Raw genomic sequence first — 144179 nt, forward strand, 5'->3', positions numbered from 1 at the left:
AGTGTACTTTTGCAAAATATGACTTCAGATATAAACATTCACATAAAAATTAGTAAGTATAATCCATTAGGCTAATGAGGAAGTGAAATAAAAAGGATGTTTTTTTTTATTTTTTTTTATCCATTTTTATCATTATGAGACATGTTTACAGCAGATATACAGTAAAGCGTAGTAAACATCAAATCATTGATCTGCATTACTGTTCACTATATATGTGTCCCAGGACCACAAAACGAGTCATAAGGGTCAACAACTATTTGAATCTATATCTGGAATCTGAGTGTGCAAAAAATATGGCAATGCATATTACTAATCAAAAATTAAGTTTTGATATTTACGGTAGTAAATTTACAAAATATCTTCATGGAACATTAATACCCTAATGATTTTTGGCTTAAAAGAAAAATTGATAATTTTGACCTATACCATATATTGCTGGCTATTGCTACAAATATACCCCAGCGACTTATGACTGGTTTTGTGCTCTAGGGTCACATATTACATTGCATATTTAAAAGAAAAAAAGCAATGTTCAGGAGTCATATTTTGTTTTGGAAAAACAATTTGTTTTTAAAAGTAAAAATAAAATAAATAAAAATAACTGGATTAAAAAAACTCATTTTTCTTAAGAACTGTTCACACTGCAGCATCTTATTTTTATATTAGTTAATATAATTATTACACATTTTTTACATATTTTCAACATGTATTCCATGTTTATTATGACACACCTGTTTAAAATAAACCTATCCTTAAACACAGCATATGTATATATAAAAAAAAAAGTAAAAAAAAAAAAAGGGAAGGTGAACACTGGCCAGAATAAGCTGCATATGGATGAGATCTCATTTTGTAGTCAGAAGCCTGGCGAGCAAGACTAGCATCAATATAACCCAGTTTCCATTTCCATTAGGAAAACATTTGGCTTTCCAATGGTCTTCTGTTCAGAAAACATCATCCCTACTTAACAAATTGTGCAATTTGAATTCTCAAGCCCCTGGGAAAAGATTAATTTGTTCACTTAAAATTGACCTCTAATTTGCTGACCACATAAAGTGAAAGTCTCAGTGCATCACTGGACCTCAGTGAACAGTAATTTGTTTTCCAGGAAGGGTTGGTGCTTTACGTGGGTGTAAATGGGGCTGTGCATTGTTGTTTTCTGTAATTGAAGTGCTGAAATGACAGATGATTTACAGATTTGCCAATAGCAGGATGAAAACTGGCCAGTCACAGCATAATATGCTGGTATCAATGATAGGGCCATTTGTTATCTGATGACTACACGTAACTGGACTCAAAAGGGTTTCAAATAAAACAAACAAAGTGGGTTTGTATCAGAATGATATAGGGAAAAACTATTGTCAGATCTTGAAAAAAAATTTGCCTTTATTGTTATTATACTCCACACTGCACCAATTTCATATAAACATAACACATCTTTTTAATGACATCCCAACATGCATAAACACTAATTAATGCAATGCAACCTTGTCCCAGAAAGGCTTTGAACAAGTTGTGGGCAGTTATTTGTAGCCCTGTGATCAATACTAATCTAACAGTGTGAGGAGAAAGAGAGCAGGAATCTGGGTCAGTGATAAGGAAAATGGACAGATGCAGGAATGGAGCCAAGCGCTAGCATTTATGCAAAGAAAACCTGCCAGGTCAAGATGAAGGAGTGTTGGAGGAAGGACGCAGAAATAGATCGACACAGAATCAAGACTCTTTGACTGAATGCTCTTGTTTATAGGGTGATGATGCATTAGGCCAAGGCTGGTGCTAAAATAAGCACTGCCCTCCAGAGAGAGTGGGACAGTAATCTGTCTTAACATTGATAGTCTAAGCCTCACAGCAGAGCACTGATAAGGCTAACATTGTTGCAGTCATGCGTCTAATACCAAAATCTATTTAAATAATTACATAAATATTTTTAGATTAGTTACAAAATGGTTGAGTTTTAGCGAGTTTTCTTTCCTTCTTAAAGGGATAGTTCACCCAAAAATGAAAATTGTCATTACTTACCCTCATGTCATTCCAAACCCATAAGACCTTCATTCATCTTCGGAACACAAATTAAGATATTTTTGATGAATTCCGAGAGCTCTCTGACCCTCCCATAGACAGCAAGGATCCCACACAATCAAAGTCCAGAAACGTAGTAAGAACATTGTTAAAATAATCCATGTGACATCAGTGCTTCAACCGTAATTTTACGAAGCTGTGTGCAAAGAAAACAAAAATAACGACTTACGTATGTGATACTCTCCAAAATGAATAGTGTGACGCGTAGGAGAAGAATGGTTGAATAAAGTCATTATTTTTGTTTTCTTTGTGCACAGCTTCGTAAAATTACGGTTGAAGCACTGATGTCACATGGATTATTTTAACAATGTTCTTACTACGTTTCTGAGCCTTGATCGTGTAAGGATCCTTGCTGTCTATGGGAGGGACTGAGAGCTCTTGGAATGCATCAAAAATATCTTAATTTGTGTTCCAAAGATGAACGAAGGTCTTACAGGTTTGGAACGATATGAGGGTGAGTAATTAATGACAGAATTTTCATTTTTGGGTCAACTATCCCTTTAATATACACTAATGTTACCGTTTAACCGTGAGGTCAATTTTTACAATTATTTTGAAAGTTGTCTTTTAAACCATTTATATGATCAAAAATAGAGTAGCATAGTAATATTAAACTAGTTATATAAATTAATGTCATATTAAGTCATGTTCATTTACACAAATTTAAAATATTAATGTATTACTAAATGTATAAATTAACTTAATTAACAATATCTGTTCATTACAAATACATTGAGAGAGAGTGAGAGAGAGAATTAAGATTGTTTGACATTTGTAAGACAGTATAAGTACATCACCAAGCAGGTCAACTCTGATGGCTGTAAAAGGAAATGATGCTGGCATTTTTGATTAACATCATTAATGTTCTGTTTTATGTATGCATAATATTAATAATGTGTAATGCCTAATGATCTGTTTAATGTCAAATTCTTAATGTTCACCAAATGTGAAAAGTATTTTTGATGATTAAGTTGCAGCGGTTTGCACTTATGCACCTTCCCATAATATACTGTTATTCGTCATATTGTGTTTTACTGTGATCGCAAAAAGCGGAAACTCATGGGAAATTAGACAGAATAAATGTAGGCAATTAAACCAGCTGCATAAAGAAGAATGCTTCTAATATGGCAGTGTCTGCTCTATTTTGAGGACTATCTATATACTGTGTGCTTGCGAGTAATTTTGTTGCTCAGGTGAGTAGAAAGTGAGCAAGGTGGGAGGATGGATAATGAAAATAGAAGGGAGTGGTGTAAACGACAAAAGCAATGATGAAGAAACTCAACCTCAGGGCAAAAGATTATGATCAGGAGAAGGGTGAGATGAAGTGAAGGATGGCCAAGGGAATGAATGTGAGAAGATGAGAACAATGTAAAGATGATAAATTAAAGACAAGATTGAGGTAACATGAGCTATATGCTCCGCTCACATGCACACAGACTGACGGGTAATGAGGTGGATAGAGAAGGGGAGGTGGAATTAATAGTGGCAGTATTTGCTGGAGTGAATGTGTGTTTAGAGATAAATGAGCTGTAGAGCAGAACAGATATGAGAGCCTTTCATCAGCAAGGAGACTGAAATATAAAACATAAGCAACAACATATAAACAGAGGCCAAGAGAAAACAAAGACGGGGAATATTATGGATGGTAGCTCCTGATAAAATAAAACAAAATAATGAAAAATTAAAAAATTAAATAAAAAAAAAAAAAAAATTAAATAAAGTGATAAATAAAATTGTGAAGGTTGGTGAGTGGGTATGAAATTCCACAACAACAACAACAACAAAAAAATAGCATTGTTTTAGAGCAGCATCAGCTTCCTGTTTTTTTTTTTTTTTTTGGCATATGTCGTCACACTTGAATGATTCAGATCATCAAACAAATTTTAATATTACACAAAGATAACCCAAGTAAATACAAAAATGCAGTTTTGAAGTAATAATTTCATTTTATTAATGGAAAAAAGCTGTCCAAACTTGCCTGGCACTACATGAAAAAGTAATTGCCCCCTAAATCTAATAACTGGTTGTGCCACACTTTGCAATCAAGCATTTGCAATAACTGGCAGTAAGTCTTTCACATCACTGTGGAGGAATTTTGGCCCACTCTTTGCAGAATTGTTTTAATTCAACCACATTGGAGGGTTTCGAGCATGAATGGACTGTTTAAGGTCATGCCACGGCATCTCACTCAGATTTAAGTCCAGACTTTGATTTGGCCACTCCAAAACATTAATTTTGTTTTTCTTGAGCCATTCAGAGGTGGACTTGCTGCTGTGTTTGGAATCATTGTCCTGCTGCATAACCCAAGTGCGCTTGAGGTCACAAACTGATGGCTGGACATTCTCCTTCAGGATTTTTTGATAGAGTGCAAAATTCATGGTTCCATCAATTATGGCAAGTTGTCCACGTCCTGAAGCTGCTAAGCAGCCTCAGACCATCACACTACCACCACCATGTTTGACTGTTGGTATGATGTTCTTTTTATGAAATGCTGTGTTGGTTTTACGCCAGATGTAACGGGACACACACACACACCTTCCAAAAAGTTCAACTTTTGTCGCATCAGTCCACAGAATATTTGCCCAAAAATCTTGGAGATAATCAAGATATTTTTTTGGCAAATGTGAGACGAGCCTTTGTGTTCTTTTTGGTCAGCAATGGCTTTTGCCGTGGAACTCTCCCATGGATGCCGTTTTTGCCCAGTCTCTCTTATTGTTGAATCATGAACACGGACCTTAATTGAGGCAAGTGAGGCCTGCAGTTCTTTAGATGTTGTTCTGGGTTCTTTTATGACCTCCTGGATGAGTCGTCATTGCGCTCTTGGAGTGATTTTGGTAGGCCGGCCACTCCTGGGAAGGTTCATCACGGTTCCAAGTTTTCTCCATTTGTGGATAATGGCTCTGACCGTGGTTTGCTAGCGTCCCAAAGCCTTAGAATACGTCAACTATTTTTTGTTTCTCATCTGTTCTTGAATTTCTTTAGATTGCGGCAAGATGTGTTGCTCTTTAAACATGCTTCACTTCGTCAGACAGGTTCTATTTAAGTGATTTGATTCAACAGGTCTGGCAATAATCAGGCCTGGGTTTGGCTAGTGAAATTTAACTCAGCTTCACTGTTAGACATTTCTGTAATTTCTACAGTTATTTACTGTATATCACCCAGTATAATACTGCAAATTCCCTTTACAGTAAATAACTGTAATACCCTTTGCATCGTGGGAATTTTCTGTGACGTCAGACCCCACATACAGAGACTTACTGCATTTTATTTTTTTTTAATTGCTGGATACTACTGTATTTGCTGTAGCGGCCTTTTTGGCGCTATTCTGTTGAGGTGGTTTTATTTTACTCATTTCTTACATTTGGACTGACAAGATTTGCCCTACACCGTGTCTACAACAGCTTGGGACTGTTTACACTAGATGCGTTACGTCGCTTGTAATGATTGGAAAATCCGTTTGTTCTTCGTGTCAGAAACAGTGCGAGCGCTTGGAGTACATCTGCACGTCAGAAGTATACCGGGGCATCACTTTACGGTGCACATCCACTGTAGATAATATATATATAAATATATAAAATTTATAAATAAAATTGGTTCTATATTGTGTTTTGGCCCCTCGATCAACCCCAAGATACTTAAATTTTTGTGATTAAGTATTAAACGGACCAGAAAAATATAGCCTAGTGCAGTTGTATTTTTCTTGTGTGCCGCATCCCTACCTCTCCCTCTCACACTGACAGAATTTCATGTGAAATTTCACAATTGTAAGGTAATATGTAAAATGTAATGTAAGGGAAATAAGTCAGTCAATTTAGCTCAAAGGGAATCATTTATGATGTTGTAGGGAATTTGAACAGAATCACTGTTTCACAGCTGATCACTAATTCGGCCAGCGATTCACTGAACGAGCCATATAACGTCAACTCTGCACCGGATATTAAAATCCAAAATATAGTGAAAACACTATTAAATAGCACAGTAACAAGATCGGCAGATTAAGACATTAACTTGCAAGCACAAAACACAAGATATTTTTAAAAAAAGTAAGATTTTATTTATATAAACCTAAGACAAACTAATCTAACATGCATTCAGACATTCACACGTTGCAGAAAGAGAGAAAAGGATGATTTAAAAGACTGAGAATGTGAAATTCCAAGTTTATAGCAATATATGCAATTGCATAGACCTGAACAGCCAATCACTTAATTAACTCTCATATTGAGTTTCTCAATGAGGCTAAAATTTGTATTAACTGCACCAGCTCAGCAAAAATCTTACTTGCGTTGCCTTTGTGTTAAGGGATTCCCTTTTGTTATCGTTGCAGAAAGGGGGGTTCCCTGAGGTTGCTGAGTGGCTGACAGTTCAGTGGTCGTTTGTAGTGATGTCTTGGAAAGCCAATCGTTGGGCGTTGGCTGAAGATGGTTTTGGGGGTCTGTTGCTAGTTGAAGTTTGGTGCAGTCGGAGCTGGACTTTGCGGCAAGCTTAACTTTTGAACATGAAACTCAACAGAAAGAAAAGAAAAAGTAAAAGAATAAAATGTTTCACGAGTTCACACTTACATATAAACTGAATAAAGGTCATGCGTATTTGGCGTGCTGTCCAGGGAGAGGGCTCCGAGCTCTGTAATTACTCCCAAGCCCAGGGTACTCCCCCTGTCCGGGGAGAGGGGTCTGAGCTCTCCATTTAGCCCGGACCCAGAGCGTTCCCCCCAAAGATGCAATAAGCACGGGACAGCAGCCAGAGAGGTGCGTTGATAACCCCCCAAAATTGGCAGAGCTTAATGTTGGTGGGGTGCTGGACGTCACTTGGAGTAACGTCTCTGCTGTGGCCTTAGAGAAGAGAGTTTAGGCTCCTGCGGGAACGGACACCGCTGTGGCGGTGGAAACTAGAGCGATAAAGGCTTTTGCGGAAGCGGGCTTTGCTGCGGCATCTGAAAAGAGAATGTGGCTTCTGCGGAAGCGGGCACTGCTGCGGCAGTGGGAAGTAGAGATGAGCGGGAAGTAGGGATAGAGGGTCCTGTGGGAGTGAGCACTTCTGTGGAACCTGAAAAGAGAATGTGGCTATTGAGACGGGCACTGCTACGGCATCTGAAAGAGAATGTGGCTTCCGCGGAAGCATGCTCTGCTGCGGCGGTAGGGAAACACAGATGCAAGCTCCGGCGGGAGCAGTTACTGCTACGGTATCTGAAAAGAGAAGGTGGCTTCTGTGGGAGCAGTCACTGCTGCGGCAGTGGGTAAATACAGATAGGGATCCAGCGGGAGCAGACACTGCTGCGGCATCTGAAAAGAGAAGGCTTCTGTGGAATCGTGTACTGCTGCGGCAGAGGAGAAAAAAAAAAACAACAAAAAAAAAACAGATAAGTCTCCTGCAGGAGCGGAGTGTTGCTGGGATGGTTGAAGTGGAGATGAGCCGCTATGGGTGGATTTGGTGGTGTTAAAGAGGATGGCTATGGCGGGTTTGAGGTTCGAGTGAACAGGGATGGACTGGCGTTGTGAGCTTTGATATGGATGGGTCTTCACCACTAGCGGAGGCAGCCTCACGCTAGAGTTTGCTATGGAAGCTGGAGGTCACTGAAAAGGAAGAGGGGTTATTAGTGGTGGCAGGAAAAGACTGAGATATGTGGGCCTGTGCAGCCTGCACTGCTAGCAGAGGCGGCCTCACGTTAGTATCTGCTACGGGATCTGGAGGCTGCTGAAAAGGAAAGGGGTTAGGGGAAGTAGAAGGAAAATCTGAGATGGGCAGCAGCTGTAGGCTGTGGGAGTGGTTTGTGACTTTGGCGGGACATGCTGAAATGTCTGGGTAGCCTGCTGTGTTGCCAACTTAGCAATTTTGTTGCTGGATTTAACAATTTCTCAGTCTACCCTAACAACTTGTTTTCAAAGCAACTAGCAACAAATGTAGCCATTTAAAAAAAAATTTTATTTGGAAACCTTTAAAAAGTTATAAAAGGCATGTGTTTTTCTCTTAACCACACAAAAGGAAAACATATTGAAACAGCTAGCCAGCTAAACGGCACATCGGCTGGTAACGTTAGACACTTTGAGGGAGGTGCCTAGCAGTATGCACTTCATATGAATTAAAGGGATAGTTCACCCAAAAAAGAAAGTTCTGTCATCATTTACTCACCCTCAAGTAGTTCCAAACCTGTATGAATGTCTTTGTTCTGCTGAACAAAAAGGAAGATATTCTGAAGAATGTGGGAAACAGAGCAGTTCTGGGGCACCATTGACTTCCATGGTATTTTTTTTTTCCTACTATGGAAGTCAATGGTCCCCCAAAACAGCCTGGTTACAAACTTTTCAAAATATCTTCATTTGTGTTCGGCAGAACAAAGACATTCATACAGGTTTGGAACTACTTGAGGGCAGAACTTTCTTTTTTGGGTGAACTATCCCTTTAAGTTGCAGGTTGCACTTGTTCAGTAATTGTTTATTTATGATACGCCTTAAAATTTATTTATTATTTTTATTTTTTCGCATAAGTTTGTACTTATGATTGTTAATCATTACTGTTGGTCCACTGTGAGATAAATTTTCACGATAGGGTTACAGCGCACCGCATTAAAAGAAATGATCATTCATGTTTTCATAACCGCTGGCCAAACTCAAAACCGAAACTAAAATTAAAACATCTTTGAGAGCAAGGGCCCCCTGGTGTTTGCGTATTCTGCGTATAGGGAGGATCGGCTCTGGACAGGTATGGCTGTGGAATGGGGTTTGGCCAAGGAAAAATCTTCAGTCAAAATATTTTCAGAGCCTGATGAAATCGATATAAATACGTGTTTAATACTGCAAAATACGCTTGATGTTACAGTCACTGCCCTTGCCGTCCAGAATAAAAAAGAACATCCCAATCGAGTGAAGGGATTTGTGGAAACTGTGGTTCCTAATTATTGTGATCCAACATTTGCCTCGCATTTCAGAATGAAAAGAAATTTCAGGTGAAGGATAATCTACTTCTTACTGTGTTATGATCTATATGACCTTATTATTTTTATTGCGAGTATTAGGCTTATCATTATTGCTGATCACTGTTGTTGTGCTATGATATTGTAATATTTACCATTATATAATCAGCATAGAAACGTTTATGAAAGTGTCACTCCACAATACAATAGCAAAATATATAAATATGTATTTGTTATGTTACATTAATCAGTGTCTAGCACCTCCCTAAGGAAAGGATACGGACCAGAAGACATTGCAATTACTAAATGATATTTAGATAGACTTAAAGAAGTTCGAGATCTATACTTGTGCTCTTATTATTTCAGTTATTTTGCCTTTAATGTAAATAAACATTATGCAAACAATATACTTGCGCTTGTGAATTTATTTTGATGTTAATTACATTTACTTACAAATTCATCATCATCATTTTGATATGCTATGTAACCATAAAACTCTTATTATTATCTTTTTTTTAGACAGAATTTTGTGTAAAAAAAAAAAAAATGAAAAGGGGACAACAGCAGCAATACATTCTTCAAGAAGAAACCATGTCAAAGACTGGTAGATACAGTACAGTGCAGTGCAGGTCAGAGCCAATCCACCCGGCAGGGCCAAGTTGTCCAGTAAATTAGCAGGTCAGGGCCAGCCAGTGAGGACTACACCAGCAGCCATCTATCTGCAGCAACGGGTGAAAGTCTGAACATGAAATTTTTTTACAAAAAGTTCACTAGACACAAACACACACCATCTGTTTGGACAATAAAAATTCAGAACAAGTATTGTCTGATCAGTGGTTTTTATTTATAAAAAGAGAGATGAGTTATCCTGGCACTTCTGCAGTGCCATTTTTATGTCATCCCACTTGTGTTGGGGCACATGACTTTTCCTATGGCCCCCCTGGCTGGTTCTTGGTCCCCCCCTGTGCCACCCCATTAAAAAAATCCTAGAGTCGCCCCTGGTGTTAAGTAGCAGCTGGCATGTAGGCCAGAGCACGCTCAAAGAGTGCTAAAAAGCAGCGTCAAAACGCAGTGGCAAAAGCAAACAGAGAAGAGGGGGATTTGATGGTGTCCTGAGCTTTTAAACTCAGCTTTTGGACACGTCCCAATGGGTGTCTTGACCAATTAGATATGATCTTATCTCGTTTCTCCTCCCCATCCATAAATCATGTATCAGACACATGGTCCGAATTTTACACGCTCTTGTAGAATATCATTTTGGACATGATTTCTATAACAAGACTATGATAGATTTGACAAAGAATTGATTGGAAGAAACGTTTAAAGCATGATTTTTCAAACTCATACATACCAAACATGAATATAAATCCTTAAAGTTCTTGAATAGTTATTAAAGAGACATACATAATATGTGATTAAAACATGATAGTCTAATGTGTGGGTTACATACATAATATGGAGTTATATATAGAAATCATTAGTTGCTCATAAGTCCTTTTAAGATGATTTTTGGTGCATATGGAAAAGACAGTCTCTCTGAAGTTCAGTGTAGGACATAGGGACATGTTCTGTGAACAAAGGAATTTCAGTCTGGTTCTTTATCTTCTATGTGTGGGGGAAAAGTCAATCCAAGGAAGCTCGTGATTTCTCTCGTGGAACACATGTGATGGCCATCTCTTTGACCATTAATCTTGATTACTTGCCCCAAATTTGACGATTTCCTTCCTGCGTTGGACTTATCAATAAGTGTTCTTTTGTCTTAATGTTGCAAGCTGTTCTGTGAAATAGGCTTGTTGGTTAGGGTTGTTCAGACCCATGGCACCAGGATCCAGACAGATTTATGACATTGTCTTGTTTTCTTGGGGCCCCTCTATGGAATTTGATCTTTTGGTGGTTCTAACACCAATCTGATCGATTCTTCGATTCTTAAATGGTCTGATTCTCTCTGATATCCTACACAATATTACCGTAATTTTACATTCCGACTTGTAAAAACCATTCACGTCCTCATCCTTTTTATGAGCTGTTTTCCGAAGCTTTCTTGCTTCTCAAGACGGCCACCGTAAATAATCACAGCTCTTTAATTAAGCTCTAGTCTCTGGTCAAACATGCTCAAACCACTGTAGTCTGATCTGTCCTAATGTAATCTATTAACTACGCACATCATAACATTTTAGGCAAGTAAGTTATCCATATTATGACAAAATATTTTAATAAGACTGAATTTGAATTTAACCTGATCACGTTTAATAAAAAGACATTTTAAGTTTAATTATAACGCGCATGTCCACTATTATTCAAACAACAAACAAATTATACAGCGAACAAAGAACATTTAAATTATCAAAGAATAAAAAAAAACTATAATCAGTGATGCTGTCTGCAGTGTATGCTGTCTACGTGCATGTCTCTTACATGGCACGTAGGTATATCTGCACTTTGTTGTTTCCGATGAAAGAATTCGATAAAGTGCATTGACCAAAACTTTTGCATATCAGCGATGTTAATATTTAGTAAAATCCCCTTAAATAATATAAATATTAAAGAAAAAATTCTTGAAGTAAAATCACAAAAGCGCAAATATATATTGGTTCGCAACCAAGGCTACATCTTTATTTGTATGTTAATCTATAAGCGTTTGGGCTGTTTATAGGATTTCGTCAAAAATCCCCCACCGTGGCCCCGCCCCCCAGCACGCCCCAGTTAAAATATGTTGTGTCAGATTTTTGCACACCAGTTGTTTAACCTAGTGACATTTACCCGTCAACATGGTGGTAACAAACTTTACTATGGTAAACTGCGCTGTCTTTTTAAAACGACTTTTGTCAGATTATTGTATTAAGTTAACGAATTAAAATTATTTTTTAACGAGCAACGCTTATCTTATATTATTAGGTTAACTAATGTGAAATTTTGTTCAGGTGTTAGTAGTTAATGTTGGCCGTAGCCTATTGAGAAAATAAAATCTTATTTTAGCTAGATTAAACAAGTTTTATGGCTAGCTGCCTTTCTAGTTTTAGAATTAGTTTGAAATATTTTTTAATTGAATTTAATATTTACTGCATTTTTTTGTATTTGTGTTTTAAAGGAAACTGCAATGAAGCATCAAGAAAGACATGAGCAGGCCAGCCACCCTGATACTGATAATTCATGGTAAGAGAACAACTATGGTTTTGAGAGGTTTGTGTATTCTATATGGGGTTTGCCTTTTAAAAGTGTGCCATTCCTACTACTAGTTTTTCAGAGAATTGTGACATTTCTGTCACTAACAAAGTGGATGGTGAGCAAAAGTGGTGGCCATGTTTTGAAGCAGCTCCTAGGTTTTGCAGATGGCTATGTATTCTTTGGCAGCTTGTCTTTTTTCCCCATTATATTTCTGTTGCCTAAAGATTCTTTGTGAGGATAAATCCAGAGGATACAACATAATGCACTGCAAAACATCCCAAGACAGGAGAAATGGTGAAGGTGCACTGTTCCAGCATTGGAAGACTATATTTTTAAGTGTTATACATGCAGTGTTTTAAATAAAGAATTTGATATTTTGTAATTAGTGTGTCTGTTTTAATTGAATGCCAGTAGTACCTATGTAGAGTAAAAATAAAATGAATTCTATATAAAAATGATAAAATCTAATGAAATCTATATTAAAAATGAATGAATTACAGTAGTATACTGATGAATTGGATTAATTTACTGTAAAACAGTACAGTTTGCAACTGTACATCAAATAGTTTGTTACTGTAAACCTTAATTACTGTAAAACCCTTTGAAATGTCTAACAGTGTTTCTAAAATAATGTGGTTAATCACAGTTCTTTCATGATTTAACAGGAGGGGGCAATTGATTTTTCACGTAGGGCCAGGTAGGTTTGGACAGCTTTTTTCCCTTAATAAATTAAATCATCTACTTGCATTATCTTTGTGTAATATTCAAATAAATATAAATATAATATTATATATTAAATATTATTTAATATAATATTAAAATAAATATGCAAAAAAAAAAAAAACAGGAAGAGGGCAAAAACCTTTTCACAGCACTGTACATGTACAGCTATCCACTGTAATTCCGACAATGATATTTTTTACAACAGTGAATTCCACTAACTTAACTGTAGAGGGCTTCAAAGTAGCAAAAATACACAAAACTACATACAGTTGCTTTAAAGACAGGAAAAAAATACTGAGCAATATCAAAAGAGACAGGAAAGACAGAATGAGAAAGCTCAGAATGGAGTATATTAGCAAACACATAACCGTGAAGAATGCATGTGCTCTAATAAACAGCTTCAGTGAACTACGTCATTAGAAAGTAACCCTGAAATCGATGAGGGATTACCCACAGTTCCATTACACTTCAAATGAGATCTCTGAAATAAAATACCAGCTGCCACCAAAAGCTCACAGTCCTCCAAGGAATGAAACAATGTGTCACAAACCGAATGACTCATGAAGCTCAGCCAGCCAATAAAGTGCAGACATCCTTTTCATAATGTCTTTACGATGTTGTGCCGTGACCTTTCAGAAGAAATGCAGGAGAGTTTTTATCCTGGGGTCCTATTATCTTTGAAATAACCACTGTCGCTGCTATGCTTTATTAATATCTTAATATGAAGGGGGAAAAAAAGCATACAAAACCCTATAGATTTTATGACAGCACCAAACACCTCATCTTCCTATCTGCTAATTACAGCACCAAGTTTGACAATCCAGCTCAGGCAGTCGTTGCAGTCACCTGTGGCAAGAAATCTGCTGCTACAGATGTGAGCACACGCTGTGTCTTCTCTCCTGACGCCGTCGCTCCTTTAGGACTCAAATTAGGTTCTTTGAGAACCAGTGTAAATGTAGACTGTCAAAAACTAAAATGAGGTCATCTATTACACCACAACCCATTTAATGTAAATGCAAAACCCTTCATCTATGCTATTGTGAGAAACAAAAATGCACTCAGTAGTGCTAGACAGTTTTGATGGACAAAGATGGATCATCTTCTAATTGCCTAAAAGTCTTATCAACACCACAGACTGCGCAGATTATGTTGATAAGACAAGAGAAACTAGAGAGAAGGAAGGAGTGAGAGACAGAAAGAAAGAGATAGAAAGAATATACCTACCTTTTGAGAAAGGGCACGTCGTCTGGGTGAATATTGGACAGGCGCAGGCTTTCACCCTTTTTGACAGGGCATGTCTGGGTCGAGATCTCCAGGCCTCTCTTATCCTGACATTCAGAGGAACACCTGCCACTAGCAATCACGAACTGTGACTAAGTCAGCTACACTTTCAGAGACAAAGGCATTGTGTGTAATAATGTGTTTTTGTGTATAATAATGTTTTTGGGCTTTTTTTATTTTTGGTTTAATGCATCCTTGCATTAAAAGTATTAATATTTTCATTAAAAAAACTTCCTGAACACAGACTTTTAAAAGGCTTTTGTCATAAAAATGTTTTCACAAATTATTTCTTATAAATACACAGTTGAAAACTGTACTTAAAATGATGTTTATACTGTATACACCTTCAGATTTGGATCTTTAATTGTATTAGCGTAAGAAAATCAATAAGGCCAAACAATACAGTGTGTAAATGGCTAAAGTGGCTTTGAATGACAAGGCCATTTTTTATTCCCGAATAACCAAAACTAACTAAGCTTTAATAGTGAAGTTTTCTTGGAACATGTCCATATCTAAATAATAGATATTCAGCCTTCTACTAAAAGCTGCTCGACACTCTTTCAAATCATTAGAGTTTCAGTAAACTTTCTTCTTTGGACAGTCAGCTACTCACATAACAGCCATTCTCAGCAATAAAACTACAATAAAACACTCTCAGCATTTGCTCCGTCGGGGTCGCTCACACTCGCTCAGGGCCTGATGTGGAGAGACGTGGCTCTCCCACTGAGACAAACGCAGGAGTGTGAAGCGATGACAAAAAACCTGACGTCCCTGCTGGTTAAGCCTAGTGTTTCCGTGTTCTCTCTCAGGCTGATACACGTGTTTTAGCACAAGGCCATGTCAAAAAACGTGTTACTCAACTAGCTGAATGACCATACCAGTGCATGCACTGCGGGAACACAAAATAGTAAAACCAGTGTTATTTAGTTCAAATACCACTTATGTAACATACCGTGCTGATGCTACATGTGTGCTTCTATTCAGCAGTTCTCATCCATTAATGATTCACTCCTATAGTTGCCATCAGCACGTATTTTCACCTCTAGTAAGCAGCAGGCCTTGAAAACACATTTTTTGAGGAGTTTGTAGACCTACATGTGAAATGTTCTATGCTCAGAGGAACACAAAGTGCTGAGGACACTTTGATGTTGAGATGCTAGATAAATGAGAAGACAGCCTCTTGAAATTGAGAGCAATTACTGTAGTCTGATTAGCTAAATTAGGCTAATCAGTAGCATGATAGAATCAGTTGATGACGAAAGAGAAGTGCATCATAAACCAACAAACCTTAGGAGGGCGAGTCAAGTAGAAGTTTGATTTGCTATTTTTCCGATTAACTAGGTTAATAACTGAACCACTTGCTGTGCAATCCATATTAGTAAAACAACAACAAAACAATTGTCTATGCAGGCATCTCAAATAATAGAAATGGTGTTTGGGATAAAACACCGAAGCTGTGATTATTTTAGAATATCATGCATTTAAATGTCACTGCAACCTGACAAATATCATTGACACAGATGTCCTGAGAAATAACACTCTGTACCAGTGACAGCCTGAAGCTTCTGAGTCTGTAAACAGCGTAAAAGAATCTGACAGCAGCCTACGTGTGATTGTCAGTCAAAAAAGATGGTATACATTTGGGGTAGCCTTAGGGAAAACGTCACTGGTTTAGCAATTTCTTTTGCTGCCACTAGGAGCCAAATCATTTACACTGCTTTCAATGAACATTTCAAAATATGTACTTTCAAAGGAAGACTGGGGTGTGTAGAATATTTTTTAATCTTGAATCAATATAATCAGAATTATGCCTATTCGTAAGAGGAAATTATTCTACTATTATCTTTATTAATCTTGAAATAATATGAAGAGTTCAGATGCAAAAGCCTCTAAATGCCATCTGAAATTTTCTTCTAAAATGAGCATTTTTATCAGGCCCCTATATTTATGTTCAGTTATTTCACTTTAATTGCATAGAAAAGGACCTATACATTGCCATTAGAGTAAAATTACTAAACCTAAACATAGCAGCCTGATAAAAATGCTCATTTTAGATGAAAATTTCAGATGGCACTTAGAGGCTTTTGCCTCTGAACTCTTCATATAATACATAGACTTACATTTGTAAGAAGAAACTATTCTACTATTATCTACTATTATTAGTCTGACTGTGTGAAGCAGGTGTGTGTTAAGGATTGCAATAAGCCAAGAACTGAATGAACTATTTAAAGCCTGAAAAACCCATATATGGAGAAGACTTTGTTCAGGAGCTAGAAATACATGCATGGCAAGCTATTGATCACCTTCAAGGACACATATACGGTAAAAGATACCTGTCCCAAAATACAAAGGAGCATATATGGAATACTGTGGAACAGCTTCAGTCATATATATATATATATATATATGAGTGTAAAAAACAGACATCAAAACCCCTCCAGCAATTTATTTTTGAACAAAGAAAATTCTACAACAGGTGCAAATATTGCTCCATACTGTATAATAGAATTGCAAACGCATTTCTTTCAGCATGTTGGTACGAATTAAACTGAGGTACGACTTGAAATTATTTTTGGTAATCAACGTGTATATAATCCACAGACTGGTTTATTTAATCTGACGCCACTCAAAACAAAGTACACTCATTTTACAACTTGGCTGTTTTAGCATTTGCCAGTGTCAACAAAAAGTATTCTCGTATCTTCATAAATTTAAGGTTGAACCACTGATGACACATTAACTATTTTAACAATGTCTTTTACTACCTTTCCGGGCCTTAAATGTGGTAGTTGCATTGCTGTCTGTGTAGGGTCAGACATTTTTTGGATTTCATCAAAAATATCTTAATTTGTGTTCCGAAGATGACTTTGAATTTTTAGGTGAACATCATTTACCTCAGCTTTAAATTTCATCCTCCAGCAACAGCAGTGTGAACAAATCACTTGGGTGAATGATTCAATGAGTCACTCATAAAGAAAGTCACGTTTCATTCCTGAGTTGCTTTGATGCCTTGATGACATGGAGTTGATGAATTAGCCTCAAGAGGGCACTGCCTTCGAAATAAGACACAGCTAATGACTCATAAATATCAGTAGTCTTGGAATGTGTCTTATCCAAATTCATCAAAATTTATTAGGTCTTATTCTTTGCAGTAATTGTTAATCTTATCTATCTCTAAAAGTAAGGCTACAGTCAGAGAGCTGGCACAGCAAGTAAGCAAGATTTTTCCTGAAAACAGCAAATATTCACTGTCATCAGTTTGGTTCATTATCAATGTGTACAGACATCACAATGGTCCCCATGGTCATATAATGTGAAACAAAATGTTATATAACAGCAATACATAGAAAATCTATCTTCTATCTACACACCAGCCTCCACAATCACCTGTGGCATTATTATTATCACTTAGTGAAGCAGAGCGGGGTCTAGCGTTCTCTAGTTCCACATAATCATGATGGATGCACTGGGGCAATGCACCCGATAGCTCCCTTCTCCCATCAGCACACATTCCCCTAATCACTTCAGACACCAAGATGCTCGAGCCAGTCACGCCTAATAACCCAACTAGAAATAGATGATGCAATGTTGCCTCTCTCTACTGTGAGTGAATGTCAAGCAGTGATTGCTGTATGCAGTAGGAAAAGTCATGAAGCTTTGCTTTCCTCCGCTTGGATTCGGTCACTTTATTATTGCAGCCGTTGACGCATTAGGTTACAGTCCATTGCACTGCAGAATGTCAATGCCATAACCCAACAAAACTCGTAGCTGCCCACCTTGTACACCCAACTGCTCTTCTTGCATCCGCTGCTGCCTAAGCCTGGAGTTCAATCCAATTAACCTTCAAGCTGCAAACATCTGAGACTTTCAGCTAACCCTTATTTTAGCGTGCAGGCATGAGGTGTGGGAAATTCAGACAAGGATAGGTTAATCTAAGCCTCACGATTCTGAGCAGAGGACTGCACCTGCAGAGCCTGAGCTGGGCCAGAGCCATAAGAGCAGAGTGCTTCATTAATCTAATGTTGCTAACTCATTTTCTTTACATATTATCTTTTCTCTAGACTTCGTAGTGTGCACAGGACACACTGACCATTATAGAGATATTACGTGGCGTTTATAGAGAATCCAAGGAAATTTAATTAGAGAATTAGCTTGGAAAAACACAGCATAGCTTTGGTTTGAATCAAGTATGATGCCACTTTATGACTTTTTTCTACCCATATGAGTCACTATTATGAATGTATAATTTTTTTCTTCTTCGTGTCAAACTAACTCAGTGTTTCTAGAAGTCACATTTTCTTGTCTACTTTTTGGAAAAACACAAGAATGCAGCTTCAATCATTTCTGCCTACTGCATTTTGATTAAGCCAGAGGAAATTAATATAATGGAAACTGAAAAAGGAAGATGAATAGAAAATAATTACAAAATTATTCCCTGGGAGTGTAGGTTGATTAGTATTGACTTGACCTTGATTTCACTTGTTTTACATAACATCTGAGGCACTTAAAGATGCATTGCCACAAAACATCAGACATTTTTACATTCCAAACACTTTTCAGACTCCTTTTCCATCATGATCAATAAAGGCACGAAAGCAGTGGGTGGTCAAATATGATTTAGCAGATGTGATGCATTACAGATTCCTGGAAGGTATTTGGGTTTTACACTGTTTTGTGTAATGACAAGACAGAGACTAAGTGGCGTTGTGTCCTTGGTATATGTGGGGCAAATAGCAGCAAGTCCCAGAGAACACATTCTGCTTCTCTCTGGCAGCCTGTACGTGCTTGTGTTGGTCGGAGATTGATCGCTCCCCTCTCTCTCCCTCCTCCATGCCCTCACAAAGAATCAAACTGCTTGACCGGCAAAAACAAACAAACAAAAAAATAAAAATGCAGAGCATTCTCTCTCTCCCTTTCTTTTTGTAAGGCTATTGCTTTATACGTATTGATGATAATGCTTTTAATTACACTTCCATGTTTATATTTTTCCGACTGAATCACAGAATGTTTTTGTGGTGCTGATGAGCTTGTCTGAGTCATTATTTTTAATGAACAAAAAGTCCCCAGAGACCATCAGTTTCTCAACTCTAGTGTAGCAGCACCAATTAAACAGTGCAAGCTGTGATTATGTCATGAGATTTGGCAGAGTGGCCTCCGCTGCTCTTCGGGTCACTATTGGAAACAGGAAACTGAAAAGGAGTGAAAGAGAGGGAGGACTAAAAGGAAAGAGCCAGAGGGAGGTTGTTCTAGATTAGTTCATGCTGTTCAGTGGTTTGTCCAGCATCTAATGAAAGCACACGGCAACAGGCTTTCTGTTCTGTACTGCAGGGAATCTCACCGCAGTTGTTTTGTATTACTCATACTCATACCAGGCCCTTTTGCTCATGAGAGAAGGACTACAATCCCCCTGGACTATTCTCTTCCAGCCCAGGCTATACTTCTATTCGGAGTGTGTGCGATTGCGTGAGCATGTGTGTACCAGTCTATCCATCCACTCCCTGAACTGCTTATCCTACTGTATGTAGAGTGACAGGATGTGTTGTATAAATACCATTTAGAGATCATCACGGATGGATTTAGAAAATGGCAAATCTAAGTAAATGTCACCCATTTTTATTTCTCTGGACACGGCTGATCACATGTTTGCTGAGGGAGATAAATCGCATTCAGGTAAAAGAAAGAAGACTCGAGACAAAATTCCACTTAAAACTGGGTACATTTTACTGTAAAACAGGTTAGGAAACATTTCCAGTGTTCATTGCTGTGAAGAGGTTGTACAAGGAAAAACAAACAGTTGTACAGCAAACTACCTTCCTGAATACAACGTCTCATAGTAAATACTGTGAACACTGAGCTAAAGAGATAGAAACTAGGAGCTTATACTTGGTCTTTTAAAAGTAGCAAATTGACAAGATGAGCTAATTTGCTTAAGAAATATTGACCATTTAACTGAACTAATCACTATAATGTCATATACTGTATTAGGCAATGTAGCCAGACTAAGAAAACCATACATGTTTACTGTCATCACTCTTCAAGACTTTCTAGATATTGTAATATAGGCTATTTAAAGTATTATCATTGCTACTGACAATGCTTAAAAGTGATTTGTTTCACCCGTTAGGCTTTTCAGAAATGAAAAAGACACACTGCAAGTGTGCAAAAAACATATTTCTCTTAAAAACACAATGAGCCAAGGAGTCTAATGGCGCAATCATGATGCTATCAATCATTCAGCATTTAATCTAATCAACCACTCTATATCAAACAGCAGGACGCCAGCTTAGAGACACAGGACAAGAATAATACAACATCAACTAAAATATTCTGTTTTCAAAAGCTGGGAAAAAAAATGTTACATATGAAGCAGTGTAACAGTCCAGACATTTAAAAAATGATATCTTGGTGTAATAATCAGGCTCCTGGAGGCATTTTCTATTCCCAAGCAGGTAACACATCAAAACCATAGCAGAACCATTCTGTTGATGTTTCTCAAATTCTCTTTAATATCAACATATCAGGATTTCAGGTTTGCTTTACAAACTCCAAAGGGAACTAACTGTCATGCCTTATCAATTTTAAAGTTGACCAATTATTAATGTTTGAATTAGCATCACAATAATCATTTAGTTGAACTGCTTCATATCACGATCATTAATCATTTGTACAGTCAACAGAGAGAAACTGCCTGGAGCCTTCAAATATTATTGCCCAAAGCTCAGTGACATCTCATATGTCTCTCTCCATTGTGCTGCAAAGCCAGTGGCCATGGTAAAAATAAAACGGATGCTGCTGGATACATAAACAGCATACAAAGGTATTCAAACAGCAGCGTTCTAGAAGCAGTACAGTGTGTCCTAGAAACAAAGTAGTTCATGTTACAATGTCTATTGCTACAGAAAATAGTTTGGAGAGATGCAAAAGGATGGGTTAGTTGGGAATAAGACACACATGCATGTTTCTACCAACTCTCCTTTCATTTCCTAAAACACAACGCATAACAATGAATATATGAAATGACTTTCTGATGCATGACACAATCAACAAGGCCATATGGCATACACTAAGTATCTTATTGCAAGAGTAGGGAGGTCTTCACACCTGACGTGCCAAAGACCTTCCTGCCAATCCAGATGGCTCCATGATCTTCAGAGCTCTTGCTGAGTCCTTGTGGTTCTCATGTGCCATTGGCTTAATCAGTGACAACACACAAGAAATCAAATGCTACGTTCTATTACACCCATAGATCATATTCATACCTAGCAATTTTACAATCATTATAGCATACAATGACTTTGGTAGAAACAGTGCAGAAATGATTACACAAGTTTAAATGAGCTTGGATAGCAAAATACAAAGCCATATTGAGACATGCAATCGTCTGACCAGTAAAGAAGTGGTCGGGCTGTTTTGACTTGATCTAATCAGAACACACTCGTTCCCTGATGGCCCTACAGATACAGAGATTTTGTGCTTTATTTGATTTTCAGGGCGTCTGCATGAGTGGTCAGAGATGAAAAGAGATATACAAGGTAAACGCAGATGCATCCTTCACATCTCAGTGCCCCTGTCTGCACCTCTAAAGCTAAAACACACTCACAAACAGATATGGATATATGCGTGATTCTTCACATGCTCTCATAACGGCAAATTTCAACTAGAGTTTTATGCTCTAAATATAGCAACATTAGGGATCTTTTTCCTGTTTGCTTCCATCAAATATTGCAATGCCTTCTCATTTTTGTATTATTACCCCAGAAAGACTAACCACATTGCACTTTTTCTATCTGGCAGCTTTTTATGAAATGCTTTAGACTGTCTATTGCACCAGCTGCTGCTGTTTTGCACTTGAACATCCACTCGTGATGATTAAAGATTACAACTATCTACTGTTTTATCTGTTTGGTGCATCCAAAACACACCCACGCACCAACTAGAATGATTCGTGAACATTTTCCTCCACAGAGAACCACTTTAAAGACTAAATGTACTATCCTGTATACTATGAAAAAAAAACTAATCTTGCTATTCAAAACAGGATCACAGTAACACTTAAAGAGAAATATTACAGATACAATTGCACTTTGACTTGTCAGAAATGGAAAATGATCAGTTATCCTCCACCTACAAAGAAAACACCACAAAACAGAGCTCGACATCACGTCAAATACTTACAGATGCATATGACAAACAGACAGAGAAAATGCACAAATATGACACGATCTGAGCGCAAATTCACTAACTGAATAACATTGTCTATATTACTGTCAAAACGAATCAATTTTAAAATCTTATTCAATCTTATTTGAAGCTAAAGGATAGAATCCGCCGATCTAAAATGAGCTCCGTTTACACATGCCTTAATGTTACACATACAGTACATGAGTCTATAGAAATCTAAAACTAAACACACAAAGCTCCTGATACAGATATAAAGTGTGTGTTATTTCAACACCACTCAGGTAACTCAATCATTCAGAACAGCTTTCTATTGAAAAAAAAAGTTTTGCTTTCCTCTTCTCTCTCTATCTAAAGATGGTAAAGTACAGAGGGAGGCCAGTTAAACGAATGAAACCTGAGTTATATTCCCTCTAATGAATCCTAAAAAACACCATTAACAACTATAACAGTGCAATATTATGCTGAAAGATAAATTACAGTAGTTCTTTTATAGAGTTCGAGTGAATATGTACATACAACAGATATGTAGTTCCACAGTTTATCCTGCATTTGTAGATAGTGAATAACACAATAACCTCAAGGCGTTTTTCACTGTTAAATGGCCTTGTTTCACTGCCCCTGCTAGTTAACCACAAAAACAGCTACTCAAAAGTACTAAAAACAAATCTGTTCTTGTTTTTCCTCCTTAACACAGTTTTTTTCAATTCTCAAAGAAACTGAACATTATTTTCTAAACCTCTCACAGGTTAAAAGTTAAGACCTGCGGAGATCTACCGAATGTTTCTCTTTCAAGCTGAAAGCTCAAATGGATGGGGTGAAGACAGCACCTAACAGTAATGGCTGCTTCCCCTCTTGTTACATCTGAGGGCGGAGAATTGGAACATCTTCTCAATGTCAGCCATCCTCATCCTCATCCACATCTTCCTCCTTCCACCTCAGGGCTTTTCCGCCCAGGCTCTCTCCGGAGGGAACATTGCCGCGTGGGCCCTAAAGAAAGCTACCTGCCTCTTGGGCTGCTTAAACCAACGACACAATGTCACAGAAGGTCATCGTAGTCGAGAAGTTTGGAGTGCTGGCGGCTCTTCCACAAGCGGTAGAGGCGGAAATCGAAGTACATCTCGATCATCTCCTTACCTGAGTGTGTAGAGAGCACAACATATTTAGCTCTCCTTAAAATATCTGACCATGAAATAACAGGCAGCATGTCACACATCTACCGTACCATCCGCTGAGTAAAATAGATCTACATTAGGAGGCCTTTCTAGGCATTTGTGGGTGTTTTAAATACAGTTCTCTATTTAAAATGGTGGTAATTATCCTCAACAGTGCGAATCAAGCTGTGTAGTCCATAGGGGACAAAAGGAGATGGAAGAGGAGGGAGGGGGCAAGTCGGCCTCCTCCTGGGTCCAATGAAAAGACAGAAACAGTGGCGGAAGATAATGAGGTTTTAATTGGAGAATAATTACTGTCAAATCAATAGCTGTGGCATGGATGAGAGTTGGGGTCAGAGTTCACGTGGCACATGAAGGTTTGTTGAAATGCATGTTCCGTAGTTTGTTTACTCTATGTGTTCCAGAATATGTGATTAGTCATGACTGTAGTGTGTGTGTGTGTGTGTGTGTGCGCACTGCGCAGTACACTCACCCTGAGCTGACAGTTCCAGAGGAGACTTAAACTCAATGGCATGAGGTTTCATCAGTCTCTTGAGGTTTTGAAAAAGCTGAGGAAGAGAGAAAGTTTTGCTGTTTCACTACTTTTCACAGTTCAAACTAGCAAAAGACCATTAGCATTACTCACAATATTCCCAATTAAAAACAGACATTACAGATATATTTACACCTGTTTTAATGCTGTTTCAGGTTAAAGGGGTGGTTGATTGCAATTTCACTTTTTTAACATTAGTTAGTGTGTAATGTTGCTGTTTGAGCATAAACAATATCTGCAAAGTTGCAGCGCTGAAAGTTCAATGCAAACAGAGATATCGTCTTTTAAAATTCTGTAAGTTTAATGCCTACAAAAACAGCTGGTAAGGGACTACAACAAACTACTTCCCGGGTCTGATATGTCACGAACCCAGATAAACCCTGCCCTCGGGAACATGTAAGAAGGGGGCGAGGCCATGCTGCGCTGCTTTAGAGAAGAGGAAGAGAAAACTAGGGGTGCACGTAAAAATCTATTCATATATGAATCGCGATTCTGTCTTCTAACGGATTCACAAGTTTCAAAATCAATGTTCTAAAACAGCCGTTCTTAATACTGTTCCTCATGTCACCCTGCTCTGCATCTCTCTCTCTCTCTCATTCAGATCGTCAGATCAGCTCCAACAAACTGTTCCAATTATACATTTTCTCATAGCAATGTGCGGTTGCCGTACTGTATTAAAGCTTTAATCAGAATAAAACAGTATATTAAAAGCTAACATAAGCAGTAGCATAATAACAGCGTATCTAAAAGTATGAGACAACAAACAAACAAACATACCATTAAGAGCCGTGCTTGCACAGGTTCTGTGCTATCCTCTTCACTAATATCGGGCTCAAATTAATAAGCAATATAGACGACGCCATTGTTTACAGTACAACCGGAGCACATGCCGCTGAGCTGAGGGGCGGGACATTTAGACGCACGCTCGGCGGTTTAGTGAATCACAACACACTGAGCCAGCTAACCAATCAGAGCCCATCACGTATTTATGAGGGAGGGGCTTCATAAAAACAGGAAATAATCGAGGCGTTTGTCAGAGAAGGGACAGAGCGGTGTGGAATAAAGGTAAATTATGTGAACAATAATGCATTTTTAAAAAAACGAAGCATGAACACATGTTAGACTGCACACCATAAACACAATCAAGCCTAGAAAAAAAACAGTAAACCACCCCTTTAATACTGACACCGATATTTGGATAGCAGAGAGGTTGATAATGTAACTGTAATACATATATACAGGTGCTGGTCATATAATTAGAATATCATCAAAAAGTTGATTTATTTCACTAATTCCATTCAAAAAGTGAAACTTGTATATTATATTCATTCATTACACACAGACTGATATATTTCAAATGTTTATTTCTTTTAATTTTGATGATTAGAGCTTACAGCTCATGAAAGTCAAAAATCAGTATCTCAAAATATTAGAATATTACTTAAGACCAATACAAAGAAAGGATTTTTAGAAATCTTGGCCAACTGAAAAGTATGATAGTGATAGTGGCCTTCAGCTCATCTGCATTGTTGGGTCTGGTGTCTCTCATCTTCCTCTTGACAATACCCCATAGATTCTCTATGGGGTTCAGGTCAGGTGAGTTTGCTGGCCAATCAAGCACAGTAACACTATGGTCATTGAACCAGCTTTTGGTACCTTTGGCAGTGTGGGCAGGTGCCAAGTCCTGCTGGAAAATGAAATCAGCATCTCCATAAAGCTTGTCAACAGAAGGAAGCATGAAGTGCTCTAAAATGTCCTGGTAGATGGCTGTGTTTGCTGTGGACATCAGAAAACACAGTGGACCAACACCAGCAGATGACATGGCAGCCCAAATCATCACTGACTGTGGAAACTTCACACTGAATGAAATGTAAAATTTACTTTCATCTGAAAAGAGGACTTTAGACCACTGAGCAACAGTCAGTTCTTTTTCTCCACAGCCCAGGTAAGACGCTTCTGACATTGTCTCTGGTTCAGAAGTGGCTTGGTAGCCCTTTTCCTGAAGACGTCTGAGCGTGGTGACTCTTGATGCACTGACTCCAGCTTCAGTTCTCTCCTTGTGAAGCTCTCCCAAGTGTTTGAATCGGCTTTGCTTGACTGTATTCTCAAGCTTGCGGTCATCCCTGTTGCTTGTGCACCTTTTCCTACCCAAATTCTTCCTTCCAGTCAACTTTGCATTTAATATGCTTTGATACAGCACTCTGTAAACAGCCACACCTTTCAATAATGACCTTCTGTGACTTACCCTCTTTGTGGAGGGTGTCAATGTTCGTCTTCTGGATCATTGCCAAGTCAGCAGTCTTCCCCTTTAAAGAATCCCATCTCCCCCATCTTTGTTCAAAGAACAAGAGATACCCAGAATTTATACTGTAGGGATGGTCATTTATTTAAACTCAAATGTAAATATTCTAATATTTTGAGATACAGATTTTTGACTTTCATGAGCTGTAAGCTCTAATCATCAAAATTAAAAGAAATAAACATTTGAAATATATCAGTCTGTGTATAATGAATGAATATAATATACAAGTTTCACTTTTTGAATGGAATTAGTGAAATAAATCAACTTTTTGATGATATTCTAATTATATGACCAGCACCTGTATATTTGATACATAACATCATGTAATAAATGCAAATGAAATATACACAAAATGATGTGATTATTTCATTTGATTATATACTGTACACGCAATATTTAATATTTTAAGTAATAATAATTATTATTATGATTATTATTGACTTAAAATATCAAATATTGTGTGTATATATAACAATAACAATGACAAGTGTTCAATAATAATAACTTGCTGTTTTAATAAAAAAATATATTTTAATGCTTTACTACTTTGGTTTTATTATAATTACAGTTATTATTCATGTGTATAGTTAGCAATAATAACAATAACAAGTATTTCCTAATAGCAATAATTTGATAATTTATGATAATATAATAATTTCGACTAATTTAGTTTGAACTAACTTCTTTGTCTGTACATTTCAAAATATCCAAATATCAGTCTATAACTGCTATAAAAATCTATGACTGTTTAAAGCTAACCAAAGTCTTTATCCGAACCTTCACTCTGATCGACTTGATAATCTGATTGACTGCTAATAGGAGCCATACAGTGATGAATGTGCATCATAAACCAGAGGAAGCTGAACAGGGCGACCTATGAAGCATTAAACCGAGTGGCCTGTGGTTCTGTGATTGACCTCCGCTAGAGGGGGTCTGGTAGTGTCAATGAGAATCCTTCATGTCAGGACAAAGCCTGTCAGAGTGCATTAATTGCCTCCTGCTATTCCCCTCCCAATCCTTCGACTTCTGTTTCTCTGGTCACTGTCAGTATAATCTCTCATCTGGGCATCTTTTCTAGAAGCTATTCTCCACCTCTCTAATCGATCATGAAAGCCACAGAAAGCCTCATGAATCCATGCTCAGCTAATCAATCTCTTTCCATTGTAGTGAAGTAAGGGGTGTCTGGCTCTTCAGGCTATTTCATCTTCTTTCATCGTGATACACACATATGACACACCTGTAAAAATCATAATAAATTTACAGCATATTAGCAGCTGAAATCAAATTAACAACAGCAAAAACAGGACTCATGAGGAACTGGCTCAAGCTCATGGTTTGATGAAGCTCAGCTCAGCAAATTAGTCTCTTCCCTTTATTCAGTATAAAATTACATGTGCTCAGGCAGTCGTTACAAGCTTATTAGCTTTCTGGTATAGAACACACAAGACATATGGCCAGCTGCTGCTGCCTTGGCACAGCCAATAGAAAACAAATCACAGAGACACTGTATTACGGTTATCTGATGCTAACACAACAACCAAAGCGCACACACACAGGGGAAAAAAAAAAAATCACTCTTTTGAAGTGGATCTTTTAAATGAATTTGATACAGGTCATAAAACCAGTCCGAATGATTTGTTTACAGACTCGCATGGCCCACTTATGACACTTTTGTGGTGCTTTTGTATCTTTTATGAATTATTGTTATTGCATGTGAATACATACAATATTTAAATTGCATACAGGTTTGGAATGATAGCAATTCAAATAATGCAGGGATATTCCCTTAAACACAAAAAGAAGGCACAGAGCTGTTGGGCTGCTTGGTGCACCTGGCCAGGCTCTATATATAGCAAGTTCACTCAAGCTCTTTCTCTCCCCTTCAGAAGTAGCAGGGCAGTGCTGAGAGGACCATAGGGGAAAATTGCTAAATGCAGCGAAAAAGCTTCTCTGTTTCTTTTTTTTCCCTTTACTTCAGTTATGTTCTCTCTGTTTTCATAAACCGCCTGGATGAAATGTTCATGTGGAAGAAATTCTACTCTAGTTTTGTGCATGGTCATGTGTGCTTCAATCAGGCACTGTGTGCACTTCAATCAAGAGACTGCATCCAAATTTGTTTACAAAGTGTCTGCCATACAGGTGCACCACAGTGCTGTCAACGTTCAGCGTTGAAGAATATTAACTATGCTTTAAAATGATCTGTGTGACTTGCATATTGGAATACTTTGCATATAGGTGTGGAAAGAGAGAGATTTTGTCTCTGCGGTGCACAACTCGCCAGCGAATCAGACAAAATACGCGTTGGAGACATTACAGCATTATTTACACTCATAAATATGCACCTGCACTCCTTTATCATTCAAAACAGTGAATGAGAAATGTGAGTGCATTCAGACACATCTGTTTATGTGCCCATGATTCATACATCATCTCACAGTCATGAAGCTTCCCGAATTATGAAAACAACAAGTTGAAATCTGATCTGACCATTCAAACGGCAACATATTTCCAAAAATCAGATTTTAAATCATGTAGAGATGTGGTTTGGATCATATTTGTCTGTATTTTGGATGTGACAACATGGTACCACTGTATTCTTTGAAAAACCTTAAAGGAAATATCATGGTAATCATCCAATACCATGGTAATACAACAGTACTTTTCTGTGTGAAAGGTTATATTTGGAAGACTGTTTCCAAAAGTAATTTTCTCAAGTTTTTATCTCACATTTTTGACTTTTCTTCTCAGAATTGTGAGTTAATGTGTTGCAGTTGCAAGTTAAAGGATTAGTTTACTTCCAGAATAAAAATTTCCTGATAATTTACTCAAAGATGTTGATGTCTTCACTTCTTCAGTCGAAAAGAAATTCAGGTTTTTGAGGAAAACATTCCAGGATTTCTCTCCATATAGTGGACTTCAATGGGACCCAACGGGTTGCAGTTTCAATGCAGCTGCACAATCTCAGCCAAGGAATAAGGGTCTTATCTAGCAAAAGGATAGTCATTTTCTAAAAAAACAAAAACAAATCTATACTTTTTAACCACAAATGCTCATCTTGCGCTAGCTCTACCCAATGCATTACGTTGGAAAGGTCACAGAAAGTCAAACTCCCTTTACAAAAAAAGGTAATAAAACGATGTCGGACGATTTTGAATGAGATACCCAACCTTTTTGAACCAAAGTACACAGACAAATAACTAACCACGTGTGACCTTTCCAACGTAATTACGTAATGCGTGAATACACGCATGTGCATCGCAGAGCTAGTGTAAGACAAGCATTTGTGGTTAAAAAGCATATACAGGTGCTGGTCATATAATTAGAATATCATCAAAAAGTTGATTTATTTCACTAATTCCATTCAAAAAGTGAAACTTGTATATTATATTCATTCATTACACACAGACTGATATATTTCAAATGTTTATTTCTTTTAATTTTGATGATTAGAGCTTACAGCTCATGAAAGTCAAAAATCAGTATCTCAAAATATTAGAATATTACTTAAGACCAATACAAAGAAAGGATTTTTAGAAATCTTGGCCAACTGAAAAGTATGATAGTGATAGTGGCCTTCAGCTCATCTGCATTGTTGGGTCTGGTGTCTCTCATCTTCCTCTTGACAATACCCCATAGATTCTCTATGGGGTCCAGGTCAGGTGAGTTTGCTGGCCAATCAAGCACAGTAACACTATGGTCATTGAACCAGCTTTTGGTACCTTTGGCAGTGTGGGCAGGTGCCAAGTCCTGCTGGAAAATGAAATCAACATCTCCATAAAGCTTGTCAACAGAAGGAAGCATGCTCTAATATTTTCCTGGTAGATGGCTGCGTTTACTGTGGACTTCAGAAAACACAGTGGACCAACACCAGCAGATGACATGGCAGCCCAAATCATCACTGACTGTGGAAACTTCACACTGGACTTCAAGCAACATGGATTCTGTGCCTCCACTCTTCCTTCAGACTCTGGGACCTTGATTTCCAAATGAAATGTAAAATTTACTTTCATCTGAAAAGAGGACTTTGGACCACTGAGCAACAGTCCAGTTCTTTTTCTCCACAGCCCAGTTAAGATGCTTCTGACGTTGTCTCTGGTTCAGAAGTGGCTTGGTAGCCCTTTTCCTGAAGACGTCTGAGCATGGTGACTCTTGATGCACTGACTCCAGCTTCAGTTCTCTCCTTGTGAAGCTCTCCCAAGTGTTTGAATCAGCTTTGCTTGACTGTATTCTCAAGCTTGCGGTCATCCCTGTTGCTTGTGCACCTTTTCCTACCCAAATTCTTCCTTCCAGTCAACTTTGCATTTAATATGCTTTGATACAGCACTCTGTAAACAGCCACACCTTTCAGTAATGACCTTCTGTGACTTACCCTCTTTGTGGAGGGTGTCAATGTTCGTCCTCTGGATCATTGCCAAGTCAGCAGTCTTCCCCATTATTGTGGTTTCAAAGAATAAGAGATACCCAGAATTTATACTGTAGGGATGGTCATTTATTCAAACTCAAATGTAAATATTCTAATATTTTGAGATACTGATTTTTGACTTTCATGAGCTGTAAGCTCTAATCATCAAAATTAAAAGAAATAAACATTTGAAATATATCAGTCTGTGTGCAACGAATGAATATAATATACAAGTTTCACTTTTTGAATGGAATTAGTGAAATAAATCAACTTTTTGATGATATTCTAATTATATGACCAGCACCTGTACATTTTTATTAGATTTTTTTTAGAAAATGACTTATTGTTTCGCTAGATAAGACCCTTATTCCTCAGCTGGGACTGTGTATAGCCCTTTGAAGCTGCACTGAAACTGCAATTTGGACCTTCAACCTACTGGCCACCACTGAAGTCCACTATCTATATGGAGAAAAATCCTGGAATGTTTTCCTCAAAATACTTAATTTCTTTGCAACCAAAGAAAGAAAGACATGAACATCTTGGATGACATGGGGATGAGGAAGTTATCAGGAAATTTTTATTCTGGAAGTGAACTAATCCTTTAACATCTCACAATTCACAATCTCACAAAAGTTGGAATTGTGAGATGAAAAAGTCGCAATTACCTATTTATTTTTTAAACCCATGGCGGAAACATGCTCCAATAGTTATAAGCCCATATCCAGATCGTCACAGCTGAATACATGTCCAGAGCTGGAGTGGCCAGAGGCTACTGTCAGTATGTGCTGCTGAGAGACTGCGTGTGTGTACATGTTAGAGTGTGTGCGTGTGTGAGAGTATATGAGGCAGAGAAGTGCGGGGGTGGCGGGGTGACAGACTGTCTATCTGTCAGTCACAGAGCAGTTGCTTGTCAATCTGGCACCCTCATCTCCTGCCATCATATTCCTGCCTGACCCTGACCACACTCCCAGCTGTCTTCCTCTGTTTCTCACGCACACACCTGCCTTAGCATGAAAGTATGAGGCTGTACAGTAATGTCAGCTCGGCAAGTGTGCTAAAATCCATAAATGACTATTAACAAGGATATCATTGTAAATACAAACAATGTACATAGTCTCTCTATATATACACTGAAAGCATGTCTTGATCATTTCCTGTCTTGTCTTTATGACAAAAAGCCACGCAGGGAGGTGAGCAGGTGTGATTATCTACCTTTTCTCCATTTGCATTGCCGAGCACATAGCAGCCCATAATGTGGATGAGGTTAGGCTCGGGATTTAATAAGCTCATGAATCTGCCGAGTCTCTTCCAGAACCTGCACACAAAAGCTCAGAATAATTACAAAGTAAGGCTACACAGTTTTTTATATTGTAATCACAATTAAAAATGTAATTTTTAATAAACTGACATATAAAATATCTATTCTGTGCAGGGAAACTGAATGCCATCTTTAGGTAGTCTATACATCCAAATTGATCTGAGCTGTGATCTTGAATGATTTATTTCTGTTTTATTCAGCAGTAAATAGTGTCTTAACAGTGTCCTCTTTGCAACATGAAAACAAAACCATCATTCAAATTTTGAATAAATTATATATAGCATTGATAGCACAATAATCCTGGAACATTCTCCTAATAATCACTGAAGCTGTCACTGCACGTTTATATAGCTTCACAAAACTATTTGAACCCTGCAGTTTAACGCAAGCTCACCAACTGTCACTCACCATTATACTCAATGAATTTGTCTACACTGCACAATAAATCCCGTATTTACAATGTGTATTGCGGATTGTTCATTATTATGTGAACATTCTAGTTGTGTTGTATGTTGTTTGAAATTGAAGCAAAAGGAATAAATCTAAAAGGCAATTTTTCACATTTAATTACATTTACAGGGAAGGGATGCAAACTCGTCAGGGGTGAAAAAGGTGACAAAGATGTGACTTCCTTGGGGGGCTCCTGGGAACAGGTCGGGAAGAGTTTTTCTTCAAAAGGTGGATTGATAGTCAATTTTAGCATGAAGATACAGGGAAAACTCACCCTATACTTTAGGTAGCTTTTGACCACTGTTTTTCAACGTTAATTCAAAATTCAATATGACGAGTAATATTATTATTATTAAAATAATTCAATTAAATTATAAAAACATCTAAAAATGAAACCCATAAAGAACTACTGCATAGTACTACTAATACTAAATTTATTAATAAATTAATACCAATATTCATCTTGTGTTCGCTTTCAAAGGTTCAACCATAGCATTTCTATTTTGGTGGAAACCCAAGACAGGCTTTAAGGATTATCATTACAAATCTGGAAAGATAATTGAGTGTATACATTTTCAAATGCACATTATGATCGAACCAAACTCACAAAGTTTGTGTGGAGAAGCATTTACTGTGAAACGAATAAAAGCTTGTGTAAAAACAATTATAATAATAAAAAAAAAAGGCTAAGTAAACTCACACAAATGACCTGTTTTGGATTCAAAAAGGTGATTTTCACCAGAAGGTGACAAGTTTGCATCCATGAATTAGGCTAATTGCAGAAGCCACCATCATAATCTCACTTTTTTTTATGAATTGTGCAGCACAATTACAAATAAAACAAAAAGAAACCGATATGACAGGCTGCACTTTGTTTTGTGAAGGTGAACACTCACTGTATCATGTCCTCCTCCTTCTCTACTTTAGCAAATGTGGCCACTTTGTTCTTCAGTAGGTAGAGATGACCTGGACCTCCCTGGAGAATACAGAGAGCCAATTTACGCAGTGCAAAATAACATGTACATAAATACTCCACATGCAGACTTGTGAAAAAGCAAGATATGCAAATAATCACACACATATTTTTTCAAACCTGACAGAAGATGAGCATGTTCCAGATTTTGCAGCCTTTTCTGTAGGCGGTGAGTTTCTTTTCAATCTCCTCTGAAGAGCAGGGAGATGAGAGAAGACAGATAGCAGAGAAGTGGTGAGAGAGGCAGCAAGGGAATCATATGATATTACAGCCCAGCTTTTTCATAGTAAACAAACAGCAGGAGCAAACATCAGGCATACGCAAAAAACCCGAAAACAAAACATCTGGCCAATTAACACGTACCTAGTATATCATCAAAGGTGGCATGCTCATGATCCTGTGGGCAGAAAACAGGGCAAGAATTAACGACTCGTAAACAAAAAAAGAGCTGCATAAATCTGCGACAGAAATTATCAGTTGGTAAATATTACGTGGTGTTTTTATTTGAACATAATTCAAGCATAATATAAGCACTACATCGCTAGCTCAGCATTACAAAGCAGCAATTTCAAACAACGATGATTTACACTACTAAAACTTGCATGCGAGAGCTGACTGGTAGACATCATTAGCTGTGCTTAACACAAGGGGCTTTATACTGGACAATCAAACTTTGATTCTCTTTGATCCCATGTACGGCTGCATCATTAAATTATACTCACATAGAGAATGGGGATTATGGAGGGGTCGTCCCTACGGATGATGTTGGGAACGTATTCGGCCTTTGGTACTTTTGATGAAATTAGCTGTTCAAAAACAAGGATGAATAATACACACTTTTATTAATGAGCCCATCGATGATCAAACAGCTGTGCTACATGTAATGAGGATCTGGCGATGAGTTCATAAAAAGGCATTTGGCTCATGTCAAAATGGTTGAAAGATGCATGTACCATGATTTTGGGTGGGATGAAGTCATCGCCCTCACAAGCTGCTCTTTCCGACTCTCTCTCTTCCTCCCAGTCGACATCATCGCAGTCTTCTTCATCCAGATTGCCAGACGATGCCTGGAGGTCTCCACCTGGAGAAGAGGGTATATGCAAATACACAGAACCACAACAAAGCACATAAACAACCAATGAGATGACGAGTCCTATCAACAAGCATTCTGTCGCTTAGGTCTGAGGGTAGTCATGCTAACATAACCTTTCCCGCTTGTTTATGAGAAGTTCTTACACAACACGTTTAGTGATATAGGACACAAAGAGAAAGCACACATATAGACAGCAGAGTACATCCTTGGTAAACAAACATTTTAGACATACGCACAGATGCTGATGTGTGATGAATTGCACAATGACGAATCTTATGAAGCCTTTAAAGAAAATAGCATATTCAGATTTTGATTTACTTTTTTTTATTTTATTTTTTTATTTAAGGACATTAAATTCCACCATTAGAAATCACATTGTCATAATACCAAAAATATTTAATAAATATTATTTATATAATATTAATATTAAGTTAACACAAAAAAGTTTGGGGTTTTATTAAGTATTGTAAGGATGAATTAAATAGATTAAAATTGACAGTAAAGACACATAATGTGACAGAAGCTTTCTATTTTAAATAAATGTCCTACTTTTGAACTTTCTATTCATCAAAGAATCCAGAAAAATTATGTTTTCCACAAAATATTAAACACCACAATAATAATAATAATAATAATAAATTCTTGAGCACCAAATCAGAATATTAGAATGATTTCTGAAGGTTCATGTGACACTGAAATTTGAGTAATGCCATAATTATAGGAATAAATTATATTTTAAAATGTATTTAATTAGTAAACAGTTACTTTAAATTGCAATATTTCAAAATGCTAGCATTTTACTGTACAACCCAAATTCCAGAAATGTTGGGAAGTTTTTTTTTAAATTGAATAAAATGAAAACTAAAAGACTTTCAAATCACATGAGCCAATATTTTGGTCACAATAGAACATAGAGAACATAACAAATATTTAAACTGAGAAATTTTACACTTTTATCCACTAAATGAGCTCATTTCAAATTTGATGCCTGCTACAGGTCTCAAAGAAGTTGGCACGGGAGCAACAAAGGGCTGAAAAAGCAATACATTTTTAAAAGATTCAGCTGGGAGAACATCTAGCAACTAATTAAGTAAATTGACCTCAGGTCTGTAACATGATTAGCTATAAAAGGAATGTCTTTCAGAAGCAGGCAGCGTCTGTCATAAGTAAAGATGGGCAGAGGCTCTCCAATCTGTAAAAGGGTGCATAAAAAGATTGTGGAATACTTTAAAAACAACATTCCTCAATGTCAAATTGCAAAGGCTTTTCAAATCTCATCATCTACAGTGCATAACATCATCAAAAGATTCTGAGAAACTGGAGAAATCTCTATGCATAAGGGACAAGGCCGAAGACCTTTGTTGGATGCCCGTGGTCTTCGGGCCCTCAGACGACACTGCATCACTCATCGGCATGATTCTGTCATTGACATTACTAAATGGGCCCAGGAATACTTCCAGAAACCACTGTCGGTAAACACAATCTGCTGTGCCATCTGCAGATGCCAACTAAAGCTCTATCATGCAAAAAGGAAGCCATATGTGAACATGGTCCAGAAGCGCCATTGTGTCCTGTGGGCCAAGGCTCATTTAAAATGGACTGTTTCAAAGTGGAAAAGTGTTCTATAGTCAGACGAGTATAAATTTGACATTCTTGTTGGAACTCACGGACGCCGTGTACTCCGGGCTAAAGAGGAGCGAGACCTTCCAGCATGTTCCATCAGCGTTCAGTTCAAAAGCCAGCATCTCTGAGATATTGAGTATGTGTCCGTTGTTGTTGTTTTACATTTTATTATTAATTTGTATTTTTTATTTATTTGTTTATTTTTTTTGGATGTTATGTATGAAAAATAAAAAATGTTGATAACAAAAAAAAGCCAGCATCTCTGATGGTATGGGGGTGCATAAGTGCATTCGGTATGGGCATCTTGCATGTTTTGGAAGGCACTATGAATGCTGAAAGGTATATAAAGGTTTCAGTGCAACATATGCTCCCCTCCAGACGACGTCTATTTCAGGGAAGGCCTTGTGTATTTCAGCAGGACAATGCAAAACCATATACTGCAGCTATTACAACAGCATGGCTTTGTAGTAGAAGAGTCCGGGTGCTGAATTGGCCTGCCTGCAGTCCTGATCTTTCACCTATAGAGAACATTTGGCTCATCATTAAATGAAAAATACGTCAAAGACGACCACGAACTCTTCAGCAGCTGGAAACCTATATCAGGCAAGAATGGGACCAAATTCCAAAACCAAAACTCCAGAAACTCATAACCTCGATGCCCAGATGTCTTCAAACTGTTTTGAAAAGAAGAGGAGATGCTACAACATGGTAAACATGCCCCAATCCCAACTATTTTGAGACCTGTAGCAGGCATCAAATTTTAAATAAGCTCATTTTGTGCATAAAATTGTAAAATTTCTCAGTTTAAACATTTGTTATGTTATCTATGTTCTATTGTAAATTAAATATTGGCTCATGTGATTTGAAATTCTTTTAGTTTTCATTTTATTCAAACTTAAAACACGTCCCAACATTTCCGGAATTCGGGTTGTATTTTGGATCAAATAAATGCAGCATTGGTGAGCGTAAGCAAAAGAGACAAACAAATTTTGACATTTGAATGGTCAGTCCAACCATAAAAGGATAAACACAGAAATATCTGAATCTGTCTGTCAATGTTATGTTTAAATAAGGCAGAGATATGATCTCTAAACAGGCATCGTAAGATTAACCCATGTATGAGTGTTTTGTGTGAGTGACCAATCATGTGCATGTACTGAAATCAGAAAACGAGACAACATGTCTGTATATGTGTGTGGACTCACTGTCTCTGGAGTCATGGAGAGAGTCAGGCTTGACGGGTGTGGGGTCACTCCAGGACCGGCTGAAACTCTTCGCTTTGCGATCAGCAAATGCTAATAACGAAGCGGAGGAGGAAAGCATCACACACACTGCTCTTCAACAGACACACACACACTCTGGGCTCTTGTCTGAGGTTGACATGTTTGAGGATTTCTCAGTTTTAGGCGGACTAGCTCTAAAAACACTGTAAGTGTACACTGTTATCGACAAAATTATTCAGAAACTAAATCACATCACTAGTTGTACATCAGACAAGTGCACCAAATGGTTTTGTTTTCATCCTTTTTACCAGATGCCTGAAGCATCTGTAACCCCTGAAAATAATTCATCTGACACCATGAATTATTGTCAAGCAATGGCATGTTTGCATATTTACATATAAAAAATTGCACAAATATACAGATGAAATCAGACAAATGTATTGACAACATACACACAACCATACATAAGCATTAACATACTCATTCACTCCCTCACACAAACACAAACAAATGTCTGCAAACAACTCACTCTGAACCTTCACCCTCCTGCTGCCAACCATCCTCAGGTGTTTCCGGAAGTTTCTGGGATAGAAAGGATTTGCAGAAGCACAGTGGATTGGAAAAAGGTATAAGACAAGAAGGGAAAAGCACAAGAAAAATGGGAGATGGAGGAAGAGGAGACAAAAATGGAAATGTTAAATACACTTTCAAACAATCCATTTATACATGGTAGCATTAGCATGGCTGATTATGGACAGGGATGAGTGTTTGAAGTTATACAACAAGCTCAGTGCACTCCAAACAAATCTCCAGTCCTCACAGTTTCTCTGTAATACACAGGCATAAATAAACAGCTTGTCCCAGTTTGACATTGCTTCAGGCTTTAGAAACACAACATTTACTCATCTGTGGGTCTGTATTTTCGGATATTTTCATTACTGTATTCTCAAGAAACACTGTCTGAGCTATTAGCTTGAAGTCACCATGAAATCCAAATTGACAATCCTCATTTACTATGGAATATTGCAGTGCTTATTATAAATTATTTATCAGTGCACATCATTATTTTTAAAATCCATATGGCCTCGTAATCTTTAATCAAAATAACTTCCTCTCCTCCTCGCAATTACATCGCTACCCTTCTCTGATGAAATTTTCCCTGGCGTGAAATAGGGGTAGTAATTTCTTTCTTCCACCATCTTGTCACTCACATGAGAACGCAACAATTATCAAACGACAATGATCCAATAAACCAATCAATTACTGGTGGACAAATCAAGTCCTGCCTACAATACCACTATTAGAAGCCAGATATACATCAACATCTATTTCATGCAGATTTCAAATTAACATAATAGAAAACCGAATTTTTATCTGAATTTAACCCTAAAACAGGCAAGAGTGGAAAATGATCAGCAAAAAAATCATTTCATGCCACTTTTTATATCATCTGGACTTAAGTAAAACATATCCAAAATAATTTTTGTAATATTTGATATATTTTGGATTTTATGAGTTGTACCTCCCAGGTCACTTTGCCTGTTTAGGGTATAAAAAACAGCTCAAGTCATCAATAATTCTATGATTTATTTAATGCAAACAAATATGGATTATTCAAAATATTTTTTGAAACTGTCTCATCTTTATCCTCAGGGATGGGCAATTTCACAGTTTAGTGCCACCCTAAACAATCATATAATGTAATTTATGTAACAAAATATAATTTTTTATGTAATCCTGAAGACTTTAGTCAGATTTTTCAGATGTGTTCGATCAGGGTTGGAGCTAAACGCTGCAGGATGGTGGCCCTCTAGGAGCAGGGTTGGACCAAAAATGAAAATTACCCCATGATTTACTCACCCTCAACCATTCTAGGTGTATGTAACTTCCTTCAAACAGTTACATTAAAAAATGTCTTGGCTCTTCCAGTGGCAGTGAATGGGGTTCAAGATTTTGAAGCCCAAAAAATTGCATCCATATATCATAAAAAAGTGCTCCACGTGGCTCTTGGGGGGATTAATAAAGGCTTTCCGTATTGAACTGATGCATTTGTGTAAGAAAAATATCCTTCTTTAAAACTTTATAAATAAACTTTAAACTTAAGCTTCCGCTAACTGTTTCCTCTTGATTTATATCAAAATCCAAAAATTTTTTTGTAATTTGTGACCGGAGTTTTGTTTTGCTTTCTCCTCTGCGTTTCTGCATTTGGCTACGTCCTACATCTTCCGCTGGAACACCACTCTCTCACGAATGTGAGTACAACGTGAGTTATTGGAAGCTAGAGATTACGGTTTGTAAAGTTTTAAAGATGGATATTTTTCTTACACAAAAGCATCAATCCATTTCAGAAGGCGATTATTAACCCCCTGGAGCTGCATGGAGTACTTTTTATAATGTGACTTCAAAATCGGGATTCAAAACCTTAAACCCCATTCACTGCCATTATAAAGCTTGGAAGAGCCAGGACATTTTTTAATCTAATTTCGATTGAATTTGTCTGAAAGAAGAAAGTCATACACACATGGCTTGAGGGTGAGTAAATCATGGGGTAATTTCTTTTTGGTTGAACTATCCCTTTAAATTTCACTTATAGGTAGGTGTTTCACTGCTGCTAAAGCTAGTTATCACAGTAAAACTAGCAAACCATTTGTATAATCTTGTAGTTTATGCTACTATTAAGTTAAGTAGCTATGTTAAGTACAAAAAATGCTACCACTGTGCTTCACTAAATCATTAACAATTTGAATAATCTTTCTTTCACTTTATGTACTCATTACTGCAATTCTGGAAACTTTCAATCCAGAAATGTCAGAAAATCACTCACAGAAAATTGACCACTACAAACATCCTCATCAGAGAATGAAAGCAAGTTCAGTTGACCCACTCTTTCAACTGACAGCCTCTCTCCTCTCGTTAGCACTCAACACTTGTTCTACATGCATCATGTCACCATGGTTACACTGTAGTGTAGTATAGTAGGAGAGTGTGCTGTGGAGAGGTAGGTGGTCTTTCCTCATTTGCCAACAAAAAATAGAGCAGCTCCCACAGTCAATGCGGAGCCTTTAAAATAAATGAGAGCTGGGCAAGGGATGAAATTATGAGGCAATGGCTTTTACAAAATGCAGAATCAAAACTGTTGGCAACAGTGTCATATTTCCCACAGTCAATATCTTACCGTTAGCATTTTTTTCTGTAGGCATAAAAATGCAGTTGCACAACACCACAATATTAGAAAGCAGCACTGCTGCCTAAGCTAGTTAAATATACTGTGAGAAAACTAATATTCCTGCAGTACAGTGATGCATAGCAGAGGACATTTTTTACAGTATGTAGCTGTGCCGTTATGAGCCTCTAATCAAATCCACCAACGTGAACATTTTACAAAGAGAAGCGGGCTTTTTTTAATATCGCTGTTATATTTGAGATGGTTACAAAGAGCACGGTGACAATGCATCTGTATAGTTGTCAGAACTGCTTTTCTCCTTATGTCCGTCTTGCTGACATGCTTCTAAACTGCTGTCAAAGTCAATGTGCCGGTTGACAAGGAAGGAGTGCAGATCTTCATCAAGTTTCAAAAATAGAAGTACATATCAAGAGAGCTATGTCTTTTCAGCAGGCCATTTTTAATTAAACGCTCTAATGATCTTAATCCTCATTTGTGAGCGTGCTGAAAATAGAGCGATCAGTCAGATCGCCAGAGTGTGACATGTTGTTCTTCACAGATATATTTATATATCTGTTCCTTTTTATGCAAAGAATAAAATATCACACATTTCTTAAGAAGCACAGCCATTTAATGGGTACAACAGGAAAGAACAATCAGAAGATCTAGTGCATGTTCCAATTTCTCCATCAGATAAAGAAACTCAGCATAATCCAAAATACTATGAGTACTCAAAAATTGTAATTCTTTTATTATTAGCTCCATGCTCAGGGAACAGACCTGTAGATACTGCTTTTTAGAAAAATCTTGGCCACTTCAAAATAACTAAAGTGAATGAGAACTGTCAAGCTCCCAAGTCACCATAAAAAGTATCTGAAATGTAGTCAAAATGACTCATTCATACTTTATTTCAGGTCTTTATTCAAGTTGTTCAATGAACACCTTGACATATGCCCTACTTCTCTTGGGTGCATTCATGAGAAGTACAGCTATCTGGTTAGTGAATGAATCATTCATTTGAATCATCTAATGTCATTCACAAAACTAAAATGATTTGTTCACTAATCGGACGGGTCCAATCCAACTGTGCAGTTAACTTACTGACTCAGTTACTCACAGTTGAAGCAAGTTAACAGCTCACTGGAGAGGAAAATTATTAGCAAATAAATTAACTTAAATTGGTATGTTTGTCATACAAAGTTGTTTATAAAACAACACACAAGTCATTTGGAAATAAATGGATTGTGATTCAGCCTAATTGTATGAAAACAAAGGACCAACACATTACTATTATTATTATTATTATTATTTAACATTATAAAACTGCATTTTTGCATTTGACAGAAGAAAGCACAATTTTATTTTTTGAGTGAACATATCCTTTCATGTGCAGTTGTTTTGTAATCATAATGGATGCAACCAATTACCTGCAACCCTCCCACAGTCAGAGGACCGAGACAGACATCTACAGTAATTCTGTTCAGCAGTGTCATGGGATCTCTAAAAGCTACTGCCCTTACCATGTTTTTTGTTCTGCAGAACGCCCTGAATTACCACAGGGGAGCTGAACTCTGTTAAACCTTTGCTGGGAAGAGGAGAATCGTATCTGACCTTTCAATTTACCTTCAGAGCACTGCATATTAGTTCTCTCTAGCAATTCAGAATCATGTTGGAAGAAGTTTTTGATGATCTGCCAGCAGACCAATTAGGATTTACCGGTGAACAAGTGTTTTTAAATATGTAAGCCCATTCTGCCTCGCGTAATGAGTGGCGCTCATGGCATTAGTGTGCTGCGTGACATTAGACCGACAAGTGAAACTCTGAAAGTGTTCAGTTGTCAGCTGTATTGACTAACACACTCCAGGCACCGCACCTTCGGTTATTCGATTGGCCTATTGATTCAAGCAGCCAAACACAGACAGACACACACATATACACACACATATACACAAGTGCTTTGTGTGTGTGTAAGGGTCAAGGTTTTACCTTCATTCAAAGGCAGTAAAACCTGAAATTACTTATATTGTGAGGACCACAAAATGGATAATAAACATATATTTGGGTGAGGGTTAGGTTTAGAGGTCAGAAATATCAATAGCTCTGTTAAAATAAATAAATAAATAAACACCCACTATGATAGAAAAATAAACGTGTCGCCTCTGACCCAGAAAATAAGCCTACCCAGTACAGTATAAAAAAAGTTTTAGTTTGGTAACATATTTATTTAATAAATGAACAAAAAAAAAGAATATTAGCCAGTGTTACAACATTATATGAATAGCATATTATTAGTCAGAATGTTAGAAAATAGCAGTTAGAAATGTTAAGAAAATGTTTATTTTTCTACACTGACCCCTTAGTTTAAATCTAAAGAAGCTGGTTTCTGCTCCAAAGTAAAAATAAATAAATATTGTGACTTCATTTTTTATAATTGCAACTTTATTTCCTGTAATTGTGACTACACACTACCATTCACAAGTATGGGGTCTAAATGTTTAATGTTTTTGAAATAATTCTCTTATACAGACCAAAGCTGCATTTATTTGATCAAAAATACAGTAAAACAGTAATATTGCGAAATATTATTATTAATTCCATTTTAATATATTTTAATGTGTAATTTATTCCTGTGATCCTTAGTCTTCAGTGTCACATGATTCTGCAAAAATCATTCTAGTATCCTGACTTGGGCCTCAAGAATCTTTTTTACTGTTGAAAAATCATTGCTTAAAGGTGCCATAGAATGCATTGATACAATATTTAACAATGTTCTCTGATATCTACATAGATGTTATGTGGCTTAGGTAAAGGCAAAAAATCTCCAGTAACGGTTTTACATGTGCATTTACAACCCTAGGATTTGTCCCTATAGACAATTCTATAGAATTAAATGGTCTGTTATTACCTTATTTGGAAGAGTCATGAATAATAATGTTGAGCTCCGCTCTGATTGGCTGTTTCACAGTGCAGCTCATTTCAGTATCTCACACAGCAGGAAGGAAACACAGGGAGGAAAATATATATTTTAATACTTTCTCTCGCAGTTATATTGTTGGGTAATTATACTATATATAAAATGCGGGCATCACATTTAATATGCAGGGCACTGAAACTGCTTTTGAATTCACAATCGCTTTTTACTTTCACTTTCAAGATTTGCAATCGCACATGCTTTGTGTAAACTATAGCGACTATTACGACATATTTTATAAGATCAGATGCTTGTCAGTGGTGCTCAGGATCTGTAAATCATTCGCCGTCATCCTCAGTCATCTCTCCTTACTCTGTTTATGTGGTAAGTGAAATCTAATGTACTGTAATGTAACAGGCTACCACTAGCAAGCAGCTAACCATGTCCCTTTAGTGGCTCACGTTATTTTATTAGAACGAGTTATTTGCTTTCCGTTGCTTTCTGAATATAGACACCAACCCATCCCTGCACTTCACATCCCCTGCACAGCCTGGAACATCACATTTATTTCCATGATGTGCCATTTTCGCTGTTGTTCTCGCTTGTTTCTTCACAATACTTGCAGAACTTCTGATGATTGGGCTGTGCAGGTCCGGCTGGCCTAGAACATGGGCGGGTAATATTCAAATGTTGGGGGCGTACATATTAGTGATCCCGACTGTAACGTCACAGTTAGTCTTATGTTCTGATTTGCCTATTTTTCAGTGATCTTTTGCATGCACAAGATTTACATAAGGAGGAGGAAACAATGGTGTTTGAGGCTCACGGTATGTAATTTCCATGTACAGAACTGTTATTATTCAACTATGCCAAGGTAAATACAGTTTTCCATTCTATGGCACCTTTAATATTTTATGGAATCTGCAGCACATTTTTTTTCAGGATCCACTGATGAATGGAAAGTTTAAAATAATGCATTATTTTAAGGTTTTGTAAAGATATTAATTTCTTAAAAATTATAAAATAAAATCTTATTGACACCAACATTCTGAAAGGAAGTGTATATCTAACAATTGTGACTTTATTTCTTATTTTAAACTTTATCTCAGAATAACCACCTTTATTATTTACTCTGAAGTGGAAACCAGATTCTGTAGAAATCTCTGGGTTTCGATCAATAAACTGCTGCTGGCTTTCTGCTTGGTAAGCCAAGCATCACGATTCCACAGGGAAGTGTGCTATGAACGAAAAGCAGACCCTCATGTGTGCAGGATTGGAGTGTGGACTTTAAAGACCCGAGGGGATACACACACCACAATACTACACTAACACAGGACAACACAAAACACAAACACCACCTTTCCACTGTCTCATTCTACATGTGTGTGTTGAGGGAAGGGCTGTGACACAGGACACAGGGCATTAGACAGTACCTCTCCATCAGTGCGGTGGCCTCTTGCTCTCTTTTCCTCCTCTTTCTCTCTGCAATTCCACGGAACGCCCTGCTGGGACCGGTCACAGTGTTACAGGCTGTGGGTGTAGGTGTGTGTGCACAGGGAGCAGTGCGAGGGGAAAAAATCTAGAGTGGCTAGGAAGGTTCAAACCACAACAGGTGATCACCACCAACAGGTCAACGGGACACTACAGTCACGTACACACACTAAACACTATGACCACAGTGAAGTCAAGTGTAACAGACACTCAGTCACCAACCAGCACAGAGGATAATTTCCAGAAATCTGTAACATCTTTGTGGAAGTGGTTATCATATCTGCTGTGCATCTATTGTTTTTCACAGGGTGACAGAAAGTGTAGCCATCATTACTGACAGATGATGTTAAATCAAACCCCTGTCCTCAGCAGATGAGGTTAATGACAGCCCAGGAGCTACATTCAGACAGTGCGTGTGTGTGTGTGCATGTAATTGCATGTAGATGTGACTGCATCCTGAAATCCTTCAGAGCCTTGACAGACTGGCGACGGTCTTGGAACACTGCGTGCAAATCTTGAGATGAGTGACTTTTCTGGGGTATATTCGGGCTATATTTATATATTTCGTGTGCAATATTCAACACAGTTATGGCAGCAATCACCCTATTCCATGGCCAGTCTACTGTTTTGTCATATTTTTTAAAATATACATTGCATTATAGTCAAAACACAAGCTCTGTTCCAAAATCTAGTCAACTGTCTACCTATTATTTTAGGAAATCGTAGGCAGACTCCTGACACGAAGGCTATTCCTAAAGGTAGGTAGATTAATTTTTTCTGCTCTCTTACCCCTTGTTTTTAAGATACAGTTTAAGGCAGCATTGCAAATTTTGACTATAGTTTATTCAATATCAAAACTTCATAATTGTATTATTTTATGTAATTCAATTTTATTTTATTTTTATTTGTGTGCTCCAGGTGATTTAGACACTACAGTATAATTTTTGTAACTTATCAGTACGCATGAAAAGGTTTTATGTTATGGTGTTATTTTGCATTTCTTTCAGACATATCTACAATAAATGAGAAAGAAGTAGTATGCTAGTATGATATTTTGAATTCAGTCTTAGTCAAGTTCACCTGTACTTGAGCTAAGGCATCAACATACTGCTGTTTGATTCCTGTCCTTTTATTTTTACTATTAAAAATGCTTTTCAACAGGAGTTGAGTCTCCTGTGAGGTTTAAGTAGCATTTATGTGGCATTCAGAGTTGCCTATGAAGAACGTTCCAGATCAGTCACTTACGAGTTTCCATTTCAGTTAGGATGTTGACAATGGAGAGCAAGCAGTAAATCTCAGTCGGTTTTGAAATAGAGCTTTTGTAACTAATTTGTGGTTAAAACCTAGAAAACTTCAAAAGGTCAAGCCATCATAGTAGTACAACAAAAAAGCAGTTGAAATGTGATTAGTGACACCGGTCCAAGTGACTCACAATTGGTGTTGGTGTATCATGAGCAGTATTTGTGCTGTGTGAGACAGAGTTCCTTCATAACTTCAAACACTCTGTCTAATGCTGGTGGAGTGAGAGTTAACACAGGACAGGAGAGGCAGCAGCACAGAGGAGCAGAGGGTGGGGATGGAGTGATATGTTGAGTTTTTAAAACAGTGGGCTAATGAGAAAGGTATACTCACGATATTCTTTGGAGCCAAGGAAAAATGCAGAATAAAGAAGATAAAAAGAGGAAAGAGAGAGAAAGTGCTTTAACCATCACAAGAAAACACATGAAAAGCAAGTTAAAAGGTAAGGTATGCAGGAAATGCAGTTTTTCAAATATAAACACTGGATCGGTCTTATGAAAGGATCACCTAGTGCTTTATCACTACCTATTACAGTCAATTATCACAAAAAGTGGCAGCTCTACAGCCGACCACTGGAGAAAACACTGACATTTCACACAATTTGAAAGGGTTCTGAAATGAAAGTGTCAATTAGACCCAGCAAAAAGGGGAATGAATAAGTCAGAAGAGAAAGTGAATTAAGTAGCTGCAGAGATAGAAAAGTATTCATAGACAGAAAGAGGGATACAGTGGGAGGGGAAAGGCAAGGAGAACTGACATCAGATGATGAGGTGGGAGGGCACAGTGAGGTTGAGGGGGAGACAACAACCATGTCGGCTGGAGGGAGGTGGACTGCACCCCAGTGGGGGGGTCTCAGCCAGTGGGCTCTGTGATTAAGACTTCTGCCCGACAGGTGATAATTAAGCAGTCAGGCTGAGCGAGAGCGTCTGTGCACGGAGAATAATGAAGCCTGGAGTCACTCAAAAAAGAAAAAGAAAAACAAGGAAGATAGGAAACAGGAAGGAATGGAGGAAAGTAAGAGAACAAAGAAGGTAAAGAGAAAGAGGAAAGACAAATTGAAACAGGAAGGGGACGAAAAAGAGGAAAGGGAAGAGAAAAATGAAAGTAGAAGTGGAAAAGAGAATGCAGAAGGCAAAGAGAAAGAAAAAGTGAAAAAAGAAATGGAAAGAAAAAGAGGAAGAGAAAAAGGAAATGGAATAATAAAGGAGAAAATAAAGAAGAAAAGGAAGTAAACAAAGAAAGCAAAGAGCAAGAGGAAGGAAACAGAAATGGAAATGTAGAAAGATGAAGAGACAAAGGAAAAGAAAAAGGAAGTGAAAAAAGAAGGGGAAGAAAGAATAAAAGACAAAGAAAGTTGTAATGAGAATGAGGCAATGAGGAAGAGAAAAATGAAAGTAGAACTGGAAAGAGAAGAATGAACAGACAGAGGAACGGAAATTTAAATAAGAAGACTGGGAGAAAAGAGGAAGAAACAAAAGCCAGAGGAAGTTGAAGAAGGTAAAAAAGAGGGTCAGGAAAAGAAAGAAGATGGCAAAAAAGAAAAAGAAAGAGGAACAGGAATGAAAATAATTATGAAAGAAAGAAAGAAAGAAAGAAAGAAGTGAAATAGAATACCTCCTGTCCTCCCACATGCATGAGTCAGGATAGTTAAATTATATGTCTGCTTCATAGAGCAACCCCACTCAAGAGGAAGCAGAAGATTTGATGCAATGAATTCCCATGTTTACTCACGCTTGCATGGTGGTGGTCGCAGTCTGGAAGCTAAACATGTTCTCTTTAGGGAACCAGCTGTTCGTGTGATCCTCTGCAAACAAAAAGAGATAGCCTAAGCAAAGGTAACAGCCAGGTATGGTGTAAATCTCACAATGAATTAGGGCTGGACCAGAATATTTGATTATTCGAATATTCGTTCGGTGGGTTGGCATTCGATTTTCAATTTCGAGATTTGAATTTTTTTTTTTTTTTCCCGAACACCTGGCATCCCCCGCAAAATAGTTCTCATTCATGCTTGAATATGAATCGCCCATGAGTGAACGTCATGATTCAGTTCATCTGGAAGAGAAGACAAAAATGCCAAAGACCTCAGCTGTGTGGGAGCACTTTAAATTGAGTGAGGACAAGATAAAGGCAGTGTGCCAAATATGCGATTTGAAACTGGCCTAACACAACAGCACATCAAGTTTGAAAAAATCACCTGAGTTCTGTAAGTAGTACACCTAGTAGCCTATATTGTTGGTGTAAAAAAACAAGCTGCTTTTATCCGCCATGTTAATCAGTAATTTTACACATGATAAAAACTTGCACTTAATTTGCGATTATGGCAGTCATAAAAAACGTACACTAGCCCAGCCTAATAATAATTTGTATATAGGTACATCCCCAGGTATCGCAGCCAGTAGACTAAGTAGGTAGCTTCACTAGCTTGCAACCTTTATTTGAAAGTTTGACTTTGTAAAGAAATAGTTTGTTTATTGAAATATGAGCTGTCTATCCAGCCTAACATTACCTTGTTCTATTAAGCCTCCAGTTTGTTTTATTCTGTATAAGGGAATTAATTTAATTTTATTTAAACTGTTCGTTAATTAAAATGTGTGATGCTGTTATTGAAAGTATGCTACCATGTTCTTTATTTATTACAGTTTATTTATTAATGAACATTTATTTTTCGTTCTTCTTTTATTTAAATAGCCTACACTTTACGGTGTCAGTAATTACTGTGCTACTAATTTCTGAATTGGGAGTGATTTGTTTGTTAGAAAAATGTTAGGCTACCTTATTAAATGCATTACTCTTAACAGACCTGTGTGTTTTGTATCACTAGTGCAGTGTCCGCTCTCAAAAGCATATAAGCCCTGCCCGTGTGAGGTGCGCGGCTTCCGGCTCGCACTGTTCTGTAGTTTGTTAAAAATTTATTAATTCTGAACGTGTCGCGTGTCCATATTGCACCAAAATGCAACAATGTACTCACTTGTGTCCGCAGCAACACACCCGCCATGTGTAAAGTCGATTGGATGAACGGTTCTCGACATAATAAAAATGCAAATGCAAGATTCCTGCATTTATTAGAGAGAAGAATATGTACAGCCCCCTCCCTCCGAAGTTTCGAATATTCGGTGTTGATTACTACTGAAGCTTCGAAGCTAAAAAATGGTATTCGGACCAGCCCTTCAATGAATTAACCAATAATCCAACATTCAGTGATGGTGATCTTCTCCTTACCTCGATCTTCAGAGGACACACGGTCCTCACTGTACATCCTCTCGAGCTTCTTGTGCTGTTTGCCACCACCGTGAGGTGACGTCTCAAGGTCTAGAGAGCGCTGGCTCTGGCAGTGTGGCCGAATGCAGGCCACACAATCCGGCGTGCAATCCTCCCTCGACCTGCTCCGCCTCGACCCCCAGTCCCGGATGTTATGGGCGCTCCCTGAGCTCTGCAAAGGCTGCGTGAGAGGCGCATGGCTGTAATGATGCTGGTGTGTAGGGCCGTTGTTTCCGCGATGGTGGCTTCCTCGATGATGGCTGCCACGTAAACTGGAGGGAGCATTGGTTCTTGGTGGGTCTGTGGTCCTCTTCAGCACCTCTAGCTCCAGGCTCTCCTTGCTTCCCTGGCCTCCAAGCATATCTCGCTCCCTAGTAATGGTATAGACGCGTGCTGGCTTCAAAGAGCTCTCTACACACCTTTGATGATGCTGGTCCTCAGAAGAAAGGCTGCGTTCTACGGAGAGACGACGCTTGGAACAGGTAGGAAGGGGTGCAGACTGGCTGCCTGGCTGAACCTCTTCTTGACTGGGCTTGACTATGAGAGTGTGTTGGGAGTATGGCTGGAGGCTGTTATTGTTGTTCAGTCGGCTGATATCTGGGGAGTCTGTATCTTGACCGATGAAGGTGTCAGATAGCAAGTGATCTGGAGTGAGAGTCAGAAAGAGACCAAGATAAACAGATTTTTCATCATCTCGTCTCGACAAAGCAACAGGTGCCAATCAAGTTCTCCTGTAATTATCAATTAAAGGATGACAGGGTGAGTGGACAGAAGTGGAATTAATGTTGAAACTGAATGATGATGCTTTCCTAAGGCAAGTACTAATACATTTAAGCACTTCACAAGGAGGAGACAAAAGACTTGAGGACAAACGAAGGTAGAGCATGAGGTGGAATGGACCTAACCTGATCCGTTGCGGTTCTCAGGGTGTGTGTGAGAAAGGTACTCTCCAAATGCTCGAGCTGCTCTGCAGAGAGACAAACAGGAGACCAAATCAAAGAATGGAGATAGAACTCTCTGTCTTGATGCACTTTCACATGCTACTGCTTTTAGTTCTCAGTAGTCATTCTGAATCTAGTTGTTAAGTCTGACGTCATGCATCACAGTTTCCAGGTCCAAACGCTCTTTCGATCTCAAAGCAAACAACAAATGGTGCTATTATAAAGTCACAGACAGTGTGATGTAGTGCTACCGAAAAATCCTCTTAACCTTTACTAAAATCTCAGCTGGTCAGATAGTGATTCATATTTTCTCAATCATTAAAATACTGGTGCCAGGAGAATGCAGTGTACACGATTAGTTTTTAAAAGCTGAAAGGTACAGTGCTCATAAATGGCTGCTCTCACTTGAAATGCCACAAAAGCTTGGACCTGGAAACAGTATTCAATACATCACGTCTTAGCAAGCAGATCGTTTTTCATGAAATATTGCAAACAGCTTCCATATTTCATATCCATATCGGTGGAACTCTCTGTCCTAAAGTGTTACATAGAGACATTTACAGACCACTAACTTGATAAACCAATTTTAGATATTTCCCTTTGCCACTGACGTGATTGAGTGATTTATGGTTTCGCATTTAAATACAACGTCCTCTTCATAATTTTACTCACTGGAACACTGTGTGAGATGTGCAGTCAAGACTAAATACTGTTTTTTCCTCTTCATAAAAAATAAGACTACAGGTCTAACTCAGTATATTTCCCATTTGAAAACACCTCACAAGTGAAAATGAGAAACATTAGCAGATAATGTCACAAGATGTGGCTCTAATTTAAACTGGGCTACCACACCTGCAGATGCTTTCAGAAAAATGCAGAATTACTCCACATCCCATAACTTGTTTGAGCAATGAGGTGTAAAGCACTGAATGAAATCTAGATACAACCGGCTTCCAGTATGAGGTCACTCAGCTGCTCTGGCACAAGAACATGGCCCCCTTATGACTTGCTATATAAAGAGAGGGAGAGATAGCTCAAGAAGCATAGCAAGGAAGATTGGTTGGTTATAAAGAAGGAAAAAGGAAACAAATTTATTAGTAGATCCATGTGTTCTCAACAATAAAATACAGGTATCAAAGAACTCTTTGTGCTACATTGCCATACCTTCCTCTGGTATGATGACCTTCATGCAATGTTTGAAAAAAAAAAAAAAAGGCTTCCAAAATTCTGAAGTCCATTGAAAAAAAAATTAAATAGAAAGGATGCATTTGCACTCCCAATGGCCCTTAGCATACCCAGATGATTTATACAAATCCTTAATGCATTCGAAGAGCTGCTACACTCCATTATCAAATGCATCACTCCACCTCTTAACCATGGGAAAGACTTACACAGTATTCCCCTCCTGTGTGGCACAGCAAGAACACAACTAATGTATCCTAATTACTCACATATGCTGGGGGAGTAAACCAACTACAATGTACAAATGAAAAATAGCACCAAACCTGTTTCACACTCATTGTCTTTAATTTACTTCCCAGCTAATGATGCCTTCCCACACAAGCTCACTAAATATGTAGATTCTAACATGCATAAATACACTGTAGCCCACCTCCATCCCTGCACCCTTGAGAAATGAGGAAGCTACACAAATGCACTTAGATGAAAATGGTGAACTGACACAAGCACACAAACCCATAATCAGCACGCTATTGGCAAATTGTGCAGTCTCTGCATTTCTCTAGGGATGCTGTGAAATGGGATGGTTCTGTTGCTGGAGTAGCCACGCTTTCCTGCAACGACACTTTGAATAATTAAATAGTAGCCAGCATGTGCATCCCTCTCTCTCCTCACTCAACAAACTCTTCTAACAGATGGGAAGAGTGGTGGAGAGTGGAATCATCCAATCACTTTCTCATTATTCTTCTCACTGTCTCACTCCACAGTACCAGGAGTAGATACAAGCTAAGTGTTTTAACATGTAATGGGGCGAGAGGTCAGGGGTGAACTAGAACTAAAAGAGAGCACAGCGTTTGTGTTATGATTTTACTGACATGGTTAACTTGAAATGGACTATGTGGTGCTCTTAAAATAACACGTTCGGGGTCTAGTCAGTGAGGAGGTGTGTGGTCAGGCAGATAGCAGGAGGAATAGGATGGGGCGGCTGACAGCAGAGAAGGAAGTACAACGCAGAAGGTTGCTGGGAAAAAGTTCCCTGCTAGGACACAAATCATTTTCAATGAGATTGCTGGGCGGAACTCAGAGAGGGAGCAATCCCGTAAAACTGCTGTGAATGTGAAATAGATAAGTGAAGTGGGTGTCTGAGGGCAATGTGCCAGAATTCAAAGCTTAAATGGGCTGGCCTAGTAGAAACTTTTTATATTTACATCAAAATTTAGTTTGAAAGCTGGTGTTTTTAAAAATCGGGTTCTACCTTAAAACCAGGTCTTCATCAACTATTAATTAAAGGGATAGTTCACCCAAAAACAAAACAAAAAAAAATATCCCATAATTTACTTACCCTCAAGCCATGGCTTTCTTCTTTCAGGGGAATACAATTGGAGTTATATAAAAAAATGTCTTGACTCTTCCAAGTTTTATAATGGCACTGAATGGCTGTAATTTCTAGCTTCCGCTAACTGTTGTACATGTGTACACAAGAGAGTGGCGTTATCCGCTGGACACCACTCTTTCGTGAACGCAGTACGAGTTAGCAGAAGCTAGAAATTATGGTTTATTAAGTTTTAAATATGGATATTTTTATTGCACAAATGCATTGATTCGCTTCAGGAGGCCTTTATTAACCACCCGGAGCCGTGTGGAACACTTTTTATGATGTAGGCCTATTTATGCACTTTATTAGACTTCTATTGGACTACTGAATATCAACAACCATTCATTGCCATTATAAAGCTTGGAAGAGCCAGGAAATATTTTAATGTAACTCAGATTGTAGTCTTACACCTAGGATGTCTTGAGGGTGTGTAAATCATGGGTTAATTTTCATTTTTGGGTTTTAATAGGGTTTTTTCTTTAATAGTTTTACAAACTACATACAAAAAACATTGATTTAAAATATGTAGGCTATATGGCTGCTTACTATATAGTTCATAAAACTGGACAAAGTAATATTTTTCACTTGAAAAACTTTTAATAGATAATGATAACATTATTAATAAAAATAAAAATATGAATAGTAAAAAAGTTATTACATTGTCATCATTAATAACTGGAATATTTGGATATTTAACGTAATTATACTAACATTGGTTGTGAATACATGTAGGGCAAGTGCAAAAGCATAGTGTATAAGCTAAGCTATCAGGCCAATCGGGTATCTTCATTCTATGCTAGCATGTAAGCTTACTAAAACAGACATTAAATGGTCATTATACTGTAACATAGTTCAAATTACATAATCATAATGTGATTTGGGGATTGTAATCAGGCACTAAAGAGAGCACTCATTAAAAGTTCTCTGTGCCAACAGGATGACTTGGGGTCCTAATGGAGACCCGATTTCTCATTATACTGACATCCTGTTATAACATCCCAGTACTCCCTATGGTTAGTCCATTCTATGGCCGGGCCATGTTGGTCACTAGTTAATGTAATGCTCAAATAACAAGATATTGCAATAAATCTGCACAAAAGAGATGACCCACAACTAACATTCAACATCAAATCTGCAATAAGCTGTTTAACAGGTACTGATGGTGCTAAAGATGAGCCAGGAAAAGACAGCATCCCTCATTTCTTCATTTATTTTCTTATAGCAATAGTTACTGGTACACATTCAAGCACTGTTCAATTATTTACTGTATATGGCTTGTTTCCAAGTATCAGGCCACCACGGGCCTCTCAGCTGGAGGTCCCTGACGGTCAGAGGCCCCCCATCACTGACCCTATTGGCTTGTTTTATAATCTATCCTTTGTTAAAGATGGTAACAAGGAGTAAAGCAAGGAAAGCGATACCGCATCCCACACCTTCACAGCTGAACCTCAAAAATGCCTGTGTTTGTCCACACTCTGTAATTCATTTGCGCTTCTTGGAAATCCAATTGTTCTGCGTTAGTACCTTCTGACTAAGAGCGGAGCACAACCAATTACCTAGGATAGTTTACTGTTCTTTTTTTAAACTGAACTGATTAAAAACAACAAAGCTACGCAGTTGGAGAGAATTAAGATATGAATAATAAATACTGGGAAGCACTAGGGTATGAGATGCCCAAATCACTCACAATCTTATTGCCCCTCTCTCTCACACATACAGACTAGCCTTCGTCTCATGCCAGTATGTTTGACGGTGTAGAAGCATGTACATCGGGCAGCATCTCTCATGTTTTCAGCCATGTGACAAAATGGGGGTAGGGAGAATGCAAGGGAACTCAGAGAGAAGCGTTTTAACCATGTTACCTAAAGCAGATACTTTAACCAAGACTGCTGGACGAAAGCCCTGTGGTGGTCCAGAAGAAGAGGCGGATGACTAGTGACTCAGATGAACAACAATGAAGATACGAGCAGATGTAAAAACAATAAAAGCCCCACCGTGGACTCAAATACACACTGGCATATAGATCGAAAGCGCGAGGCTTTACAAAGACAGCATGGGTAATGGAGAGTAGAGATAACAAAACCTGGAGCTGTTCTTGCACTTCTGTTTTCAGTCGGCTGTTCACGCACAATCGGATCCAGGAATGACTGCTTTTGCCCTGGGTGACACTGACTTCAGCAGACCACTTTGGTGTGCTACACTAATTTAGTAAAAAGCAAGTACAATTTGTTCTTGAATGCCTCAGCGCGCATTAACCAGAACACCCGTGTGTGACATGACCCCTTTCTCTCGCTTTTTCTCGTCCTCCTCCTCGTTCACTCGCTTACAAACCGTGTTCTATTTGCTGATTTGATTTCTTAGTGTACCGTTCAGACCATAATCTCACACTGTCCTCACTGCCATCTAAGAGTTTTTGTCACTGACAGCTAGAATTTATGTAAGCTTGTAGTGTGAACTAAACAGTGAGTCATATTCATTTTGAAAATGCTCAACATCTGCCATTGGCATTCAGCTTTTAAAATCTCCACATTAGAAATTCATTAACACTTAATGAGCAGGTCTCTAAATTAGTCTCACTAGCAAACATTTTAGCTCCAAATGGCAATCGACCAAAATGTCCCAGCTGATCCATTCCAAATGTTCGAGACCTTTCAGAACTCAAAACTCCCCCTACAGTACAAAAAGGCCATTTATTGGAACTAAGCTGCAAAAGAGCTTATTCAGAATGCTTCGGTGGGCAACTTGGCTTGCTCATTAGTAAAACAAGAGGAGAAGGGAGGATATTATCATTCAGAAGAGGAAAATATAGCACATTATTCCAGATGGTATAACTAACAAGCAAGATGTGGGAGAAGTTTGCCAAACTTTGTGCTGTTTTGGCTGTGGGGTAACCTCAACATCTGTGTACAGCCTTCCAAAAAATCCCAATGTTAGAGTGACTAAAGTTTCTTTTAATAAGATCCCAAATCACATCAGTCCGACCAGTTTGTGCTGTACATTTCACTGTTTAGTCAACCTGTCAATGTCATGCAGGCTTTCTACAGAGGTGAACCAACTATTTTAGACCACCTATATTAGAAAATCTAGTCTGCAAGTAAACATCTCACAAATGCACGTCATTCAATAATACATTTAAAAATGAGACTCAGTAACAAAAAAAAATTGAATCACAAAACACTAAATTATAAGATGATGCTATAAAACGACAACAATTCTTGAAGAAAATAAAAATATATGATAAACATTGGAAGAGCTATTTTATTTATTGGTTTTCTGATGCAATAACTCCATAAAACATTAGCAAAAAGACATAAAAACACCATGTGTCCCAGCCTGACCCAAAGCATCACACACATCATCACACACATATAAACATACGAGTTTTTGTTTAATCTGGGCCTCCCTCCAGTACAACTGCAGGTGGTCTCAAGATTTAAGAGATTTTACTTGTAGATCTATAGCCTCTCACTGCGTAGCTCTAATTGGCATCGGGTTGTCATTTTAGCGTGGCTCCCACTTTCTGTCTGTGTCTTTGGACGCAGAAGAAATTTGAACCTTTACACTCTAAAGCTGGAAATAAAGAACACCTCACAAGTAATGCTGTTGTCAAGTAGCCACATCGGGCTCCCACAAGGCCTATGTAGTGCAGTTCAGTCCATATCCAAACAGTCTGTATAGGCATCTTGCACAATAGTCTTCTGAGAAAGTCAATTAGGTTGAAGCAGCAGTAGAGACATGGAGGAAACTCACTGGAAATGATCACGCTTTCCTCCTGTCCAGACTCAGAGTACATTTCTCTGTTCAAAGCATAAAGCACATAATGAAGTGCTGCTCGACTAAGTCTGAAACTGTCAAGCATCACCCAGCTAAACAGATGGATTATAGAGAGAGGATGAATACAGCATTAATCACACTGTCACTGTAATGCAGAGGAAGTCTCAAGGGCCAGTCAGAAGTTTGGTGACAGCTGATTCAGGAAAAAAGCAGTAATGTCATGGTGAATTCAGAAGGTTGTTAATGGTCATTTACAGCGTGTGGACAAATCAACGAGTGACTAACTGTTTGACTCAGTGAGGAAGTCTCTCAAAGACTCACAATCATGTTGGTTAGGTCCAGTCACTTCACAAAACTCCAGATGAAGTATAAAAACAAACAAACAAGTAAAAAGAACAAAGAGTCTCAGTAAAGTAGGCCTAATCTAGTGACTTCATGACGACTGAGAAAATCGCTAGCTGTGACTGAGTGACGTAGTGTCATGGAAAATCAGCCTTATGGATATTTATATGAGCAAACGAAAACGAAATGACAATGAAAATAAAACTGTACTGAATTTTAAGTCAGTAAATTGATTAAAAATAACATACAAAATAATAATAATCCAAAAAATATTTTTTGTTTAAGCCTAATCACCAGGATACTGTAAAGTGATGAATTCGGAAAATAGCATATGATGATGGTGATAATAATAATAATAATAACAATAATAATAATTTTCATAGTCATCATCACCACCACCAGTATATCATCTTATAACAAGGACAACAACAAAACAAAAGCAAAAACAACAACAAACTTATAATAAATATTGTCACTGATGTTAGCTCAACAGTAACTAAACTAAATTTTTGATTCTTACTGAGCAAACTAGTCCCAATAGTGTTGTCACGACAAAACACCATAAATAGCCTAATTTAATTTACATTAAAAAGCCCTTATAAGTAATTTAATTCAACATTTTTTTTTTTTTAATAGGCTACAAAGTTACTAGCAAGCTAGTTATGTATACAAAGTGTCGTCAACAGCTATAACAGCCTCAGGAACTGTCACTGACACATTACTGACAGATTTTTTTCCGTCGTCAACGGCAAGGAAACTATGATATGAAGTGTGATGAGATGTGATAGTTTTGTGCATCTGCACATGAGCCTTCATGAGACGTGCTGCAGCGGCTGAAGAGACTCACCTAACTTTTGCGGCAACAGAAGAAATCGCATCATTCCTTAAATTCTTCTTCTTGGACACGGCAGTTCCCATGCTGCAGTGAAACCACCAGTGTGTAAAAGCAGCTCATTCCACTCGTCACATCTGCAATGGAGGAAAGAAATGCACAATGCAAACAAATCATCCGCAGAGTGGAGATACGATCTCCTCCTCTCTCTTCTCCCTGATTCAAACTGCTGCTCAGGGTCTGTGTCAGATGTTCCGTTTGCTCCTCATGTCCAGCTGAATTTCACTAGGCTAAGTGAAGTTTATGTTCTTTAGTGAGCGGAGTTTGAGCTAGTACAGCAACGTGAAGAAGGCTGCGCTGCTAGTACGCCAGATTGTGCTCACGAGCAGCGCACTTGCTCTCTCTCTCTCTCTCTCTCTCTCTCTCCTCAGTTTCTCATATTGGTCCAGATAAAACGACAGTGGACATTACGGAAACTAGTGCCATATAAGGGAGAAGTGGCTCATGTTGTTATTTGGCGTCAGCTTAAAAGTGGACAAAAGAAACGAACTACGGGTACAGTGTGTTTATTTATGAAAGTCAGCTTCTGTATATGCACATGGTATATATCTTTCTATTTTATATACAAAAAAACAAACAAACAAAAAAAAATAAAATACACAGACATTGGACTTTTCCACCAGCGGCCTATATTGCCCAAGAAAAAGATGCAGTTCATTAAACACATTGACCCCAATAGCCATTGATGGATTTTTAACAGAATTTAAGCAATTTGTAAAACAGCAAAAATGTAAAAGGTAAAAAAAAAAAGTAGCCTACTAATCCATTTTTCCGACCAGAAGATAGGCTGTAAAATAATAAAATGTGTAAAATTAGCAACAATATTTAAATCACACAACTTTCCACAATAAATTTGCCTCAACCTAGCAATTGTAAAAAATTGTCATGACAGACAGTTAAAATTTACACTGAAAAAGGTGCTGGTTTTGGGTTTACTTTGAAACAATTTTCACTAAAAATTGCTAGTATATTTCACAAAAAAGTTAAAAAATAAAAACTGACAAAGACACAGCAAGTAACACATTGAGCTTAATGTGATTTTTTTTTTTTTACGTGGAAAGTCTGAAACAGTACTTTCTTGTATAAACTACTCAGATAACTCTTTTTTTTACAACTTTGAAAAATATGTTTACAGACATAAACCAAACTGTTGTATAACCACTTTCATTTAAACTTCAATTAACTTCAAACAACAAATTACAACAAAAGAATAAGTCTTTGTTGGCATCCTTTTTCTTTGTGTAGAGGTTGAAGTTACTTTACTGTGTGTTCAGAAAGTCTCTTTTGTGTTTCTCTTTAAAAGCTGCAGTCAGAAGATCAAGTGTGGTTAACCTGCCTCAGCATGACCACATTCCTTACCAATTTTGAACAGAAAGGCTTACTGAAAATGTTCATGCTACATAAGACAAGAAAGCAGAAGATATCATTGGTTGCCTTTAACAGTCCTGTTACAGGAATACTTAGTGGCTAATTGTAATAATTTGGGAATGGAGAAGTATTCTATTCAGGTTACAAGCCGAGAAAACACAAATAGGATATGATGAAAAATTTGATATGCACTTCCTTTTACACGCTTAAAAATAAAGGTGTTTCACGATGCCATAGAAGATCCTTTTCTGTCTAAATGGTTCCATAAAGAACCTTTTAACATCTGAAGAACCTTTCTGTTTCACAAAAGGTTCTTTGTGGTGGAAGAAGGTTCTTCAGATTATAAAAAGGTAAGAAAGAGATGGTTCTTTAAAGAACCTTTGACTGAATGGTTCTTTGTGGAACCAAAAATGGTTCTTCTATGGCATCGCTGTGAAGAAACCTTTTAAGCACCTTTATTTTTAAGAGTGTAGGCACAGTTCAAAAGAAAATAATTACCATTAGACTCATATACCACCATAAAAGCTTCAGAATTGCTTTACAGTTTACACAGTCTCATTCTGATGTTGTAGCTCGTCTGAATGCTGTTTTCTTCTGCATCGCAGTGTTCGAGCTGAAAAGGCATAAAGAAAAGGGTTCACGCAACTGTTGATAAAGAAAAGAGCCCCGGTTACATTGTTGCTGACATCTGATTCCCATGACACTGCCATTAAGACCAAGTTGTTGATCACACAGGGGGTGCTGAATATAAAGAAGGCCACTACGATTCTGATGGCCAGTTTTGTCAGCCTGTGGCTTTTGAAGGAAGATGACCAACTTATCCGTTGATGAAGTCGAAGGTAGAAGAACAACAGGCTGAAGAAAGGAACAAGAAACATCACTAGAGTCTCGATGAGTAAGACAGCAACTTGGTCTTGTTTATTTCTATAATCCTGATAACAGTGTAAAAGCCTGTCCTTCTTCTTCTTCACATTTCGGAAATAAAGCGCATAAGAACCCAGAGCTCCACTTGATGTCCATATCCCAAAAATCAGCCCCTTTTGGCCCTTCTGTCCAAGTTTCGCCCATCGCTGTGGATACAGCACCTGCAGGTACCTTTGCACACTCAACAAGGTGACAGAAAGCACACTACTGTAGAGGCTCCAGTACACGACATAGGAGAATAACTTACACAGACCTTGACCAAAAACCCAGCCGTTCAGAAGGGCATAGATCCACACAGGCAGAGAAATCAGACTCAGTAGATCCGAGACAGCCAGATTCAGCATCAGTTTTGGGGTGAAACTGCCCTCCTTTAAATGTTGGGTGAGCATGACCAGCACCGCTATATTACCTGGTACACCCAGAGCAAAGCACAATCCCAGAACAGTGCTGGATACTACCACTGAGGTACGGGCAAACTGAGAGCTGTTAGAAATGTTCTGGTACTCCATGGTCATCTGCCAATTGGTGATGTGAATATGAAGATTGAGGTTTGCTCAGTAATAGTGAGGAAGTAGTTTCAGGAAGTGAACTTTGATCACAATTGTCGTCGTGTGGAAAGATGTGCAAAAGTGTGAAAAAAAAACAGTGCAGTTAAAAATTATTTGCACACTTTTTTTTAAATGTCAATCTAGCAATATAAGGCTGTGCATGAATGCAGTGTTTGTTTTAATTTAAGTAGCATTTCCTTCTAAAAATGTTAATGTATTAAAGTTATGTGTTTATAAGATGTTAGCATTGAAACCTCGGTGACCTTGCACACAGAGCACATTTCCCATGGTAAGCAGCCACAGTAGCATATGTATGCAATATCGCCCAACATTAGTTATGAGTTATTAGATTAATTTTGCCATCACATAACAGTTCATTTTAACAGATCTGAAAATGAATAAAGTTTGTAATCTATGATTTAGATTTTTTTTTTCTTAACAAAATAGTATAGTTTTTTTAATATCGGCTGCTGAAATACTCTACAAAAAACATTCTGTGATTGTCTAAAAGTTTATAAACAAAATAACATGCTTGTATATTTTGTGTGTTTCTTTAGCATTATGTCTACAGTATAATAATTATACAGTATGTAGTTCCTCTTTAGTAGTGCTTGTGCATTTCCCCCTTGCATGCTATGTGTGTTTTGTATTTAGATTTTCAGACATGAGTCAGCTCATCAGAGCAACAATATCCATGAATAAACTGTCTACAAAAGCAATGTCAATAACAGCTCACGTTTTTACAAAGCAATGACCTTCAACCTAATGTCATCCTTATTCTTAAACTGCACACATAAATCCAAGGCTGTGGGGAAAAATTGGTAAGAAATTTAATTTTGAACCTTTGGATGGGTTCTGTTCTGAGGTCAGGACAATGCTAAGATACAGTATATTCATGCAGAATTGCTTAGTGTTTCCTGCACTGTGCACAAGTGTAGTCTATACATCATGCTAATACATCCATCCAGAAGGCTGGTGTAGTGATCGGATAGCTCCCTCTAGCACACAGAGAGCTGGAATCACTGGGAATGCAAAACAGGAACGTTCATCACCTTCTCTATAGGAGTACTGACTTATTTATTGCCTCAGATGATTTCATGCATAAATGTGCCAGAGGAAATTTCTAAGGCAGCAAGTAACCACTTCACCTTCACTGATGCTGGAACTGGCATGACTGCTGTAGAAATAAATGTAGAAGAATATCATGTATGATATAGGCCTAAGTATGTTTTAACTAGATTGCACAATATGCATAACACATACCGTTTATAAAAACGTTGGTATCTGTGGTTTACGGGGACACAAATTTGTTTAATGACATGGGTATGACAGAGGTATTACAATTTGAAGGTGTTTTATGAGGACATGTAATTCAAAAGGCTTAAAAAACATACTAAATGGTGTAAGTGTTTCCTGTAAGAGGTAGGTTTAGGTGTAGGGTTGGTGTAGGGCAATAGCACATACAGTTTGTACAGTATAAAATTCATTACGCCTATGGAGAGTCCCCATAAACCACAGATACCAACCTGTGTGTGTGTGTGTGTGTGTGTGTGTGTATGATTTACCACCCACATTATATATACTGTGTATATATATATATATATATATATATATATATATATTTTTTTTTTTTTTTTTTTCTATTCATATCTTCATCTACTCCCTGTTTGGATGCTACATGATTATTTGTCATTGAAATATGATTTAAAAAAAACCCTCTTGCCATTTTTAGACTTGAATAAAAAATACTTTGCATACAGTATGTATTTAAATTTAGATCAGTGACGTTAATGCAAACACTTCGCTGTAACTTGCCACCCATACTGGTCTTGCTAAACAGCCTCCAGCGAGGCAAGCGGGCATGTTATGATTACTCTTGTGGTTTGTTGGGACAAAGTAATGAGATTCTGTTTTGGAACTGAGACAATTTCAAATTGAGGCCTTTGTTTCAGCAAATATGATATATTCCATGCAGCAGGTTGAAACAAAACACACACACACACACAGAGAGAGAGAGAATGACATAGAAAACGCTGTAAACAAGCAAATTAAATTGGTGCCTGAGGTGTGGTGAATTCTTCCTGCAATAATGCAAAATTAATTTTCACTGTGTCAGAGATGTCTCTGATTTATTGTTTGCTGAACTGATATAGAATAAGGAGAGAACTAAATCAGATGACGCTGCATACCTATCTAATTTCATCAACAGAATGGAGTGTGACTTTTACCATGACCTTCAAGAGCAGAGCATATACACTGCAGGAGACCTTCAGATGCAATATATCTTGGCATGTCAACTTAAAGACTTTCTTATTGAGCAAACACAATTGATTGATATGCATGTCAATAACTATTTGAAGAGTGATCTGTTTGTTTGTATGAACGCAAGGAATACATCCATGTGATTGGCTGGTGAGAAGCGTAAGGCGAAGCAAGCGGAAGAGGAATGGAACACATCTAAGGACACGACACGTGATGAAAAGAGGACAGACAAGAAGTAGACAGATGGACATGGAAAGAGGTGAAGGGAAGAAAAGAGAGACTGATGAGACAGGTGGAGGATAAATGAAGAGAGAATGAGGGAAATAACGAGTAGCCCGTTAATTGGATTTGTGATACGCTTAATTAAATCAGCCTTCTGTCCTGTTGTGGAGATACTGACAGATCAATGTCAGCATACCTGTACAGTATGTGTCAAAAGTTTGGACACCCCTTACTGAATGTTGCTCATGACCTTTAGGTCCTTTTTTTTACTAAAGGCTTATGCTTTAATGCTTGAAATTAGTTTTACTTAAATCCATGCAGGAAACTCAATTAACCCATTTTTGAAAATATATGCTAAATATTCACTGCCGTTTTACTGATGGTGTGCAATAGCAAACAAACATGGTTCAACTCGGTTTATTACCATAAACAGTTACAATAGCCAATTGAGGAAATATGAATTGCTCAAAAGACTCGTTCTTTTTATGTTCTTCAGTTAAACAGCCATACCAAGCAGAGAGTTCTTGAGGAGTCTTAGTATCCAATCGAATTCTGCAAATCAAATCATCTAGAATATTTTTTTCAATCAACAGTAAACAAGAAGCTCATTTTATCTCCCCCAAGATCTTGGTAAAAATATCCTTACTCTAATTTTCACACTCTTTCAGTCATGACACGACACACTTGATCCCATCAGTTTCCTCTGAGTCATCAAACTGAAATCCCTTGGTAGCTGAGTGACCTAAATATCTCCAGGAGACTGGCAGCATAACAGGTGATGGAGGAGAAAAAGCCATATGAATGAGATTACAGCTAGCTGGCAGGGTCTCAGACCTTACGGCCTTCTTGGCGGGTTCAACTGGCCTGTGGATCAGGTGGCTATATGACAAGGAGGAAATATCATGTGCTTTCAACAAGTTTTTGTTTAGAAGTTTGCTGAAGGAGATCTACAATACCTAAGCTATCTGTTTGCATTCCCATTTAACACGATGCCAATTTTTTAAATAAATGTTATTATATTATAAATCACTTCGTGTTAAAACATCTAATATAATTAAATATTTGCAGAGAATGTCACTTGGAATAGAGTTGTTGACATATTTGGTCACACTTTATTTTAAGGTCTAATTCTCGCTATTAACAAAACCATTAACTACAAATTTTGTCTAAGGAAACTTCTAATTGGCTGCTTATTAATAGTAAGGTAGTTGTTTAGGTAGTTTAGGTATTGGGTAGGATTAGGTATGTACAATATGGTCATGCAGAATATGTGCTTTATAAGTACTAATATATTATAGGCATGTTAATAAGCAACTACTTAATAGTGAGAATTGGTCCCTATACTAAAGTGTTACCACATATTTTTGTGTGCTAACCCAGAAGGTAGCATCACCCTGATGGTTCCCTCAACAAAAACTCAATAGGTTTACATATGAAGAGTTCAGCTGCAAAAGCTGTGCAATTTGAATTTTTCTTCTAAAATGAAAATTTTTATAAGGCTCCTATGTGTAGGTTCAGTAATTTCACTTTAATGGCAATGAATAGGTTCTTTTAATTGTCATTAAAGTGAAATAAATGAATGTAAACGTAGGAGCCTGAGAAAAATGCAAATTTTATGACACTTAGAGGCTTTTGCATCTGAACTCTTCCTATTATTGTAAAAAATAACCTCTGTGACCAACAAATGTTTATGATTCTTACACATTTTGTTCAGCGTGATAATCTTAACGAATGAACACAATATAATGACTTTTTAAAAGCCTACAATGTGGTTGCATTGCTTCCATGTCACCACCATTAAGCTTCAAACAACTCTTTGATCTAGTGACATTCTCCATTCATTCATTTGTTCATTCAGCTTTTGTATTCCTTGAAAAAAGTCAAACCAGTTTACATGAGGGTGAGTACATGATGGCAGAATTCTCAGTTTTGGGTTCCTATTGCTTTAGAGGACAAGCAGGCCATCTGCATGTGGTGAAAACTGAGAGAAGACCACATAGATTCTCGAACTTCACATCCCTCAACATATTTATCACAGTTCACACACAGACCTGTTGTTATAAGATCACGCTTCTCAGAGATGCTGATGAGAAACAACCAAGACACTGAGAGGTGTTTTAACACCTCCCACATATCTCAGGGTCACCACCCTTGCAGAAGTGGGCTTTGTCTTAACTTGTGAGGCGGTTCTAGTCACATCTCAGACATGTGATTTTTTTTTTTATTTCCCAACTTGGGAAACGCATGTTTGTGACGCAGCTGTCGGCAGTTTTAAATACATCCTCATTGTCTGTGATGTTTATTCGTCGGAGGACCCTGAATAGAGTCTTTAAAGCATATCTGTCATCATGTTCAAAATAGTAATAGCATGCAGTGCTCTTTAAAAGGTATCGCTGGCGAATCCAATTTTGTGTTCTAGTTCTTTTTTAACAGTCGCCCTCAGGTCATACCTCCAGCTTTGACTCAGCCGCTGAGAGGAAGCTGCTGTTTTATCATAGATAACAGCACTATTAGCTCAGGTCTAGGCATCACAGGAAGACTTTAAGACTGGTGTCGTGTGGATTTTCACATTTTCTGGACTGTTTTTAGCGGTTTAGGTAATTGGTGACGCACATCAGGAGATTCATCCCCGTCTGCCCACCTTCGCACCAAAACATCAGTGCGTATAAATAGCAAGCGTGTCTTGGTGCTATTATTACCTGCGACCTCTTCCCAGAGCTGGAAATGCGGATTGATCCAGCTGTCTCCCCCTGAGAAGCAATGGGAGGGCTGCAAGAGGTCAGGCCACTCTTTTTAATTGCATACGGCTCAGGTTAGATAGGATACTGACATAAATGATCGGTTTCAACTTAATAGATCTAATTTGTTGTCATAGAAATGATACATTTCTCCATTATTGTACATGTATTTGCATAAAAAGAATGGAAAAACACACAACCTAATATCATTATGGACTCAAATTACACATTGTTCAGAATATTTCATATATTTTTAAATGTTTTTAAAAGAGGTCTCTTACTGTATGCTTAGCAGGACATTTATTCAATCTATAAAACAGTAAAAACAGAAATATAGCAAAACATTATAGCAATTTAAAATAACAGTTTTCTATTATAATCTATTTTAAAATGAGATTATTCCAGTCTTTAGTGTCACGTGATTCTTCTAATATCATTCTAATATGCTGATTTGGTGCTTAAGAAACATTGATTATCAATGTTTAAATCAGTTGTGCTATTTATTTCAGGATTCTTTGATGAATAGAAAGTTTAAAAGAACAGCATTTATTTGAAATATAAATCTTTTGTGACTTTACTTCCACTTTTGATCAGTTTAAGATATTAGAGGATATAGAAATTACCAAAATTAAGAAAACTTTGAAACAGCATTCATTAAGAAATGAAAATGGTAGAACAACAATTATAAAAGATTATTTACCTAATTTGATGTTCTGAATCTTTCACAGTCATGATGCCCTACAGTATCAAATCTGAAAAATATTACTCAGTATTTAAATTATTGATCCATGATACACTATGATTCACTCTGCTTCCTCCGAGACCTCACCCACAATAATCTTGGTTGGTTTATGTACACAACTCCACATTCATTTTTCACACCAAAAGCACATTTCATACGAAAATCAAATATAGCTTCTGTGTTACTCTGTCTACTGAAATTTCAAAGTCATATATTCTCTACAAATTCTGTGATGAATTCACCAAATGTAATGTTTAGAGTTAAATTTCTAATTATTCAATTTATCTTTTTCTTTTTCATTCCAGGCATTTATTTGCAAAACCCTGAACGGTATGAACTTTACATGTGACGACAAATAAAACGTATCAAAGTATTAAGTGTAAATAACTCAAGCATAAGTCATAGCATAACGCAAAAACACTAAGTGCAAATTAGCCTTGAAGGTCTAATTTAGCCTTTAAAAATATTAACTTTTTGTTTCATGTGTTGTATGATGGCCTATAAGGATTAATCAAAGCTTCTTAGTACTTAGCTTCAATTACTTCCTGTAAATATAATGTAGCAACATGTCATTGCTCTGTTTAGCTAGATTCTGATATGATGATTTATGTAACTCAGACATAACCAATCAGGTCAGGACTGTTTGGCTTGGTTTCACAGCTCAGTTGGAGGACCAGCTCCAGTTCCTTGGAGGAAAAGAGGGAGGATAAGGAAAGATCCATAAGGAAAACTCAATTTAGCTGCTCATTTTCACTTTTATCCGCCCTCTGTGCCACCTGTACGTCAGAAGGGGGCCCAGTGGTGGGTAAACGCGTCAGGCCCAGCTGTCATTTACCCAAGCCTGTCTGCTGTGATCCCTCCATGGGCCACTTTAATTACTCGTCACCTCCTCCTCTGTCCCTGTGCTGCCTTTTTCTCCAACCAGTCTGGTGAGATGGGTCACACAGCAGGTGCTGGTAATTACTCATCCAGAATCCTTCAGTGTGTCCAACAGCATGAAAAAAACTTTGGCCCTTTTTCCATCTAGTGCACGGCCTGTCAGGACCCAGATGACCTGCTTGTTCAACATGGCTGAAATATCATTGACATTATATGGCTAGAGGCTTTTATTATCTTTATGTAAATACGGACGCACAAGCAGCCTCAAACGAGCCAACTGAACAGCAGTACTCAATGTACATACTGTGCACATATACATTACAGTAATTACCCTGAGCATGTATGTCAAACTGTGTGTGTGTGTGTGAGAGAGAGAGAGAGAGAGAGAGAGAGAGAGACAGAGAGAGAACGCATTTCAGCTTTGTTTCTTTTTTTCTGTTGTAAATGTATGTTGCACATTTTTATGCCTGATGACAGGGGTAGAGGACTCCCACATAAAGCACTGTCATGATAATAGCGTTCCATCCAGAGCCAAACTGTTTCAAACCCACCATGGAAAACACACTGCATCTGAATTTGAATTTGGGGAAGCCTCAGTGCTTTATATGGGAGCCCACTACCCCTGTCATCAAGGCATCAAGATGTGCAACAAACAAACAAAAAAAATTCAAAAGCTGAAATGTGTTCTCTCTCTCTCTCTTTCTCTCACACACACAGAGCTTGACATACATGTTCAGGACAAGTTCTGTAATCCTACTGTGTGTGTACAGTATGTACATTGTGCACTGCTGTTCAGTTGGCATGTTTGGGGCCAAATTTCTTTGTATTTTTGATCCTTTTTTAAATATGTAAAACAATTTATTTTATTTGGAAGAATTTGTCTGTCTTTTATCAGATTCACCAACTGTTATAACATCTCTAGTACTTTTCTTTCAGGAAGCCAAAGCTAAGTTAAAGCTTCTGATTGCAAAGCAGTACGAGAGTTTTTTTTTTGTTTTTTTTGACTGCATCAATAATACTTTAGCACGAATTTGGCTATATTCCCCAACATCAGCTCTCACTATCTTTTCACAGGCAAGTAATTTCGTAGAGGAATCTTAAAATCGAAAAAAAAAAAAAATGAAGGGGTTACCTACAGCATTCATCGGGTCTTTCTCTTCCAACTTACGCCTCTTTCACACATCCTCCGTTTGCAGTGCGTATGCGGTCCGTGTGCGTTAGGTATGCGGTGCAGAAGCGTGACGGATATGAGGTGTGATTTATGCACTTTTTGCTGATTGCTTATGGCGAGTGGTATGTGACATGGATTACCTGCCGAAGTCGACAGTCATGTATTTTTACGTGTGAGAAGGGAACGTCGCCTCAACAGACTCGTGATAAGACGTCGCCTCAACAGACGCGTGAAGCCAAATACCTCAAATAGTGTTCAGTTGAATTATTTTCGGTTTTACATTATTATTTTACTACAAATTATACACCAACACAGCTGAAAATTAATTGTATTTTCACAATAACATCTTACAGACACAAATTCGCACATAAATTCATTAATTATTTAACATTATTCTGATATGTGCCATTCTGAGGTTTTACTTTTGATATGTTGGGTATATGTTAATAATTTTACTTAACGCTCTGTTATGGTGCTCATAGTAGTCCTGTTTGCAGAGTCAAGTCGACCATAAAATGTGCGAGTATTAGGTCAGGAGATGAGTCTATACATCATGTTGGTCAAGAGAAGGTGATGAAACGGTATTTTAATAGAATTGTTAGGTCCATTTTGAAACATATTAAATTGGGCTGTCTCTAACGATTATTTTGTTAAATGAGCAATCTACTGATGATTTGTTTTTTTTATGTATTAAAGATAGACTTAAATGAACAGTAGCTTAAAAATCTTTAAAAATAGACTTAAATAACTGTAACGATGAGGAACTAATAATTGGTTTAAATAAAACATCAAAAGCGAGTAATCATATGGTTTCATTGAACAACACTGTTAAAATACATAAAGAAATATACATCTATACGTGGCGCCTGCAGGTGTACGGCTGGACGCACTGTGCGTACCATGAGCGCTCAGACTGACCTGAAATTTGCCCCGCAAACATTTCAGCAATTATAGGCTCGTGTCCCGTATTTCTGTCGACTGAACCAGCCATGCCATTTGTCACGAATCCAGTCTGTGCACTTCCGTTCATTCACCACCAGAGGTCACTCGCTCACCACATTGACTCACACCATACATAACACTGGACTCCATTTCCCATCATTCATTGCACTGATTGCACACACAGCTGATTGCACTAATCACAAGCACACCTGATCCCACACACACACTGATCACACTCCCTACTTAAGCCATGGACTTTCTCTCCCTCATCGCCGAGTATTGTATGCGTTTACCGCTCACCTAGCCGTAGCAACGCTACAGAGCCCCTGTTAGTTTGGATTGTGTTTTCCCCGTGTTTGTTCTACCCGTGTTTCCTGGATTATCCCTTGCCTTGCTGTCTGGACACTGTTTGCCCCCTATTGGATTCTAGCCCATGTTCCCTGGATTATCTCTCTGCCTTGCCCACTGGATACTGTTTGCCGATCGTTGACCTTCGCTTGCCCTAGGATTACTCTTTGTCTTGTCCCTGCCATACCTGTTTGCCATTGCTTGACCCTGCCTGTATTTATGACCATGCCTGTTAATAAAAGCTTGCATTTGGATCCGCACGTCTCACGTCTCGTCAGCCCCGTTACAGAATACTCTGCCACATGAGGATCCAGCAGCTTTTCCAGCAATGGACCCTGGTCAGGTATGGATCCTTTCAACCAGCTGCTCGATCTACAACAGGGGAGTCTTTCCATTGAGGAGTACGTCACTCAATTTTGTGTGATCTCGGATAAGGTACCTTTTGATGAGGTGGTATTAAAGGACATTTTTTGTTTTGGACTGAATGAGCCCGTAAAGTCTTGGTTACCTGAAGGAAAGTTTAATGTCAGTTTAAAGGATTTTATAGACTATGCTTTGCTGTGTGCTGGCTCTTCGTTTACTGTGGGTGTCGCGGAAGAGGAACACAACACCGTGTCTGTGACTAAAATGGTAGCGACACCAGAGTCCGTTCACAAAATGGCGGCCACAACAACACCCCGTCATGTCATTGCTGTCAGTAAAGAACTAAGTCAAGTCTCAGTTAATGTCAGAGAGTCAAGTCAATCCATAGTTGATCTTAAAGAACCAAGTCAAGTCACAGCTGATCTTAACGAGTCACTTCACGTCTCAGTTGATCTCCTAAAGTCAAGTCACGTCTCCGCTGCCCGTCCAGAGTCACCGCAGCACGTCTCCGCTGACCGTCCAGAGTCACAGGGTCACGTCTCCGCTGACCGTCCAGAGCCACAGCCCGTCACGGCTGACACACCCAGATCATCAAGGTCAGTCTTCCATTATACCGGTTTGATGTCTAGTTTGAGGGATGTACCGCTGGTGTCGGCACGCGCAGCTGGTATCCCCAAACCCACTCACTCTAACCCTCCTGTTCTTTTGCATATTCCCCTGTCCGAAGCGCTTCCCCTGATGGGAATCGCTTTATGTTGCGTTTGGGCTGCGTACACCACCGCAGAACTGCCCGAGGTGGTGGCACACGTTGCAGAACCTCCAGAAGCGGCGGGGCTCGCCTCAGCCCCTTGTATGGTGGTGGTGCCCTGCAATGTTCTCTCGGTCTGTCGAGTTGCGGTCGAGGAGACCGTTACCGCTGTAGAACTTCCAGAGGTGGCGGCAACCGCTGCAGAACCTCCGGAGGTGTCAGTGGTATCCACTCACCAACTCTCGTCTTGCTCTGCCACGGCCACGGAGGCCATCCTTGATTCCTCATTCTGTCCTGTCACGGCTCACAGGAAGCGTTTGTCCGAACTCAAATGGTTTTGCAAGGGAACGCAAAAGTTTCTCGAGGGAACGCAAAGTTTCTCGAGGGAACGTAAAAGTTTTGCGAGAGAACGCAAAACATTTGAAAAATTTTTTCCTCCCACCCTGAATTTTTTTTCCACTCACCCCGAATTTTTCCCACCACAATGTCCTGTAAAGGGCTCCATAGTGGTGAGATCGGGTTAGACTACAATTAATTTGTAGCCTATTTTACAAACAGGAATAGGCTACAACGAATTCATGACAATGTTTTACATTCAAGCTACCCGTAAAATTTATAGTGAAAAGTTCTTTAAAATCATCTGGAATGCAATAAAGTAATTTTAAATCTGTTTTTAAAGCATTTGCTGCATGGACTAAAAAAAAATAGGCTAATAAATAATTCACATATCAGACAAAATAATATAAAAATCACAATATAAAAAGAGCAACATAAAAATCAGAAAAAAAATGTATCCTTATTTTTATATTTTAGACGGTGATGAAAAAATCAATTGCCATCTCCTCATTGGACGTGCCTTTAGAGAGAAATGCATCTTTACGGATTACATAATGAAATCATTTTTGGTTTCGATTTGAATTATTTCGTTTTAAAGTAGTAATGTAAAGCTTTCTATAGATATATTTATCATATTTGTGACTCAATTCGTTGAGTTTCAGTTCATCATTGTGAAGCGCTCCTGTTTAAGACGAGATGGCAAGCGCATCCTCTGTTTTCCTATTTATTTTATAAAGGCACAACATTTTGCTGACATTGTGAATGCACACAAATAAAAGTACAGTTCCGAATAATGTATTACTCTTACCTTTTATGAGCAAAAATTACTGCGTATTTTAAGTAGTTTCCACTATCAAGAAAAAAATGCACGTGACAGCTCTGGCGCCTCCATGTCCTGCAAAGTGCGCTTCAGCTTCCACTCTTCACACAAACGATTAGATATGCACCTAGCGCACATTTATATAGTTTAAACATTTAAACTAACATTGTGATGTGTGAACTGTTTATATCTATAGATTTTATTTTAGGCAAGTCGTGATGATTTGAGAAGGCTAAATTGCTCAAACATAGGCTATGATCAGCTCACTGTCTGCTGCTGGCCGCTTGGTCGTTACTTAAAAAAAAAAAAAAAAAAAAAACTTACATTCACAAAAAGTGCTCCAAACGTTTTTCTAAATTAACTTTATAAAAAAACAAAACGAAATATAATCACTACCATTGCCTGACCGACTCAAAGAAAAGGCACGAAGCCGCAGCGCATAACCCATACCATACAGGATTTTAGAAAGATCGCAAAGCACTTGGTGTGTGATCTTACCACAACGTGGCTTTCAGAAAGTGCACAGAGACTAGCGTGCACACTTACCATAACATGGATTTGAAACACCGTTCTGGAGAGCGGAGAACCCAACTCTCAGCATGAGAGGGAACTCAGACGCTCAGAAGGGAGCTCCATGCTCATAGGTGACCCTCTATGGCGAGGGGAGCAATGCTAGCTCGACCGACAAACATAGCTCTGGAGAGCGGAGAACCCAACTCTCAGCATGAGAGGGAACTCAGATGCTCCGAAGGGAGGGCCATGCTCATAGGTGACCCTCTATGGCGAGGGGAGCAATGCTAGCTCGACCAACGAACATAGCTCTGGAGAGCGGAGAACCCAACTCTCAGCATAAGAGGGAACTCAGACGCTCAGAAGGGAGCTGCATGCTCATAGGTGACCCTCATGGTGAGGGGAGCAACGCCAGCTCGACCCACAAGGAGAGCATATGGGACACAGAGCTTTGGGGGAGCGGAGAACCCAACTCTCAGCATGAGAGGGAACTCAGACGCTCAGAAGGGAGCGGCATGCTCATAGGTGACCCTCTATGGCGAGGGGAGCAATGCTAGCTCGACCAACGAACATAGCTCTGGAGAGCGGAGAACCCAACTCTCAGCATGAGAGGGAACTCAGACGCTCAGAAGGGAGCTGCATGCCCATAGGTGACCCTCTATGATGAGGGGAGCAATGCTAACTCTACCAACAAGGAGAGCAACCCAACAGGGAGGCATAGAGAGGCCTAACAACCTGAGGCTGCTGATGACAGAGCTCTGGAGAGTGGAGAACTGAACTCTCAGCATGAGAGGGATCTCAGACGCTCCGATGGGAGCGGCATGCTCATAGGTGACCCTCAATGGTGAGGGGAGCAACGCCAGCTCTACCAACAAGGAGAGCATAGGGCTGAATGACAGAACTTTGGAGAGCGGAGAACTGAACTCTCAGCATGAGAGGTAATTCAGATGCTCGGAAGGGAGCAGCATGCTCATAGGTGAACCTCTAAGGTGAGGGGAGCCATGCTAGCTCAAACAGCTATGGGGGAGGGTTCTATCACAGAGCTCTGGGGAATGGAGAACTCCACTCTCACAAAGAGAGGGAACTCAGATGCTCAGAAGGGAGTGGCATGCTCATAGGTGACCCTCTAAGGTGAGGGGAGCAAAGCTAGCTCGACCACTGGCCTAAAAAACCGGTAAGCCCTCCAGAGAAGCTGCCACAAAACTTATTAGCTATTTACTTAAACCCTAGCAGGGGAGACGCACACTCTAGGCAAGGGCTCAGGGAGATTGCTACTTAAAAACCCTCGGAAGGGGAGCAGTCCCTAAGCTAGCACATAGATATCCTCAGATAGCCATGCACCTTCTCAAACCAAAGAAACTGAAGTAAAAAGACCCGCAGGTCCTGGAACTGCAGTGTTGCAAGAGTGGAACACATAAATACCAGTAAACTGTAGAACTGGATCGTACTCACCCATCCATGGTTCCTGCGCATGAGATCAGTCCCGGAGGCGAAATCCGAAGAATCGGGTCCAGACCATCAGTAAGGTAGTTTCTATGAAACATTTAACTTATCCAAAACATCATAAGTCCAGCATAGAGACTGCAATGATTTTAAGGCAAGGCAAGGCAAGTTTATTTATATAGCACATTTCATACACAATGGTAATTCAAAGTGCTTTACATAAAAGGAAGTAAAATAGTCATTAAAAATAATAAGAAATTAAAAATAATAAAAATCAACAATAAAAACAAAGTGATTTTAAAAATTGATTTTAAAAATGTAAATCATTTAAGAATAGAAAGTGATTATACATAGTGCAATCAGTTCGGACGTAGCACAGTGCTCATTCAACAAATGCACAGCTAAACAGATGAGTTTTGAGTCTGGATTTAAATGTGGCTAATGTTTTAGCACATCTGATATCTTCTGGAAGCTGGTTCCAACTGCGGGCGGCATAATAGCTAAAAGCAGACTCCCCTTGTTTTGTGTGAACCCTTGGTATTTCTAACTGACTCGATCCTAATGATCTGAGTGGTCTGTTAGGTTTATATTCAGTGAGCATATCTCCAATGTATTTAGGTCCTAGGCCATTTAGAGACTTATAAACGAGTAAAAGTACTTTTAAAATCAATCCTAAATGTAACTGGAAGCCAGTGTAAGGACCTGAGGACTGGTGTAATATGCTCAAATTTTCTGGTTCTAGTCAGAATCCTGGCAGCAGCGTTCTGGATGAGCTGCAGCTGTCTAATGGTCTTCTTTGGAAGGCCGGTGAGGAGACCATTACAATAATCCACCCTGCTGGTGATAAAGGCATGAACCAGTTTCTCCAAGTCTTGACTGGAAACAAAACATCTAATTCTTGCAATGTTTTTGAGATGATAGTATGCTGATTTAGTTACTGCTTTGACATGACTACTAAAACTAAGGTCTGTCTCCAGAAACACCCCTAGATTTTTGACTTGGTTTTTAGTTGATTGACCCCTAGAGTCAAGGTATGCATTCACCTTGATAACTTCATCTTTGTTTCCAAATGCAATGACTTCAGTTTTCTCCTTATTTAACTGAAGAAAGTTCTGGGACAGTTTATTTCATCAATGCATTGGCAGAGGGAGTCAATGGGGCTGTAGTCATTTGGAGATAAGGCTAGGTAAATCTGCGTATCATCAGCATAGCTGTGGTAGGCAATTTGGTTCTTTCTCATTATTTGACTTAGTGGGAGCATATACAGGCTAAACAAGAGCGGTGCAAGAATTGAGCCTTGTGGGACTCCGCATGTCATGGACGTCCACTTAGACTTATGCTCTCCTATACTCACATAATAACCTCTCCCTTCTAAGTATGACCTGAACCATTTGAGTACCATCCCAGAAAGCCCAATCCAGGTTTCCAGTCTCTCTAGAAGTATGTTATGATCAACAGTGTCAAACGCAGCACTAAGATCTAGTAGTACCAGAACTGATATTTTGCCTGAATCAGAATTGAAGCGAATATAATTTATCATCTTAATGAGTGCTGTCTCTGTGCTATGATGTGCTCGGAAACCAGATTGAAAATTGTCCAGGTATCCATTTAAGTTTAAGTAGTTGTTCAGCTGATTAAAAACTACCTTTTCAATAATCTTACCTATGAACGAAAGATTTGATATTGGTCTATAGTTGTTCAACATTGTGTTATCAAGATTGCGCTTTTTCAGAAGGGCTTAACAACTGCAGTTTTCAGGGAGTTTGGAAAAGTCCCAGAAAGAAGTGAAGCGTTCACCACTTCTAAGAGATCTGCTTCTAAACAGTTAAGCACACTTTTGAAAAAAGATGTGGGAAGTGTGTCAAGATCGCAGGTTGATGATTTAAGGTGCTGTACTATTTCTTTCAAAATTTTGCAATCAATTGCTTCAAAAACCGACATAGTCACTACTTTTTGAAATTGCGGTCGAATCTGTGTGACCTCTGCAAAAGTAGATATGCCAATCTCCTTTCTGATATTATTAATCTACTCCGAAAAGAAGGAAGCAAACTCATTGCATTTACTGTCGGAGAGCATTTCACTGGGAATCTGACTTGGTGGGTTTGTCAGTCTCTCCACAGTAGCAAAAAGAGTGCGAGAGTTGTTTAAGTTACTGTTTATAAGGTTTGAGAAGAAGGTCTGTCTAGCTGTGGCTAGTTCCACATTGAAAGCATGAAGGCTGTCTTTATAGATGCTATAGTGAATTTCAAGTTTTGTCTTCCGCCACATCCGCTCAGCTTTTCTGCATTGTCTTTTCATACTCTGAACTGCTGTTGATTTTCTCCATGGTGATTTTTGTCTGCCATTCTTCTTGCAGACCCTTGTCGGAGCAATATCATCAATAACATTCTTAACTTTTGAGTTAAAGGAATCCAGGAGAAGATCAACAGAGTCTGCAGAAATGCTTGGTGTTAAAGATATAACCTTCATAAATGGCGCACTAGTGTTCTCATTAATGCATCTCTTTCTGACAGAGACAGATCTAGATTCAGTGGTAACAGAGATCAATATATCAAAGAAAATACAGAAGTGATCAAATAGTGCTACATCCTTAACAACAATGGATGAAATGTTTAGACCTTTACTGATGAGTAAATCTAGAGTGTGTCCACGATTGTGTGTGGGTTCATGCACATGCTGGATCAGATCAAAAGTGTTTAAAACAGTAATAATTTATTTTGCAGTTTTGATTTCTGCATTATCTATGTGAATATTAAAATCCCCTGCAATAGTAAAACAGTCAAACTCTGACAAAATCATTGATAACAGTTCTGTGAACTCTTCAACAAAGGCTGGAGAGTATTTTGGAGGCCTGTAAATAATGATAAACAGAATGCGTGGAGCACCTTTCAGCACAATACCTAGGTATTCAAAAGACAAATACTGACCAAATGACACTTGCTTGCATTGATAAACATCTTTAAATAGAGCAGCTACACCTCCACCTCTCCTAACAGTCCTGCAGACACTTGTAAAGTTAGGAGGGGCTGTTTCATTTAGGACTGTTGCACTGCAGCTGTCTTCAAGCCATGTTTCATTTAGAAACATAAAATCTAGGTTGTTTGTGGTTATAAAATCATTGATCAGAAATGATTTATTTTTTAGTGAGCGAATGTTTAAAAATGCTAACTTGATGGAATTACATTTTGTCTCTACAGCAATCTTAGATTGACGCATTACAGGCCGCAGATTAGATGGGTCAGCCGTACGGCTTGAGAAGGCCTTAGACTTTCTATCACGTGATAAAACCGAAATATAGAAGGCTACAGGCACACTGGGTTCCCGCTTGTTCTGTGAACATTTGTGAGTGTTGCTGCTAATATAGCGGGGACCCGACACATATCACTGAGAGCTGTTATCAGTTGTTTTTGGTTCACCTACAGCCGATGGAGGAGGGTTTGGGCCCTGGCGTTGTGGCAGTGGTCGGAGAGCTCTCACAGGAGGAGGAGGGAGATCTGGGCCTGCTGTCTTTGGTGGTTGTGGGACCCGCCGTTTTTTAGTTGATATCTGGGGGCTTGCAGCGAACGAGTGGGAGAGTTTGGTCCTAACATACACCAGTTCCTCCATTTTCTGTGAGAAGCTTAGAAGTGGAGATTCTGGAGAGCGGGATAGTGTGTCTGGCGAGCGGGGCTCTGGCTCTGGTGTTTCCGTTGGCTGTGATCTGTTGTCCTGGCTTCCCTGGCTGTTTTCCAGATAGTTGTCCTTGGGTGCTGAGTCTTGGAGCTGATGTAGTACGTCACAGTCTGTTTGTGATGAGCTGTGTGGGCAGGGCTCAGCTGGGATAGTCTCTGTGAGGAGAGCTTGTTTTGGCTGCGTGGTGTTATCAGTGTCCTTGTGGGACGTGTCAACCACAAGATGACTCTGAGGCTGACATGAAGTCCTGTGGTCACTCATATTCTGTCCAGGTGTGTGTGTGCCATTGAGGCCGAGTGGATTGGCACACGCCACTGAAGGATGACGGAGGGAGAAATAGATATTGTCCTTTAGCACTCTCGCACCAAGTTTGTTTGGGTGGAAGCCGTCCAGTTTAAACGGTTGTCTATGGCCCCAGAAAATATTGAAGTTGTCGATGAAGTTGACTCCTTTTGAACTGCAGGTTCTTTGTAGCCATGTATTCAGCCCAAGCAGCCGTGAAAACATGTTAGTTCCCCTTGCTGGGAGTGGTCCACTGATGAACAACTGAATTTCAAGTCTTTGAAGTGTTTCAAAGAGTTCACTGAAATCCTTCTTAAGCAGTTCTGACTGCTCTTTCCGAATATCGTTCTTCCCCACATGGATGATGATTCGATTTGCAGTCTTGTGCTTCATCAGAATGTTCCGAAGTTCCTTTGGTCACGGCTTCTGCTCACAGCGAGGTACGCGACGATCGACACGACTGATTGCTTAGTTAGCGAAGTAAATGCATAAATCACACCTCATACACGGACTCATTGTGCTTTCACACAGGACGCGTTTGCAGTCCGCTCCTGATCCGCGGCTGTTTATCACAGACACAACATATATCCATTATTTTGATTTCAAATCCAAATGTTGTTAGCATATACTTAAAAGAGGATCACTACAGTGCTGAAAAAGCACTTTATCACAATTACACAATCTTTCAAAGACATATTCACATTTAAACTCAATTAATATAAACAACGTATTAAATGCATTTGGCTATATTTGTATATTAAGTTGCTCAAGCAAGTGGAAACACATTTAAACACAGCATAGCCTACGTTGTGTTAGGCTATCACAAATATTTTAAATTAAAACTTACCACTGACAGAAACAGTCGGCTCTTGTGCCTTTTACATTTAAATCTTTTAAACGTTGTTAGCCTATAGCTACTGAAAGTGTTTTTTCAGCATTGTGATCCTCTTTTATCACAGTACAGTTACACAATCTTTCATAGACCGATAAACTCAATTGATATAAACAACGTATTCAGTGCATTTGGCTTCTAGATTTGTAGGCTATATTAAGTTGCTCGAGCAAGTGGAAACACATTTAAACACCGCATATAGCCTATATTTTAAATTAAAACTTACCACTGACAGAAACAGTCAGTGTGAACGCTCCGATCCATTAACATGGGTGCGGGAGAAAATACGCACTGCAAACGGAGCATGTTTGAAACAGGCGTTACACTCCATGTGCGCGCGCGCATCCATGTTGCTTAGTAACGAACCCCCTTGCTGCAGAATCGTGTAATTTAAATGGAAACTACAACATCCTAATTTCTGATTGGCTGGTAGATGGCATTTAACTCTATAACTCGAGAGTCGAGAGAGCTATGAACTTGGCAGAAAACTTACCTCCGTATTCCCTCATCTATTAATTGTATAGTAGTAATTGTAGCGGGACAAGTTATCCCTTCTCAGCGTGAGAAATACAAGGTGTGGCGTGAGAGCGTGTGAACTGGTTGAAATGCGTGAGACTTGAGAGCCCTGCCTGTGTTACCCCTTCTTTGGATTAATAAAGACTGTTCTTCGCGACTCTCCTTCATCTCCACGTTCCTCGACTCCACACAGTAGTCACAGTGACCGTTATTTGAATGTATTATCTAATCATGAACACACTGGTATGTAGTGCAAACAGTTTTACTGTTTACTGCACATTATTCTTCTCGTTATGAACCGGAAGTCTCACCCATAGGCTTCTGTGTTGAAGGTGGATAATCATTCTTGATGTGAAATAAAAAGTACAGTAGGGAAAATAATTATTTGATCCCCTGCTGATTTTGCAAGTTTGCCCACTTAAAAAAAAAAAAGGAAAAAAAGATCATTTTTATGGTAGGTTTATTTTAACTGATAGAGACAGAATATCAAACAAAAAATTAAAATAAAAACGTAGCTTACAAATGTTAAAAAAGGATTTACATTTTAGTTAGTCAAATAAGTATTTGATCCCCTACCAACCAGCAGGAATTTTGGCTCCCACAGCTTGGTTATGTGCACATGTGGAACATAGATTAGTCCTGTCACTTTAAGAAGATCCTCCTAATGGTGTGTATAAAAGACACCTGTCCATAGACTCTGTATCTTCCTTTCCAACCTCTCCACTACTGTGGCCAAGACCAAAGAGCTGTCAGTGGACATCAGGGACAAGATTGTAGACCTGCACAAGGCTGGGATGGACTACAAGACCATCAGCAAGAAGCTTGGTGAGAAGGAGACAACTGTTAGTGCGACTATTCAGAAATGGAAGAAATACAAAACAACCATCGATCGGCCTTAGTCTGGAGCTCCGTGCAAGATCACATGTAGTCACATGTACAGTCCCGTCTGAAGTTTGCCAATGAACATCTAAATGATTCAGAGAAGGCTTGGGAGAATGTGCTGTGGTCAGATGAGACCAAAATTGAGCTCTTTGCCATCAACTCGACTCGTCGTGTTTGGAGGAAGAGAAATGCTGACTATCACCCCAAGAACACCATACCTGCAGTCAAGCACGGAGGTGGAAACATTATGCTTTGGGGCTGTTTTTCTGCTAAGGGTACACGACAACTTTACCACATTGAGGGGTAAATGGACGGGGCCATGTACTGTGAAATCTTGGACGAGAAGCTCAGCCAGAACACTGAAGATGGGTCATGGATGGGTCTTCCAGCATGACAGTGACCCGAAACACACTGCCAAGGCAACAAAGGAGTGGCTCAAGAAGAAGCACATTAAGGTCCTGGAGTGGCCTAGTCAGTCTCCAGACCTTAATCCCATAGAAAATCTGTGGAGGGAGCTGAAACGTCGAGTTTCCAAGAGACAGCTAAGAAACCTTAATGACTTGGAGAGGATCTGCAAAGAGGAGTGGACCAAAATCCCTCCTGAGATGTGTGCAAACCTGGTGACCAGCTACAAGAAACGTCTTCCCTCTGTGCTTGCCAACAAGGGTTTCTGCACCAAGTACTAAGTTATGTTTTGCTTGAGGATCAAATACTTATTTGACTTATTAAAATGTAAATATTTTTTTAACATTTGTATGCTGCTTTTTTTTCTGGATTTTTTTGTTTGATATTCTGTCTCTATCAGTTAAAATAAACCTTCCATAAAAATGATAAACCCTTCTTTTTTTTTCTTCTTTTTTTTAAGTGGGCAAACTTACAAAATCAGCAGGGGATCAAATTATTATTTTCCCCACTGTATATATTTTCAGGATGATATTTTATTCATATTTACAATTCTTATTTTTCACAGTATAAGTGGTTATTTGTAAAATGAAATATATGAACGAATGACACATTTATATCGTGCTTTATTGTGTATTGCTGTACACCCAAAGCGCTTTACAATCATGTGGGGGGTCTCTCCTCAACCACCACCAGTGTGCAGCATCCACTTAGATGATATGACGGCAGCCACAGGACAACAGCGCCAGTGCGCTCACCACACACCAGCTACAGGTGGAGAGGAGAGAGACATAGAGCCAATCAAGTGGATGGGGATTATTAGGAAGCCATGATTGACGAGGGCCAGTGGTGGGAATTTGGCCTAGGACACTCTTTTCAAGAAGTGTCATGGGATTTTTAATGACCACAGAGAGTCAGGACCTCGGTTTAACGTCTCATCCGAAAGATGTTGCTTTTTGACAGTATAGTGTCCCCGTCACTATACTGGGGTGTTAGGACCCACACAGACCACAGGGTGAGCACCCCCTGCTGGTCTCACTAACACCTCTTACAGCAGCAACCTAGTTTTCCCAGGAGGTCTCCCATCCAGGTACTGGCCAGGCTCAACCCTGCTTTGCTTCAGTGGGCAACTAGTCTTGGGCTGCATGGTGATATGGCTGTAGGCTTATAATTTAGCTTTCTTTATAGAAAGGGGCTCTTCGCAAGGGGATCATCATATTTGGGGGTCCAAAGCAGCAAAAAGTCTCTTTTCTGAACAAATCTGGTTGAATAAAATTTACATAGAGGCAGCATACTAACACACTAACTTTTCACAGTCTCCCCCCCCTCCCCCCTCTAAATGCTTATTCAAAGCAACTGAGGAACCTTGAAATTGTAATCTTAGAAATTATTACACCATGCCATTTCTGCTACTAAATAACATTTTCTGCTCATGGTAGTAAAATAGAAAAATGTTGCACGATAAAGCTCATTTATGGACTCGCTGAAAACAAGAACACCCTAGGATAAAGACTAGACATAACACATAACAAAATTAAAAAGAAAAGCAGAATTGCATGAAATAAAATACACCATGATACTAATTAAGTAACACTTCATAATGTTTTATTTAAATGAATTTTATTATAACTTACAATCACAGTATGTAAGCCATATTAAAGAATTTACACTTTTCAGTATAGACATGATAAAAATCAATGAAATTTCAGTTCCTCCTTTTTCTGATTCATTTATTCTATTGATCCTACAGTGGCAACATATGCTGTCTTCAAGTGAGCGACTCAGGAGACCAACTGACCCTCATGCAAGCGTATGCCATTGAGCGGAGGCTGGAGATGATCCAACTTTATCTGGGCACTGATCCAATTACCTGCTCATGCTTTTATTGCTTTAAAAAAAGTACAGGATTGGGAAGGAATATGTGACCTATCAGATACCGAAGAGGCACCATGAAATGCCCTTGGCTGTGTGCACATAACCCCACTGGAGTCCCAACTCAGTTTATCTTTGGCTTTGTGTGTCCCATTTATTCTTTTTATGCAAGTGCAGTTCACACCATATTGGTCTGATAGCCAATATGTCATGCCCCCTTTTTCCACATTCTCCAGTGCTTAAGCATTTCCCCCTCATTTGGTTCAATCTATTGTTGATCTGGTCTGTCGCGCTTGTGGAATGTATTGATCTGTATCACTCATGACCTGCTTTTCTCTAAATGCCTACTTAATCAAGGATAAACTGCACTACCCCGAAGGACTTCAGTCATGTCGCACTCGAGAGACAGCGACTAGACCCTGTTTTGCCGGAACTCTGCCAAATTGACACCCCTGCACAATTATATTTACCCGGCTTAAATATAGAAACGATCAACAAAATCTGCGCAACAGATTTCCAGTTTCTTTCTCTGGTGTACTTTCTCTAACAATTTTTATGTCCGTGTCTCATTTTTGGATTGGTTGGCATCAAGTAGCTCCATGCCAAAACGCATCTCAGAAGAGAAAGCAGTCTCTCCAGACTACAGAACGGAAAGTTGTCTTTGGATAAGAAGTAGAGAGTTGGAGAGATGTAGAGGCATATGGAATTACAAGTCTTACATCCCAATGGTGATTAGAAATGAAATCTCAAAGAGAGAAAATTTGTCTTAAAATTTAGTATAAATTCATGATAACATTTAGAACCAACTGAAACCACATGCGCACAAAAATCACTTACTCCTAGTGGACTTTTTAATTAATTGATATACTTATTTTGCCTATGCAATAAATAATTGACTCTAGTCTAAATTCTTAAAATATGAAGAAGCAAATGCATGACAAAGGTTGTCCCAATTTGAAGGCTCCTTCAAATGCGACCTTGAAATGCATGAAAGACCCAACTATTGGCTCCTTCGCAGCCTAGAATGTCCCAAGATTTCATTAGAGCCAGCGATTATTTATTTATTTATTTATTTATTTATTTTTGAAAAAAAAAGGACCAAGATAAACTTATTTAGACAGATTGTAAACCCTGTTTTGTTTTCAGACAGTTCAATAACCCTTGTGGTCAAGCCGAGCATGGTTGATAATCCTGATTTATCAATATTCGAATGAGGTGCGTATGTGCTAATTTTGCTGTAAGATTTTATGCACACACAAATAGGCTACAATACAAAATTTACGTCACACAACAGAATAGAACTGAACTTTGTGTATCTCAACACTTTTTCTTTTTTTTAAAGTTCAAACTTCTTTTAGCTTAACACGTGTTAAAATAGCTGTGATCAGTGTGAGAAGGTGAGAAGAGAACAGTGGGTTCCACTGTATTTTTATCTATGGGATTTCGTGTTCTCTCCAGCTCTTCAAAAATAGTACTTGGTTTGAGGATATGAGCCACAAATCTCTACCAACAAATCTGATGTGTGCAACAGATTTATTTGCCTTTCAAATCTCTACACTTTCGTTGCCAGACAGCTCGCAGTAAAGATTCTCCAGCCTCTCGTCTCATTGGCTGCAGTTAGGCTGTTCTTGTGCCAACTCCAACTACTCTTTCTAAACCTTCAACCTTCAAATCCACACACAGATTTCTGAGACCTTATCCAGCTTTTTTTCATCAGTCTGTAGAGTTTAAAAGCCATCTTAAAAGGGCTATAAACCATCGCCCTGAACTACACCAAATGATGTCTTTAGAGGCATTATTTAAACTGTCCCATTATACCAACTAGGCCCATAACGTCTCTCCTCCCTTCAGCATAACTGCTGAACTGTTATTCTCTCTGTTAAAAGGCTTTTGTGAGCTAGCCAGGGTCTCGTATCTGATTAGATTATGACTTTAAGTGGAGCTCTGGGCTGTGACTTTGAATATGTTGCCAGAAGGTAGTTAATCTTGAAGATAGCTGGAGGTGAAAAGGACAAAGGAAGGAGAGGCGCCGCAATACTAATCAGCTCAAAAGTCAATCAAAACCGAAGACTCAGCCATGGGGAAAATTTCAAAGTGATGGGAGGCAGATTTTTGAGGATGTGACATCAGGCCAATAAAAAAAACAGTCACTCATGCCAAATAGAAACATTAAACAACTCAGAAACATAAAATAATCACTGTATCTACATCAGTGGGGATTCAAATACAATTGTTTCTCTACTTTGTGGTTATATCTGCTTAAATCACTTTGCATGTCTTCCAGACAAACTTCTAAAAAGACTGTCTTTAGTGAGTCAAAAATCATTCAAACATTGATTCATTGCAAAATTCAAGAATATGTTAGTGATAAGAAAGAAAGAAAGAAAGTCTTTATAAAATGTCTCAAGAAGTGTTGTGGTCATAAAGAGAGGCTTTCTTTTTTATTTACAGTAAGTGCAGATGGTCTCACATTCTGAGGTAAGTATTTTGGATTTTCTCTGTCATTGTGATCTTGATATCCATTTTCTCCACGTAATTCTCCAGCTGCTGCTCTGTCTGGAACAAACACACCCACCAAAAGAGTACAATTACTTATTGAAGTCCTCATGAAAACTGAACAAAATAATAATTATCATATATTACACAAAATCATATATTATTAGGTCAATTTGTCTTATATCAACATTATCACAATTCATACCCCAACAAATGTTTTAAAAATGAACACTGCGAAATACATCTACACATTTTCCAGTTTGGGGTCTTGTCCAAGATCCTGAAAATCAATTCAGTCTGACTGGACTTTATGTGGTGCTGAATTTTGAGTAAAGAAAACAAAAGACTCACAGTTTTGTTTATACTTTCCTTATCTGTTCATATTGCTCTTTATAATTATCAGGCAGACATTTTTTTTTAATTCCCCTTAATTAATTATTATAAGGTCTTTTATATTCACATGCTATCTTTGATGCTCTGGCATATTTAATTTACATGAAACTTCTAATGTTTCCATTATGCTTTACTGCATTGTATAAACACAGTTTGAAGTGCATTTCAATCCACATATTCCTCAGATCTGAAAGAAGAGGGGCTGATTGAGCTAGAGCACATTTTCTTAATGGTATTATGCAATAATCTCTTGTATAAGCACTTAGATTCGTGTAATGTAATACTATGCAGGATTTTACAAGAGGAACAAGAACAAAGATTTCAAAAACAGTCCATCTATAATTTTTATAAAATGTTTCTCATTTAAAAGATTATACACGGCCAAGATGTCACAATGGTTTAGCTACTATTTTGACCTTTCAGAGATTGATTACAAAATTTGTTTTGATAGGTACAAGACTAGTCATTTGTTTGTGTGACTATTTGTCAAGTAGAACAATTCTTACACAGTTGTTAATATGTTAGTTTAATAATAATAATAATAAAAATTAGCTGCACTGTAAAAAGTGAAATTGTGTAACAAATTACTTACATTTTTTTTTTTTTTAAGTTTTTTTTTAATATTTTTGGGCTTTTTATGCCTTTATTAGATAGGACAGTAGTAGAGAGCAGACAGGAAAGCATTGGGTGGAGAGAGGGGGCGGGATCGGCAAAGGACCTCGAGACGGGACTCGAACTCAGGTCGCCGTGAGCACAGTTGCGCTATATGTTGCGCTATATATACTAACCACAAGGCTATTGGCGCCGACACAAATTGCTTAATATTAATTAAAAAATGTAATATTATTAAATATTTTGTTTATGTTCACTTGAATAAACCATACCGTTTGATGCTAAGTTACCAAATAAAAGTTAAAAAGTTTCCTAGATAGCTAAACTCCTGAATAACTCAAGGTTTTCCTTTTTTAGAACAGGTACTTCAGGTTTCAAAATATGTCCTTGTAGTAAAAAGAAAGAAGAAAAAAAAAACTCACATTTTTCTTGTCATTAAGTTTGAAATATTCCATTTTTGCTGATGTACCTGTATATGTATTCGGCTGCATATTTTTGCATTTTTGTGAATAACAGCATCATCAGCATACATTTGACAGACACCAGAGATTTTATTAACATATATGCTGAACAGCAATGTAGAGACCTGTAATTGACCCTGTGTGAGGCATTATAACACTTCTCACACTGTTCATCGCTGCTTAATTGCAATTTCATGGTGACACCTGATGAAAAGTTACTGTGACAACTTAAGTATAATACTGTCATTGTGTGTATATATATATATATATATATATATATATATATATATATATATATATATATATATATATTATACATACAGTATCTCACAAAAGTGAGTACACACCTCACATTTCGGCAACCATTTTAGTATATCTTCTCAAGGGACAATTCTATAGAAATGAAACTTGGATATATTTTACAGTAGTCAATGTGCAACTTTACTGTCCTCTGAAAATAACTCAACATACAGCCATTATTGTCAAAAAAGCTGGCAACAAAATTGAGTACACCCTAAGTGATAACAGCTATATGTTGTTTAACCATGCAAAGCCACATGTCCTTTTCATAATGTTCATGTTTTTGTCTGCTTGACAGGACTATACAAATTTGCGTATCTTATATTACAGCAGTTAAAATTTGGTGATTTGAGTACAATTCTCTCATACTGACCACTGGATGTTCAACATGGCACCTCATGGCAAAGAACTCGCTGAGGATTTGAGAATTAGAATTGTTGCTCTCCACAAAGATGGCCGAGGCTATAAGAAGATCAGTAACAGTACAGTGGCCAGGGTCATACAGAGGTTTTCCAAGACTGGTTCCACTCGGAACAGGCCTCGCAAGGGTCGATCAAAGATGTTAGATCCTTGTGCTGTGCTTTAGGTGCAGAAGCTGGCTTCGAAAAACAGATGCATGAGTGCTGCCAGCATTGCTTTAGAGGTTGCAGAAGCGGAAGGTCAACTTGTCAGTGCTCAGACCGTACGCTGCACACTGCAACAAGTCGGCTTGCATGGCCGTCATCCCAGAAGGAAGCCTCTTCTGAAGCTGGCTTACAAAAAGCCTCAAACAGTTTGCTGAAGACAACCTGTCCAAGAGCATTAATTACTGGAACCATGTCCTGATGAGACTAAGATAGATGAGGCTGATCTGATGAGGCTCAGATGGTGTCCAGCATGTGTGGCGATGCCCTGGTGAGGAGTACCAAGAAAATTGTGTCTTGCCTACAGTCAAGCATGGTGGTGGTAGCATCATGGTCTGGGGCTGCATGAGTGCTGCTGGTACTGGGGAGCTGCGGTTCATTGAGGGAAACATGGATTCCAACATATACTGTGACATTCTGAAGCAGAATTTGATGCCCTCCCTTCAGAAACTGGGCCGAACAACAGTTTTCCAACATGATAATGACTCCAAACACACCGCCAAGATGACAACTGCCTTGCTGATGAAGCTGAAGGTGAAGGTGATGGAGTGGCCAAGTATGTCTCCAGACCTGAACCCTATTGAACACATGTGGGGCATTCACCATGTGTCTAACATCCAGCAGCTCCGTAATGTCATTATGGAGTGGAAGAGGATGCCAGCAACAACCTGCGCAGCTCTGGTGAACTCCATGACCAGGAGGATTAAGGCAGTGCTAGATACCAATGGTGCTCTACAAAATATTGACACTTTGGACTCAGTTTTGACATGTTCACTTAGGGTGTACTCATTTTTGTTGCCAGTTATTTCGACATTAATGGCTATATGCTGAGTTATATTTAGAGGACAGTAAATTTGCAATGCTATACAAGCTGCACATTGACTACTCTAAAATATATCCAAGTTTCATTTGCGTAGTATTGTCCCTTGAGAAGATATACTAAAATTGTTGCTGAAATGTGAGGGGTGTATTCACTTTTGTGAGATACTGCATATATAGGTGCTGGTCATATAATTAGAATATCATCAAAAAGTTGATTTATTTCACTAATTCCATTCAAAAAGTGAAACTTGTATATTATATTCATTCATTACACACAGACTGATATATTTCAAATGTTTATTTCTTTTAATTTTGATGATTAGAGCTTACAGCTCATGAAAGTCAAAAATCAGTATCTCAAAATATTAGAATATTACATAAGACCAATACAAAGAAAGGATTTTTAGAAATCTTGGCCAACTGAAAAGTATGAAAATGAAAAGTATGAGCATGTACAGCACTCAATACTTAGTTGGGGCTCCTTTTGCCTGAATTACTGCAACAATGCGGCGTGGCATGGAGTCGATCAGTCTGTGGCACTGTTCAGGTGTTATGAGAGCCCAGGTTGCTCTGATAGTGGCCTTCAGCTCATCTGCATTGTTGGGTCTGGTGTCTCTCATCTTCCTCTTGACAATACTCCATAGATTCTCTATGGGGTTCAGGTCAGGCGAGTTTGCTGGCCAATCAAGCACAGTAACACTATGGTCATTGAACCAGCTTTTGGTACCTTTGGCAGTGTGGGCAGGTGCCAAGTCCTGCTGGAAAATGAAATCAGCATCTCCATAAAGCTTGTCAACAGAAGGAAGCATGAAGTGCTCTAAAATTTCCTGGTAGATGGCTGTGTTGACTGTGGACTTCAGAAAACACAGTGGACCAACACCAGCAGATGACATGGCAGCCCAAATCATCACTGACTGTGGAAACTTCACACTGGACTTCAAGCAACATGGATTCTGTGCCTCTCCACTCTTCCTTCAGACTCTGGGACCTTGATTTCCAAATGAAATGTAAAATTTACTTTCATCTGAAAAGAGGACTTTGGACCACTGAGCAACAGTCCAGTTCTTTTTCTCCACAGCCCAGGTAAGATGCTTCTGGCGTTGTCTCTGGTTCAGAAGTGGCTTGATAGCCCTTTTCCTGAAGACGTCTGAGCATGGTGACTCTTGATGCACTGACTCCAGCTTCAGTTCTCTCCTTGTGAAGCTCTCACAAGTGTTTGAATTGTCTTTGCTTGACTGTATTCTCAAGCTTGCGGTCATCCCTGTTGCTTGTGCACCTTTTCCTACCCAAATTCTTCCTTCCAGTTAACTTTGCATTTAATATGCTTTGATACAGCACTCTGTAAACAGCCACACCTTTCAGTAATGACCTTCTGTGACTTACCCTCTTTGTGGAGGGTGTCAATGTTCGTCTTCTGGATCATTGCCAAGTCAGTAGTCTTCTCCATTATTGTGGTTTCAAAGAACAAGAGATACCCAGAATTTATACTGTAGGGATGGTCATTTATTCAAACTCAAATGTAAATATTCAAATATTTTGAGATACTGATTTTTGACTTTCATGAGCTGTAAGTGTAACGGGTGCTATATTATTAATTTCACTCAAAATTTATCTCCTTGTAATTATTAATTATTTTATATTTATTTAACTTTGTTCTTGAAATTATTCTTTTAATTTTAATTTCTTATATTTGAGATTTGATGTTTTCATAGTTACGTTTGTTTTCAGTGGCTGGTGTATTGTGAATATGGTACGTGGTTCCTTTAAGTGTTGTGTTCCGGTTCCGGCTGCTCTCCCTCAGTTCGCGGCAAGCGCGATTGAGGAGAGGTGAGTTGCACTGAAGGTCCATCTAAAAAGTATCATATGAGTTTTGTTCATTGTAATAATACATGTAGTTTTGTTCTAAAATGCACTTTACTCTTATTTAAACGTATGAAGTTTGTTAATAATATGAAGCATGTATTTTTTGGAGAGAATTCATGAGTTCATAAGCATGAGTGTGCAAGCTTTGTGGTTAAAATAGTCCCTTTCACTGATAGGTTGACGATACAAATGTGAAAGAAGGCCACAGATTCAAGCTTATGATTTGTGTTTTTTTTATTCATGCAGGTATGTTCTCATTCATGCTTCTAATATTGTTTTGATTTTATGTAATGTTTCATTCTTTTTTTATGGAATATGTGGAACACTATTTGATTTTATTATATGAGAAAAACGAAAACTGTAAAATGCCCCTCAGTTCGCGGCAAGCGCGATTGAGGAGAGGTTGACGATACAAATGTGAAAGAAGGGCACAGATTCAAGCTTATGATTTGTGTTTTTTTATTCATGCAGAATAAAATGTGGCCTGAGTAATTCTCATTGCCTGATTCAATTCATCCACTCAACGCAGAGCTAAATAAAGACCGGTCACATAAGCTCTAATCATCAAAATTAAAATAAATAAACATTTGAAATATATCAGTCTGTGTGTAATGAATGAATATAATATACAAGTTTCACTTTTTGAATGGAATTAGTGAAATAAATCTACTTTTTGATGATATTCTAATTATATGACCAGCACCTGTATATTTTACTTCTGACAACTAAGAGGCAAAACGTAATTTTTTTTAAACCACACAATGAAACTTAGGGTTATTTTAAAATGCAACGAAGGACTTCCATCCAGAAATCCAGTTTTTGAAATGTGCTTTTTGTGATACCAAAATAAAACTAGTGCCACATGCTTTTTTTTTTTTTTTACTTTAATATTGTGCATAAATTCAAAGACAGGATGCGGTGACAAGGGGAAAAACTACATGAACCAGTATATAGTATGGTTAAATACATATAGACATTTGCAGACAACAAGCTCAGACTCATTCTTCAGATGAAAAGGTGAATGAAGAGCAGGAATAAATGCAGTATGTGAATATGCTAAATACGGTGCTCATTCCTCACCTTCCATGACAGCCTGCTTCACTGGCTCTAATTCTGGACACTATTTTGGTCAGGTCATTGAAATAAGCATTGGGACAGGTCACCACCTGTGAAAGATAATAAGAGAATTAGGTCTTTGCCATGGGCTCTGAAGAAGGGTAAGAAGTTGCATGTTACTAAAATTTATTGCACCTCACATAAGAAGTTTTGGGGGATTGATACAAAACTTGATTTTAGAAATCTGGTCACATTAAAGCCAGTTCTTTCCATTACAAAGACGAGTTACTGATTGAAATTAGTAGAAATAATTCCATTCATTGAAAAAAAAAATGGACATGGTACCTGAAATATATAAATGGATGAATTGAGGACTCGATTTGGGGGTCCTAATAAAGAGGAAATTGTAACTCGTTTTTTGAGACATGAACTCTCCTGGTTCTCTTGATTTTGCAGGATTCATCATGATGTTGGTTGTAGTAGCACACATCAAACAAAGTATTTCCATAGAGGTAGCCAGTTTCCTAGTCAGCACAGAAAGGCCATTTATACGACTCAAAGCCAAGAAAACCAGAAGCAAAGATGAGAAGATGAAAGGACACTCACAGCAATCTAATCAAATTTGCCAAACTCCAGTGGGCCAATTGTGACCTTTTATACTCACAGTAGTGGCTGTCTTTTAAGATGCATAAAATCATACCAATCTCAATCTTCAGACTTAGGAGGACCGTAAGTCAAAAAAAGAGCACATATCCACCTGTCTCATTTATAATTCCGTGCAAAACCTTAATCATCTTATGGCCTCAGGGGAGCGAGTCTGAATGGTGATTATGCAGAAACAAAAATGATATGCTTACAGCCAGGATTTATTTATCCCACTTGATTTATAAAGCTTGTTTTGAAGCCAAGCAATCTCAAATTCTAATGATCATTAATCAATGTACTTTTTTTTTTTTTTGTATCTACAAATATAACCAACATAGTTGTGTATAAATATCACAGGTCAGTGTGAACCAAACTCACAGCCTGAAAGTAAGACTTGGTCTTGCATAACCCTCCATTATTAATTCCATATTCAGCTATCAGTATTTCTCTAACCTTCACTCTCTCTGCCAGCGTTTCCATAGCAGCCACCACCCAGACAAAGAGTCTCCATAGTAGGTGAGCTCTATGTCATTCTGGCTTTTCAGAATCAACGAAATCACCACTGAGGCACCCACAGCTGCTGAAAGCTGAATTATACTTCAGACTCTGCATGATTAAGAAATTATGAAAAAGTAAATTTTTTTTTTTTGAAAGAAATTAAAACTTAATACTTATTATTCAGCATTAAATTGATCAAAAATGACATTAAAGACATTTAAATGTTATAAAATATTGCCATGTCATAAATGTTATTTGCACAAAAATATTCAGCACAACTGTTTTCAACATTGATAAAGCATATGATATTAAGCATAAGATACTTGCTTCAAAAATATTTAAAAATTTTACCAACCCTAAACTAATGAGGTATTCACAGTAGCATAGATAGATAGATAGATAGACAGACAGACAGACAGACAGACAGACACACACACATTCCACTAGCATGGCAGGAGGCAACTTACAGTATTAGTGATGACAGGGAAAGCAGGGCAGTAACTGGCCCCAACCTCTAAGCAGTTACATCAGCCATTAGATCCCAGACCAGCCATGAGAACTGAGTGTGCTGGAACAGGGATTTTCAACTGGAAGGGAAGTCTGTATGGAGCGAATTTTGTGCCAATATTCATCAAACAAATCCAGTGTTTTGCAAATAAACACAATCTGCTTTGCAAAGAAAACTCGTCTTTCAAACAAACGTGAACTGATTTGCAAATACAAAATTATTTGAGAGAAAATGCAGAGGTATGGACAAATATGTATTGTGTGTTACAACTGTGAGACTCATTCGCCTTTTTATGACGAAATGTGACTTGATTTTCTCACAAATGCATGCAGGCGGATTTTCTCACAAATGCAATCCAAAAACAGCAGATGGCGCTGTTGGTCAATTTACGCTAGTCTCTCGAGACCCGAAACACCTGTTTACCTTTTCAGGGAATACAGCAGACCAACATGAGTGGGGAACAGGTGAGTTTCTGTCTTACTATATTTATAATTAACCATTTAGCCTACGTGTTTTCACAAAGCGTCCCCACTACAATGTTAGTGAGTGAAATTCACAATAAGTGCTGTAAAGTTGTTAACATGATTGATTAGTTCAAAAATCAGTCGTGACATGGCTAAACATTTAACTAGGCAGTCTTTCTCTATAAAAACTGATCCATTCTCTGTACCTCTTATCCTCTGTTGGATCGCAGGATATAGAATATATAGGCTACATATGTTGATACAATTGTTTAACTTTCAAAACAATGCAGGGGTATAGCAATATATTGTCACAATATATAGTAATTTTAAAATGCAAATGTATTATGGATAGCGACAATATTGTGTACCAAAAATGAAAGCTTAGACAATTTAATTTAGTATCAGATATAGTAATATCTCCCAAGAGGTCATTAATTATTTACAAAAAAAAAGTAAAACAAATCATATTATTTAGTGCAATATCTAAAACTTTTTAAATGTTATAACACTGTGCAATCATTTGTGTCAAATAATTATGTAATTTTGAAGCTAAGCAAAATGATGAATATTTCTCTTCTGGTGTCACTCTTGTCCTGTGAATTGGGGAGAAGGATCAAGTTCACGCTGATATAATACTAAATTCAGTGTTTTAATAAACAGTGGTTTACCAGTATTTCAGAATGATTTTAACAATGGAATGATTAGAAAATAATCTTTGGGGTCGAAGACCACGAAAATAACTAAAAATACAGATACGAGTATTGCATAGTTTTAAACTGCAAAGGTTCTACTTTTATTGGTGTATAGTCTTAATAACAACAGAACAATGTGCTTTTCTAAAATAAAGAAAACAAACAGGGTGCGTTCTCGTCCGTTTCTGGGAATTTTCTTCACTGGCACATTAATAAAACAACCTGAATCTCAGTGAATATGTGCCTCACGTACATGATACATATATGTATAGAAAGCTTGACATGTCTACTTTTAAACAAACCAATTCAAATTGAAAACAAATATTCTCTGATTAGGCCTATACAATCTGTATGAAAGTAAGGAGAGGTACAGTTTCTCCTGTAATGTGATCCTGCCTCACACTGAGCACTCTGTTCACATGTTAATGATCTGAGATCAGCCAGATAAACATGTAGATGGCCCTGAAAAATGCCATCAAAATGTCAAGCTTCATCATAGAATTTAGCCTACTTTCTTTTTCTGTGCGTTGGATGATGGCACGCTACACGGGTCAAGACACACTCTGGACAGCGAGGACTCTTCTCGGAGTGACTCAGATGACGAACGTTTGAAGAAAAGCCACTAATATAATTCCTGACAGTAGCCTTTTATTCTTAACTTCATGAGTTAAAATGTTGCTCGGCTATATAAAAAGCTACATATTTTGAGTTGGACATTTCCAAACAGGCTATTGTAAGACTAAAATCTGCTAGTATTCAGAGTAAAATATTGGTTGAAATATGAAATATCTCCTTACAGGCCACTTTTAGTTTTAAATGTTGTACAAGGCGTGCATATAAACTACTGTATGCTATATATAAACATAAATAGGGTAGTCGTGGCCTAGTGGTTAGGGAGTCGGGCTTGTAACCTGAAGGTTGCTGGTACGATTCTCGATTCTCGTTGGTTTTACTATAGTAAAAGTGTGGTAACCATGTTTTTTTTTTTTTTTTTTTGCAGGTTACCATTTCTGTAATGGCAGCTTTTCTGCAAACACCATGGTATTTATTTAGTAAAACCATGGTTAATTTTCGAAAGGGATATCGATGTTTAGATAATATTTCGGTACATTTATGTAGCTGAATCACAATAAAGCTCATCTGAACTTAAACTAGTTTGATTATAGTAGCCTATTTGTAATTAGTTTAGCCTACTCCTTTCAGTAAGTTGTCTATGTGTAGTTTTATACTTGTTTAAACTTTTACTGCAGAGGTAGCCTACAACATTTCTCTCCACTGGAGGCTATGTCTCAACAAAGCAGAATAACAATAAATCTTACTTGACCTAACGTAAAAATAACATTCATTTTTGGTACACAGTTGTCGCGATCCAAAATACATCTGCATTTTAGTATTACAATATATTGTGACAATTTATTGTTATACCCCATGCATTTTTTTGAATGTTGAACAATTGTATCAACATATGTAGCCTATATATTCTATATCCCGCGATCCAAAAGAGGATGAGAGGTACAGAGAATGGATCAGTTTTTATAGAGAAAGACTGCCTAGTTAAATGTTTAGCCATGTCACGACTGATTTTTGAAGTAATCAATCATGTTAACAACTTTACAGCACTTATTGTGAATTTCACTCACTAATATTGTAATGGGGATGCTTTGTGAAAACACGTAGGCTAAATGGTTAATTATAGATATAGTAAGACAGAAACTCACCTGTTCCCCACTCATGTTGGTCTGCTGTATTCCCTGAAAAGGTAAACAGGTGTTTCGGGTCTCGAGAGACTAGCGTAAATTGACCAACAGCGCCATCTGCTGTTTTTGGATTGCATTTGTGAGAAAATCTGTTTGCACACATGTGAGAAAATCTGCCTGCATGCATTTGTGAGAAAATCAAGTCACATTTCGTCATAAAAAGGCGAATGAGTCTCACAGTTGTAACACACAATACATATTTGTCCATACCTCTGCATTTTCTCTCAAATAGAGTTTTGTATTTGCAAATCAGTTTGCGTTTGTTTGAAAGTCGAGTTTTTCTGTGCAAAGCAGATTGTGTTTATTTGCAAAACACTGGATTTGTTTGATGAATATTGGAATATTTGGCACAAAATTCGCTCCATAAGTCTGGTATCTTCTCCTGCTGTTTGAAGATTTAGAAACTAGACCATCTTTTCTTAGATGCACATCCAAAGAGCCATAAAAGCAGGCTTTGAGCACAGACCTTCAAAATTCTCACTTAGTATTGTTATTAGCAATATTACTGATCTTAAAATGTTAGTATAGCACTTTCCCACATGTAACCATATCTGATTAGATATGTGCACAGTATCATACTAACATTCCAGTTAACAAAAATATGTTTCAAGAATGTTTTGGTAATGTTCCCATTAATAGTTGAAAACGTTATTTCTGAATGTTCTCTGCATGTTTTAAAAGCGAATGTTAAGGAAACGTTCCATATTATCATTTTGCAAACATTATAGAAGCATTAGATTTGAATGTACTCTAAACATCCTGAAACTAAGACAAACATCCAACTAAAATGTTTTAGATATAATTGCCTTTTCTTGCATCACACAAGATCTGTTCAAACAATAGAATACATTTCTGTTTAGTTTCTTAAAATATATTGTAGGTAAATATCCAGAATATCATCAGCTACTCTTTTTTTGTTTGTAATATAAAATATCCTGTTACTATATTGATGTGAGTAACCGCTGCAAACAAATCAGTTCAGAAGTCAATTGTCCAAATGAATCATCATGAATCGTGAACAATTTGAACCATTTTGCAAGCCTGTTTGGCAGATTAGATCGAAAGTGTGATTCATTCACGAATCTGACGTTCTTAACTGCTGACAGAAATCAAAATGACTACTAAAATATTGTCAGTAAAAATGATCCTCAGGCCAATTTTATATTATAATCTTTATTGACACACAAGGATTTATCAGTAATAATTTACACAGTGGTATATGACTGGGGCTCATGCCCCAGTAAAAACGGTCCAATGGTCCAGAACGTTCCTGCTGGGATACTAATTTTTCGGCAGTATATGCTGTAGTATGTATACTGTGTGCACACGCACCAAAATGAGCAGTATACAACAGAGCTTTTGGTGTGAAGTACTGTATCCCATAATGCAATGCACTTGACCTTTCATGTCTAGTGTTAGTGATGAATCAGAGTAAAATCAGCCAAGAGGTTTCACATCTCTCTCTTGACTCATCATTTGATCGGACTGGAAACTTTGAGACTTTCAAATAACCCTTTTATTTCATTTTTATTTTGTGTTACTCAGTTGATCTTCCGAGATTTCATCACGTGTACCAACTAATAATATAAACAGAAGAGGTGAAGAGTTCATCTGCCCCCAAAAGATTAAAGTCTAATGCTTGTGGTGGGGCAAGCTATCGCAGTTTGATGGAATACAGCAAGCCGCATTGCTGAAGGACTCATCATAATCTGCTGAATAAAATTAGTATAGTTCTGCTAACTTAATTCAGTGCAAGTCAAATCAGCAAGACTGTTCACCTCCCCGAAAGTGAGCTCCTGTTTCTCAAACTTAGCATGATGCTGCAGTCCTCCTGTCTGCTGTAGTGCTGGGTCCAGAGAGCATGAGAACAGCCTGAGGATATATCTGATTAATGCACTGAAAAAAAAAAACCTATCTCACCTGTCTAAAGTTTCCACACCTGATGCTGTCTGATGTTGTCACTAGATAGAGCAGTGTGTCTAGATAAGGCAGCTTAGAGCGATTATGCTCTCAGTATCATACATATACGATAATAAGAGGGGATTGAGACCATGAAGATATGGTTTGGATGGCCAGCATGACACAGTTAGCCCCTGCTGTCTGATGCTGTTAATGATAAGTATAAAACTTAAATGATTGTCAGTGTTCCTCATCTAGTATTGATTTGGTCATGTGAGTTTGAGAGGTGCTTATGAGACATGGGGTCTGTAGATAGATTCTTCTTTATCATTTTATAACTGTAAAACTGAAATACTTTTGCCCAAGTAAAACATCCAATGCATCTTAAATTGAACTATTTCACTTATATAGTTTGACCTGGAGCTACGTACGAAATCTTAAGGGAGTGTTTGTTGGCACTCACTTTGATGAGGTATATGTGGCCAGAGCGCCCCCCAGAGGAAGCTGAGGAGGCATTCTGCACTTACAAGAAACATGAATAAATAATTATTTTTAAAGCATTAAAATGATTTCACTTATTTAAATACTTATCCATAAGCTAGAGGAGGATGGGACAATCTGAACTACCATTCTGCATTAGTTTCCAGTAAGTTCAGAGCAGTGTTATTTTAGCAATATTTATTCATTAATATTTTGAATTGGTTTTCTTTTCTTTTTTTTAATTTGTTATTCTTTATTAGTTTATTTTTTATTTATTTATTTATTTATTTTTTATATTTCTATTTAGTTTCATATTTATTTTAATTGTAGTATTTTTAGTGCTTCAACTTGAAAGAAAATTAGAAATGAGCTGAAATAAGTTTAGGTTTTTGAAGAATACGTTTTTTTTTATTTTACTTTAAATTTTATTAATCTTGTTTCAATTAACAAAAATATTTGTATTAATTTTAGTTTTAGTTAAAAATTACAAACACTGGTTCAAAGTACCTACACGAAGAGAGTCTGGAAAACAGATTGGGATGTCAATAATTAGCTTTTTTGGCAGGTTTTATAAATAAGTTTTGACTTTCCTTTTTTGCTTTGACCAAATTAATATAACATTTTGAGATTTACCCTACTAATTAACAAATCATAGGAAATGTCATTAGATAAAAAAGTGATTCCTATTTAACATTTTATGTGAAATCAAGTAGACAAAACTGAACGCAACAGGTCCTGGCAGCAATAATAAGTGTGCTGCCACCTAGTGATGAAACAAAACACCTCAACAGCATAGGTCTTTTGAAATTGTAATAAAATCATTAGTCACAAACAAAACATTTATTTTATTACTTTATTAATCATTTTAAAGTTTTAAATCCTCTCATAAATAATTTCATATTATCACAGTTAGACTATCAGTCAGCATTGAGGCATAGACATACTCCCTGCAGTACCCAGTGAGAAATGTGCTTGGTGGTGAAAAGATCAGCCTCAAACACCAGTCCAACACCCATAGCATTCCTCCTCATAGAGGTGGTGTAGACTGGAGTCCTCAGGGTGTTCTATAAAGCAAACCAAAAATACACATTGCTTACAGATTACAAGTATTTCCAGGCAGATATTCCAAGACATCGTGATAAAAAATATGAACCATCTTGCCTGGAGTTTGAGGCGGTGTGCTTCAATGGGAATGATTTTGAGAATGGGTAGTTGAGACACTAAAACTCTGGGTTTGCTGCGCACCAGACAGCCTTTTTCAATGTCCCAGTCTGCCCCCTCCAGATACAGGCCTGATACAAAACATCCTAACAGAGAAAAGAAAGAACGTGTTTTTAACCTGTGCTTGAGTCTCATGTTCATTTTTTATGAGCAGGGTGTTGTGCGCTCTCACCCTGTCCTGGTCTCTCTTTAACCTCGTCCTCACTCCTGTAGTGTGTAACCTGTGTGTAAAGGGTGGAGTGATCCAGAGGCCAGCCGTTCTTCCTGCATGTGGCCTGGACCAGTGCTGTCAGGTATGATTCTGGGATATGCAAGCCAGACAACCACATCACACAGGGCTCTCCCTCATCCACCTACATAGATGAAAAACAATATGAGAAAAACATGTATTTATTTATTTAGTTAGTTAGTAGCCCATTTGATAAATTCAATTAGAAGTTCATTTACAGGACCTGACCTAATTTTGTTTTTAACAGACAAAAGGGGGCAGTAAGACCTCTGTTGTTCATCCAAGTGCAGTTTTTTTGGATGACTTTGAGATTTTGTTTTATATTATTTTTAAATAAATTGATGCTTTTATTCAGTGAAAGTGAATTTTAAATTGTTACCAAAATATCTATTTCAAATAAATTCTGTTCTTTTGAATTTTTTGATCAAAAAATCTGAAAAAAAAAAAAGTATAACAGTTTCAACAAAATATTTATATGAATATAATACTGATAATATTAAGAAATGTTTCATGAGCGCCAAATCAGTATATTAGAATTATCTTTGAAGGATCATGTGATACTGAAGATTGGAGTAATGCTAAAAATTCAGCTTTGCCAACAGATAAATAAATTACATTTTAAATTATTAAAGTTATTTTAAATTGCAATAATATTTCACTGTTTTCATCAAATAACAGCATTGGTGAGAATAAGATACTTATTCTCCATATTCAAAAACGAATACTGAAAAAAAATAAAATAAATAAAAAGCCTTACCAACCCCAAACAAAACGGTATGTTCTCAGCCATTTCAAGTAATCAGGCAATTAATTGGTGTCACTATTATAGACTGCTCTATCCTATTCTTGCTTATACATTTTAACAAAATTATTTTTGTTAAAAAAATTTAAAAAATATTATTATAAATTAAAATGAATAATTGTTCAAAAATTATTTTGTTAAAATTTAGCTTTTTGTTACTTACTGTCCTATTATTACACAGTAAGTAACAAAAAGCTAAGAGGGTGCCTTTTTAAAAAATACTGTCTTATATGGTGTGATATTTGATTCTCACCCATGAGCTGTACTGTTCATGTCGCCTCTTGAAGTGGATCATCCAGTTTCCTAGAGACTTTAGAGTATCTGGTGCCAGTTTCCTCCAGATAACAGGAATCTGCCCATTAAACAGAGCTCTCGCCACCTCATCTAACTCGCTGCTCATTCCAACCTCACCAGCCAGGGCCTTTAGACAGAAAACACACACACACACACACACACGGTCTGCTGTGAAACCTACCAATTTTAATGCACCATAAACAGTTGTATTAATTGTAAGCTGGAATATTTTTTTGTCTCTTTGTCTTCATGTCACTCACTCGCTGGAGCTCAGCCAGAGAACGACTCATCCTGAGGGTGAGTTTGTTAAAGCGTTCCAGCTCTTGTAGTAGCACTACAGACGTCGGAGAGATCTCCAGCCCCAACTTCTTGCGAATCACGTCCAGGTCAAACACTTCAGGTAGTTTGCTCTGAATGTCCCGTGCTACCTGGCTGATGTACTCATCTCTACTAATGCCACCGCCAGAGTCACCTAAAGATTTTACATGCCAGTAAATATATTTATAGCATTTTGAAAATAACTGTTATTCACTGATATGTCAAATATATGAACTGTATGTATATTTTAATTAGTATATTGTTAATATGTAGGCGCAATGATCATAGTGATCATATTTCAGTATTGTAAAGCAATATAAACCAGGTACCTGTCTGTGGTTGTAGTTCAATAAGATGAGTCCATATGTCTCGGGCAGCCTGTGTGTAGTATCCGATCTCAGCATTAGGGTGTAATCCAAACACCTCTGCTGTGTTAGCAAGAGGCAGCGACTCTATCTCATCTGCAAAATGTGGAGAGTTTGAGTGTCTGTCAAATTCAAACCAGTCTTTCTGATGCTAGATTGTAGGAAGCAACATACCAACATAAACCTGCTTGGGTCCATCTGGAGGGATCTTGTAGTCCACGTCTTTATTGTGAAAGAAGTGGAAGGGCTGGAAGGTGTCGAAGATGAAGTCGCCCAGATACTCATCCATGTAAACTGTGAGGATCCTACGATCAAAGCTGTCAATGGCCCTGCCACCATACATCACCTGAGACAAACGAGACAAAATACTTTATTATATTTGACAAATGTTCCTATTTTAATAGATTTTAAAATGTTATTAAGCCATTATATTTATTCAGTTTTTGTGGAAACCATGATAATTTTTTAGGATTCTTTGATCAATAGAAAGTTCAAAAGAACAGCATTTATTTGGAATACAATCTTTTGTAGCAATATAAATGGCTTTTTTCTTAATCATTAGCATTTTTTCTGCTTTCAAATGACACAACTTAAATTATTTTTTTTTTACCTCGCCAATTAGGTATTTGAGACTTCCCCATGGTATCATGGCATCTCCTTGAGTGTGAGCTTTGGTTAGGTAGGTGTCCAAAATTTCCATGCACACCTGAGAGACAATGAGACAACATAATCGAAAAGCAATGAAAAGTGTCTTAAACTAACTTTAAACTACCTGAACATTTCAAGGACCTTTGGGTTTGAGGAGACTTACCAGGAAGTCAGACTCATTGAAATCATAAGGCACATTCCAGCCGATCTTGCCATACTTGCGTCTTTCCTGAACCACAGCATGGAAGAAGGCCAGCACATAAACCAGACTGCGAAAGGCTGGGTGAGGACAATTCATCACCTTATCATTAGGGATCTTAAAATACGTCGCCCTCATGTTCAGCTTCAGTCCATTTGGAGGTTCTGTCACAACCTGAAGGTGGCAAATGAGTTAACATGGAAATGATATTCACACATTAAATGTTCACACATTAAATGTGTCCTGACCTTGAGGGATTTCTGCAGGATGCCGATGGGAAAGTCTTTAATGGGCTCTGTGGTGAGCCATAGGCGGAAGTCTGGGTGGGGTTTAGTGATTCTTTCCAGTGCTTTCTCTAGATCCTTCAGCCATTTCACTAACAAGTGACAGTTTTGCAGCATCAGCCACTGGCCTCGTGCCACTGCGGTTTCCAACAGTTGCAATGCAACCTGAAACACAAATGTCATATTTGTACCTTTTTACAGATTGTCTTGTAGAGTTCAAGGGTAGATTTCCCAAATATGTCTGTTATCATATTACTGGTGGTCAAGAAGCAATGCACCACTGCAGTGCACTGTGCCTAGATATATCATAATTATAACATATTTACCTGTAGCATATAGCATGTAGCAGTATTTGTGGGAGTGCACATTTACCTTCTCCTGTCCCTGCCCCATGGCAAGAAATTTGAGTCTGTTGGCCCCAAAACCGGAGCGTTTGGCTAACTTCATCAGATCACTGGCTGGTTCTGAGCCTGGACTCAGAATAAACACAATGGGAGAGTTTGGGGAGCTCTGGTCAAAGATGGCTTCAAAACTGATCACGGGAGGCTGCACGTATCTGAGTGACACAGTAAAGAAGTGAGAAAGAGAGAGTTAGCACTTATTCTCCTAACAAATGCCACTGTTTCTGATTGTCGTTCATTAAAAGCTTGGATGTTTGTAATATGAACATTAAGGCTGGAATATACCACATGACTTTTGCCCTAGTTTTTGCTACAATTTGCACTCTGTAAGTCAGAGCCAGTCTGCAGATTTTTGGAAGTGGAAGTTGACAGATTGTACAGAAAATGGTGTAGTGAATTATGCACAGACTAAGATTTTTTTTAGCTTAGTTCAGACCAGTTGGAGGATATAAAACAAAGTTTGATATTTTCAGCCATATTTAGAACACATTGTTTTCATTTGTCATGCATTTACTAGCAACCAGGCGCATGTTTCTGCACAAATTAGTATGATGCCCAGTTTTTCTCTATAACAATTCAGCAAAAAGTTTTAAAAGTTGTGCAGTGCATTCCACCCTTCAGTCTACATTTTGCCTCCAAAGTGCTTGCTAAAGTTTTATTTTTATAGTGCCTTTCCAAAAACCCAAGGTTGCTTTACAAAGTTAGATAAAAGAAAGAAAGAAAGACAAATAACAAACAAATAAACCAAACTACAGTTCACAGACCAAGAGCTGAAGAGTAATATCTCAAAATATAACAAATATAATCTTAAGAGGTCTTAAGAGGTTTTTTAATATGCTGTGAATTTCCTCTTACTTCTCTCCCATGGTAAGCGTGACGTAATCACTGACGGCACGATAGACTCGGTCCAGCCTGAAGCAGCGGATCAGCAGAAGCTTTTGGAAGGGAGTGAGGTTGTCCTTGTACTTCAAGGGGAAAGAAGCCTGCTCTGGAGCATCCAAATCGTACCACTGCAGCAGAAATAGAAAGACATTATGGGTCGGACTCAGTAAGTGATAGTATCTCACCGTGGGTTCATCAGGCGTGTGTTTAGTGATTTCCGCCACTCACTTTCTTCCATTCCTCAGGATTCTTTTCTATATCGTCTGCTAAAGTACCAAATTCATTAGGAAAGAGTTCCATAAGGCGCACTATGTCCTCCCAGCCTTGATCAGGCAGCCAGTCGCACAGCTTCTTACGTTTGCTCTTTTCCAAAGAGAGGTTACCTGGAGAGAGAAGGCAGAAATGGTTTGTTTGTTTTTTGGTTTTATATTGTAAAAGTGGGAGAGAATTCTTCCTGAAGCTTCTACCTTTGAGGAAGAACTCTAGTTCATCCTGGGGTGCTCGGCCCTCACCCTGCTCAATCTTAATGGTCATGTTGAAGGAGAAGAGAAGTTTGTGTCTTTCAAACAGACCTAAACAACAATGCATAAAAGAAGTTTGGTTTAAATCCACTGAAGAAATAACTGATTTCATTTCAACTTTTTCCTGTCATCACTAGTTGCTAATGTTCATGGACTATAAAAGGTCTTAATCAGATGGTGTGCTCTTTAGCAGTTAATTACAGTATATAACAAAAAAAATTTCAATTTCAATTTGTGAGCTTAAGAGTTTAACAGGCTCACCAGTACAGCCATAGTTATAGACATTCTGCGTAAGTGTATCCATGATGTTCTTCAGTCTAGTGGGCAGGATTGCGTTGGGCATAGACTTGGACAGTGAGAGATCAAACACCTCTAAAAAGGAAGCAAGTGAATACTGGTACATGGTGTTGACCAGAGCCATCTCAGCCAGCACAAAGAACAAGACAGCTCCCCGCTTGGCAGCCGGACGGTAGCCGTCTCTCAGTGTTTCAATATCACTGGCTGTCTTTTCTGCCAGCTTCAGTTTTTCAAACACCTTTTGGAGTCAAATAATGATTGTTAAATTGTAAACTGCACATATCCTGTTTAGTTTAATTAATCAGTATGTACACTACAATTCAAAAGTTTGGAGACGGTACAAAAAAAAAAAAGAAATGAATACTTTCATTAAGCAAGGATGTATCAAATTGATCAAAAGTCACAGTACTGTATTTTATATGGGTAAAAAAAAAAATCTGACTTCAAATAAATGCTGTTCTTTTGAAATTTCTATTTATCAAAGAATCCTGACGAAATGTATAAGCACAAAAATATTAAGCAGTGCAACTGTTTTCAACATTGATAATTATAAGAAATGTTTCATGAGCATTAAATCAGCATATTGGAATAATTTCTGAAAGATCGTGTTTACACTGAAGACTGGAGCAACGGCTGCTGAGAATTCAACTTTGCCATCACAGGAATAAATAAGATTTTAAAATATATTAAGATAGAAACATCTGTCAAATACAGTAAAGTATTTTTTAGTCATTTTGCCACTGTATGTTTGATCAAATAAATGCAAAAATCTATATATATATATATATATATATATATATATATAACAAATTCAAAATTCAAAAAAACGGCAGTGTACTAGTCTCTGTGATAAATACAGTATTTATGAAATAATTAATAGGCCATTATGCATTTGTGTGGCGTGCAATTAACTAACCTCACTGGCTTTGGTCTTGGTTTCTTCCAGAGTCTGAATGAGCTCTACGTTATCTAGCATGTTTCCTGTGGAGGTGGCCAGCTCTCTCAACAGCGAGTCCTCAAGGTCTTTCAGCAAACGTTTGTTCTCACTAGTCTCTTGAATAAGCCGTTCTCTCTGCTCTTCTTTGTCCTTCTGCTCAAATCCCACAATAACACTCAGCAGCTGGTCTTCCAGGCCCTTTAGGGTTACTGAAAAACAGTTTTAACAGAAAGATTAAATGAAAAGCTGTAAAGTCCCAGACTAAGTGCATATTCACATCCAAGTCAGAAAAAATGCATCTTCACTCCTAAAAACTAGGTGATTTTTTTAAAGGGGTCATATGATTTCCTTTTCTTTAGTGTGTTATGTAGCTGTTTGTGCATATATAAGATCAGCAGAGTTACAAAGCTCAAAGTCTCCCACAAAAGGATTTATTCTATCTAAAAGAGAAGGCTGATCCAGACCGGGCTAAAATGCCTCATTCAAACACGCCCCCACATCACATGTCTACGTCACGATGTGAAAATATTTGCGTAATTCCGCCCAAATGTTCATGCAAAGAAAGAAGGCGTGGTTTCAGTAACCGCAGTAGTGTTGATGCAGCATGTCAGGGAGACGCTGTGTGTTTCTATGCAAAAACACTGTATTTGGCCTTCTGAAAGTAGATGCAATTAGGAATCATTGTTAAGATTTGTTTACAACAGAACAGCACAACCCAAATGTTCGAATTTGTGCAACACATTTTATGGACGACAGTTTGAACCTAGGAGAGTACAAGGCTGGCTGTGCACAAAGGCTATTTCTTAAAAAAAAAGGGTCAATTCTGCTATGACAATCTGGTGCTTCTGAATCAGCGACTATAAGTATGTTTTGTTATTAGTTTAAGTATTTGCTATTGACTGTTCAAATGCGGAGTTTTGCGCAGCGTAGAGTAACACGTTGTGTGTGTGTGTGTGTGTGAGAGAGAGAGAGAGACAGGGTCACATCACAGTGGAGTCAGCTGTCTTAACCGCGGCTTGTGTACTGCAAATACATACAAGCATCATTACTGTGTCTGTCATGTGACTCTATTCCCCTCTCGGGCTTGAACTGATGGTAAAACTAAGGACATTATTAACTGTCTTTAGTTTTACTTTGAAAGCTGAAGCTTGTGATTATGGTTAGGGGCGTTACATTTCTGACGTGCCCTTGTGGTGTTCGGCCAATCACAATGCACTGTGTCAGCTGGCCAATCAGAGCAGACTGCACTAATCGGAAGGAGGGGCTTTATAGAAAATGACGTGTTTGAGAGAGGTGAGGCATAGAGGAACTACAATAATGTACAGTATTCAAAAAATAATGTGTTTTTTGAACATTAAAGCATGTCAACATATTCTGTTACACCAAATGCACAAAATAATGATCTTTAAATAGCATCATATGACCCCTTTAAAACTATAATTAAAATAATGATCAAAAATAGGCACTGGACTTACATAAATACATTTGTGATAAATTGTGAGTGTTGTATACTTCCATTTGCATGGAGACCTGATGTCAACCGGTTTGCTAAAAAATTTGCTCTTACCTGTGTAATTGATAACCATGGCCTTCCCAAATACTGCAGGAGAGAATTTGGGGTTTGCAAGTTTGGTATTGAGGTAAAGTTTAAAGTTGGGATCATAGTCAACTTCCTTATCACCAAGTACGACAACCTGACGTCCCTCTGGCCCTTTTACATTCTTCTCAAGGACGTTGTCAATAACTGGATCAATATATTCATCCACATCTTGGAAAAGGAAAGGGAAACCATACTTAATGGCTAACTCCAGCCCCTTCAAGAAGTCTGGGTCATTGAATGATGAGATCTGCAAATCAGAATATTGATTATAAAAATAGACCAAGATTGATTACAGATAAACAAAGCAGCCTTAAGTGATATAATGACGTAAAACCTTCAGATTGCTCTTCTCTTCCTTCTTTTTGATCCAGTTGAGGGCTTGCTGCTGGGGATCAATGCACAAGGGGAAGCGGCTGGATCTGGTGGTCAGGATGCCATTCTGCACTGAAAGTTCATCTGGAGGAAGACCTTCAGATCCCCATCTAAGAGAATGCACACAGTTTTTCCGTCATCACCAACAAATACAAAATTGACATCCATTCTTCCACACATCACTTGGTGACTCACCTGCTGATCTCCACCTCATCAGTGAGCAGATTTTCTATTCGGAAAGGCTGGCTCAGAGGAATGCCTCCCTCCAGGACGTCTGCCTGCCACACCTCATACACCATTTCATTGCGAAAATCCCAGCTGAATGCTCCCTCGTAGCTGAGGAAGGCAGCGCAGACCAGACAGTCTCCTAGAAGACGCACTCGCCGCTGCTGCAGCTCCTCCAGGTCCTCTGTCCAGCTACATGCAGATAGACATACAGCACATGACTAATGACTAAAATCTCATTTAGCTTGGAGAGAATAATTTAAGCCTTGATGTCAGGAATCTGTTGTTCTATGAGTCATTTGCATTCAGGTTTTTAGGATTTTAATGAGTAGGCTGACCGCTTATTCTCTGATCCCAGGCCCGAGATGAGTTTGTCAGCAGCAATGAGTCTTCTCTCCATGACCTCGGCCTCCTCCTGAAGAAGTTGCTTTTCTGTCATGGCAGCCTCATATTTGTTTCCAAGAGTTCCAAGCTCTTTCTGGATGGCACTGAGCTCATTCTGGATTCGCTCCAGCTCACGTTTGCTCTGGAAGAAATTCCTCTCCAGACGAGCTACCTTTAAATGTAATTTTGTGATTTAATCAGCTAAATGAGATGTAATAAACTTTACGCAACTGAATTCATGCATTTATAGTCTCAGTTATATAAGCATATCAGACCTTCTCTCTCTTGGGTTTGATGTCTTTGGCCACGTCACAGTAACCCATGACTGCCTCCACGAACCTTAGCATGCCAGAACCGGCTTTACTGATGGCTTGCATCTCCTCCAAACTGGTGTTAAGGTTCCTTAGGTAGACTGGTTATATGGCAAGGAGAAGGTAATACAATAGATCATCACAATTTTCATGGGTGGGTTTACGTTGAATACTAAAAAACCTCCTTGAGGCTTTGGGATCACAGAGTAGCATCAAGACGATGAATACGTAGGGTGGTTTACCTTTGACCGTCTTGACTTGACTGGCAGTGATTGAGTCACAGTCCATTTCCATAAGCGAACGCAGGAAGTTGGCCTCTGAAATCATGCCCTTGGCTGTCTTCCAGTTGATCTCTTTATAGCCACGTATCACCAGGATACACTCGCACACAACCTGCACCTGTTTGGGTGGCTTGGCAAATGATCTACAATACCACAAACAAGAGGGTGGAGGAGAGGATGAGCACAGAACCATACATGTAAATCATGGAGACCAGAAAAACACTTATTTTATCCTATTTTAACCATTAACACTAAGACCATTAACACTTTGGCTATTCTATTCCTGTTATATATATATATATATATATATATATATAGTCCAGAAGCACAGTGGCCACCTGATTTCTGTGACGTCAGATTTGTCCAGGTCTTGCAGGGCGATGCGAGCGGCCTCTAAAGCAGGAAGAGCCTCAGCTAGAGAGCTCTCAGCATCCTTCTTCTCCACCACTATCACCTTATTCTGTTCCTCTATCTCTTTAGCCTTCTCCTCTGCCAGGGCTTTCTTCTCCTCCGCTGAAAGAGACAGAGTTTACAATCTATATTTGACTTGATATAAATGACCCATTGTATGTGCTTGTATGTGATGTTGTACTAACCAACAGCAGTATTGGAGCAGATTTCTTCTAGAAGGATCTCACAGGCTGAAGTCTTCTCTGCCAGCACCACTTTCTGCTCAGCTAGCTTGGTGTTGAGCTCTGCTAGCTGCTCGCTTGCCTCCTTCAGCTTATCCAAACCTCCTTCTAGACGTTTATATTGTGCTGGATAGTGCAGACAGATTACTGTTATTTTAGTATTATTTATATAATATTATAGTCCTTATTATATTTGAAATTATATTCAATTTTTCTATTTTCTGTTTTTGTTTCAATTTCAGTAATTTTGTGATTTTGTCTATTTTATTAGTTTCAGCTTATTTCATTTAGTTGCCACAGCAACATTTTTAATATTTACGTTTTATTTTAGTTTAGTTTTAATTAACAATAATGACAGTGATTCATATGCAGTATAATATTTCAAAATCACAGACAAATGTTTCCAAGCAGCTAAAGAGAAATTTGCTCTTACCCAGTATGTATTTATCTTTATCCTCCAGAAGGTTGGAGTAGGTGCTAATGAAGTCCAGGTAGTTTTTTGGGGTTACGTAGTTGCTGCGGCGGAGTGTCTGCTGGAACAGTTTACTGTACTCGCCTACAGAGCTGTGCACCATGCATACATGAGCAATCACTGCCTCTGAATGACACTCTGGGATCATTGGACTCTCACCTGAAATGAGACACGATACTTAAACTACCATGAATGAGCTGCACTGTTGTTGACTGGTGAAAAATAATAATCATATCTATAAGTTGCATTGAAATCTTTAGTCAAGACAAACCTAAGAAGGACTTGGCCACTGCATGTAGGGCCTGCGGGGGCCATGGGGAGAACCAGTCAATGCTTGTATTATTAACCAATCCTGATGCACAAAAACACACACAAGTGAAAAAACAAAGAACATATGAAACTCTGAAAGCAACAGTACGACCTAATTTTTTGATACATTGTTCACACACCTGGGAAATTCCTACAACGTGTTCTGAGAGTGTCTCCAACAGGTGACATGGCCAGCACTATGTGCAAGTTGTTGGCACTCTTATTGACAAAGTATTGCCATACACTCTCTTTCGAAGGACCAGAGCCATTTTTCATAGCTTCATCTCGCAGCTGGTTCAGGACTGATTCCTTCTCGTCATCAGGGAACAGTGCTGGAACCATCCCTGACAACACACAGTAATTGCTGTTAGCATTTTATTTTAATACAATCCATAAAACTGTGACAATTGTTCATGTTTACATCCAAAGGGATTCAAAGTAAATAGATTCATTAACAAATGTGTATCTTACCTCATTAAACTTCATTAAGTCAGTTGTTTTAAATACCTGATGTAAGCATGTTGTTAATGAGCTCCAGAAAACCTTCCTCAGCCACATGGGCATCAGTAAACAGGAAGACCATTTTCTTATTCTCTATACCCAATTTAAGGTACAGAGTTTTTAGATCCTCACGCAAGTTAATCTCCGAGTATCCTCTACTAAGCGCAATTTCAAACACCTATAAACAAACAGCATTCTTAAATTACCAAATTAGAAAGAATGAAGGGAACAAAATAGGTCAAGTGAAAAAAAATACAGGAAAAATTACATATAAATTTGCATTAAAAAATATATGAAAAATGGCGGAAACAGTTTGAGCCGATGAATTACCTCATAACCTGCGCTGAAGGCAGCAAGCTTCGTAAGAGACTGTTTCCCTGAACCACCTACGCCAACCAGCAACGCATGACTACGGTCCATTCTGATGATGCGGTGAATGATTGTCAGGTGCTCCAGAGCATCATCAAAAAGCACCAAGTTCATTCTGGTCTTATTTTCATTAAACTCCTCCAAGATCTCCTACAGGGGTCAGAGAAAAAAAAAAAAGTGTTATAACCAATAATAAAAGCTTCGGATTGCCAAGCCTGTTCATTTGCAGATATATTAATGGCTTTCTGCTTTGGAAAGGGTGTGTTCAAGTAATGCATGAATTGAAAAAAAAAACCATTATAGCTCCAATTAAATGTATAAAATCATCTGCCAAGTGCATGAATGTAAATGTAAATAAAATATAAAGACATCTATGCACCTGGAACAGAGCTTTGGATGCATCATAGTCCAGTATATCCTCATAAATTCTTGGCTCAGACTTCAGAGCTGTTCTGTAATCTCCGAACAGAATGGGGTCTCTCATGGCTGAATCGAGGTCTGATCTGAAGTGCTCTTCAATCAGATTCTTTATATGCCCCTGGACCTGTAGAGAGCAAAGTTGTGGCATGTTACAATAAGTGTGTAGGTTAAGATGGAGACAATTACAGGTTTTTGTAACATGCTACATTTTTAATAATTATTTAAAAATATTTTCTATAAATATAACAGATACATTTATAGCATTTATAGAAGTTATTACGTTACTATGAGCTACAGGAAGCAAGCATACCGTAATTTTGTCAGTTTCATTGATAAGTCTGTCATGGAAGACTCTTAAGCATTCATTTCTCCATGCACGGACAAACTGGGTGACTGTACAGAACCTGGTGCGGGAGTTAGGGTTAGGTTAACACATGCTTATTATTAAAATAAACATGTCACAACCTGGTCATAAAAGACACTTCATAGTGTTGAATAGTGAAGCATAGTGGTATAGAGTATTAAATAGTATAGAGTGGTATAGAGCAGTGGTTCTCAACCTATTTGAGTATAACATTCAAAGGCCCCCAATATGATATAATATTAACAGAACTTATAACTTATAACTATAAGAAATCTATTAACTGTAACATATTATTAACAGAAACGAAACAATACTTAAAAATAGTTATTGAGAGTAAAAAAATAATTTCAGTTTACATCTTGATTGTGTTTTTATTAGCATTTTATGTATATTAGATTTTTTCAATATATTAATAATAATATTAAATTAAATTAGATTAATAATAATAATAATAACAACAACAACAATTATTATTATTTTATTTGAGAATTGCAAACATCAAACTAAAAAGAACTTCCTCAGTTTTTTCCCATTTATTTGAATTATGAAACTCTTTACCTTTCAGGATTGGTCAACGTCAAGCCATGGTAGACTCGGGAGAGATCTCGCAGGTTAAAGATATAGTGGAACTTGGAAGGTGTTGGCGGTAGGTCCTTAATTATGGTTTTGTACAACTCCAGAGTACAGAAGGTTAACTTGTCACAGATGTTTTGAATGCATTCCTCAAAGGACTAAAAATACAATAGTAAAAATTCTGATTAAAATCTTTCATTTCATTACTAAAATAAGGATCCAAATCATCAATACAATATGAGTGAAAAATAACTGCAATATATTGATAGGATATAATTGTGTTGGCACATTCCTAAAATAGACAGATAGAGACTTTTGTATGACTTTATGACAGCAATTGCCATTTGTTCTGATATTGGGAGCTGAATTATTTCTCACACCTTGGTGTGTCCTTTAAGAATAGAAGAGTAGATGAGATGCAGGGACTCCTCCTGAGGGAAGGGGATGTTGAAAACACTAAAAAGAGAGATGAATCGAGGGTCCACTTCATTCCTACCGCCCCCAGCCTTTCCCATGGCTGCAATGAAACCCAAGTCCTTTATGAGTTTATAGTTAAGTTCCTTTCCTCTGTCATACATGCCTCCCCTGTCCAACAGCAGCTTTAGGAGAGCTATAGGCTGCTGAGTGCCATATTCATCCACCTGAGTTCACAAACAAATGTGAATCCACGATGAGCAATGAGGTGAAATTTCAGTTTCTGATATGACCTATGGTATAAATCCATTCTTACCCGTGGCATGTTGAGGTCATCCATAAACACAAGGAGCCTTTTGCCCATTGGAGGACCATACGTGTCCTTGGTTCTCTTTTCAACACTTGCCTCCAGAGTCCTCTGCAGATCCATAGATGTTGTTCTCGACGAGAAATTGATGATCATCATTATCTGGGAAAATGTGCATCTTGTTAATCCTGTGTGTTAAGGTCAACTGGAGTGCATTATTTTTAGTTTTAAACAGCTTGTGTGATAGTCACGGCAATGGACTTACAGTTGTATCTGTATTAAGATTGCTCAGGAAGTTCTGGATGGTGGCTGTTTTAGAGGTGCCAGACTCTCCAACCAGCACCACTGGCCTTTTCACCTTCACCATCTGTTCCAACAGCCAATTAGCACGAGTAGTGTCCACTGTCGGGACTGATAGAGAGTAATGGATGAAGTAATACTTCAGTGAAGCATATAAAAGAAATACTCTACCAGTCAAAGGTTTGGAATCATTAAGATTGTTTTTAATGATTTTAAAAGAAGTCTCTAATGCATATGTTGAAAACAGTTTTTGCTGCTTAAAATTTTATAGAAAGTTTTTTGAAACACAAGTTTCAAATTTTATAGAAAGTTTTTTGAAACACAAGTTTTTGGTAACATCATAAAGGTCTTTATTGTCAATGTATTCAAATTTCAACAAAAACATAAAACAAAAAATGTTCAATGTTTATCATAATAAGAAATGTTTCTTAAGCAACAAATCAGCATATTAGAATGATTTCTGAAGGATCACATGACACTGAAATGAATTACATTTTAAAATATATTGAAGTAGAGAACAGTTATTTTAAGTTGCAATTATATTTACTGTATTTTGGTGGTGAGCATAAAAAAAAAAATATTTTAAAAGCATAAAAAATCTCAGTATTTCCAATCTTTTCACCAGTAGAGTAAATTAGTAGAGAGAAGAAAAAAAGTTTAGAGAAACGCAAAGAAGAAGTGAAGAGAAGTAAGCTGCTTTACCAAGGATGTCAATGAATTTCATATCAGGGTTATGAATGTATTTTGAGACCATGGAGCTCCAGGGAACCCACTTCTTTTGGGTTCCATCAAAATGAAAATCATAGAGAGTTGGCAAGTAAACTGCGAAATTAAATGAAAGATTAAAAATAAATTAATTACACAATAAGAATACATTATTAAAACATGTTATAAAATTATGCACACAGTTTCAGGCATGGTAAGAAACACTTATATTTCCTTAATTCACCGCTATTACCAAGCATGGCAAAAAATATCATTTTGGACCCTGCTGCCACCTCACCTGGAATCTGTCCAGGGCCAGCAAGTACCTTCTCATCATGAACACTGTTCAGAGAGGACAACTTTTTTATGAACTCATCAAACTTCTGTCGGGCTTTGTCCACAAGAGTCGCCCCGAGCGAACAGTAGAGTGCCTCTAGAAAATAACACTCCAGCTCCTCAGAAATTAAGTCCTCATTCTCCAGTAGAGACTCCAGCATCACAGTCAACTGCATCACCTAAAGGAAAAAAGAGGATTGTGCTACATGCTATAAAGATCACTTTCACTGTAGCGCTGTCCGGGTCTCTACTGACTCGCTCACCATGTTTAAATCCGTCTGTGGGATCACAGTCTTCAGTTTCTCTGTCTGTTTACCATCAACTATACCATCCACTATCATATCAATGGCACTTGGTACATACTTTTCAAACAGTCTGCGGAGATCTGTCTGTTCCTGTTGATACAGCAAAGGCACGTTGAAAATATAATCTTGAATATCACTAATATATAAAAAATACAGCTCTCAGCCTTCTTGCTTGAAGAACCACCAGTGGAAATTTTGAGGCTAAGTTAAAGGCAGCATAGAAATAGTCTTACTTTAAGGGCTCTGCTGGTGACCCATTTTTCCCAGTAGGGAGCATAGCGAAGGTTTTTGGGGTCCACAAACACCATTCCACAACGAGAAACAGTAGCAGGCGAGGCATACTGCAGATCTCCAACCTAAAACACATCACATATAATTGCAAGCCTACAACAGTTACACTGAGTTCTTGTACTTTGACAAAATGAAGGGTTTACATGATACCTCAAAGAGCAGAGCACAGTGGCTCTGTAGGCGAATTCGCTCTCCATTAGCCAGTGTGAGAAGCTTGTTATCATCCATAACTGAATTCATGTTCTCCACCCATAGAGCATCCACATCTCCATCAAACAGGATATACCTGTGAAGCCAAGCCAGGGTTATGGTAGAATTCTGTTCAGTTACATGCCTTTGATTTAAAATAGATGTACTATAAATGAATTATTCATTATAAGCCTTGACTTTCACCTCCTTTCTTTTTTGTCTGTGGGTTTATTGATGTCACGGAATATGTTAGATAGTATCCCATCAGTCCAATCTCGGGTGACCGGATCCAGGATTCCATACAGCTCAATCACACTCATCGCTTTAGGGTTCAGGCTGTACATTTTGGTCAGCAGGCCCAACCTACAGATAAAATGTAAGTTATGTGTACTTGCCTGGGAGAACAACTTGTTTGTGAACATGTAGCAGAATTTCTAGACATTCTGTGTATATACTGAATATATATATATATTATTAATGAGTGGACAAAGACCTTGTCTGTGATTGGCAGAGTGTGTTGATCACCACAGATTTCCCTCCTCCTGTCGGTCCAACCACCATGGTCGTGTGTCTGGTCATCATGGTTTCATACATTTGGACCACTTTGTCCACCTACATTCACAATTTAGTCATGAATCAGTAGACTCAATCATTACAATCCATTGAGAATGACTTTTGAAGGGAAGAATCACCTGGTTGGGCAACACAATATATTTATTCTCCTGCAAGGTGGCCTCTACAGCGTCATTAAAGCTGGCGTAACGCACACGTGGGCAGTCGAGCCCGGGGAACAGATCTGAGATAAGGCCCAAAAACAGAGGTACATCCTCAAATACAAATTTGGGCAGGTTCATATCTCGAAGAGCCCTCATTAAAACGACATCCTAGTGGGAGTAAAGAAAGGAGAAAAGGAGAGAAAGAAAACAGGAGTAAATTTGTGAATGCAGTTCACTGAGGTGGGTTGAAGGAGGAGAGGATGACGCAGAGAGATCAGTACCTCACTGAGATCAGGTGAACCTCTCTTCAGCTCCCCTGCCATTACTAACACTGACTTCAGTGCTCTAAGCCCAAAGTCATAGTGTGACTGTTTAGACAGCTGCTCCCGTGCTAGTTTGTACAGCACTGTCATCTTCTTTGCCAAAACCTGCAAGTAAATCATTTATGAAATTAGTTTTTTGTTTACCTGTTTACACAGAGTGAAAACCGCTTAGGTCTGAGGACCGTTGTTCAATGTTCATGTGCATGTTTTTGATTAAAAAAAATTCCATAATTTATTTTATATTTATTCTGATTAGTAAAGTTTTTGTGAGATCCTATTGATACCATCTTAGAAAATGTATTAAGTATTTTTGTGACCGACCAGTATAAATGTCTAACAGCTTTATATTGCTGTATTTCCACACTAAATAGGGAACAAAACACTTACACATATTAGTTTCTTTTTCTTTAAAATACATATATTTTAAAGTGATAGTTCACCCTAAATTTTAAATTCTGTCATAAATTCCTCTCCCCTATGTCATTCCATAGCCATAAGACTTTTATATTTTTAATAAAACGTTTTTGAAGCATTCAACTGTGGGTTGCATGCACTTTTAATGGAGTCACCGAAATCTCTTAGGTTTCATTAAAAATATATGCAAATTTCTGTCATGAAACTCTAGATGGCACAGGCTGATGGGTCCTTAACGTAAAGTGATGATATTCTAAGCATTAAATGACTTGGCACAAGCTGATTGGTTCATGTTGCATACGCAGACAATGAGCTTGCTGCTTTACATTTAAATGGTTGGTTATGCATTTTGCAGCATGCTTTCAGAGTTCCTCTGAAACCCTCCACCTTCCCCAGCTCCACCTGTATAGATCTGCTACGGGTTACTTTATATGCTATTTGTGCAGCAGCGTTATGTCATGTTGTCATGTTGTCATGATAGAACTTCATTTATGTTTTGAAGATGAACAAAAGACTTATGGTTTGGAGTGACTTGTGGGGTGAGAAAATGATGACTGAATTTTCTACTTCATTTAATCTACTAAAAGCCTAGCCCTCATTTTCACAAAGAAGGAGTCCCCACCTTAGCCATGAGGAAGCCTTCAGAGAAGAGCATGATTTCACAGATCTGCTGCAGGTCCGGTACAATGACTACCACTGGTCTGAATAAAGCTTTTACTGACTCGGGAAGTTCTGTGCGGCCAGCATAACCAGGGTTCATCGTGATGAAGATCCCAATACGACTATCCAGACTGATTTCTTGACCTTCAAACTAACAACACAAAAACACAAGACACTCAGAGCCTGAAATAATTACAACAATTATCTTTCAGTATTTGACTAGTAGCTCAGGAAAAGTATTCCATTAACAAACTCACATGAAACCTCTTGAGGTGCAGCATTAGAGCGTTTCGGATGGTTTGAATCTGGGAGGAGATGACTGACAGCACTGAGGCGTCAATGCGGTTGAACTCATCAAAACAGCCCCAGGCTCCACACTGAGCTAAACCAGAGAGGATTTTCCCAACAGCCTAGAGGTTAAGAAATCAAAATCTAATTTAATAACACACATTTAAATGATCGGGAAGTAACATTAAAGACATCTAAACTTTAACAAAAGATTCCTATTTCAAATAAATGCTGCTCTTTTGAACTTTCTATTTATCAAAGAATTCTGGAAAACAAAAATGTGTCACCGCTTCCACAAGAATACAAAGCAGCACATCTCTTACCATGTAGTCCATGCCCTCTCCACAGTTGGTGACCACACACAAAAGCCCCAAGGCTTTAGCCAGATCTTTAGTGGATTCAGTTTTCCCCGTACCCGCAGGACCGGCTGGTGCTCCACCCAGGAACATAGACAAGGCCTGACAATACATGATACCAGGTATTAATAAGACATGTACATACAAAACAGGCCATTTAGAGCAGACAACTGTGTTGTCAGAGTACCTGAGTAAGTGTGAGATAGATACGGTCAGTTAGGGGAGTAATGACCAACCGGCCGTTCAGGCCCATGTACTCATAGCCATAGGAGAACTGAGCACTGCACTGCCGCACAAACAGCTCATCGGGCTCTTTAACCCAGTAGAATCTCAACTGACTCTCCCATTCAAACTCACGTGCATCTGTGATACTGCCCACAGAAAAAGTGTGTGTTAGGAAGAAAACTGCAACCAATTAGAGGTTTTAAGTGACGTATACATGACTGTAAAGTCTTTATATATTACCTATCTCTGACAAAAGTGTCCACGATGTCCCTAGCATGGACATCAATAATGAGTACAGTGTTGATTTTCCGTCTGTCATTCTTCTTTAAGGGTTGTGTGATGCGCCTCACCAGGTCATCAATCTGCTTGTGCATTTTCTTTGCATACTTTTTCAATGCCTGCTTTTCTCCTTGACTCATCCTTTTGAAGACGTCTTCCACCTCCCAGGTCCACCACACCTGGTTTGCTGCCAACACCACCATTCCCTGGTAGTCAAGCATCCAGTCCACCCTGACGGGCAGGTAGAAAACCACATTATAAAATTTACACAAATTCTTTTAATCAGACAGGCAAGCAAGTTCAATAAGAAATTTTGATTGATAGCACTCATGATGGTCTAGTGCATGTCCTCACCTAGTCTTTCGGTGGTTGTAGAAGTAAATAGCTTCTTTGGTGATGAGTCTGTTGGTTCTCCTCATCTCCAGCAGCACTCCAGTCATCCAGTCCTCCACACGGCCCTCTGCAGGTACAGGCTGTTTGAGCTCCATCACCTCCCCCTCAGCAGAAACCATTGCACTTGCTACCATCTCTCCATTCATTCCCGTATCAAAACGCAATGCTGCTATGTTGTCATACATCTGTGGATGGGGGAAAACAGGATGATAAATTTACATTAAGTTTAATAATTTTATTTTATTTTATTTTATTGTACGGGTCAACTTTTTGAGCTCATATGACTGGCCAAATTCTACTTGTTCTATCCCTGTAGTTCATGTTATTGGACACTTTAGCTCATGGAAACTAATCAAGGTTGACTGTGAATAGTACAATGGTAATGTAATGGTAATGGCAGGAGTAACTTGATTGCTTTTGCGTAATGCAACACTGATGCCACTAGGAAGTCTGTCATTTTACTGGAAGTTTGAGTTATTTTTGTTAAAAATTACATGGTCAAAAGAATTTTAAAAATCAACTGCATGGGAATCATTCACAATAAGATCAACAAGCTACAGTAAACAGTTCGGGTGAATATTTATTTAAGGCCAACTTCAAAGCGATGCTTTTCTTTAGTACACAAAAGTACCTTGATCATGTGCTCCTGCACACAAGTAGGCTCACTGCTGCCCAGAATACTGAGCAGCTCATCGTCAGAAATGAAGAAAAAACGTGGGAAGGCGTTCCGCTTGGAATCAAGATAATCATTAAGACTCTTTTGACACCTCTCCAAACCATCACTTAGGTTCTGCAGATCGGCCAGACGATTTGGAACCAGACAGCATCTCTTAATGCCAGGGTCTTTCACTGTGTCAGTCATTATCTAGTGGTATTCAGAAGAGGAGAAGAGATTTACATTCTTTTCAAAAACAGGGTTACGTATTTGTTGTTGGTGCAGAACCTTACCTTTTTGAACATTTTGTCAATATTGTCAAATTTTTTGGCTTCCTCGGGTAGCTGAGAGCGAATGTCACCTCCAATGAAGATGCTTTCCAGGTACATCCATTTTTGCTGTACTAACATCCATACCTGCACATTTCAGAATAAAAGTAAAGAAATAAGAACGTGAGCCGGTGCAGTTTTAAAGTCAAGTCATTGTTGCCAGTGATGGTTTCCACTGACCTCAATAATCTCACTGATGAGTGATAGATTCTTCTCCCACTGCTGTACAGTGGCCAGGAAGGGACCAACATAGTGGCTGCCTGCCATACTCTGCAGGTTCATGGCATCATCATCCAGGCGCTGAAGGATGTCATCCACAGTACCAAGAATGAAACCATGCTCGTGTGCGCCTTTTAAAAACCGCTGCACACTAAACTTCATAGTTTCCCAAGTTGCCTCCACTTCTTTAACTCCCTGAAAAATGCACACAAGCATAATCTGTAATCTCTCATCATTTACATTTATTTACCCTCACGTTGTTCCAAAACTTTGTGCATTTCTTTCTTCTGCGGAGCATAAAAGAGGATATTTAGAAGAATGTTGATAAGCAAACAGTTTCAGTTATCAACTTTTTTCTTTCTATACCAACTATCTTATTTTATGTTCCAAAGAAGAAAGGAATGCATAGAGGTTTGGAATGACCTGCGAGCAAGTAAACAATGACAAAATGTTTAGGTGGAATATCCCTTTAACACTTGTGTTGAAATTAAAACCATTGCTATAACAAGAAGTGCAGTTGATTTTCATTATTAATGATATTTCTAACCTTCTCAATGCCGAGTTCCTTCACAGCTGAGGTGACGATTTCACTGATGACGTTGCCATATTTGTGCAGCTCCATGGAGAACATGTTCTCCAGAGTGAAGGTGTTTGGGTTCATCTCAAAGCTGGTGCCTGTCCTCTCCATTAGATTCTTCCAGTGCCTGCAGAAACCAAGTGAGCACCAAGTCTCATAATGCATATACATATAGCTAGTGCTTTATCTTAGATTAAGCTAACTTTTTGAAGATCCCTTAAGGCAGAACCATGTTACTTTAAGTTGAAACATTGTAAAACAAAATCGTAAAACAAGTATTTACCTGTCTCTAAGAGCCTCATTTTTTAGGTCCAAGAGGAGAGGGATTGACTCTTTAAATTCCTTCATGCGGCCCTCCAGGAAGAAGGATACAGGAAGAGCTCTCACATCCTTTGACAGCTTCCGCAAGCTCTTGATAAGTACCTCTATACCTTCCTGCAGGAGCTTTATGTCCAGATTCACCCAAAGGGTCTGTGACCACTCTGCCTTAGCCTCCTGATGAATATATACACACTGGTGTCACAAGTCCTCAGAACATTTGAGCAACATATTTAGTCAACGTTTATATAATGAATTGTCATTCTAACCTTCTGGCTTTTATAAATCTCATAGATCTGTCTCAGGCCCTTCATCTCCTTTTGTACATTGAGAAGCTCTGGGTACATAGTGATGGGCAGGTTGAACAGTTTCTCAGCTTTAGCCAGTTCCTGACGGCTTGCCTCTACCATATCCAGCTCGGTCTCATACGTAGCCATGATCTTCAAGCCTATAAGAGTACAACAACTAAAGTTATGTAATACTAGGTTGGTAAGATATGAAGAAAAAAAACCCCATCAGGATAGTACTCTTGCCTTTCTCTAGATCATCTCCCACGGCTCCAGGCCCATGCATGTTGAAGCTCTCTGCAAATATGGAGAGCTCCTGTTTATACTCCTCAGTCTGGTTTAGAGTGATCTGATTGGAACATTGGAATTGGAACATTTAGAAATCAAAGATCAACTATGCTGCTTCTCTACAGTAATTTAACTTGATTGGTAAATGATCGGTACTACCTCTGCAAAGGTCTTTTTTACTTTTGCCAGGCTGCGGTCAACCCGTCTAGACTCTTTAAAAAGTTCACTCCACAAAATGAAGATGTTTGCAGACAGCTGCACCTCCTCCTCTGTAGTCTTGAATTGTAAAGCAGATCAAATTTATAATTTTATTCGGCAAGGATGCATTAAATAGATCAAAAGTGAGAGCACCGACATTTATAATGTCAAAAGCTTTCTATTTCAAATAAATTGTTTTTTTTTTTGTTAAACTGTCTATTCGTTAAAGAATCCTGAAAAAATGCTATCAGGGGTTCCACAAAAATAGGTAAATAGGTAAACAGCACAACTGTTTTCAACACTGAAAATAATAAGAAATGTTACTTGAGCACCAAATCAGCATGTTATAATAATTTCTGAAAGATAATGTCACACTGAAGACTGGATCTATGGATGCTGAAAATTCGGCTTTGCCACAGAATAAGTAGAATTTTAAAATATATTAACACAGAAAACAGTTATTTTAAAAAAAGTAAGAATACTTAAAAATATATAGTTTTTCTGTAATTTTGATCAAATAAATGCTGCCTTGGTGAGCATAAGAGACTTCTATAAACAAAATAAAGTTGTAGTGACTCTTTTTGAATGGTAGTTTTAATTTTAGTGGCTTGACTGGCACAAATTGGATCAATAAAAGCACCACAAAGCATTTTATCACCTTTCATAAAACATATTGGTGAAGGCCTAAGGAAAAATAGACTGTTGGAGTACCGTCTGATAGGCTTAAGTTTACTCACCTCCACATTGTACATGCTCAGAGTTCTGTATCTCTCTTGAATATCGTTGATTCTCATCTCCACTGAGAGAGACATATCTCTAATGTCTGTGATTGTGCCCAGAACAAATTTCAGGTCCTCCAAGGTATTGGGGTTCCTCTTCAAATTATCTGACAATTTCTGTTCACAGTAAATTCATTCTTTAAAACCAGACTGCCTCGCAATCACAACATTTCACTTACTCAATTCTTAGATGATGCAAAGATAACATTTAAAACAGTGCAACATTTGTCCTCACCAACAGCTCATTGCGCAGGTTAAAAAGCTCCTCTCGGGCCGAGTCATTGAGCAGCCTGCCCAGAGAAGTGACCCATGCTTGAGTGTTCTCCTGGACGGCACGGGCCAGTGGCTCCAGGTTCAGTCTGATTATGTGTTCATGCTTCACCAAGGGCTGCTTTGCCACCTCATTGCTGACCCTGACATAGAACTGAAACTTCTCATCATACATCACACACGAGGGCTTCTTGGCTGCAAACTTCTCCATGACAATAGCCTTGTCGAGTTTCCAGAGAGAGCGATAGCTCATCCAGGTTTTGAGGTAGGTACTGATTCCATTAAGGAGACGTTGCATTGTCTGAGAGACAGCTGTGGCTTGCTCATTTATCTGTGGAAGCTGGCATACTTCACTGTAAAAAGTGAAGATGAATGGTTTGTCCTCACCATCCACATGCTGTGGAGGGCATTGGATGCAACTGCCATGCATCCAGCGAACAAACAGCTAAAGAGCGACAAACAGGGAAAAAAGTGACCTGAGTGACCAAATATCTACAATGCACTAAATCTGTACTACATACAGTATGTGAAAATGTTTACTTTCTAATTGCACAACAGAGTGCTGCAGGGATGATGCATTTTTATAGACCAAAACCCAGAAACAAGTTATTATTTAAGTACTTTCAATTCCATTATCCCAAATTCAGTTTTTTTTAAATAGGTTTAAATGCCTGAAAAAAAAGAAAAAAAAACGTCTGTCTGTGGTTAACACAAGCTCAATGTATTTTCATCTTTTATTCCATGTCATAAAATACAGCAGTAATACACCCTCATGATTTTTTAAACCTTTACTTGTCTTGAAAAAGATTGCTAACAAGTGGCTAAATTGGACTACTAGGTTTTCAGGGACAGTAAACATCATCACAGGAAAACTCTACTAACTAGTCTGCTTTCACAGCCTTGCCATGTTTATAATCACACTCTTAGAAACTATTCTAATTCAAGCTTTTTAAGATTTTTTTTTTTAAATAAAGGCCAAAAGAGTGATGTTGCAATCACAGTGTAGCCTATGTTTAGCTGTTTACTTCAGTTGAATGTAATTTAGGTTTTAAAATTCATAAATGTTGAGTTCATTTGTGAAGATTATCATGATGAACAAAACATGTAAGAATACTGATCTTTTGTCGAACATAGAGCTTATTTTCTTCAAGTATCCGAAAGCCAATGGAAAAATCCTGTTGTGTTTTTACTGAGGGAACCATGGTGTTGCTAACTTCTGGGAGGGCCTGCAAAAATTCATCATCACTGCAGAGCTGCATTTTCTATCTAAATGTGGTTCAGTCAACATACCCTGGTGCTCTCCACACAGTCACCGACACACTGTCTAATAAGCTTGTACACCTCACTGCTTTTGGGAAGCAAAGCAATCTCAGGTGCAGCTAGGATGGTGTCGATTTGGAAGAGTGGAGTAGTGCCCATCAGTGCGGCGTTAAAAGCTTGAATATTGCTGAAAGACAATGGTAATGGTAAGCATAAAAGAGCATGAGACCACCTTTGTAAATACATCTGAGAAACAGTCAAGTAAACCTACTGAAGCACCATCTTGCTAAGTGAATCAAAGATCTTGCGCTCCCAATAAGCATAGAATTGAGCCATGTGTTTGGATTTGCCAGTGCTGGTCCCCATAATCAGACTCTCTATCTTGGTGAGGAGTGGACTGATAGCTGCATACTTATTTACAAGAAGGTTCACTGCCTTTGCCCTCTCACACTCAATGAAGTCACAGAACTCCTTAATTCCTGGAACAAAAGACAGATAACACATTGTAACTATGTACCTGATGTGTCTGCTTATGGGCCATATTTCGAATGACTATATAACACTCTTAACCTGGTAGGTATCCGTTTTTATCTGCCACTGAGAATTTGAAAAGGTTTGCCGATTCAATGGATTTAAGTTTTTCATCAATGTCTCGTTCATTCTTCTGAATTTGGTTCACAAGGGACTCAAATTTTGAAGTGGCCTGGTTTCCACGTTGGACAAATTGTGGTATACCTGTAAAACAAGTGTAAATGAAGTTCATTTTTTAAGAGATTACATCAGTTAGAACTTTCAGAACTACAAAACTAGCAACTACAAATATTATTATGGGGTATGCAAATAACTGGTAGCCCCTGTGTAACTTAGAGGTTTGCATTCCCGCGGCGGACCCGACCAGATTTCTTGCGATGCATGATTAAATTCCCGAATAAAACGCGGTAACGGTCGGTAACTCTGGTGTAATTTGAACGGGAGCAGGTGGTCTAACAATATCCTGTTCCCCGAGGTCCTTTCAAAACAGCATATCTGCGCTTTATTCTTATTGACCACTGGTATAGCCTGTACTCAGGACTGTTATGCATGTGCTGCACTCATGAACCAGAGCTTTCTGCATCACGCATTTTATTTGCGGGGTCTGTGCGTGCAGCATGTGCATAACGGTCCTCAGAGCAGGCTGTACCGGTGGTGAATATACGCCCTCAGACATAACAGGCAGGTTGTCAATGAGTGACAGAGCAGAATAAGGATGGAGTGTGGATGCACTGTCCTTGAATAACGTTCAACTCGGTTTTGTTAATATTTTGCTTAGCCTATAATTTGAAATGACAGATGTCGATGTTTAAATGACAGGTTTATTTATTTATTTTTCTCTGCAACACTTTTCCTACTTTGTTAACAGCAAAATGTTAAACGAATTTAGTATTTTGACAAGAGGAATAAAATAGCTAACAGGCTATTTTTGTGCAACCTACTTTTTTTTTCTCTGCGACACTTTTTCCTATTGTGTTGTAAATGTTAAGCGAATTGTATCCTGACAAGACGAATAAAAATAAGAAAACACAATTTTTGTACAACATTTTTATTTTCTCTGTGACACTTTTTTTCCTACTGTGTTGGCAGCAAAATGTTTGACAATTTATTGACATTTTGCTGTCAATAAATTCAAGACTCTTGACAAGACGAATAAAATAACAAATACACTTTTATTTGTTAGCCTATCTCTCTTTCTTTTAGTAGCGGAAATTTAAATGTGAGATTCTGTAAAAGAGATCTAAATTTAGCGGGAATGGTCGGGTCGGGAAGAAAATTATTCTAAGAGGATGGCGGATGAACACAGAGTGAATATATAGCGGGATCGGGTGGGTGTGGAATATAACCTCGTAAGAGCGGGACAGACCTCTATTGCAACTTACCTAGAAAATTCCAGTTGACTCTTCTGCAACCAAAGCTTAGCACACGCCTCAGTTCTTGCACCTGATCAGCCATTAGTGAGAACTCAGCATCATTTAGATTGTCTATCAGAGAATGGTAACGGTTTACTAACTTCTTCAGTCCTTTTATGTGCCTACGTGCAAAACAAACAAAAAAAAGGTCAAAACACTTCAAGAAATATTTCAAGGATGTCTATTTTGGTCAAATGTCACAACACATTTTTTCAGGGAAAAGTTAGGGAGACTACCTCAGAAACTTATCTTCCTGCAGAGCAACATTTTGTGCCTCACTTGGTGTTAAGATGCCCAAGTGATCCAGATACTTAGTCTCAGCTATGATCTCCTGCAGTTCAGGGGCAAAATTGACAGAGTAGCACACATCCTTTTCCACAGCCTTCTCTGACCCCTGAGCAGCCTGCAATCACAGCCATATTCACATATAAAAAAATTGTATGTACATGTTAGCTTCGAGGCAGAGGGGAACATAGACACTGAGATTACTAGTCTAGTCATTTTAATATTATAATGGCCATTATAAATTTTCACTGCTATCTTTTTCTCACAGCTGACAGATAGCTTTCCCTGTCACTGCAACGTACGGTATTGAGCTGTGTGGATTCTACACAGACAGCCCCAGCACTGTTGACCATGATCAGCACACTTCTCTTCATCAGGAGGGACAGAGTCTCATTAGTCTCTGCTTTCCATTGGTTAAACAGCTCTGTTTCATAGTCCCTCATACACATAGCCACCTCTAAGAATTTGGATACCACCTGCAAAATGAAAAATAAAAAACAGTCAGGACATTTTCAGTCATACAGGTTGGGGCTGCATAGAGAGTAAAACTACACATTTTCAAAATTAACCCATCATGGATTGCTTGAACGTGGGTTGTCGTAACCCTGAATACAAAGTCCTGAATAATGATGATGGTTTTGGGATCACCTGCCCCTGATTGGACAGGCTTTTTAGGAGGCATTTACAGTACATAAAAACTACACTGTTCTTACAGTAAGTCACATTCTTGGAACAGAATGCAGGGGCCTCAAGGCATGTTTTAAAACTTGAACTATCTTGTATGAAAATGCAACACTGATGGGACACTTAAAAATTATACTATGCAATGGTCAAAGACGTCCATCCGAATGTCCACGGCTGTATCAGTGGTGCTTTAAAGGGAATGAATTTAAAGATGCACCTCTTCCAAGATTTTTACAGTGCAAACTACAATATGATTTTAACATTTACCTTAATTGTTTTTTACACTCATCTTGTCATTCTAGTAACAAAAACTTTACTTAAGCAAAACAAGGACTTACTGCTTTTCCCTCTTCACTGTCCATCATCTCACGTGCCTCCTTGAAACGTCTAATGGGGTACCTCATGCGGTCTAGCAGGAAACGCTCCCAAATAATGGCTCCTGCCACAGGAGGATTATTCTTATTGAGCGGTGGGCTATCTTTGAGCTTCACAAATAGTTCATTTAGAAGGTCCATCTAGGCAACAACAATACCAAAGAAGACACATGAGAATAGCAAGAAATGCAATCTCTGTATCACCATGTCAACATTTAAATCAAACATGTCCTTCAAAGGTTTTTAAGGTCCCTCAGGTACCTCAGTACCTCTTTGCAGTACTGAGCAAGAATATCATTAAACTTCTTCATCAACTGATTGTTGATGGCATCTCTGGAGCGGATGTGTTTAAATTTCAGCAGCAGGTCAAAGGCTGCCGATGAGGAACGCAGCGTCTTGAAGGAGTAATTGATGAAATTGATAGCTTCTCTTTCAATTGCCTTAAACAAAAGATACCAATTAATACAGCATTAATATAAAAAATAAATAAAAAATGAAAATTAACAATGTAGTTGTTGTCACAAAGTTGTACCTGAACTTCCGTTCTAAATTCTTGCATGACCATTTTCCAACTGCTCATTTTGCGGATGTCAAAAGGGTCAAAGGAAACTTCCTCAATGGGTTCGACGAGGCAGTTTACACGGTGTAAAACCTCATCTATTCGCTTTGGATCACCCGTTACTGCTTTTAACTCCGGTCCAAAAATAATGTAGAACTCATCCAGAGTCTATAAGTGATTATTAATTTGGGAGAAGGTTACTGTCTGTGAGGAATATTTCCTTGAACAAATTTATTCGCGTAAAATAGAAAGTTATTAAATTAAATATGCTTGGTCTGACTTGACTTACCTGCAAGATGTTATACAAGTCCTGACAGATTGAAGCCATATAATCTGTTTTTTCAAACAGCTTTTTGCGATCAAATTCCCAGCGGGGATCTCGGTCTGATTTCTCAATCCGTGCACGGACCTCAAAATAACTGGCCTTCCACTGATCCAAGACTTGCTTTCCATCCTGAGCCTTGGCTTTGGCCACCACCCTCTTGTCTCTGCAGAATATTAATGACTGTGGTGATTACAATCATTGTAATTTAACTTTTTTTTTTTTGTGTGTGTGAAACTTCTAATTTGATTAAACATTTAATAAAAAGTATAATCCTTTTTTTTTTTTTTTACCCCAACAGAATTAATTTCAGACTCAAATGCTACCTGCAACATTTTCATATTTTTGTGCATGTTACTGCTGGCTTGTGGTTTGAGCTACTTTTACAGATTTTGCTTACTCACTTAAACAGAACACGGACATTCACGACTCTTGCAACCCGTTCAGACAGTTCCCAAGCAATGCGTTCCATCAGAGATTCCAAACGCTCATCTGTGTTGTAATGCCTGGATAATATCCAGATCATACGCAGCCCATTCATCAGTTCAGGAATAGTGTCCAAGACTACTTTGAAATCCAGTCCTGTGACAACGTTCTGTAAATACAAAACACTGATGAAAACCACTATATTTTTGAGCCTTGTTGTTCTGATGACATCAGCAAATTTAGTTTTTCATCTTTTCCAAAAGAAAAAAAATGACAACATACAGATTTGAAATGAGGATGACTAAATAATGAATTTTTATATTGGGCTGCTTTGTTGTACTTGTACCTGAAGCTGTGTCTTGAAAATTGAAACCGATTCTCAAACTGAATTTTGAGACGCTCAGACTGATTTTTTTTCTCCTTACTGTAAAGCTGCTTTGAAGCAACTGGTATTATAAATAAACTTGATATTTCTTTTAAAGGCTACCCATGGTTACTCCTCACCCTGAAATGTCTCTCCATTGTGGTGAGGAATTGTACATTATTGACAGACTCCTCATGGTATTTGCTAAGCTCAGCTGTGGTCTTTTCCAGTTCCTGCATTATGAATGAGTCGGCACGAGTCATCACGTCCAGAATCTTCTTCACCACTTGCAGGTTCAGCTGCTCGCTCAAACTACTGAAGACAGCAACACGTTCACGCCAGAACTCAATTTCTGCCAAAGGACCGGGTCCCTTTAAAAGAGAAAGAACAATAAGTCAGTTAATTGTTTAAATGTTCTGTTTAGGTTGCCCATCACCGATCTACTGAGTAGAAAATCACAACATAACAACAAGAATTTCATCATGATTTGAACCTGTGGTTTCTTTCTTTTCTGCTCTTCAATGACAATCGTGATTTGTGTGTGCCAATTCATCACACACTGCTCTAGTTTCTCCACCATGCCTGGATTAGACAAGAGCACCTCCACTCCACCTTCCAAATCCATGTCTGGAATGTGCAATTTAAATTCACCTATAACATAGACATCACAATATTAAATAGCACAACTGTTTTGAACATTGATAATAATCAGAAATGTTTCTTGAGCACCAAATCAACATTTTAGAATGCTTTTTGAAGGCTCATGTGACACGGAAGACTGGAGTAATGGCTGTTGAAATTTCTGGTTTGCCATCACAGGAATAAATGACATTTTAAAACATGTCAAAATAGAAATAAATTGTTACAATATTTCACAATATTATTTGTATTCATATTTACATTTTTGATCAAGTAAATGCAGTCTTGGTGAACATAAGGGGAAAAAATAAACTATTTAATAGTAGTGTGTATGTGTATGTGTATATACAGTATACATTTTTCTGACTCTGAAAGTGAAACTATAATACCTTCAAGCTGCTGTAGGGTTTGGTCTATGACCTGCAAGAATTTATGTGCGCTGTGGAGCAGATCATCTCGGACCTCAAAAGCCCCACGGGATTCTGCAGGCTGCTGTTTCTCATCTCCTGTTGTCTTACACACTGTGTCCCTCTCTTGAGAGCCAGCAACACCATGATAGCCACCATCAGTGAGCCTCAACTGGTTCACTGAGAGAAGAGGGATGTACACCTGCAAAGAAAGCATTCAATAAAGATACACACTTCCATAGCATAATTAATGATAATCCATTTATACGGGGATGAGATGTTTAGTCACACACATGGTTGAAAAGCCCTCCAAGCATCATCAAGAGATGGTCATTCATCATGCCAAACTCAATAAGTTTGGGCATCAAATTATTAGCCTCGTTTATATCTGCAGGTTCAGTGATAGTTTCTGGACAAAGTAAAACACCGGACACATCAGTTAAATAAGAAATGTTTAAAAAACAAAAAAACACACACAAACACACATTTTGAGAGCACTCCACCTACCATTGGTGTTTCTCAGGAAGTAGAGGACATTGCATTTTTCAAACCTCTGTGGGATATTGTTCACGTCCACATGAAGCTCTACGTGATACACAACCTGAACCTCAATCTTGATAGAAACAATACAAATAAAATTTGTCAAAGCATTATTAAAAACACACAAAGATGATCAGGGTCCTGTTTCATAAAACAAGTTTACCAAATAAGCTAGGTTTATTTCAGTTATTCTGACTTATTGTCAATTGATTTGGTTCAAAATAAGCCAGACTAACTGAAATAAGCCTGGCTTGTTTGGTAAACTTGTTTTATGAAACAGCCCCCAGATCTCCTACATATGTAGATTATTAACCATTCTGTTTAATACATTTGTAAAATAAATTTTAAATATAATTAATAAACTGAGAATTACATTGGGAGGTGGTTTATTCCCTTTTGTTGAATCTAACAGGCCCTCAACTGCAGGATCCTGACTCTGAGAGTCTTCTAGGTTTGAGGAGTCCTGGCTTTGTCTGTTTTGACCATTTCTGTTCTCTTCAGTCATGTGTGGACAATGGCAAAGAAAAATAGAAAAGAACAATTTGCAACTTTGAGCAATTTGCATTTATCATATTGATAATATTAACTATTTAGGAAGCACACTCACTGTCAGCAGGGGTTATCTCTCTGTTCGAGATGAGGGAACCTTCAGACAAAACAGATGGGCTTCTCTCCGAGTCATTTTCTAGACAGGGAAATAATTTTATTTTCAAAAACGTAAAAGACTTGGTTCCATTTGTTATTTAACATATGTGACCCTGGAGCACAAAACCAGTCTTAAGTCGCTGGGGTATATTTGTAGCAATAGCCAAAAACACACTGTATGTGTCAAAATTATATTTTTTTCTTTTATGCCAGAAATCATTAGTATATTAAGTAAAGATCATATTCCATGAAGATATTTTGTAAATTTACTACTGTAAATATATCAAAACGTCGTTTTTGATTAATAATATGCATTGCTAAGAACTTCATTTGGACAAATTTAAAGGTGATTTTCTCAGTATTTTGTTTCTCAGATTCCAGATTTTCAAATAGTTGTATCTCGGCCAAATATTGTCCTATCATAACAAACCATACATCAATGGAAAGCTTAGTTATTCAGCTTTTAGATTATGTATAAATCTCAATTTCGAAAAATTGACAATTAAGACTGGTTTTGTGGTCCAGGGTCACATATTAGACCTTCCTTAAGACTTCTTATTAATAAGTGAGCAAAGTGATATATTTGACTTTTGAACTTCAGATCTCAGGCACTCGAAAGTCGTTAGAAACTGTAACGTTACATTGTGAATGGCAACAGATAACGTTACATTTGCGTTGACTTGAAAACGTACCAACAGGAATTTCCACTTCAACCTCTTCTTCTCGTATATTCTTGAAGAAAAAAAGCGCTGAGGGCGCCTCTTCCCCTGTGACTACGTTTAAAAAGTGTTTGATTTTCTGCTCTTCCTCTCCATCACTGCGACCGAGTAACTCCTCAAAGCAGCCTGAATCAGGCAAGTCAAACATCACACATACTGCGTTTTTAATCCACTCCACTCGGGGGTCATCGTGAGGCATTTTTGTTCTTCTTTGTGTGGGAATTACTCCATAATACAATTTTGTAATTTGTATGGAAAACTATTTAGACGTTCATTGTAGCACCCGAAAGCGCGTTCTGGGTTAGTTGACGTTGCTATAACAACAGTAACAATGCGTGTCACGCGCTCACTGTTGACGTTGTTGTTTCCAGATTGAGTTATTCATTTTATTCTGAATCACATTAGTTATTAGAAACAGGAATAAGAAGAAAATGTATTATACAAAATCTATTATACATTTCTTTTAATGTTCTGCATAATTAACATTTAAGTCACGCTGCTAAAAGTAGACCTGTAATTGTGTTCTAAACCGTGGTCATGTAATGTCCCCTCCCCCAAACCAGTTATATAAATGGTTCAATGACAATCGATGATTTATTATGATCGTTAAAATCAATCAGCTTAATTTCATTCAATTATACTCATCACTTGCTTCCTATTTTGACTCTTGCATAACATCTTGCATGAGCTGTGAACTCAAGTCAGTATAAAAACTCAATAATCATTATGAAAGAAACAAATATAATCCAGAAATAAATATAAGACACACTGAAGAATGAAAAATGCCAGATACGGTATATTTACATAAGGAACATTTGTTTATACATTTACATACACACATACATAGAGAGCTGTTTCAGCAGCAAATGTAACTATTTCAAGGCATGACTATTTTTTACAGTATTAATCTGCTTTTACATTGTAATGGCTAAGGATTAATTGTTCAAGATTTGGGGGGGAACATTTTAAGAAGTGGATATTGAAGAAAAAAAAAAAAAAGAAATCACAGAAATAATCCCCATGCCAAATATGAATTCTGAGGGAATATGCCCTCCTCAATTTCTATGGTTGTTACGGTATTACTAACAACAATACATTTCAAAACCTTTAGATAAGTTTTAGCAAAAATGTGCCATAGTCACAGAATGTGTGCCCCAAATCAGGTCCTGGATTACTCCCAATAATGCACATTTTGTATGTTTCCACAATCAAACACATCTAATTAAACTCATCAGCTCATTAGAAGAGACTCCAAGACCTGAAATGGGTCTGTCATACAAGGGAGACATCCAAAATGTGTACTGCTGTGGGTACCAAGGCTGTAATAATTATATTACATTATATTGTAACTAATATGAGAAAAGCCAAACACACAGAAGAAATTTGAGATCATTACATTATATTGTAACTAATATGAGAAAAGCCAAACACACAGAAGAAATTTGAGATCATTACATACACCTTTCACTGATGAAAAACAGAATCAAGAAAGTGTTTTCTTTGAAGAACACGATAGATAAACAATGCTCTACTCCCTGACAAAGTCTACACAGTCTAACATATTTTCCCTGCTACACTTTAACCCGCATTTGGCACTGATTTATCTAATATATGGCTAAAATATGTTTAGTCCAACAAGAATCCATGTAAACTGTTACCATTAATGCCACATACTATGTGTGTTACCATTGAAAAATGAAAGCAGAAATTATAGTGACACCATGGTACCATTTATATCTCCCACCACATTATTTTTTAGCATCATCTTGATAGAAAATAGCATCACATATTTAGCTTGTACATTCACCGATCTACTTTCTTCTTCTTTACTTTTACAAAAGTACTAGAAGCAAGACTTTCAAGGGGATATGATGAGGAATTTCAAACATAACTTATGTTCACTCATCTTCTCTGCCAGCTTATCTTCTAGCCATCTCCTGGGGCTTTTGTTGCCGACGTGTCTTTGGGTGTGTTTTTACTGTCCTCACCGCTAAAACTCACAGCCACAGCCACAATAATGCCAAGCAGCACTGCAGCTACAACGGCTACTATTATCACTTTGTACTTAATATTCTCCCAGCGCTTCTTCTGTTTCACCTTAGTCGAGGTCTTTGAGAATTTTTCGCTCTGAAAAGAAATAAGTACAGTCATTAAAATAATTATTATTATATAGAGAGAGAGATTCTTGATGACACAGAAGTGGAGTTTTTTTCAGAATTAGAACTGACTTAATTTTTGACTGTTAAAACGACCCTTTATCTGAAAAATAAGAGTGGAAAAACATGCAAGGCTTTGTATTTCTGTACTGGGTGTTTTGTTTTCTTAACTGTAATGACAGGTGCATCTCAATAAATTAGAATGTCGTGGAAAAGTTAATTTATTTCAGTAATTCAACTCAAATTGTGAAACTTGTGTATTAAATAAATTCAATGCACACAGACTGAAGTAGTTTAAGTCTTTGGTTCTTTTAATTGTGATGATTTTGACTCACATTTAACAAAAACCCACCAATTCACATCTCAACAAATTAGAATACTTCATAAGACCAATAAAAAAAAAAACATTTTTAGTGAATTGTTGGCCTTCTGGAAAGTATGTTCATTTACTGTATATGTGCTCAATACTTGGTAGGGGCTCCTTTTGCTTTAATTACTGCCTCAATGCGGCGTGGCATGGAGGTGATCAGTTTGTGGCACTGCTGAGGTGGTATGGAAGCCCAGGTTGCTTTGATAGCAACCTTCAGCTCATCTGCATTGTTGGGTCTTGTGTCTCTCATCTTCCTCTTGACAATACCCCATAGATTCTCTATGGGGTTCAGGTCAGGCGAGTTTGCTGGCCAATCAAGCACAGTAACACTATGGTCATTGAACCAGCTTTTGCCAAGGTGCCAAGTCCTGCTGGAAAATGAAATCAGCATCTCCATAAAGCTTGTCAGCAGAAGGAAGCATGAAGTGCTCTAAAACTTCCTGGTAGATGGCTGCGTTGACTGTGGACTTCAGAAAACACAGTGGACCAACACCAGCAGATGACATGGCAGCCCAAATCATCACTGACTGTGGAAACTTCACACTGGACTTCAAGCAACATGGATTCTGTGCCTCTCCACTCTTCCTTCAGACTCTGGGACCTTGATTTCCAAATGAAATGTAAAATTTACTTTCATCTGAAAAGAGGACTTTGGACCACTGAGCAACAGTCCAGTTCTTTTTCTCCACAGCCCAGTTAAGACGCTTCTGACGTTGTCTCTGGTTCAGAAGTGGCTTGGTAGCCCTTTTCCTGAAGATGTCTGAGCATGGTGACTCTTGATGCACTGACTCCAGCTTCAGTCCACTCCTTGTGAAGCTCTCCCAAGTGTTTGATTCAGCTTTGCTTGACAGTATTCTCAAGCTTGCTGTCATCCCTGTTGCTTGTGCACCTTTTCCTACACAAATTCTTCCTTCCAGTCAATTTTGCATTTAATATGCTTTGATACAGCACTCCGTAAACAGCCACACCTTTCAGTAATGACCTTCTGTGACTTACCCTCTTTGTGGAGGGTGTCAATGTTCATCTTCTGGATCATTGCCAAGTCAGCAGTCTTCTCCATTATTGTGGTTTCAAAGAACAAGAGATACCCGCAATTTATACTGTAGGGATGGTCATTAATTGAAACTCAAATGTAAATATTATAATATTTTGAGATACTGATTTTTGACTTTCATGAGCTGTAAGCTCTAATCATCAAAATTAAAACAAACAAAAAAAACTTTTGAAATGTTTTACTTTACATGCAATGAATCTAAAATATATGAACGTTTCACTTTTTGAAATAACTTACAAGAAAAAATGAACTTTTTCACGACATTCTAATTTATTGAGATGCACCTGTATAGTCTTTGTTTGGACCACTGGCACCAACCACACAGCTTAAATCATAAATCATGCTTGGTCATTCAGGCCATATTAGAAGTGGCATTCCGATTGAGCCTGGCTTCTTTCTTTTTTTTTTCTCCACTAGTGTCACCTGTTAAGTTTTGGTTTCTTGCAACTGTTACCTTTAGCTTGCTCAGTTAGGGTAAACACATTTGATCTGAATTTAACTGGATGACACTAACTTTGCAACATCAACACTGAACTGAATTGAGCTGAATAATGACATTACTGCATTCTGAATTTAACTCATTTCATAATTTTATATTTAACTTGTGATACTGACAGTTATTCAACTGAATTAAACTAAACTGAGATGAATAATAACACTATTGCGCTCCTTTACAGTTGAAATGGAAGTTGTTGCTTCATAACTGATCAATTTTACACTATTTCCCCTTTTATTATTGTGTTTTTATTAATTTTTATAAAGCTGCTTTAAAACAATATGTATTGAATAAAACTTATATAAACAAATGTGACTTGACCAACCAAGGCTTCCAATGGGATTTTTAGTATGTTTATATGATAAAACATGAAAACAAAGTGACCTTGTTGCCTGACCGCATGGCATGTACTGCACAAACAACCTGCTACACTATTACACAAGTTTTGTTCATTTCATAACAAAAGGAAATGGCTTTCTAAAATTAACAAGGTAAACTAAACTCAGGATGCAAATTGTACACTCTTTTTTCCGTACACCCCACCTAGACACTATTTATAGACTCCAATTTGACATGCCCTTGCTTTCCCTAGAAACACTTGAAATTCCAGAAACCTAGTTTATGATCATAAGATTCCTCAACAAACCGTAAAACAAGATCATAGAATGCATAATTAATTGGGCATGCTTTTTGTCAAGCAGTTTTAAAGACATAAATTAAATTACATTTATTAAATGATAATATAAACTATCAATATGATAATATAAACTAACATGTTCAAGTAGTTTATCAGCTCGGTCCTCAAGCTCCCCGAGTTTTCCTGAACGCTCATCAGCCTTGTTCATATTATCCAGCATGATAACTTTGATTTCCTCCACATCCTCCTGGGCCTGACGGAGGCGGCTCTGCCCATTCTCCTGGAGACAGATGAAATAGATTTATTGGGAAAGACAGAATGACTGGCAAACATCCTTTACAAAACATACATTATCCTCAATAAATTTCTGCAACAACAATTTTCCCTAAGAGAGACCAAATTGTCCTATTAGATGTTTAACAGAAGAGAAATGCAATCAATGACTGATTAAAAACAAAAAGTGGCAATGAAGACTTCCAGTTTCATAAAAGAAGCTAAGAAAAGCAGGGATTAAAGTCCAAAACCTGACTTGAAATGACCTAACAAATCAATTACTAAAGCGGTTTCATAAACGACAATTTAAGTTCACGCAATCTCACTAATTCGATCCAGGTTCAGTGAGTCAGGAAAATTTGATGTACACGCTTATTCTTAAGCAGCCCTTAATGTCGATCATGGATCAAATCGATCCACCATGGCAAACAGAGAATATATCTGTGTTGTTTAATGCATTTGGGACGTTGTATTTTCCTCAGTGCATAACTGACACGTCACAAGTATATTTTTCATCTGTAAATGTTAGAAAGTCATGCAAATATATCCATTTTGCTGTCAGGAGTGGGCGAGGCTTACGTGAGTGAACGAGCGCTGCTGCGCGCATGTGTGCTACACAGACAATTCTGAATAAAATACACATTCTGCTAAAATATTTGTTGTTGGACATTAAATGTGACGCATAGAATTTTAATCCTACATATAAGTGTATTTTATGATAGCAGTAACTGCAATCAAATGTAAGCTGGCTAATACAGCCATACTAGCTCAAATGAGTTAAATGTGTGTTCCTCTTATCAATTAAAATGTAGTCATTATTTATTTAAATTTTTAATTCAGTGATTTTAACTTTTGATTTAGTGATTTTAATGCTTTAAAGAGCCATTTTAGATTGCAATGTTTTAAGAACCATACAAAGGTACAGCTGTCAAATTCAGAGAGAAAGGCTGCATGGCTAGAAACTGCTGATCAACTAAATGTGCAAGTAGCAACTATGTTAAAATGTCACTAGCCTGCTCTACATTTTGGGCACAATACATTAAATACAGTTGGTTGTTGCCTATTTTTTATTTTTTATTTGATTATTTATGGTGTATTTTCTGTATACTTTTATTTTTGGACTAATAATACAATCAACTAATTGTATGTCAGAGAGTCAGTGGTAATATCGATGCGTTCCTATTGGTCAGTGTTAGAGGAGCTCAGCTTAGCCTGACAGTTAGCCTGCTCCTGACCAGGGGTGTATTCCAGAAAGCATGGTTAACTTACCGTCAGATAAACCCTGAACTTTCGGTTGATTAACCCCAAACATTGCTTACTCGAGGTATGTGGTTCCAAAAACGCGTCCGGGAGTAAGTTCATTCAACTCAGAGTATGTTCCTGGTTAAGACTCGAGACATTCTCAACAGAGCGACGAATCGACGAGTCACTATGGAAACGGACGCTAAGAATAAGCGCGCCATACTGCTTCTTTCTTCTTCTTCTGTTCAAAGGTCATGTTGGCCTTATGCTTAGTGCATATCGCCACCTAATTGATGGTTTTGCAATCATTTTAATTTTTTTCCCGTTTAATCTTTAATCCTTGAGAATAAGAATTATATTGTTTGATGCTAATTATATATTAAGTCATATCAGATATGTATTTTTATTATAGAAATACATTATAGAAAATGTCAGCATAAGCATAAAATTCTCAGCATAAGTTGCCACAGTGACTGAGCTTGAGCTATGGTAATTTTGCTTTCAGAAACCAAATCAAGTGAAAATAAGTCAGAATTACTGAAATAAGCCTGGCTTTTTTGGTAAACTAGTTTTATGAAACAGGCCCCTGGACATCTCCCATGATAATAAGCTTGGAGTTCTGTTGACAACAAGCACTGGGAATGGAATTCTGGAACAGTGCCTCTGCTCTCTCACAGTTTCAGATGGAACAGCGCAGGGGAGAGACAGAGAAACTGTGAGTTTCTACAAGCTATTGCATCAAAACCCACAATGAGGCCTTTGTGAAAACAACATGGCTGAGATCCACGAAATCCATGAGATCCATTTAGAGACTGTGACCTCACTGACATTAGCAGTCTACAGCATCTGACACATTGTGCATATCAGCTGAGTCAGAATGTTAATTCCTCTCTTTGTGCTCAGAAGGATGCAAGTGACTTGAGGTCAAGGTTTAGTTGATGAGTGGCCCATCGTAGATGGGAAACTGTCACACAAAGATCAATGAAATTATTCATTTTACAGGAAATACCACTCATTATTCATGCCATCTCACGTAGGAGCCGTACACAATAGAACAGTGGTTCTCAAAAATGGGTCACAAGTTTTAACAGGAACAGCAGTGATAAAAAAAACAATGCTGAATGCAAATTGTAAAAAAAATGCAACTAACATTATAACATAATTGTGTCTAGACTATCAAAATAAATAAGTTTATGTTTTACAAGTAAGGAGAAACCCATATATTGTTTTGTTGACACCGAAGGCTTTGCATGGATTTAAACTCTAGAGTAGCACAGTTAGCATAATTTTTAAATATTAACAGCATGAAATTTCAAGAGACATTTATCATCCAATAATATACCAATACTTTTCAATGTCTTGATTTTAAGAATTTTTTTGTTTACATTTGTACTAGAAACAATACATATAATTAAACAAATATCTGTGTATAAATAAATAAATAACCACATGTATATGCTTAATCAAAACCAGTGATATACCTAGTCTTATGAACAGAAAAAAAACTTCAGAAAATAAGACTGTCATAAAATAAACCATAAAATGGCCCACACACTGTATACATAAATATCAGTGTATAAATAAATATGTAAATATCTTGATGCTAAAGCAAAATGAGTAATAGTCTTATGGATTTAAGTAAACAAGTTTGAGGAAACAAGATTTTAGTCAAATGTGGCCATGAAATGGTCAAAAGGTCAAACAAAAACTTATTACAGAAGAGCATGTTGTTGATAATCAGTTTTTCATCACTCTTTGCATATGAACAGAACTACAGGATACACATCTCTTTTTACATCCTTTCTTTGCCTCCCTTCTCTTCCTTCCTCTCTCAATTCGACTGCTATAATGAATATGGGATTTCCTTGAGACTACGCAAAATCCCCTCTCTTATGTGTTTCAACTAAACACTAAGTGTCATGTTGTCATTTCAAGCCACCTGAGATGAACCAACAATAAGGGTTAAAGACCTTGTGAGTGACATTCAAATGACTTTTAACATGGGAAAATTCAGACAACTTAAAAACTAAATGTCTGACTTGAGCAATCAATGCTAATCGACTAGGCCCCATGTACTGTATCTTAACCCTCAAATTACGTTTGAGTGAAAACTGCAATTCTATATATAGACTGTCAAAACCGTAATCGTCTAGTCATCAAAATCTAAGTCAGTGTATAATTTCACTTTCATAATGCAAAGTGATAGTTGGTATATAAAGATAGACGATGAAAGTAACCAAACCTGCTTAGACCACAGGATTTAACAAACGTAAAGCAACTGTTCGCAGTGTTTACATCGAGTCGACAGCACTTACCTAACAAAGTTGCTTTTAAGTTTGATCTAAACAACTTACTTTTAAACGTTCTTCGGCCGTCACGTGGCCATGTTTTTCATTTTAATAACTAATGGCATCTCCAGCTCAAAACGAAACAAAAAACGTAAAGCTTGAAATACAAAACAACTTACCACCATTGTTTAATCTGTCGTTGTTAATACACCATAAACTGTCGCCACATATACTGCATCTGAAAGACACACCACCAGCTGATAAGAGAAAATAACACAAGCTCGATATCTTAAAACTTCACGCACGTCTTTACACAACTCTTCCAAAGCTTGAATGTTTGCTGTAAGGAAGTACGCTGGGCGTGTACTCGCACTGCGCAGCTGCGTGAAAGTGCTTGTCATATACGCCAGTAGCCCCTCACTGCAGAACAAAAGATCCAGGGGGCGGGGTTGGATCCACATCCATGCTATTGTTTTTGCTTATGTACCAGTGCAGCACTTTAAAATGAGCGCACGGCAGTAATGGTAAAATATTCACAAAAAGCAAATCAAGCTGGCACAAAAAGGCGGTGTCCGATTCGCGAAAACATAATGTTAATCATTGCTTTTGTGAATCGATTCTTTTTAAAGAATCAGTTGAACCGATTCACAAATTATGCTAATAGAAAATTTACCGCAGAAATCTGAAGGGAAAACTTTGTTGCAGAAATGCTGGGATAATGAATTGGTGTTCAGAACGGGATGTACTTACTTTTCCGTTTTGTTTTAATGCAGAGCTACAGTTGCAGTCAAAAGTTTACATACACCTTACAAAATCTGCAAAATGTTAATTATTTTACCAAAATAAGAGGAATACAAAATGCATGTTTTTATTGTTTGTTTTTGTTTTTTAAATACTGACTGAATAAAATATTTCACATAAAATATGATTACATAGTCCACAAGAGAAAATAATAGTTGAATTTATAAAAAATGACACTTGATTCTCACTCACTGATGCTCCAGAAGGAAAACATGCATTAAGTGTGAAGGAGTGAAAACTTTTGAACAGAATGAAGATGTTATATTTTTCTTATTTTGTCTAAATATCATATTTTTTTCAAAAGCTACAGAAGATACTTACTTGTTTCCCAGAACAACAAAATAAGTTAAATTTACCCTGATCCTTCAAATTCAAAAAAGTTTTCACCCCCCGGCTCTTAATGCATCATTCAGGTAACAACACAGTATTAAGAATCAAGTGTATGTAAACTTTTGAACGGGTCATTTTTATAAATTCAACTATTATTTTCTCTTGTGCACTATATGTAAACATCTTTTATGTGAAATATCTTATTCAGGTCAGTATTAAATAAAAAAAAAATAATGCATTTTGTATGATCCCACTTATTTTGGTAAAATAATTAACATTTTGCAAGGTATATATGTAAACTTTTTGATTTCAACTGTATATGAATCAAGAGTACACAATCCACCAACTATAAAAACACATTATTTTCTGATTGGTGTGTACATAACATAAGTTTGTATGGTGGCTTTCGTATAACTCATACAATAATAGAAAATTGTTTACCATTAGTGTATTAATATTTAAAATGAGAGAGAGGAAGAGAAGAAGAAAGAAGAAAAAAAACAAAAAAAAACATCATACACACTTTTGCTGAGAGATCACATTTTTATTTACAAAATATCACATTTCCCAGATATTTCTTTATGCTAATAAGACTCAAATCCAAGGCACTTAAAGGGTTTTTAAATTATTACTTGTAGTAGATGATTAAAAAATGATTCAATGTCTTGATCAAAAAGGTTTGTGTATAATAATGAGGGTGAATAACACATAAAAATGCTTAATGGAAGCAACATGAGATACAGCATAATAAGAATCAGGTTTACAAACATTCAACACAGTCAAGTCATTCTGACTACACATAGACATCCAATGCCTTGACCTCTCTGAAGCAAAGTGCATAAAGCTACCCAGCAAACAAGAACATTCAGAGAAGTGATTTTTCATTGAATTGAGATGTAAAAAGTGTTCGCATTTTTAAATAAAAACTGCAAACTGAAAGTTACAGTACAGGCTCTAAAACATTCCTCCGTTTTAGAAACAGGAAAAAGTTACACGTCTTGGGTTCCATTAAGATCCCGCAGTGCAAGGCCAAACTTTTGATGCAGTACTCTTAAACTCTGATTACAGTACTGACTGCATGTGGTACAGTGCAAGTGTTACACTGCATGTCAAATTCAATGCAGTGATTTGAGGATACAGAAAATATCCATCATTCCTATCTAAATTACCTTGTTCAGCTGCTCATGCCATTAAATAATGTTAGTTCGTTCTATAGGATGAAAACCAGTTTCTCTGTTTCTGAAGTTTGGGGCATTGCCAATTTTCAGTAAAGATTTAAGACAGGAAAATTACCCTAAACATCTTACAGTTTTATAATTTCCTCAAAGAAATGGTGTTTTTGGGTAATGCAACAGTTATAAGAACACATTTTTGTTTGACCTTTTACAAATAACAATTGTGGGCAAAAGCACAAAGACAGTGACCCATCAAATACAAAATAGAGACACTTGAAGATCTGAAAGTATTCCATAATTACAAGTAACATCTTATGTAATCGAACCTAACAGTCTTAAATATACTTCATAATTCAATAGACAGAACTTTCACCCATTACCTTCCCAAATCAATGCAAGTATATGACTATTTCTAGGGTACCTTCATTATGAATAATATTGTAAGTATTTGTATACAGCTGTAGCATTTTATCAGGCTTTAGAGAACCATAAAGACAGCTGAAGTGGCCACTAGGATGATCTTTCAGGAGGAGAGAAGTATGAAAACAGACAGCATTGCGTCTATAGACCATTCAAAATCCTCCACTTCAAGGTTTCGAAGCTGTCATTATGGAAGCTATTAATTTTAAGGTGGTGTGATACCATAAGATATGAAGGTATATGAGCTAAATGTGCAAATAAAAGATATGCGTGTATGTTCCCGAAGTTATGACCTGTGCTGGTGTGTGGACATGGTTACATATATCTGTATGTGTATGTGAGAGTGTTTGTAACTGATAGAAATCCTATGGTGGTGGTACCAAAGTGGGAGGTTTGGGTGCGGGTGCACTGGTTGGGATCACACCAGTAGCAAGGAATATGATAATCAGTACAATGATGAGGACTATCACAACAATAACCACAATCAGCTTCACGTTCTTCCACCAGTAAGCGCGAGCAACCTTCTGAGAGGTGTGCTTGAAGTTCTGGGCCTAAGAAGCAGAAAAAAAGACCAGTACAATGTCAGCTAGAGTGGGGCTATAGCTGCATACATTAAAAGTGTGGGGAAAATAAGA

At 38.0% G+C, this 144179-nt stretch overlaps 6 protein-coding genes across 12 annotated transcripts in view; 1 reads left to right on the forward strand and 5 right to left on the reverse strand.

Moving 5' to 3' along the window:
- Window positions 1–19861: 19861 nt before the first annotated feature.
- nsmfb (NMDA receptor synaptonuclear signaling and neuronal migration factor b) lies at window positions 19862–58390 on the reverse strand. 6 transcript variants are annotated; one of them, XM_058776930.1, is made up of 16 exons: window positions 58008–58390; window positions 50455–50511; window positions 49511–50194; window positions 48023–48095; window positions 46625–46630; window positions 44935–45003; window positions 37957–38009; window positions 37410–37499; window positions 34442–34569; window positions 34211–34294; window positions 33852–33885; window positions 33609–33679; window positions 33412–33491; window positions 31960–32062; window positions 23984–24059; window positions 19862–23473 (listed from the first exon to the last, which is right to left on the reverse strand). In XM_058776930.1, the coding sequence occupies exons 1-16, from the start codon at window positions 58039–58041 to the stop codon at window positions 23376–23378; spliced, it is 1740 nt and encodes a 579-aa protein (XP_058632913.1). In that variant the 5' UTR covers window positions 58042–58390; the 3' UTR covers window positions 19862–23375. The 6 variants fall into 6 exon arrangements, with proteins under 6 accessions (XP_058632913.1, XP_058632911.1, XP_058632916.1 ...); XM_058776928.1 differs by having other exon boundaries at window positions 50455–50516; XM_058776933.1 differs by lacking the exon at window positions 50455–50511.
- A 172-nt stretch (window positions 58391–58562) lies between these two features.
- Window positions 58563–60863, reverse strand: LOC131541232 (leukotriene B4 receptor 1-like). Its single transcript, XM_058776847.1, has one exon. The coding sequence runs from the start codon at window positions 60857–60859 to the stop codon at window positions 59966–59968; it is 894 nt and encodes a 297-aa protein (XP_058632830.1). The 5' UTR covers window positions 60860–60863; the 3' UTR covers window positions 58563–59965.
- Window positions 60864–69726: 8863 nt separating this feature from the next.
- Window positions 69727–83761, forward strand: LOC131541301 (uncharacterized). Its single transcript, XM_058776974.1, has 2 exons — window positions 69727–71155; window positions 82813–83761. The coding sequence occupies exons 1-2, from the start codon at window positions 70542–70544 to the stop codon at window positions 82985–82987; spliced, it is 789 nt and encodes a 262-aa protein (XP_058632957.1). The 5' UTR covers window positions 69727–70541; the 3' UTR covers window positions 82988–83761.
- Window positions 83762–99348: 15587 nt separating this feature from the next.
- Window positions 99349–132931, reverse strand: dnah10 (dynein axonemal heavy chain 10). 2 transcript variants are annotated; one of them, XM_058775824.1, is made up of 79 exons: window positions 132276–132931; window positions 131546–131623; window positions 131312–131433; window positions 130906–131011; window positions 130692–130807; window positions 130381–130600; window positions 129846–130003; window positions 129493–129723; window positions 128967–129157; window positions 128530–128728; window positions 128214–128408; window positions 127951–128121; window positions 127646–127822; window positions 126926–127099; window positions 126575–126741; window positions 126309–126460; window positions 124966–125130; window positions 124667–124874; window positions 124426–124582; window positions 123101–123580; window positions 122824–122982; window positions 122048–122164; window positions 121847–121949; window positions 121583–121761; window positions 121279–121490; window positions 120966–121122; window positions 120380–120613; window positions 120164–120286; window positions 119847–120080; window positions 119177–119400; window positions 118784–119053; window positions 118506–118689; window positions 118286–118420; window positions 117932–118084; window positions 117637–117825; window positions 116559–116705; window positions 116254–116445; window positions 116055–116173; window positions 115766–115924; window positions 115523–115658; window positions 115315–115437; window positions 115040–115171; window positions 114739–114955; window positions 114438–114557; window positions 113701–113846; window positions 113445–113597; window positions 113095–113355; window positions 112700–112872; window positions 112088–112181; window positions 111737–111901; window positions 111319–111507; window positions 110995–111166; window positions 110628–110831; window positions 110450–110530; window positions 110140–110337; window positions 109671–109832; window positions 109413–109587; window positions 109036–109217; window positions 108758–108894; window positions 108437–108654; window positions 108069–108290; window positions 107836–107983; window positions 107469–107748; window positions 105881–106110; window positions 104929–105202; window positions 104614–104718; window positions 104375–104529; window positions 104120–104274; window positions 103236–103419; window positions 102828–103028; window positions 102544–102753; window positions 102343–102438; window positions 101907–102078; window positions 101697–101828; window positions 101310–101521; window positions 101009–101176; window positions 99897–100077; window positions 99665–99810; window positions 99349–99567 (listed from the first exon to the last, which is right to left on the reverse strand). In XM_058775824.1, the coding sequence occupies exons 1-79, from the start codon at window positions 132499–132501 to the stop codon at window positions 99421–99423; spliced, it is 13839 nt and encodes a 4612-aa protein (XP_058631807.1). In that variant the 5' UTR covers window positions 132502–132931; the 3' UTR covers window positions 99349–99420. The 2 variants fall into 2 exon arrangements, 1 of the variants encoding a protein (XP_058631807.1); XR_009271332.1 differs by lacking the exons at window positions 99349–99567; window positions 99665–99810; window positions 99897–100077; ... (8 more) ...; window positions 104120–104274; window positions 104375–104529 and having other exon boundaries at window positions 104929–105039.
- A 140-nt stretch (window positions 132932–133071) lies between these two features.
- Window positions 133072–141183, reverse strand: vamp5 (vesicle-associated membrane protein 5). The gene is made up of 4 exons (XM_058775825.1): window positions 141124–141183; window positions 140998–141056; window positions 137152–137295; window positions 133072–134429 (listed from the first exon to the last, which is right to left on the reverse strand). The coding sequence occupies exons 2-4, from the start codon at window positions 141001–141003 to the stop codon at window positions 134229–134231; spliced, it is 351 nt and encodes a 116-aa protein (XP_058631808.1). The 5' UTR covers window positions 141004–141056; window positions 141124–141183; the 3' UTR covers window positions 133072–134228.
- A 1289-nt stretch (window positions 141184–142472) lies between these two features.
- The window catches only part of vamp8 (vesicle-associated membrane protein 8 (endobrevin)), a 5336-nt gene continuing 3629 nt past the window's right edge, over window positions 142473–144179 (reverse strand). The window contains exon 3 of the mRNA XM_058776152.1: window positions 142473–144095. Coding sequence (XP_058632135.1) covers window positions 143910–144095 — 186 coding nt within the window. The 3' untranslated portion in view covers window positions 142473–143909. The remainder of the gene's footprint in view (window positions 144096–144179) is intronic.

This window comes from Onychostoma macrolepis, chromosome 05, assembly GCF_012432095.1.
Source record: "Onychostoma macrolepis isolate SWU-2019 chromosome 05, ASM1243209v1, whole genome shotgun sequence".
Taxonomy (NCBI): Eukaryota; Metazoa; Chordata; class Actinopteri; order Cypriniformes; family Cyprinidae; genus Onychostoma; species Onychostoma macrolepis.

Bases quoted from the DNA above. Each gene is read 5' to 3' on its own strand.
- dnah10 (XM_058775824.1), bottom strand. From the start codon at position 132,501: ATGCCTCACGATGACCCCCGAGTGGAGTGGATTAAAAACGCAGTATGT. The intron at 116,174-116,253 runs GTGATTCTTCCC...TTGTGAATGTAG, and splicing joins ATATTGTGTTGCCCAACCAG to GTGGACAAAGTGGTCCAAAT. The intron at 103,420-104,119 runs GTAAGAGGAAAT...TGTGTCACTCAG, and splicing joins ACGCTTACCATGGGAGAGAA to ATACGTGCAGCCTCCCGTGA.
- nsmfb (XM_058776928.1), bottom strand. From the start codon at position 58,078: ATGGGAACTGCCGTGTCCAAGAAGAAGAATTTAAGGAATGATGCGATT. The intron at 48,096-49,510 runs GTAAGGAGAAGA...TTTTGTTTGCAG, and splicing joins TGTGTCCTCTGAAGATCGAG to AGGATCACACGAACAGCTGG. The intron at 34,295-34,441 runs GTACATGCATCT...GTTTTTGAACAG, and splicing joins TCATCCCACCCAAAATCATG to CTAATTTCATCAAAAGTACC.
- vamp5 (XM_058775825.1), bottom strand. The intron at 134,430-137,151 runs GTTAGTTTATAT...ATTTCTTTTCAG, and splicing joins CTGATAAACTACTTGAACAT to AGCGAAAAATTCTCAAAGAC.
- LOC131541301 (XM_058776974.1), top strand. From the start codon at position 70,542: ATGGATCCTTTCAACCAGCTGCTCGATCTACAACAGGGGAGTCTTTCC. The intron at 71,156-82,812 runs GTCAGTCTTCCA...TTGATCCTACAG, and splicing joins GACACACCCAGATCATCAAG to TGGCAACATATGCTGTCTTC.
- LOC131541232 (XM_058776847.1), bottom strand. From the start codon at position 60,859: ATGACCATGGAGTACCAGAACATTTCTAACAGCTCTCAGTTTGCCCGT.